Below are 108,846 nucleotides of genomic sequence, written 5' to 3'. Positions count from 1 at the left end.
CGACTCGCGAATTACCAATCCCTTCACCAAAGGTTGTCATCATCGTAATTTAAGTGTCATTTTCATTTTACAAAACATTTCTCATCGCGGAAAAGAACTAAGAGATATGAGTTTGAACTGTCATTAATTGGTGTTGTTCAAATCTCCGAGAGATAGCAGCCAAGTCAGTCACTTAGCGAAGCAGATGTTTTCCGGTTACACCAAATACATGCAAGAATCTTTCCAAGATGCCACTAAAAGGCCTTATGGGTACTTGTTATGCGACCTTAAACCGGAAACGCCTACCGACTTACGGTTGAGGACCAACATTCTCCCCGGGGAGACCCAGTTTGCTTACGTCAAAAAGGTATAAAAAGGCTGTACCACAGCGTTAAACGTCAGTTTAGCATGGCCCAACGTCTGAGAAGGAACCACGATTTTCTCAAGCTCCTTGCCAAGTGTACTCCAGCTCAACGCAAAGCAATTTTAAAAGTAGGCGACGACGCTTTAGTGAAAACCATTTGCGAGTGTGTCTTAAACGTACTAAAAGAGACGGTGCCTGTCAGTAAACCAGCCAAAAGGAAACTTTTAGCCCACAAGAAATCACTGATTGCTCTCGCTGAAAAAAGTACTCCGCTTAACAAGAAAAAGAAAATCTTAGTGCAACAAGGAGGAAACTTTTTAAGTGTCTTGTTACCACCGGTGCTTCGTGTGTTGAGTTCGATTCTTGTCTAAAATGATTCATTCCAAGCGTATGGTTCTTGTTTCCGAAAATACAATAGAGCGCTTGCAGCAACGTCAGCAGATATTAACACCACCTGTGACACAAACTCTGAAAAACTTGGATAGTGAGATGGGAGATATTTTATCTAGTAACCAATTAGACGATAAAGAGAAAGCAAAACTTTATAACCAAGTCTTGCAGCGCTATCTGACGTATCACGATCAGCGCAAAGGTCAACCCTCTTCACGTGAGGTTAACAACTCCCAAGCCAGTGGAAACGCTCAAACCAGATGAGAGTGAAGAAACTAGTAAAGAATCCACGGAAGCAGAAACTATTCCGACTTCCGCAGTAGAACAAGAAGTAATGAAAAGTGTACCCAAGCTCTACAAGGCGGTGGTAAGGCAACTGTTGGATAAAATAAAAGAACATCGAGATGTGTTGAATTGGAACGAAAAAGGAGAACTGATGTATGAAAACAAACCCATTCCAGGGTCTCACGTGGTAGATTTAGTCAATGATATGCTTCGCCACCGAAAAGGATTTGAGTCAGTTGGATGGTCAGTATTCGCAAGAGGCCTGGCGTGAATGAACGTCCCCGAAAACTTGGTGCGCAATCTCCAGAGGCAGAGTGCTATTCGAGAGTTTAAAGCAAGAGTGAAAGAAGAGACCTCCGAGAGTCCTTCCCGTTGGCTACCTACCCCACCCGTGACAGTATCTCTCATGAGAAAGAAAAGGCGAAGAGTTGAGAGTACGCGCCCTCAAGTTGTTCGCTGGTTACGCTTATAAATCAAGAGACATTTATTTTTTCCATTGTAATCCTTTTCTTTATTTTGATCACTCAATAAAATGGGTTGAAAAGAAATTACGTGATATCTTTACTGAACGTTGTGTTGTGCTGTTGCTCTTTGTTTCTTTACATTGGTGTGATATTTCGGGAGACTAAGACGACGGAAGTGTTTCTCAATAAACCGTTTTACAAGAAGATCATTTCTCCTTTTATTACTAGAAAAACGATGTACAATCGTGCTCATACTAACTTGTCTAGAGCGAAATAAGGCAAAGTACAAACAGTAATGACGGCAAACTTTCGAGTTTACGCTTTGCAATGCCAGTATTAAAAATCCAACTGTTAGAATTATTGTTCAAAAAACCAGTAAACGTTCTTGAATAATTGCTTGGCGGCAACCCGTAAGAGTCAAAAAAGTCTCCCTCGTGGTCCTTGGTGAAATAAAATGCAATCCAGTGTGATCCAGGCTTGTCACTGGTATCCACATTGGCGATGAACAGGGCTGGGTAAGACGAAACACTGGCTGGTAGTTTGTCTGAAGGGTAGATTCCTTGAAACACGCCTCTGGTATATTTATCCTTTCTCAAAATGAGCGTCAGCTGAATGGTGTCCATGTTAGTTTGTGTAGTCATAGAGAACGTTTCGGTTGGCGTCGATGTCAATCACGTTTTGAAATTCCGCGTAGATGATGAGGTTGACTGTGTTGGCGAGTGCTTGTCCAAAATGAAGCTCAACACGAAGGTTGCCTTGTTTTATAAGCTCAAAGTGATCACCCGAGCAGTGGTCTGGAGACAAGTCGAAACAGAAAGCTGTGTAGCCAGAGCCATAATCGCTTCCGTTTATTTGGTTGCCTGCATCCAGACAGAGCTTTCCAGTTCCAGAAAAAAGACTTTGAAATCCGGCTATAATATTTTGACCACCAGCTTCGCCAAACTTTAGAAACAAGGGTTTTCTAGGTATCTGTTCACCATCGACGTACATCTACTTGGTTTAGGTTGTGATGCTTAAAGTTAAACGGGTTGGAGCCGTATGTACCGTTAAAAGCTTCGATATCCACCAGTACTAATACCAGGCGCTTTGGAATGTGACCTAAGAAAAGGTTATCTGGCCTAAAGCTACTAAAACCACCAGGGATGGAGAGAACTTTGCAATCAACTCGCCGGATAGGGTACTTGGCAGTCGTTTGCATTAGTGCAGCCGCGTGTCCCAGAGTAACAGAAGAGGCCACTTTGACTTAGCGAACATACAGGATTGCTTCTGTGATAACGACCTTGAAAGCAACTCCGGGGGTTGGCGAGACTAAGCAGAAAGAATTTTTAGCTCTATTAAGCTTGAGTCTTAGATTAACCCCGTTCAAAATTAAACGGTCTTGGAAGAAAATATCTCTGTGGATGGGGCCGATCATATCCACCGTGTTGCTGATCTTTGTAAAAGCATAGCAGCCTTTAAGCCTAGGTTTGCATCGTCGTCATCCGCCACAGGGTTCACGACATCCATCTTTCCAGGGGTATCTTTGTAAAACAGAGCCATACATAGTTGACTTGCTTTGGCGTCTTCTCCATAGTTAAACAACGTTTCAATCATGGCACGATATGGGTAGGTATTGGTCGACGGGGAAATCAGTCGCTCGTTCAAGGAAACATCCACTTGTGAAAACAGGGAATTTAGAAATAGATTCACAGGGCCGACAAGCATGTTTGGGTCTAGGTTGTCACCGTTTGCTTTTGTGATCTTCGCTTTAACAAACAGCTGGGTTTTTGCCAAGTCCATATATTCTTCTCCAGTTCCAGAGACATTAAATTCTATTGGACCAGTGTCAGTGATGTTACTGAGGGGGTGGTACTCAATCCATTGCCCCTTGATGATAGACGTTTGTGTAGCCGGAATGGTAAAGAGATCGAGTTCTGACTTCGTGCACTCTTGAGATTCGTGATGAACAAAAGCCATTTTACTTCAAGAAGGAAAATTTCTCTTCGGGTTTCTTGTGCTGCGGAGATATTTTCCGTTTCTTGCCTGGGGGCTAACTGTTTTTTCTTGGTTGAGGCTTCCTTTTTACGACTTTTTTACCAGCACCTGACTGCGGAGAATTCTGGGAAGGTAGGCTCAGAGCTTGTTTAGCGTGCTTTTTTGTTGTTGTTTTAAGGTTTTCTCCAGCTAAGCCATCTTGTGCAACACTAACACCCGTTTGAAGAGCTTTTTTACCAAGCATTTTAGCACCCTGTTGAAAGTGGGGCACCGCCCAACGGAAAAGACCTCTAAATATAGAACCTAATCCATAACCCCGCTGAAATCGAGCACCGTGAAAAGCTGGTACATTCCCACCTTTTTGCTTGGCTTGATCTAAATAATATTGTTCGTACGACTTGCGATTAGGGGTGTAAATTTTCCTCATCTTTTTAAAAGTTCACGGGTCTGCTCTGTCGAAAATGAAGCGTAAGCAACACTCTCCCAAACTCGAATGGTACAGTTTCTCCTGTGTCCCGCTTTATATTGACTTCGGTACTTTCGAACTGCTTTCTGTTGACAGGTACGTATTGCGGGCGCACGAAGGATTTGCTGACACGTTGTCCATCCTTTTCTTCTACGGGGACGATTCGAAGCAAGGGAACAAGTGCGTCCCCGACATATTGTGTTTGAATAATATCACAATAAACGTAAAGATCGTGACAGCCGTGATCTAAGTCCGCTTCTCTTTCGGCGGTAGAGGTTTTGGAAATAACTTCTTTTGGTGAGAATCCCAGCACGTATCCAATGTCACCAAAGAAGAGTTCAACGTTGTTTTGTAAGTGAACAGTGACCTTTCTCCTTAGCGTATCGTATGAAAATCTCACGTCATCAGTGAAACGCTTCTCATTGTCGACCAATTCTTTCATCTTTGAAAGGATTGCTTCGATGGAGGAATAATGACCCGGTGGAATAATTAGTACCTCCCATACCTCGGACAATTCTTGGTTTCGAAGGTAGAATCGATTCTGAAAATTTCCTTGTACATTATTCCAGCTGTGAGGATAATGAATTTCTGTCAAAGCGACTTCCCATTCCCCTGTCAATCTAACGGTTTGAGGTAGACATACCCGGTACTCTGTTAATGTGTTATTTGGAAACTTATCGAAACTACTATTACTAGGAAGATGTCGGTAAAACCGTGTTACCTCCATGATGTCTAATGAGCAAGTGAGGTTATCTATAGTGGTACCCTTACTATATAAGAAACCACGCAACCAACCATTTTATCATTAGATTTTCTTTTATTAATCACATACAAAGAAGCCTACATTATAATTTTGAGATATCACTTTCAGCGACCCAGCTATTAAACTTGTCTGGGTATCCTTTCCATTTTACAAAATATTCCACTACCCCTTTGCGTTTTCGCTGACGCAAAACCTTTTCAACGCGATAAACATCATCCTTCTTAATTACTTTTTGTAATTCTGCCTCATAAAATGTTCCATCCAAGATTTCCCCAGCATCATCTTTCAGTTTATAAACAGGCACTCGACGCGCAAATCGTTTGTGGATCGTGAACATTTCTTCAGTAAAGTTGGGAAGGTAAGACTTTTCAAAGAGTCCCTTAACCTTACTAATCCTAACGCGATCTCCCACTTGAAATTTAAATTGCACACGCTTGTCAACATCATCGCCGTACAAAGTCTCCCACACCTAAGCTTCATTGGCTTTAGTCACCTGAGTGGATTTCATCTTGATGCTACGATGGTAGGTGTTATTATAAGATTTTACCAACTGGGGTACTACGTCAATATAGGTCAGAGTGCTTTTAGCTGTGAAGTACTTGTACATCTTGTTCTTAAATGTACGGTTGAAACGCTCCACCACGGACGCTTTGAGCCCAGAGTTGACGGTAAAAAAGTCAATGTTCTTCTCTCGAAGAAAGTTTTGAAACAGCCGGTTTAGAAATTCAGTGCCTTGATCCGTTTGAAGCTTGTTTGGTCTACGACCAGAAGATAGAATCGTCTGAAAAGCTTTGACTAGTTCTTGACCTCGTTTTGTCTTTAAAGGCACCACCCAAGCGTACTTGCTAAAGATGTCTATACAGGTCAGTAAGTATTTATATCCCTTGTTGTATCGGCTTAAATTTTGAACATCGACTAGATCTGCTTGAAATTGTGCATCAATACCAGGAACAATGACGCGGCTTCTTTTGTAGTGTCTTCGCGCAGGTTTATGAAGCGTGTAAACATCTTGCTGACTCAACCAATCTTGAACTTGTTTCCGAGAAATCTTATTATTTCCTTTTCCTTTGACCGCTCGGTACACAGCATCTAAACCACCGAAGCTTGCGGGTTGACTTGGGTCGAAATAAATGCTGGACAGTGTTTTCTCCATCGCAAAATTCGGAGTTTTGAACAAGCACTTGACCCCCGCAGCAAGCTAATACGCAGCGAATGCGGTTGAAAATACGCTCTAATGCCAAAGTGGGTGAAGACGGCCAGCAACCCATTACTAGTGACTACTGCGAAGGTCGACACTAGACCGACTTTTCTTCCAACTGAGCATTCTTATATATCTATTCTTGCATTTGGATAAGAGTGGGAACGAGTAAATCAAATAGTTGTTCCCATTCCTCGTCAGTCAGTCCCAGTTGCTCGACAAAATTTAAAAACACTAATAATCTCCCCCAGTGAACTTTTGTAAACACCTCTGAATGAAGACGTTTTAACTTATCAAACGTAGATCCCGGTAAATTGCAAAATGTCTCCGTGAGCGAAGCACTGTCACTTGACGGAATATTCCTTGCCACAAGGCAATAAAAGTAAAATCGTACCCTAAGAACAGAAAGAGTAAGATCCATGTTAACGTATAGACAGATAAAGACACACTGGAGCAAGACCAAATCGTGTACATGCTTTATTACTTTTTACAGAAATAGCTTATTTTGGATTTCATTGATTACAAGGTCAAGGTCCATTAGTTCTTCGCTTTTCTGACAATTGTTTCAGGACATTGAACTTCATTGAAGTCATTGTTCTCTGAATTGACTCTTTCACTGAAGTTTTTCCACTTGAGACCATTGGGACCATCATAAACAGCATGCAAAATTCGCTCTTGCAGTTGCTTCGCTTCAGCGATCTCACCAAAGCTATCCATTTCAAGGGAAGTAAGATATAGACTGGTCCAAGGCATCTTTGCGAGATCGCTCACGTACGCTTCCCATGACTTGCCTAACTTAAATCCAAGAGTTTAACACACACTACCAGTGATCTTCAGGACATCGTTGAGGTTCATTTTCTCCACTGCGTCATCTCGGAAATAAAACCAAGCGTCTTCACTATCCATTATAAGGCAGGAGTGCTGTCTTTGACTGGGGTGTTGAATGGCGCAGCCATTGCAGCGAGTTACTTTTTCTTCTTGGATCAGTGCGTCTAGTATGGTGGCGTACGTTAGCTGAAAAACGTGGCCAATAAGACTGACTGCCCTTTCTCGATGGACTTGTTCCACTTCGTCTACCGTTAAGAAAAGCGTGGTGTTTGATTCGACTTGCATGTTTAGAGCAGTGTTTTAAAGAATATGGCAGATGGCGAAAAGTTTTGTGTTTTTTTTCCCAGCAAACGAATTGCGAGAGTGATACTGGAAAGTGCGCTTTTATTTTGAAAACATAATAGAGTTTGGAATACACCAATCTGTGTTAACTATTGGTGGGCAAGTCTGGGCAAGCCTTTTGTTTTCATTGTACTAGAGTGACGCTTATCAGTATGCAGGAGATCTAAATTAGTATGCAGGAAGGCAGGAAAGGCAGGGGAAGGCAGGGGAAAGTAGGGGAAGCCGGGGGAAGGCAGGGAAAGGCAGGGGAAAGGCAGGGGAAGGCAGGGGAAGGCAGGGGAAGGCAGGGGAAGGCAGGGGAAGGCAGGGGAAGGCAGGGGAAGGCAGGGGAAGGCAGGGAAAGGCAGGGAAAGGCAGGGGGAAGGCAAGGAAGGCAGGGGAAGGCAGGGGAAGGCAGGGGAAGGCCGAAATCAGGCTTAATTCCCAACATAGTATACTACTTTTAAAAGAATGCAGTTCGCCCCTCCAGTCCATGTACCTTATGCAAAGTCATCTCCTGGATATTGCCAGTTCTAATTCTTGGTGGTCACAACTAGGTTTCTTGAAAGAACATATTCAGCTAAGTTTATCTAGGCGGATCAAAACCTTAAGTTCTTTCCAAACTTGAAATGTATGCCTCCCTTGTGTTCATCAATGAAAACTCTCGACGTGCTTTGAAAATCATTTATTGTGAATATGCATCAAGGGTCAACGGGAGACCGCATGTCTAATTTCTTGTGAAATGATGATAATTGTGAGTTAATTGCCAGTTCCTCTCTCAGTTTGCGTTAGACGTGGAAGTAGTTACGAACTAAATCTCGTTTTGGGTACTGCATGATCGTCTACTTTCCATCGTCTGAGCGCTTCAATTGTTCCTCTCTATTTACACTAGACATGTTAATACTTTCGAATAAAACCCAACAAGACAAATTTTAATTTTGTCTCACTTCACTCTGACAACTGTTCCAAGTTTTACAGTCAGTTTGAACGTGTCTTTTCCAAATTTCCGATTCTTGTGGTTTGTATTTCTTTAGAACAACTTAATGAAGACTCACTATTTTGTTAATTGAAGCGGAACAAAGACATAAAACAAAGGTTCTCTAGAAGTTTCTCAAATATACCTGCAGGCGAGTATTGTGAGACAGATAAAGATGAATTGTCATTCAAACTTCCGTTTTTCATAATCACACTCATGACCGAGCTGGTCGCCGTGCTCACGTAGTCTTGTCCAGTGACGTGTGGAGGAACCGGTTAGAGAACGACTCAAAGAAAGACTTTGATAATCAGAAATATCATCGAAGTACTAGTCTTTACGTTTACACTTCAAGAAATTTCGGTATAGTCGCAATCAGATTTAGGAGCCAGATCAGAAAATAGCCTTGCTTGGAACCACTGGATTAGTTGTCCTGATCTTGTAAGTACAGACAGAGATAATCTCTCCCAGCGAGCACTACGGCATACATCGATTTGATCTTTACCTCTCTTGAACTGTGGTCATAGTTTAAAAGATTAGAAGTTTTTTCCAGGTATATTCCCGGCTAAATGCACGATTTTTTCAGAGACCAAGAAGCAGCAAACGTTCTGGAAAAATGAGGGCAAGGGAACGGTTATCTTGTGCAGTTGGAAATGTGTTCAATGACATATATACACAACTTTTATTCTCATTCGAAATCGTATTCTTCATGAAAGTGCTGGAACTTTCAGCATCAGAAGCCGGGCTATTAGTGCTCATTGGAGAAATATCAGAAGCCTTAATTTCTCTATTAACTGGGTACCTTGGCGACTATATCAATGTTCCTTTCCTATCGAACAAAATTGGCAGGCGAAAATCTTGGCATCTCCTTGCAACATTTTTAATGGCAATCGGCATCCCCCTTTTGTTTAACAAGTGCTTTTTGTGTGATGGAAGAGATCAAAGCTGGCTTCCACTTGTCTATTTTGGCTTCTTCTCGGCGTTGGTTAACATCTGCTTTAACGTGGTGGAGATAAATCACTTGGCATTTGTCACCACTGTAGCTGAAAAAGTCTCGGAATTTACAGCCCTTGTCGCCATAAGGTTTGTGTCAAATAACTTTTCGAAACTTTGGTTTTATAATTGTGTTACTATGCTACTATGCATTAATGAGCGTGGCATTTACAATCACTCGGCAGAATCATCTGGTTTTTCATTTATGCTCAGTGACCTTGGAATCTATTTTATAGGGAAAGTATGTCTATATTAAAGCGGTTGGAATTTATTCAAAGTTGAACGTATCTATGCCACAGATACGGTCTATTCAAGTAAGGAATGCGCACCGAAGCAAAAAGGTTTGATTAAACCATGCACATTTCTGCACGGGGGCAACTTAGCTAATCATTTTCTGGCGTTCAAAGTGCCGTTGTACGTACAGTGCACCACTCTTGATGTGTAATCAGTTCCTTTTCTTTTGATTTGTCAACTAGGACTATGTTTAGCTTCTTAAGTGGTGTTTATGTTTACATCATCGCATGGGCTCTCCTTGGACAAGACAGTGGAGATAGCCTGGGGCCTACACACCTATCAGATTTTGCGGTTAGTAAAATAATGGGCCGCGAAAGTCAGTTTTTTTTTTTAATTAGTTCATGTTAAGCGTGCTTTTCTCAGAGTTAACAATGACTCGGAGTGTCTAGAGCACTCAGAATTGTAAGAGTCAAGATGTAGGCTTCGCTTTTATATTAAACAATTAGATTTTGAGCTCGAGATTTCTATCGCGTGATAGTTGACTCGGGCTGCGCCCTCGTCAGCTATCACGCGGTAGAAATCGAGAGCGAACAACCTAATTGTTTTAGCATAAATCTACTAGTCGTTCAAGACTTAATCTAAATCCTCTTCACAGACACTTCGAAAACGCCAAGAAGCGGCCGTCATTTTATTAACAAGCGCACACCGCTACGCTACTCGCTATCTATCACAGAATAGATAGTGAGTAACGTAGACAATCAGAGAACGGCATTCGTGATAGAATGCTAGTAAATTTATACTAAACTCGATGTACGCGCAGTTTAATTAAGTTATGATCCACATTCTTTTTCGGTAACTTGAATGTAATTTTAATCTTTGTTTACCAGTTAAGTTTATTTAGTAGGACGTCACAACTCAGTGTTAAGATAAGATCCGCCCTGGTCAATTATGAATAGTCTTCTTGTAGTTCTCACCTTACCATGTAACTCTTTCTTCTGGTCGTGGTTACCTTTCGGTCTCTGAATTTGTCGCTATTCGCACCTCCTCTCTATCTTACAGTATCTCTCTTGGATTGCAACTGGAACAGGAGTCCTTTTTGCAACCATTTTCTACATTGGGACAAAAGAACCTCGCAAGACACGTGAACGAAAACCTAGCGCATATGTTGATATGGTACGTAAAGACAGCCTTACTAGATTATCGATCATCTTCAAGGATCAAGGTAAATAAACCGACTTAACCAAATGTGAAAAAGCTGCGCCGACGCTTTAGCATGCAAATCAAAAAGCACGGTACATTTTTAGAGGCGCATTAGCTTGATGCTTAGTACTATTGCGTTCGAATCCAAATTGAGCGAGCCTTGTTCGAGCCTTTCGGGTCACTTTTTTGTGTAGGATTGGTCTTGGGCAAAGCACTTTACTCTCACATTCAGTCTCTCTGTACCCAGGTGTATAAATGGGTAACGGCGAATTTAATGCAGGGCGTAACTAACATCCCATCCAGAGAAAGTCGAAATATTCAGAGTGGCTTGATGCTACGGGTACAAAAAATACTGCTGCGGCATGAGACACTTGGCCCGAGGTGATACAGACTTTTCCTATCGCTAGGATATGCCTTAACCTCCGAAGCCATACGGTCTTTCTGAGCTATGTATAGCTACGCTACATTTAGAATGTGCCTCAGTATTAAAATAAGTTTGGTACTGTGAACGTGTATTGACAACATTAAAACTGTGCTTACGATTTCATTTCTTTTAGAGTGTTGGCGGATTATTCATGCTAGCGTTTGAAGAGGAAAACCAAAGTAAGTCTAAACATAATGATGGTAACATGTAAACATGGATTTCAAGCGTTCAATTTATGTTTGTATTGGTGTTTTTTTTATTGTTAAACGGTAACCATCAACAATAATGAAACTTTGGTTCTCCCACCAAACTGTATTTAAACGTTATCGAGGAAAATTGTTGGCCCTTCCGGCTTTTGATGTGACGGACCACACTGCTCTATCCAAATTGTGAGATTTTTGTTTGAAATATTTTTGGAGGGGTTTTTTTTGCAAGTTTAGTCTTATTTCCACTTTTTTGAAACTATGTATGAGAATTTCGACAAAGGACTGCTACGATACTGAGATGAAAGGGAAATACCACTTCACACCCAGTCACTATCTGATTGGCTGCAAAAATAGAAGAAAAAGAAAGATCCTCGACGAAAACAACCGCCAACCATTACAAGCCAGAATACCATGGCAAGCCAGAATACCACGGGTTCTACCAAGAGAGGATAAATGGTAACATAGTTAACCCTGCATAGACTAGTAATCCATGAGATAATCCCTGTCGAGGTATATTTAGATCCCTCCCGGCATCAGAAAATCCCAAAAGGGTGTAGAAATGGGTAATCCTGTGATGCGAATTTTACTCACGTGGACAGCCCACGAAATGTGCGTGGTAGCATCATCTGAGGGAGGACTGGATGTCATATCTGAAAATATCTTGAGCGGGCCTGACTTGAGTATAAGGCCTACATGGGGTATTAACTCTTTACCTTTCATCCTCTCTTGGTTCTGTTTATGCGATACATATCGGCCAACAAAGGTTAAAAATGACGATAAGATCAAATAGAGTGTTTTCACATGACATCACCCCATGGCCAGCCACAGGGGTGTCCCAAGACAATGAAACCGCGGCTATGTTTGTGTACCAAACCAATCCTTTGGGAGTTGAACTCTTCTCATTTGTAAACGCTTTGCTTCATTCCAACACATTTGCATGGCTGGTTGCCACGCGAGTGAAAACGCTTTATAGGAGTAGCGAAGTCTATTTTTTTATAGACTTATTGTTGATTTTTCCCTAAGAGTTTGGGGAAACTATGAACAGAGGTTAATGAATGCAATGTTTTTTGTTCTTTTTTTGTTCTTTCTATATAAGGCTCACGAAAAAACAGTCTTGCTCGTTCAATCATTGACACGTTTGTGACTTCGTCGAATGAAAAATCAGACCAGGAGGAAAAACGACATCAAGACACAGAAGATCATGAAAATCGTCAGAGGAAAAGAAGCGTACTGCAGAAATTTGTTGAAGTTTTATTTAACGACGAGGAAGACGAGATTGATCAAAGTTCATCACAAACTGAGACTGAGAAATCATCTCAGGAAGATCCACAAAGCGAGGACACAAGGAAGCAAATGATTCTAGGACTACAGAAGTTAGACCGTGATCGTAAAAAGAGCTTGTTAGTGCGTGTTATTGACGGACTGCTATCTAGATCAGACCACATCCAACTAGAAGAGATGTCAACTGAGAGCATCGAAAACCACTTTGCAGTCGACATTGGAAATGATGAATATACAACTGGTGAAAACTACTGGAGACAAGAAAGTCTCCAGGACAATCAAAGAGAAGACTACCGGGAAAACAACAAAGAAGTAGATTCAGTTCACAGAGAAATAGAAATTGACGAAGAAGACAAGCCTACATTGTTTTCAGCCAAATGTAAACAACGAAAGATTGGAATCGTGTCGGTTCCAATTGAGGGACAACTAGGTCTACCAAACTTTGGTTTTGAAGAAGAAGGAAGTGAAGAAATACAGGAAAAATGCTCCAGCGATACTTCAGGCCTTCGAAGGCAAAAAAAATCTGTCACTTTCAGCTTGTCGGAATTGCCTGTCCAGCCATTAACGAACGGAAATGAGGGAAACGATGTCAAACTGGATGCGTCCGATGAGAAGCTGCCGACCGTCACAAAAAGAATTCAGGAGGAAGATGAAGAAACTGAATCTGTTGAGGATAGCTGTAATCCTTCAGCTTCAGAAGATAAACAAGAAGTGCTTGGTCTTCCTGTTTCATCACCAATTCATCCAGTGAAGAAAACACGTCCTAAAACAATCAAACACTGGCTGAGAAACCCAAACTTGTATAAGGTTTGTTTACATAAATTTTGTGGTAGCTTTTAATCAAAAATGGTAACGTTAAATTTTCCCATACCATGAGAAACAGAATGATAGTATAATGCAGAAGCACAAAGAACTCAGTCGACTATAAATATACTGATGTTATTTGCCGGCTGGGAGGTCCGTATCTGACTTGTGCAAAACTGAGACCGAGGTCGATCTTGAAAACGCAACCCGTGATTGCAGGCCTCGGGCAACATTTTCAATTCCGAGGTTACAGTTTTTCACTGTAAGGAACGACCTTAAGCCGGTAAATAACTTATTTATTTTTTCCTCTCACTCTCAAAGCACTTTTATAATTGTTGACCTTCTCGAAACGCACAGACGTCGCGCCCCGTTACCGTGACCGTGGGCAGAGATAGGAACATGCGGACCGCGCTAAGAACCAATCAATCTATTTATCTATCCATCCATCCATCCATCCATCCATCCATCCGTCCGTCCGTCCGTCCGTCCGTCCGTCCGTCCGTCCGTCCGTCCGTCCGTCCGTCCATCTATCTATCTATCTATCTATCTATCTGGAACATGAATTATGCTATGTTCGTTGGCCCCATTACAGCCTCTCTGAAAATACCAGGCCTCGAGAAATAGTCTCGTGATAATCATCATGAGCCTTAGCTTGTCCACAATGGCGGTGCGGTTAAAATCTTCGTCATGGACAAGTTGATTCCCACGATATTTGCTCTCAAGGAAACCAGTTTTACAAGTTACTTGTAGTCCTCTTAGTTATTCCGAGCACGCGCAAAGTACGTTATAATTAAGAACAAGCTGTCCGTTAAGAACAAGCTAGTTATTATGATTTTTATTTCTAGAATGGAAAACGTTGGATTGGCACATTAGCATCGCTGTACATCTTACTCGTCATTTGTACTTTGTCTCGTCCTACGGGCTCGCGCCTATAAGCTGCAAGACTCGTTAAGACATTCAACGATAACAGACACTAAAATGTCACTAAAAGATATATTTATTGGTATTGTTTGTAGGTAGGGATTATCTTCACCTGTTCACGCCTTGCAAGAAACACAGTTTTCACATATTTACCACTGTTTCTCACAGAAAGACTAAACTTTGCAAAGGTAAATATTGTATCAGTTTCTAGCAATTTATTTCCTATACTGTATACTTGTCGTTTGGGAAGGGTCTTCTTTTAAAACAAAATTCCCGCAGGGTTTCTTCTAGCAGCAGCTACTATCCATTGTCTGACATATTTTTAATCTGATTAATCAGAGCAATGTAACTCATTACTTTTCTGAAATATGGTACATGCTAATATAGATTGATTATGGAATAACAAATTTTTCCTTAACTTTCCGATTCAGCAAACCATAGCCCCTTCGTTTATATGTCTGGACGTTAAGAACAAGTTAGTTTCATTTTGGTGAACATCACCGAGTTGTCTTATTTTGTCGTTTGCCCTTTAGGAAGCCATTGCGTATTTTCCATTGGTTCTTATGATAAGTGCAGCTTTCTCAAGCATCGTTTGCGAAAAACTGAACAGGAAGATTGGAAGCAAGGTAATTGCATGACGTAAATATCTATTAAAAGTGATTTCTTTCTCTCACAAGCCAGGAGTGTGTCTGAAATTAACCATCCAACGTCTGGCGTGGCTACTGGTGTATTACTACATCTGCGTGGAATGGTAGTCAATCATATGTCATTTACTCCATGATATTTTACCCATTTCATTTTCCGCTTATTCACTGACGTGGGTTGGGGAAGGTGTGTCGAGGGAGGAAAATACGAAAGCTTTTTTTATTTTTAATTGGAAGCTCACAAGGCTCAAACCGTGGGGAAGCTGAGAGGAGCTTTCCTCGTAACAACAAATTGCGTCACTTGTCATCGAGATTGCCAGGCAATCACTAGTCAGCTCAAATTCAAGGTTGTGTCAGTTGCCAGTAAAACCATCTAGATAATCTTAACAGGAGAGTAATACATACTGAAAAGAACTTAATAACAAGTCAAGAATATAATAATAATCCCCAACGACAGGAAATTTATGAATTGGAATCCTCGCAGTCCGACAACGGTTTCAAGCCTACAGAGTTTTTTTCTTTCAACTCTACACTTTGTTTGCTCTTGCAGTGGAGTTACCTTCTGGCAGCTTCCCTTGTGATAGGCGGTGTCGTTTGGAGTTATTTTCAAACTCCCTCCATCAGGCAAGCCACCTATGCACCAGTCATAATAATGGGATTTGGCATGTCCGTTATGTATGTAATGGCGCTGGCTTTCATCACTGAACTGATAGGAGAAAACAAGGTTTGTGATTGTTGAAACATGGTTAATTTTGCAAATGTTTGTTCCGTAGCATACGAAAAATCAAGTTTTTTTAAACAAAGTACTCTGTTTTATCATCTCTATCACTGCTGCTCGTGTTAAGTAGATAAGTTAAGGGGAGCAGAGGTAGCGCAGTGGTGAGAAGGCTCGCCTCCCACTCATTGTGGCCTGGGTTCGATTCGGGCCCGGTGCCATATCTGGGGTGTTTGGGGGAGGGTATGGAGCGGTAGTACCTTAACAGCGATGCGGTCGCATCTGCCAGCAACTGGGAGATGGCTGAGCTTTACTGGTCCACACATACGACCGTATGGCTCCTAGTAGTCACCCAAGACATGATGACAGCCACACCCCGGACAACGGCATGGACCTGCCGGCTAAACTACGTGCGGGTCGCCAAATTCCATCGGTGAAAAGAAACATCTCCCCATATTATGAAATATCTCCCCTGTCTAGACAAAACCTAACCCCAGCATGGCGACGTGGTCTTTCAAGGGTATGGGGCTCTGGTGAAGCTGGAAGAGCCAACCCCCCATTCAGTGGATTTAACTGGTTACAGAAACGTCCAATGTTGCTATCACCACCACCGTGCCAGCACAGGTACAGGAGGTGGTGGTAGATTTTGCTCACTCGCCGGATCGTTTCAGAACGAGGCGAAGAAGGATCCGGTGGCCGATAAATAAGTTGCTTTCCGCAAAATACCGGACTAGCCAAGCCATATCTGGGAAGAGTTTGATGTTGGTTCTTCCCTTGCTTCGAGGGTTTTTCTCCAGGTTCTCCAGTTTCCTCCCTCCACAAAAAGCCAACATCTCTAAATTCCAATTCTACCAGTATAGAGACTGTGATGGCCGCTGAATAAGAGTTTGTATGATAAGAATTGTAAATATAGTTGGTATCTAGCATATACCTCGAAGAGGTTGTTTTCATTTCTTGATATTCGAATTAAGTATGGCTTGTGGCCACAAGTATTTTCTCGATAAGTAATCAATGACATCAATGACCAGATATATACAATCAATCGATGAACATTTTGCGGCCTATCTCTTTTACAGGACAGCAGTGGTCTAGTGATTTCTATAATAACTGTAATCGCTAGAGTCTCAAGCGGTGGCTTAGTGATCGGCATACAAAGCTTTTATCCGGAAAAAGAGTAAGTACATCTATCCACTCACCTACTCCTGTACATAACATTTACCAAACAGTTTGCTATGAAGGACCTAAAATAGAACTGGATAAGGGTGCTAAAAAGCCGTTGTATAAAACTTACGTTAGGTAATTAAACAGTGTGTTTAAGGTATGTACAGTAATTATCATGCAGTTGAAAAATTTAGAAATATAAGGAAAATATTTTTGTAGAATATCTTTTTAGCTGCAAAAATCTCGGTAAAAACGTATTGCTCTATTTTCCAGATTTTCCTAACATACTCGAACGGCACTAAGTACATGGAAAGCTTTACAAAAGTGTGTTTATTCTGGTAATAAGTATATCTTTTTGGTAAATGTGGTATAGTGGTTAATCTAATATAAGCCCATGGGTATACATTTCGCCGAGGGGTGCAATATCAAAAATATTTTTGTGTCTAGGATGAGGAGATTATTTCCGTCTATTAAATGAGTTAAAGTATACATCGAGAATTGTAAAGGATAAAAACAAACTACATAGCTTCAAAATTGATCGTTGACCAGGCTTTCTTGCATGATAAATGATAACCCACCTTTTTCCTCTCTCTCTCCTATCGTAGCTCGAACTCGAATGGAGCGATTAGCAATTATGTACAACACGTCTTTGTAATGGCGCCTGGGATATTAACTCTGGTTGGATCCTTGCTGGTTTTGTCGTTACAACCTTCAGTGTTGGCTTGCAATACTAAAGGTTGGTGTTTGAAAAAAAGAAAATTGCAGTGCAATATTACTTACAGATCAGAATAAAAATAGCACGGAAGGTCAGCTACCCCACAAACAAAGAATCCATACTCTAGTATGGGGGAAGTGCGGTGGCCTGATGTCTAGTGCCTTGTGCTCTAAATCGAGTGGTCAGCGTTCGAAGCCGGCCGTGGTCATTGTGTTGTGATCTTGGGCAAGACACTGCTTTGACGATGCACCTCTCCACCCGAGTAAATGGGTGCCAGTTACTGGCGCTAACCCTGGGACGGACTAGCATCCCATCCAGAGGGGAGTGTAGCAATATGCGTAGCCGCTACATGTTACGGAAATCCTGAGATGAGCGACGTCCTGGTGTACCATTCGGCTCCAACACACTTTAACTACCTTAGCTACCTTTTACCTCACCATGCTGGTGTAGAATGATTAGATAAACTCCCAATCGAAATTATGCCTCGTACATGAATTAAATTCGATCGAAACCTCTTCGCAGTTTTTGGAAATGGAATAGCGCCTAAGTGCTGAGTGGAGGACAGTCTCTACATTTCCAGCCTCATTGTATTTGAAGTTAGTGTTGGCAAAGATTTGGGTAGAAATTGATGTCAAATTTAGTTAGTGTTGGATAAATTGATTTCACCTGTAGAAATTACTTGTACAGGTCTCAAATTCTGTCACCAAAATAAGCTCCCTTTCTTGCTGCTACTAACAATTAGTATTAATTGTTCACTCATTTAAAAACCTCTGAACTTTTACTGTGTGATAACGCCGTCTCTGCTTATTGTTTGCTTTTATAGCACTAAACGAGAACACGGAAATTCAGGCAGGCGAAGACAAATCTGTATCTGATGAGGTTACTCCGCAGTCTTCATCCAATCATACAGCAACACCAAACGTTTCCCAGGAAGTCAACCAAAATACTACCACTATGGTTTTGATGCATTCTTTTCCTCAGGATACCAAACTTTAGACGTCTATGTGTCGTATTCATTGTGCATAATTTACTACACGACTTTAACGTATTATGTTTATATTCATGTGAAAAATCTCGCAGGTTTTATAAGATAAATGTTGTAATTTTCAAAGGAGTGAAGGCAAAGAACCTTCAAATAAATTGAAATATTAGGGACTGACTTCTGTTTTCAGATCAGAAACTTGGTGTATGGTTAAGAGAAATTGGAATTCAAGATCACTTCGCTTTCGATGTCGAATTCGAAATGGTTTGAAAGGCTACGTTAAGCAAGTCCGTCCTTATCGACCGAGCTACTGAGGATTGATTTCTTATGACGATACTTGGGAAAGCTTATTTTACTTTCTCATTGTCAAGGTACAAAAAGTACCCCTACCTGGTTTTAAATGGTGTTCTACCTTGCCCCAGAACCAGATTTGGTAATGCACTCTTGGTAAACTTGCATGATTGTACACTGTAATGTCACAAACTTGTACGTACGTACGTTGGAAGAGCGGAGATACTGGAAATACAAATATGTTCCTTTGAAGCTTGCTCTCTCATTTCTGTTCTTATAAAGAAGGTAGTAGCCTACCAGCTATAACAAAAACTTGGGAGCTTAAATCGTGTGGCTACCGTACCGAGGAAAATCAGGTGAATAAAGAACACATTGTAACGGTTAGTTTTTTTATTGATCCACAATTATTGGCTGATTAAAAAAAAACGAATTTACTGTTTGACTCTTTTCATTACGTATTCCTCGCAGGATAATTACGCATGATGGACCTTTCTATCGATGTTACGCGGTCTCACTGAACAATTTTGCGCATTTTTCATCATTTAATGAAATAGAGCGTAATGTCGTGATTATTTCAAAGATGGACATATGGACATTTCAAGTTTGTCAAGCGTTTAAGGATCCAACAGAGCAAATTTTAACTTTTTCTCATTGCGAAAAAATATACGTTTAATTTGTCCAATCCCACTTTTCTCTGGCACGAACATTCGATACAAGTGCATGCCACTCTTCCTGAATTCAGCCCTAAATCCTCCCCGCTTTATTTAATGACTATGTATACAATGAAAATTTAATGAATGCGTTAAATGTGAATCTTAAAGCAACAGGAATCTTTGCTTTGAAGTTTGAGAAGTATGTGACGAACAAATAAGAAAGATATACTTCAGTGGCTGCTTCTTCTTCCCTCCTTCTTGATCATCACGTTTTTGGGCGGTAACAGACATCGCTTCATTTAATCCAGAGATCATTACGTTTATGGGTGGTATCGAACCTAGCTCGTCATTAAATATTGTATGCCTGAGTGCTTCTTCCTCTCTTTTGTGTCAGATGTGGTGTACTTAGGAACGAAATCTATTTTTGAGCACCTTTTGTCAATTTTCCTTTGTCTATTTGAGTGCCGTGTTGCTCTCAGCCGACTAAGGAAGACATTGACGCGCAAGCAAGCGGGTTTATCGTGCTATAACTGACTGCATATTCATAACTCTTGCGAGTTTTCCAGTCAGTGTGAACGTGTCTTTTGCAAATTTCTGATTCCTGTGGCTAGTGTTTCTTAGATGAACTTAAAGCTCTGTATTGTAAAATAGATAAATAACAATTGTCATCCATTGAAACCTTCCTTTTTCACAATCGCACTCATGACCGAACTCTTCACCGTCAGTGGTCACGTAGTCTTGTTTAGTGACGTGTGGAGAAGTCGGTTATACAAGAACTCAAAGAAAGACGCGGAGAATCGTAAATATCACCAAAGTACCAGTGCTTATATCTTTAATTCAAAGAAAGTTCGGTACATTCGTAATCATATTTAAAGCCAAATTAGCGGATTAGCCTTGCTTGGATTTGTGGTGCGAACGCCTCTAGTTTAATTGTCCTAATCTTGTAAGTACATGTAGAGATAATTTCGTTCAGCGTGCGTTACTTACCTCATTTTAATCTGTTCTTCTATTGTGTTTTTTGTCGGAGTTTAAAATGTATATAAAATGTTTCTAGCTGTAGTCCTGGCTAATTTGCCAGTATTGTTTTTAATTACACAGAACGACATAAAATAAATGTGCTGTTGTGGTTTCTCAGGTGCAGGCGAGTATTTTAAAATAGATAAAGAACAATTGTCATTCAAACTTCCGATTTTCACAATCATACTCTGTTGAGAGAACTGGTCGCCGTGGTCACGCTGTCTTGTCCAGTGACGTGTGGAGGAACTGGTTACAGAAGGACTTAGAGAAAGAGGCCGAGAATTTCGATCGTTTTCCCTCCAGGAAGCCATCGCCTATTTTGCATTGGTTCTTATGATAAGTGTAGCTCTCTCAATCATCGTTTGCGAAAAACTGAACAGGAAGATTGGGAGCAACGCAATAGCATGACATTAATATCTATTAAAACTGATGCCTTTCTCTCACAAGCCAGGACGGAGTCTGAAATTAACCATCCAGCGTCTAGCTTGGCTCTTGGTGTATTACTACACCTGCGTGGAATGGTAGTCTATCATATGTCATTTACTCCATGGTATTTTACCCGTTTCATTTTCCACTTATTCAATGAGGTGGGTTGGGGAAGGTGTGTCGAGGGAGGAAAATACGAAAGTTTTTTTTTCTGTTTTGTTTTTGTGTTTTTTTTTTTTTATTTGAAGCTCACAAGGCTCAAACCGTGGGGAAGCTGAGAGGAGCTTTCCTCGTAACAACAAATTGGGTCACTTGTCATCGAGGTTGTCAGGACATTGCCAGTCAGCTCAAATGCAAGGCTGTGTCAGTCGCCAGTAAGACCAGCTAGATAATCTTAACTTGAGTAATACATACTGAGAAGAACTTAATAACAAGTCAAGAATATAATAATAATCCCTAACGACAGGAAAATTTATGAATTGGAATCCTCGCAGTCCGACAACGGTATCAAGCCTATAGTTAGTACATCTTTATTAATAATCATTTCTTACACTTATGTACTAATTATGAAAAAAAAAGTATCAAGCCTATAGAGTTTTTTTCTTTCAACTCTACACTTTGTTTGTTCTTGCAGTGGAGTTACCTTCTGGCAGCTTCCCTTGTGATAGGCGGTGCCGTTTGGAATTATTTTCAAACTCCCTCCATCAGGCAAGCCACCTATGCACCAGTCATAATAATGGGATTTGGCATGTCCGTTATGAATGTAATGGCGCTGGCTTTCATCACTGAACTGATAGGAGAAAACAAGGTTTGTGATTTGGGGAAACAAGGTTAATTTTGCAAATGTTTGTTCCGTATCGGACGAAATATCAAGTTTTTTAGCAGAGTACTTTGTTTTATCATGGCTGTCATTGCTACTCGTGTTAAGTAGGTAAGTTAAGGGGAGCAGAGATAGCGCAGTGGTGAGAAGGCTCGCCTCCCACTTATGTGGCGTGGGTTCGATTGTGGCCCGGTGCCATATCTGGGGTGTTTGAGGGAGGATATGGAGTGGTAGCACCTTAACATCGATGCGGTCGCATCTGCCAGCAACTGGTAGATGGCTGAGCTTTACTGGTCCACACATACGCCCGTATGGCTCTTTGTAGTCACTCTAGAGGTGATGACGGCCATACCCCGTACAACGGCATGGACCTGCCGGCTAAACTACGTGCGGGTAGCCAAATTCCATTGGTGAAGAGAAACATCTCCCCATATTCTGTTTCACCTGTCTAGACAAAACCCGACCCCAGCATGGCGACGTGGTGTTTCAAGGGTATGGGGCTGTGGTGAAACTGGAAGGGCTACCCCCCCCCCCCACCCCTGATTCAGTGGATTTAACTGGTTACAGAGACGTCCAATGTTGCTACCACCACCACCGTGCCAGCACAGGTACAGGAGGTGGTGGTAGATTTTGTTCACTCACCGGATCGTGTCACAAGGAGGCAAAGAATGATGTGGCTGCCGGTAAATAAGTTGCTCTCCGCAAAATACCGACTAGACTAATAAATATGACTAGACTAGCCATATCTGGGAAGAGTTTGTTGTTGGTCTCCCCTTGTTCCGGGGGTTTTACTTCAGGTTCTCCGGTTTTCCTACCTCAACAAAAAACCAACTTCTCCAAATTCCAATTCGACCAGGATAAAGGACCTGCATGAAAATCCAGCTAAGGTTGATGTGGCTTCCTCTCTAAATACTGCAATTTATTAACTTTTTTTTTTAAAGTTCTTACTCAGTAAGCTGTGATGGCCGCTGAATTAGAGTTTGTATGATAAGAATTGTAATTATAGTTGGCATCGAGCATGTACCTCAAAGAAGTTGTTTTCATTTCTTGATATTCGATTTAAGTATGGCTTGTGGCCACAAGGATTTTCTTGATTGTGTAATCAACGACACCATTGACTAGAAATATACAATCAACCGATGAAAATTTGGCGGCCTATCTCCTTTACAGGACAGCAGTGGTCTAGTGATTTCTATTATAACTGTAATCGCAAGAGTCTCAAGCGGTGGCTTAGTGATAGGAATACAGAGCTTTTATCCGGAAAAAGAGTAAGTACATCTATCCACCCACATACCCACCCACCCACCCACCCACCCATCCATCCGTCCATCCCTACCTTTCTCCTCTCTCACTCCCTCCCTTCCTTCCTTCCTCCGTCATTTCGTCCGTCTGTCCGTCCGAATCCATTCACTCATTCATCCAAGCCTAACCCAACCCAACGAATCTTATTATTCTAAGCGTTTATACTCTTAGCTTCTCTACGTAAAATGTAGTAGCACTTTGCTATTTAGGAATAAAAGTATAACTGAATAAGAAAGTTGAAAAAAAAGATTAAATTTAAAACTTGCAATAGGTAATTAAACAGTGTTTAAGGTATGCGCAGTATCTATCAGCTTAAAAATTCACAAGTGAGTTAAAAATATTTTTGTAGAAGTATATCTAAGCGATTTCGCAAAAACATGCCCGCTAGGTTCGGGCGTAGCCCGAAGCCAGCTTAAACAAGTGACTTTAAACCGGCAGGTCTTTTTTGCAGGGTGCAGGTTGCAGGTTGCAGGTGGAAATTTAATTATAACTGGAAAACCGCTGGCACTAAAAATAATTAATAACCTTGATACTCGTCAGGGGTTCTCACATAAAGTAGTTCGCTTCTTTCGCATAGTGAAAATACGATCGATCCGCCATAAGTACTTAACGATCGACACGCTGAGACCAGTGAAATCTCTTCAAAGCCATCTGAATGGCCGCTCCACGAATGTTTCCATCGATTCCAGAATTGTTTCGGGTCTTCCTATAGGACTCCACGTGCGAATTTTTATTTTAGCTTGCCATTTATGTATGCAAATTAGGACTATTTGAACGCTACGGTTTCCTAGCGCGCCAATCTTTTCAACGTTTTCTATAGCTTCAAGTTAATATTGTTGCGGAATCTATACTCTACCTAGCTTCACCGTCATCGCTACAGTCAGGAAACATTTGTAAGTCTTTATATTCTGTCCTGTATTTTTCTTATCGCTCGGCTCTTCTTCACATTTATTTTTATTTATTTTTCTAGTCGAACCTCGCTCGATCTTTCAATACTCAACGGGCTCCTCGAGTCTCTTCAACAGAGCGCGAGTTCGAAATCTCTAGGCGTAGCGTCAACAAGAACTGTAAGCTTAACAACAGAAGATTGCCATCACAAATGAAGCAAATAAATAAAGAAATGAAATAATATAAGATTTTAACCGTCGGAATATACTAGCACAAGCTCAGACTGTGTGCTTTCATTTTGGTACTCACAGGGAAGAAACCAAATTCAGCAGATGTTTCAAATGATATTTCAGATGTTTCTTCACAAAACAATAATTCATTGCAGGCTTAAAATCATAGGAATATACTCTCCTCCCATCGCTTCGGCGGGTTTAGCATTAGGTGGAAGCCACCTTTTCGAGCGATTGTAAACAGTGTCATGTAACAGTTACGATAAGTCTACCACCTGCACGTTTCTTTTAAGTGCCAGCGGTTTTCCAGTTATAATTAAATTTCAACTTGCACCCTGCACCCTGCACCCTGCAAAACAAACCTGCCGACTTTAAACCCAGTGGAGAAAAGGGTGGAGGGGAGGGGACTCCGTCACGGCCAGGCTGGGCACATGGCCCAGGCACTGGCCTATCTGCTGGTGGTTTGCTGGTGGTCAGCTGTCAAAAGCAGGGGAGAGGGGAGGGTGTCTTGTACTGACACCCCCAGCTAGCTAGACTTTGAGTTTTTAGTGTTAAATAACCTTGATATTAATTGTGTTTCGGGGTATTTTACTCAGTTGTTGAACCTTGTTTGAGGCTTCTGTGTTGACATGGCACCTTGCTGGAGTGTCCATGCCACGTGCATGCGTGGGGGATAATCTACCTCACCAGGCGGGGTGGTCAGAGGACTTCTGCCCGGCGAGGCTGTCTTTGAGTCAACGCGGATATGTTCTTGCGAATTCTGTCACATGTGTCTTAGTATATATCAGGACTGTTGATTGTTACTCACGTTTTAGCCTCAAAACACGATGAAGGTCAGAAGAAAAGGTAATGCCGTATTTCCAAACTTCACACCGTAAATGTATTGCCAAGGGGTTGGGGTAGTCTAGGTAGTATCGGGCACGGCGGAAAAACCGCTGATTGGCTGAAAAATCCGTTGTCTTGGATGCGCTCGCCGCTGACAATTTGCGGCTGCAAACGAGTTTCGAAAATGTCTGAACATTTTGCAAGCGGGAGCATCGAACAGCAAGAAATATTGTGGATTTTTACCCAGTTAGAACCTCCACTTGTCACAGAGTATGCGGATTAAGCAAAAATAAGTATGTTGCAAATGTTCGCCTGGTTTTGTCGCTTTCTTTGAGTGTTATTCTTTGTGTTGTGATTTCTTTTGTCCGTTGGTGTCGTGTTCATTTTGTGCCAAGCGGAAGCACGTGCTTAGTTTATTTACAATACTCTTCTGCTGCAGATATTGGTGTACAGATGACTTAACACAATGAACACAGCATAATGGAAAGCTATGTTGAAAGGTAAGACAAGTTTTCCTTCCTTTCCTTCCGTAAATGGTTGATTTTTGCTAGTGGCAACATTTTCTAGTTCGTGTGTGGCTTGGGAAACTTTTTGGCTCGATGAGTCTACATTTTAAAAGTTGAAGATTTTGTTCGCTATCATTTGAATTACCCGTCATATCTTGACTTGCCTCTGGGAAGAGACCCGTTAGGTTTTTTGTCTGCCATGTTCATATAAATAAGTGACGAAAACCGTTGACACTGTACTGTAAATGAGCTTAATTTTGTAGATTTAAGGATATAAGTCTTACATGCAATGAATGTTTTAAAAGCGTAGCCAACTTATGTTCAGTCCGGATATCAGCATACTATTCAAGGTGACACATTTCTTTCTACGTTTGGATATATCCCCTGGCTTGTGTTGTCTATAATTTAAAAGTTCTTGCAGCGGTGCAAGAATCTGACATGACAGATGTACACTAAGTTTTTTGTTTTGTTGTTATTGAATGGACTAATTGCATGGTTTTGAAAGAGTTTTTAAAAGTTATCTTGTAAAATTATTTTTTGACCTGAAGGCAGACTTTTTTGGGTTTTAAAATTAGTCTGATGATGATGAGGTTAATTAAATGTTTTTATTTATTTATTTTCTATTGAGTGAAACCTCAAGAAGTAACACTCCTTTTGTTGTACTTCATGATTATGTTGTACTACATGATTTAAACTTCCTAGTTACAAAGCTAGCAAAATGACTGAGGTATTCACAATATAGGTTGAAAGAAGTTGCATAGTCTTTAATGCTCTATGCAGTATTGTATAATGTATGAACAGTGCAGATACTGAGTTAATGACATTTCTTCTTGCAATGTAATAAGTATTCAAAGGATGAAGCCAAAGTATAGCTTAATTTAATTTTACATTTTTTCCTTTTTTTTTACAGTTAGACCTCAGATTTTCACACTCTCCTCCTCTCTTTCAATGACTTGATTCTCTGGCTGGAGACAGTGTGACGTGGCCATGTACATCAACTTGAAGAAGTTTTTTTCATGGATGAAATGAATGCCATCTTCCTTGGAGAGGATACTAAATGATATGTCCCCTTTCATAAAAAGATTAAGGAATAAAAGGGATAATTAAGGAACCAAATGCATGGAACAAGTATTTCAGGATTCCCCAGTAATTAATAAAGAAAAATGTTTGAAGACAGAAAAATTATAGTTTGGTAAACAGCTTGGTTGGGATTTGACTTCTTAAGAATTTGTAGATCATAATATTTTGGTGTGGAAGTTTATGCGATATTTAATATCATTATTCTTTGCAATCGAGGTGAATAGTGGCTGTTATTCACTGAGATTGACAAGTTTTTAGTATATGTACAAAGTGATCTCAACAACAGATGAAAAGGAAACCATTAAAAGATAATTTAATTGACCTCTTAATTCATGCATGGAAAACATGCAAGGGGTATGAAGATGTGCACAATTCTTGACAGAATCTTCTAACATGGCAAGTCTAGTTAACCTGCGATAAAATCCTTGTTGATCACAATCTAGCAAAATGGTCTTTTAACACTGTTCAAATCAGCAATCTAAATGAAAAGTCTGTTTGCAAAACAATTTCATTGTTCAATCAAAGTTTTCATTTTCACTTGAAATGAAAATTCAAAATTCAAAACTTTGAAGACTTTTTTGTATTTTCTGGTACAGTATCTTCTTGTATTCTCAGGATTTCCGTTTCAGAAACACTGGCGGAACATAAGTTTTCGCCGGCCATTTTGTTATTGTTTGGATCACGCATCATTCACTCGTTAGGGAGTGAATAATTATCAATTATTTCACGAGAGCGTGTTGGATATGAGATAATAGATAGCCAACAAGGCGCATAGCGCTGAGTTGGCTTTAATCTTCTCATACTCAACCGGCACGAGTGGAATAATTGTTTTATTGAAAAGGCCCTCAAAATATAGAAAACTAGACTTAAATAACAATAAAAATTCTCAAAAAATCATGCATATGCTCTCCATATTTGTAGAGCATGGTATAATGGCTCAAAAACCCTGATGGCTAAAACAATGAAAACTCTCAAATTGCATTATCCATTGATCCAGTTTTTTAATGATGCTCATTGCTTGTGCTTGTGTGTTTGTGTTGGATTTTATTTTTATTTCAGTTTAGTTTTCTATATTTGGGTGGTGTTTTTAATGAAACAATTCTAGTCACGCTTGTTTGGTCTCTTTGTTTGGGAATGGGAGAGGTTAACTTAACAGTACTTTTTACATGTAGTTATTTTGGAATTGCAAATCTCTAAGTTGCATTTTAATCAGATAAACATTTTGCTGAGACATCATTTGCCTGATCTGATTAATTTACCAAAAAGTGAATTGCGGTGCCAGAAGATAACCATATCCACCTCAAGGGAGGTCAATGGAAATTCTGAGGAGTTGGGGGGGGGGGGGGGGGGAAGAATTCGAAACTTAAAATTTTGAAAAGGAAAGTATGAAGGTGAACTGGCATTTTCAGTGGGGTGTTCAGAGGAAGGGGTTTGCTCCAAATGCATGTGTTATGATATGAGCCCTTGTTGCTTCACTGATGTTGATAGAGATTTGAATATCTTCTGTATCTGCTATAGTCTTATTTTCTACAGTAGTGGGTTATCAGCCCTCAGCCAAACACCCAACCTAGAAAGCCAGGTGATCACAATTTGTCTGGTCCCTATCCTTCAACCTACCAGAAGTACAAGACTCCAGCTGACATAGCTCATAGGGTCTTAGATACAAAAACCATCCCTCCACAATAAGGTGGTGACCCCTTAAGATGGTTGGAAGTTGGGGGAGAGAGTAAACAAAATTTGGTGGCAGGGTCTGCAAGGGTATGGAATTTATCTGGAACACAATAATAATTATTTGAAACAGTAGAATTTTGTTGCAGTGTAGGCTACTGAACCTTCTCCTTAAAAGTATCTAGGAGAGATGTCATATGGTATTTGCTTGGAACAAGACTTAAACTTACTATTGGGAGAGGAGGGATGGTGCAGTTTTCATGTGTTTTCTCGCAATGGTGCTTTTTGCAAAAAGGCATGCTTTCCAATGTGGTCAGTGTAAGATGCAGACTTTGGACTGCAGGTCAGGTGTTGAAATGCAGACTATAGACTTTTTAAGTCTTATTGTCTGTTAACAGTAAACAGACCAACCTTAATCAAGCTAAAAGAAGTGAGAGTTTAGCCTAAATAGTTCTAGGGTTAGACTGAATATCACTCAGGTTAGCTGGGAAGGATCTAGGGGGCTTTGGCTGGTTCGGTCGAACCCCCTAGATTAAAAAAAAAGAAATAAAACATAACATGCTAACTTGGCCTCAGAATAACAGAAATCCTATTTCCAAGTCAAGGACCACAATTTCAAAAATTTCCAGCATGAAAGCCACTGGTCCCCCTACAGGGGACCGCCTTTTGGCAGTTCGTATCTCGAAACCCCTGCTCTGTATCCGCCCCAGGGTTAGCGTGAACATTTTCTCCAGTTAACCTGTTTACGGTTAGCTCTCGATAAAACACGATTCAGTTACAATAATGTCTGCAGTATGTATTTCCCCCTCACTCTGCAGTCTCCAGTGCACAGTCTGCGTTTTACACTGACTGAATTTCGATGTAACTACAAGCCTTCACATAAACGAATGTTCCCCCAGTATAAAGTGGAACAAGAACCCCTTTTGGCGGATTGCTTTTTTCGTTAACACAATGGAGAAATGTTGGCAATAACGAAGCCCGCAGCTGCGGGGAAAGCTGCGTAGCCAAGGAACAAGAATCGTAGTAAGTGCGAAGTAGCATAAGCCATAATATCAAACACAGGCTAACAAAGGAAGAGCAATTCATTTTATCCTTCAAGCTGTGTTACATATACAATATAACTTTCTACAATGCCATACTAAACCTCTATAAGCTTACTACAAGTTTTCAGGTCATGGCAGTACATGGCATCCACTGATGCGGCAAAACAAAGCACGAATGAATAGCACACAAGTGAAAAACACAACAAAATTAGGCATTAGTGTGTACTACTTACGAATTCGTCCTCCACTTTTCTTTCTTCAGGCAACGATACAAAAGTTCATGAACAAATAGCATTTAAAAATTTTCATCAGCACGAAAAAAAAGTCATATTTTATATGTTCCGTAAAATTAAACAAGCTACAAGAAATTGCGGTTCAAAACCTTAAAGAACTTGACACGACCTTAAGAAAAGGAAAAACGGTACCTCGGGTGAATTTGGAAAAGTTGAAAGTTTCCTTTCGGAAGAGCTGTCTTTATCGCCTGAGAAAACTGACAACACCGTTTCGATCCTCTCGATCACAGTCAACACATCAGCACGGATCATTGCCCAAAGTAGCCGAGTTGTTTGTAACTGCCTTGAACGAGCAAGATGTTGCCAAAAGCCATGACAATGACGTGTTCGTTTTTGATTCGTCGTCCGCCATTTTGAAAATGGAAAGGCGGGAAGACGAACCGAAATCTACTGCGCATGAGCAGCGGTTTTTCCGCCGTGCCGGTAGTATCGTGGTGCGGGGGGTGAGAGTTGTTATAAACTACCTAGCTTCGTAATTGATCGTTGACCAGGCTTTCTTGCATGGTAACCCACCTTTTTTTCTCTCTCTCTCCTATCGTAGCTCGAACTCAAATGAGGCGATTAGTAATTATGTACAACCAGGAGCCATAATCGGGGACGGCGACCGTAAGCGCGCGCTATTTCAAGTATTGGGGTTGTCTCCATGATATGGGACAATTTTTCTATTTTTAGAACAAATTGCGCCATCACCTGCGGCACACGCGCGTACATGCTGCGAGGATTTTTGCGGATGTCGCGCGGGGGAAATGGCGTCCGAATTCCCGAAATTTTTCATGTTTTTGGCCCACAACTCAGCGCGTTTACGTCTGTTGGAATTTTGCTTAAGAATTTTCGTCGTAAGCTGCTCCAGTTTGAGTGAAGTAAGACAGTGTCGAATTTAGGTATGTTCCGCTGTAAGCTTATATATATCGCTGACCAAGTTGTGTTCCGACGGATGCTTCTTTTACATGAGCTACACATTATTACTCTACTTTAAATTTCACATATGTTGAAGATTAACAGCTTTTCCATTACACAGCAAAAAGCTAGCTGGATATATTTAGATATAGCAGAGCTTCAGGACTTCATAGTTTCCTAGCTCCTCGTGCCACACGCTTGCGAGGAATTTGTCAGTCTATCGCGACCGAAAAGTAAAACAAAGGAGAAGGAGAAGGGGGAAGGGTGCAACACGTGTTTGTAATGGCACCTGGGATATTAACGCTGGTTGGATCCTTGCTGGTTTTGTCCTTAAAACCTTCAGTGTTGGCTTGTAAGACTAAAGGTTGGTCTATAAAAGAAAGAAAATTGCAGTCTAATATTACTTACAAATCAGAATAAAAATAGCAAGGTCAGCTACCCACAAATAAAAGAGTCCATATTCTAGTATGGGGGAGGTGCGGCGGCCTGATGTCTCGTGCCTTGTGCTCTAAATCGAGTGTTCAGTGTTCGAAGCCGGCCGTGGTCATTGTGTTGTGTTCTTGGGCAAGACACTGCTTTGACCATGCCCCTCTCCACCCGAGTAAATGGGTGCCAGTTACTGGGGCTAACTCTGGGACGGATTAGCATTCCATCCAGAGAGGAGTGTAGCAATATGTGTAGCCGCTACATGTTACGGAAATCCTGAGATGAGCGACCTCATGGTGGACCATTCGGCTCAGTCACACTTTAACTACCTTAAGCTACCATTTACCTCACCATTCTAGTGTAGAATGATTAGATAAATAAACTCCCAATCGAAATTATGCCTCGTACATGAATTAAATTCGATCGAAACCTCTTCGCAGTTTTTGGAAATGGAATAGCGCCTAAGTGCTGAGTGGAGGACAGTCTCTACATTTCCAGCCTCATTGTATTTGAAGTTAGTGTTGGCAAAGATTTGGGTAGAAATTGATGTCAAATTTAGTTAGTGTTGGATAAATTGATTTCACCTGTAGAAATTACTTGTACAGGTCTCAAATTCTGTCACCAAAATAAGCTCCCTTTCTTGCTGCTACTAACAATTAGTATTAATTGTTCACTCATTTAAAAACCTCTGAACTTTTACTGTGTGATAACGCCGTCTCTGCTTATTGTTTGCTTTTATAGCACTAAACGAGAACACGGAAATTCAGGCAGGCGAAGACAAATCTGTATCTGATGAGGTTACTCCGCAGTCTTCGTCCAATCATACAGCAACACCAAACGTTTCCCAAGAAGTCAACCAAAATACTACCACTATGGTTTTGATGCATTCTTTTCCTCAGGATACCAAACTTTAGACGTCTATGTGTCGTATTCATTGTGCATAATTTACTACATGACTTAAATGTGTTATGTTTATATCCAAATCCGTCCTTATCGACTGCACTACTGAGGATTGATTTCTTATGACGATACTTGGGACTTATTTTACTTTCTCATCGTCAAGGTACAAAAAGTACCCCTACCTGGTTTTAAATGGTGTTCTACCTTGCCGCAGAACCAGATTTTGTAATGCATTCTTGGAAAACTTCTATGTATGTTACACTGTAATGTCACAAACCTGTACGTACGTGCGTAAGTACGTTGGAAGAGCGGAGATACTGGAAATACAAATATGTTCAGTTTCTTTGAAGCTTGCTCTCTCATTTCTGTTCTTATAAAGAAGGTAGTTGCCTACCAGCTATAACAAAAATTTGGGAGCTTAAATCGTGTGGCTACCGTATCGAGGAAAATCAGGTGAATAAAGAACACATTGTAACGGTTAGTTTTTTTTATTGATCCTCAATTATTGGCCTGATTATTGGCTGATCAAAAAAAAAAAAAAAGAATTTACTGTTTGACTCTTTTCATTACGTATTCCTCGCAGGATAATTACGCATGATGGACCTTTCTATCGATGTTACGCGGTCTCACTGAACAATTTTGCGCATTTTTCATCATTTAATGAAATAGAGCGTAATGTCGTGATTATTTCAAAGATGGACATATGGACATTTCAAGTTTGTCAAGCGTTTAAGGATCCAACAGAGCAAATTTTAACTTTTTCTCATTGCGAAAAAATATACGTTTAATTTGTCCAATCCCACTTTTCTCTGGCACGAACATTCGATACAAGTGCATGCCGCTCTTCTTGACTTCAGCCTTAAATCTTCCCCGCTTTATTTAATGACTATGTATACAATGAAAATTTAATGAATGCGTTAAATGTGAATCTTAGAGCAACAGGAATCTTTGCTTTGAAGTTTGAGAAGTATGTGACGAACAAATAAGAAAGATATACTTCAGTGGCTGCTTCTTCTTCCCTCCTTCTTGATCATCACGTTTTTGGGCGGTACCAGACATCGCTTCATTTAATCCAGAGATCATTACGTTTATGGGTGGTATCGAATATTGTATTGTATGCCTGAGTGCTTCTTCCTCTCTTTTGTGTCAGATATAGTGTACTTAGGAACGAAATCTATTTTTGAGCACCTTTTGTCTATTTTCGTTCGTCTGTTTGAGTGCCGTGTTGCTCTCAGCCGACTAAGGCGGACATTTATTTATCTTGGCGCAAGCGAATTTATCGTGCTATAACTGAGTGCACATTCACAACTGTTGCGAGTTTTCCAGTCGGTGTGAACGTGTCTTTGGCAAATTTCTGATTCCTGTGGCTGGTGCTTCTTAGATGAACTTAAAGCTCAGTATTGTAAAATAGATAAATAACAATTGTCATTCATTGAAACCTCCCTTTTTAACAATCGCACTCATGACCGAACTCGTCACCGTCAGTGGTCACGTAGTCTTGTCTAGTGACGTGTGGAGAAGCCGGTTATACAAGAACTCAAAGAAAGACGCGGAGAATCGTAAATATCACTAAAGTACCAGTGCTTATATCTTTAATTCAAAGAAAGTTCGGTACATTCGTAATCATATTTAAAACCAGATTAGAGATTAGCTTTACTTGGATGGATGGTGCGATCACTTCTAGTTTAATTGTCCTAATCTTGTAAGTACATATAGAGATAATTTCGTTCAGCGTGCGCTACTTACCTCATTTTAATCTGTTCTTCTATTGTGCTTTTTGTCAGAGTTTAAAATGTATATAAAATGTTTGTGGCTGTAGTCCTTGCTAACTGCCCAGTATTGTTTTTAATTACACAGAACGACATAAAATAAATGTGCTGTGGTGGTTTCTCAGGTAGACCTGCAGGCGAGTATTTTAAAATAGATAAAGAACAATTGTCATTCAAACTTCCGTTTTTCACAATCATGTTGAGCGAACTGGTGGCCGTGATCACGCCGTCTTGTCCAGTGACGTGTGGAGGAACTAGTTACAGAAGGACTAAAAGAAGTAAAGACGCCGAGAATTGTGAATATCATCAAAGTATCAGTCTTAACAGCTGTAATTCAAAGTACTTTCAGTACAGACGTAATCAAATTTGAAGCCAGATCATAGAATAGCCTTGCCGGAGTTCAAACTGTTTACAAAACGTTTATAGGTGTAGTCCCGGCTAATTGCACCCTTATGTTTTCAGAGAAGAACAAGCAACAAACAATCTGGAGTAATGAGGGCAGGGGAACGGCTATCGTGTGCAGTTGGAAATGTGTTCAATGACACCTATACACAACTTCTATTCTCATTCGCAATCCTATTCTACATGAAAGTACTGGAACTTTCAGCTTCACAAGCAGGGCTGATAGTTCTCATTGGAGAACTTTCAGACGCTGCTATGTCTCTGATATCTGGGTACCTTGGCGACAATGTCAATGTTCCTGTCTTGTCGAACAAAATCGGGAGACGAAAATCTTGGCATCTCCTTGCAACATTTTTAATGGCAATATGCGTCCCTCTTTTGTTCAACAAGTGCTTTTTGTGTGATGGAAGAGATCAAAGCTGGCTTCCACTTGTCTACTTTGGTTTCCTTTCGGCGTTGGTTAAGATGTCCTTTAACATGGTGGCAATAAATTATTTGGCATTTGTCACCGATGTCGCTGAAAAAGTCTCGGAATTTACGGCCGTTGTTGCCTTAAGGTTTGTGCCAAATAACTTTGGTTTTATATTTACGTAGTAGCTATGCTGCATTAATGAACGTGGCATTTGAATCTCTCTGTCTCTCTGTCTGGAATCCAGATCCCCTCCGTATTAAAGCGGTTGGTCTGTATTCAAGTTAACTAAACGTGCCATCCCCTCAGACACGGTCAATTCAAGTAAGCGTTCTATCGCGAATACCGTTCTCTTACTGGTCACGCCACTCACTATCTATTCTGTTGTAGATTGTGAGTGATCTAGAAGTGTGCGGTTGTTAACAAAATGGTGACCTCTCCTTTGCGTTTTCGAATCGTTTGTGAAGAGGATCTAGGTAACTTACTAGTTGAGTTTTGAGCGATTAGTAGATTTATATTAAAACAATTCGATTATTCGCTCTCGATTTCCACGCGTGATTGAAATTTCGAGTACAGAATCTAATTGTTAACGATTGTAGCAAACTAATTTTCTGCACGTCGACGACTTACTGTCGCACATGCACTTACTATTGTACAGACAATGTATCGCTCTTGATGTGTAATCAGTCCTTTTTCGTTTGCTCTAATAACTAGTACAATGTTTACCTTCGCGAGTGGTGTTTATGTTTACGTCATCGCATGGGCTCTTCTTGGACAAGACAGTGGAGATAGTCTGGGGCCTATACACCTATCAGATTTTGCGGTTAGTAAACTAATTAGTTGATTTTTTTAATTTAAAAAAACGTCCATGTTTAGCGCTAACAAGGACGCAGAGAGTCTAGAGCAGACAGAATGGTAAGAGTCTAGATGTAGGCTTCACCTCGAGGGTATAACTCTACCAACTCCTCAAAACTGTGAAGGTTCAGCTGAATACAGTTATGGAGCACTTTCTTTTTCAGTGTTTTAACTGAAGTGCTCTGAATCTACGTTTGCCAGTTAAGGTCCCGTCAGCACTACAGCATCACAACTGAAAGCGTTGGGAAAAGAACGACTATGTCAACTATGAATAGTCTTCTTGTAGTTCTAAGCTTAACGTATAGCTCCTTAATGGTAGTCGTGGTTACCTATTTGGCCGTCTGAATATGTCGCTCTTTGCATCTTCTCTCTATCTTACAGTATCTCTCTTGGATTGCAACTGGAACAGGAATCCTTTTCGCAAACATTTTCTACATTGGGACTAAAGAACCTCGCAAGACACGCGAAAGAAAACGGAGTGCATATATTGACATGGTGTGTAAAGACAGGCTAAGTTAGTGATCTTCGCCTTAAAGTTAATCGAGGTAAATTAACCGTCGCACCAAATTTGAAAAAGGTGCGCCAAAGTTTTAAGCGCTAGCTATAGCCCTTTGTCGGAGCAGCTTGTAGAAACTCGGTGCGGCGTTTAGTTTACGTTACATCGACTTCTAGTTGACAATCAATAAAGAATTCCTCTTGCCCTTCGACAGAGGATAACTGTTTCGATAGAAGCCAATTACTTTTATAAGTCAAGAATTTTTCTTGTTTTTGATTTCTTTTAAAATTTTTTTAAGATGTTGTAAGTCAACTGTAAGCAGTTATCAACGAGAAACTGATCACGGTTTTAATTAGAATGTTGATCTCGCTGTCATCATAGTTCAGTATTCCCTGGTCAATCTTGTAGCTAGACTAGGGATTTCGTTCTTTTTTCAGACAGTACGTTAGAGCACTTGCAAGCTGAGCGAAACTGGAACTTGAGAGCATTTTATATGTATTTCACTGTAGGAAAAAAGAGAGTTACACAAATAAGTTCATGTTACAGCCCTCAAAACTTATAGCTGTAAAGTGCAACGTTAATTAAGGTTCGAAACGAGTACCTTAAAAAGTCTACTTAGTTTTAGCTTGAGTACCTTGAAGTTTGTCCTCTGCCACCCTTTATTCACATGTATGCAAATAAAATAAAGCACAGGTACATTGTAGGGGTCGCAGTGGCCTAATGCTGATCGCGTTCGAATCCAAATCGAACTGTGCGGGTTCTATCCCTGGCCGGCCGCGGTGACATTGTGTTGGGGAGGACTCTTTACTCTCTCAGTGCCTTTCTCCACCCGGGTGTAAAAATGGGTGCGACGAATTTAATACTGGGGGTAGCACTGCGATGGACTAGCATCCCATCCAGGCGTTTTGACAGGCTTGGCCCGAGGCGATACAGACTCTTTGTTACCTTTACATGCACATTACACACTGCTATGCCATGACGTTCAAAACATTATTGCTGTCCTTTCTCGGCTATCTGCACTATAGTTAGGATGCGCATCAGTTTTACAATAATTTGGGGTCCTGTGTTGAGACCCTGAGTTCAACGCATTTTAACAACATTAATTTAATCTCATTTAGAATATTGGCGGATTATTCATGTTAGCCTTTGAAACGGAAAATCAAAGTAAGTCTAAAAATAATGGTAGTAAAATGTCAGCATGGATTTCAAGCGTTCAATAAATGTTTGTAATAATGTTTTCGCCCAAACTTTGTTTGGGGAAATTGTTGGCTCTTGAGGTTTTTAACGTGACGAGCCAAATAGACCTTTTACAGATACGGGGGCCATTTTGAGTTGTATTGTTTCATATAGCTATCATGGGATGCTTAGGGTGCAAAGTAGCATGTATTTACCTCCTAAGCATCTTGTAATAGACCATAATAGCTTTTTGAAACGATGCAATTCAAAATGGCCGACTTATCGTTAAAAAAAGTCTATTGCCCTATCCAAACTAGAACATTTTCTGCTTCTTTTCACTTTTTTGCAATTATACGTATGCGAGTTTCTACGAAGAACTGAATGAAGGAGTGACACACATGTACCACTTCATCCTCGTTTATTATCTGATTGGCGGCAAAAAAAGATCATCCTCCTCCTTACGCATTTTCTTTACTCTTGATTTTTGGACTAGCGAACAATATGTTAATGTAAACAGCGACACAGCTGTTTATATTGTTGATTTGCCACTTTCTTTTTTTTTCTTTTGATATAAGACTCACGGAAGGCCAGTCTGGTTCATTCAATTGTTGACATGTTTGTGACATCGTCGAATGAAAACTCAGACCAGCGGGAAAAAGGACATCCAGACACAGTGGATCTTGAAACTCGCCTGAGGAAAAGAAGTTTACTGCAGAATTTTGTTGAAGTTCTATTCTATGACGATGAAGACGAGATTGATCAAAGTCCATCACAAACTGAGATTCAAAAAACATCTCAGGAAGATCCTCAGGGTGATGCAAGAAAACAAATGGTTCTAGGACTACAGAAGTTAGACCGTGATCGCAAAAAAAGCTTGTTAGTACGTGTTATTGATGGACTCCTATCTAGACCAGACCACAGCCAACAAGATTTGTCAACTGAGAGCATCGAAGACCACGTTAGAGTCAACATTGCAAATGAAGAACATGCAACTGGCGAAAGCTGGAGGCAAGAAGGACTACAGGACATGCAAAGAGAAGACAACTGGGGCAACAACACTACAGTGGATTCAGTTAAAAGAGAAATAGAAATCGATCAAGAAGACAAGCCTACATCGGTTCAAGCCAAATGTAGACCCCGAAAAAACGGAATCGTGTCGAGTACAATTGATGGACAACTTGGTTTACCCAACTTTGGTTTTGAAGATGAAAGAAGCGACGAAATAGAGGAAGAATGCTCCAACGATACTTCAGTTCAACGAAGACAAAAAAAGTCAGTGACTTTCAGTTTGTCGGAATTGCCTCTCGTGTCATTACTGAACGAGGATGGGGCAAGCGATTTCAAACTGGATACGTCCGATGAGAAGCTGCCAACCATCACGGAAAGAAGTCAGGAAGAATATAAAAAAACGGAGTCTGTTGAGGATGGCTGTAATCCTTCAGCTTCAGAAGATAAAAAGAAAGTGCTTGGTCTTCCTGTTTCATCAAATATTAATCCAGTTATGAAAAGACGTCCTAGCACAATCAAACACTGGCTGGGAGATCCAAACTTGTATAAGGTTTGTATATATTGCATCTTTTAAACAAACCCGTTTAAATCTTCCCAAATAATACTACGATGCAGAAATACAAAGTACTCGAACATTACAATATTATTTAGATAGCAAATAAAACCGCACGCCTAATCATTTAAGTAGTTTATATTATAAATTGAAAGTCAGCGTCCGATTTTATCTGTCCAATCCTTTTATACTGACCCGGTATTACACTTGCTTAAAATTGTGTTTTTTAAACATTAAAGACAAGCTTGACAAATCGGAGAATGATGTTTTCACCAAAGAGCTTTTGTTTTAGAAATGTCATGTCTAAGAATATATTTATTGATATTGTTTCCAGGTAGCGATTATCTTCACAGGTGCAGGCCTTGTAAGAAACACAGTTTTCACATATTTACCACTGTTTCTTACAGAAAGATTACAATTTGCAAAGGTAAATATTGTATCGGTTTATTTTCCTAAGTATCGTTTTGAAGGTACATAATTCGTCTAAAGCAAAATGCTGGAAGGGGTTACCAGCAACAACAATCCATTTTCTTAGATGATTTTTAGGAATACATTTTTCTCAATTTATATCACAGCGTTAAGCTTTTTCGCTTTCTTGAATTTTCAATCCGTTTTTTCCTCTTCTTTCTTTCAATGTTAACAACTGAAATACACATCACAGTTAGTTAATGAGTACATTTTACCATATACAAATATATTGTCTTTTTCGAACAATAAAATAAATCTGAGCAATCAGGGAAGAGCAATCCAACTCAATACGTTTCTGAAATTTAGTACATGCAGATATCGATTCAATAAACATAGCTCCTTCGTTTATATTCCCGTACGTTAAGAACAAGCTGGAAATATTTTTTTCATTCTGATGAACATCACCGATTTGTTTTATTGTGCCCTTTGTCGTCTAGGAAGCCATTGCCTATTTTTCATTGGTTCTTTTGATAAGTGCATCTTTCTCGAGCATCCTTTGCGAAAAACTCAACAAGAAGATTGGAAGCAAGGTAATGACATGACGTAAATATCTATTAAAATTCATGCGTTTATCTCACAAGCCAGGAGGGTGTCTGAAACATCTGGCGTCTGGCATGGAGATTGATATATTGCTACACTTGGCTGGAATGATTGTTCATCACATGTCAGTTACTCCATAGTGTTTTACCCATTTCATTTCATTCAGTAAGGTGTTTGGGGAAGGGGTGTGGAGGTAGAGCATACGAAACTTTCGTTTTCATTTGAAGCTCACAAGGCTCAAACCGTGGAGAGGCTAAGAACAGCCTTACGTAATTAATCACAAGTTAGGTCACTTTTCATCGAGGATTTCAGGACATTGTTACTCAGTTCAATTGTCGGACTGTGTCATTTGCCAGTTCCACCACTGGCATCTGGAGAACAGCCCATACCTAAAGAAAAAAACAACAACTTAATAATAAATGAGGAATGAAACAAAAACACCCAAAGACACTGAGGAAAAATTATGAATTGAAATCATCCTTTCCCACATAGGTATCAAACGTATTGTTTTTTCTCAACTCTTCATTGATTTGCTCTTGCAGTGGAGTTACTTACTGGCAGCTTCCTTTGTGGTGGGTGGTGTCGTTTGGAGTTATTTTCAAACTCCCTCCACCAGGCAAGCGACCTATGCACCCGTCATAATAATAGGATTTGGAATGTCCGTTATGTACGTCATGTCAACGGCTTTTGTCACTGAACTGATAGGAGACAATAAGGTTTGTGATTTGGGGAAATACTGTAAGTTTAATTTTAAACAGGTTTGTTCCGTAGCATACGTAATGTCAAGTTTTAGTAAGAAACTGTTTTGTTTTATTACGTCCAACTGCGCTTCTTGTGTTTAGTTCTTAATCAGTAACCTTTGTTGGCCTTTGAACAAGAGTTTGCATGAGTAAGATATAATTGGCATCTAGCTGGTACCTTGAAGAGGTAGTTTTCATTCCTCGATGGCTAATCGATGACATAAGTGACAATGCAATCAATCAATGAAGACTGTGTGGCCCATCTATTTTGCAGGACAGCAGTGGTTTAGTGTTTTCCATTATAGTTGTAATGACCAGGGTCTCAAGTGGTGGTATAGTGATCGGCATACAAAGCTTTTATCCGGAAAACGAGTAAGTACATCTATACACTCACCCACCAGCTAATCCATCCATCCATCCATCCATCCGTCCATCCGTCCACCCGTCCGTCCGTCCATCCATCTACTAAAAGAGGCTACAATGAAGAAATATTTAATATTACTAGAAATATAGCACAATAAGTTAGAATGTTGATAAAAATCAAACTATGCAACTTCATTCTTGATCGTTTACCAAGCTCTCTTTCATGGCAACCTAACATCTGATCCCACATTTAGGGAAATCAGATTTACCAGATTATCCGCATGGTCGGTAGCGAAGAAGATGTCCGATTTTGAATTTTAAATTATTTAAGTATATTATGTATTGTATTGATTTTACTTTCTTTCAAGTCTGATTATGCGAATTTTATCCACTTTAACTTGTAGGTTAATTAGGTATTAGGTGGTTACAAACGACCCCTCTAGCATGCAGTGCATTTAATCTTATCATGTTTAAATAAAGGATCTTGCTTACTTACTTACTTGTTTTCTCTCTTATCGTAGCTCGAACTCAGATGAGGCGATTAGTAATTACGTACAGCACGTCTTTGTAATGGCGCCTGGGGTATTAAGTTTGGTTGGATCTCTGCTTGTTTTATGCTTGCAACCTTCTGTGTTGGCCTGTAAGGCGAAAGGTGGGCGATGTATGTATGGATAAGTTGGTCCATTAACGAAAGAAACTTTTAGTGTCATTGGGTGTCATTATTACTTTCCGTTTTCGTCACCCTTATAGTATAGAATGAACAGAGACTCCCAATTGAAATCATGCTTTGTCAGTCAAAGTAGATTCTTTGTCCCAAGTTTAAGTTTTTAGTTTATAGTGGAAAGCCTCTTTAAAGGATCGGAGCGTCTTCACGGGTCTCTGCTTTTGCTTACTCTGCATCTCAAGCCTTTGATCTCTTTATTTCAAGTTAGAGATGGAAAAAATTTGGAGTAGAAATTGATGTCAAATCTAGTTATTGTTGAATAAATTGATTTCAAAGTTACATCTACAGGTCTGGCATTAGGTTCTCCAAATTAAGTTTCCCTCATTCCTGATACTGAAAAATGTTCACGTACAGAAACACTGAAATTTTAGTTGATGACGCCGTCTCTGCTTAATGCTTTCTTTTATAGCGCTAGATGAGAACACAGAAATTCAGGCAGACGAAGACAAATCTCCACCCGATGAGGTTACTTCGAAGTTTTCATCCATTGACACAGCAACACCAAACGTTTCCCAGGATGTCAACCTAAATACTACCGTGGTTTTAATGCCTTCATATCCTCAGGACACCAAACTTTAGACGTCTTTGTGTCAGATTCATTGTGCATGAACAATTTTCGTGTCGACACAGCTAGAAGACGTGTTATTTTCATGTGTATATTCATGTGAAAAATTATCTGATATATAGGTATTATATAGGTCTTGTGAAGGTGAATTAATCAACATGATACGAGCGTGGGACAAAGAAAAATTCTGAGTCCCCGACAGGAATCGAACCCATGACCTCCCGAACACCGGGCGGGCGCTCTATCCACTGAGATACGAGAACTCATGGAGAGCAAGGTCATTTAACTAAGTTCATATATGACAGGTGTCCTACATACTGCTTATAAGGTAAGGTATAAGGTTCTAAGGTGTAAGGCATAGGCCTTACATGGTAAATGTTGTAATTTTCAAAGTAGCGAAGGCGAAGAACCTTTTAATAAATTGCACTAGTAGGGAATGACTTCTTTTTTTCAGATCAGAAACAAAATCAGAAACTTCAATTCATGATAAATAGCCATTACTTTATTTATCGAGGGTTAACACATGATAGTGGACATCCATTAACAAACTTGTGGCCCTCACTTAGATAAATCTAAAAATGCAATATTTTATAATACTTAATTGAAAAAAACTCTAAAAACTAAATAACTCTAACAAACATAAATACAAAGCATCAGAAACAATAAATACAATAAAACAAAGGACAAAATGATAAGACAGACTAAACAGTAAATAAAACTGATTAAGAGAAATTAAACTGCGACAATAACCATTGGTTGTCCGAAAAAAACGTTTCCGCATTGCTTGTTTAAAAGATTGAACCGATGGTTTTTCTCTCAGGTCAATAGGTAAGGCGCTCCACAACTGAGATGTGTTAACTGCAAAAGACTTTCCACCTTTCCAATTTTCTTTTAAAACGAGGGCAAATAAAGTTAAGACTTCTATACCTAGTTGACCTTAAATGTCTATGACTATTAAGAACCAAGCTACTAGTTAAAAACTCTGAAGCGTCATTGTTGATTCTTTCGTATGCCAATACACACTTAAAAACTTTCGCTTCCTCATAGACTGGAATCCAGGTAAGCTTATCAAATAATGGAACAGATGGACAAAATAGTCCCGCGTCCAATATAATCTTAGCCGCCCTTTTCTGCAGATGAAGAAGCCTCTGTAGATCTCTGTCTCTTGCCTTTACTACAACGTGCTAGCCACGCAGTATTTAGATAGTTAAAAACTGACTTGATTGTCGCATTGCAATACAAAAGACGCTGCTTAGTTGGTAAAAACGGTTTCAATTTTGCTAACTTCGCTTTCGATTTCGAAATTCAAAGTCCACGTTAACCCATCCTTATCGACTGAATTATTGAGGGTTGATTTCTTCTGAAAATACTTGGGAAAGCTCATATTTCTTTGGTATTGTCAAAATACAAAACGTGCCTGTACCTGTTTAGTTTTAAACGACATTCTGCTTGCCGCCAGAATCAGATATTTAAATAGACCCTTGGTCAAGTTGCATGTGTGTTAGACTGTAGTGTCGGGAATCTGAATTACCTTGCAGAAGCAGAGATAGAATCTACGTATGTTTCTTTGAAGCTTGTTCTCTCACTTCTGTTTTCATAAGGAAGGGAAGTACGCCTAGATACTTACTCACCAGCTACAACATATGAGTGGGAGGATTGCTAGTTCCTCTCTCAGTTTGAATCAGACATTGAAGTAGTTACAAACTGAAGCTATTTTTGGGCACCGCACGAGTGTCTACTTTCCGTTGCCTGATCTCTTTGAGTTCTAAAATAATTCCTCTCTACCTTACACCAAACATATTAATAATTTTGCCATTCGTTCTAACTCCGATTTGAGCACGATTGTTTATTAAAAAACATTTATTACTAGGATCGTTTGTTCGGGAATCGATACTACCCTTCCAGTTAGCCATGTAAATTTCCAGTGAATTATCTCAATGCTGTTTAATGAAATAGGATGCTATGACCATTTAAAATTGATGGAAAAATTTTCTTTTCAAGCGTGAAAGGATCCAACAGAGCATCTGAATTCAGCACTTCCTTTTCACTTCAGGCCTTATTTCAGTAATGACTATAGGACGAAAAATTTGCAAATGTGATAAACGCGAATCTTAGAGGAATAGTAATCTTTGCTTTGAAGTTTGAGAGGCATGTGGCGAACAAAACAGGACGATTCACTTCAGTGGCTGCTGCTTCTTCCCTTAATTCGGTATCATTCAATTATCACGTTTTTGGGCGGTACCAGACATCGCTTCATTTAATCCAGAGATCATCACGTTTATGGGTGGTATCATACCTAGCTCGTCATTAAATATTGTGTGCCTGAGTGCTTCTTCCTCTCTTTTGTGTCAGATATGGTGTAGTTAGGAATGAAATCTATTTTTGAGCACCTTTTGTCTATTTTCCTTTGTTTTGCTCTCAGCCGACTAAGGAAGACATTTATTTACGTGCAATTATCTTGGCGCATGCGGGTTTATCGTGCTATAACTGACTGCGTATTCACAACTGTTACGGGTTTTCCAGTCGGTGTGAACGTGTCTTTTGCAAATTTCTGATTCCTGTGGCTAGTGTTTCTTAGATGAACTTAAAGCTCAGTATTGTAAATCAGATAAATAACAGTTGTCATTCATTGAAATCTCCCTTTTTCACAATCGCACTCATGACCGCACTCGTCACCGTCAGTGGTCACGTGGTCTTGTCCAGTGACGTGTGGAGGAGCCGGTTATACAAGGACTCAAAGGCAGACTGCAAGAGTCGTAAATATCACCAAAGTACCAGTGGTTACATCTTTAATTCAAAGAAAGTTCGATACATTCGTAATCAGATTTAAAGCCAGATCGGAGATTAGCCTTGGTTGGATTTATGGTGCGACCGCTTCTAGTTTAATTGTCCTAATCTTGCAAGTACATGTAGAGGCTTTCAGCGTGCGCTACTTATCTCATTTTAATCTGTTCCTCTATTGTGTTTTTGCCGGAGGTTTGTTTTCAACCACACAGAACGACGTAAAATAAATGTGCTGTTGTTGTTTCTCAGGTACACCTGCAGGCGAGTATTTTAAAATAGATAAAGAACAATTGTCATTCAAACTTCCGTTTTTCACAATCACACTCATGACGTCCGAACACGTCAGGGCAGGTGACGCTGTCTGGTCCAGTGACGTGTGAAGGAACTGGTTACAGAAGGATTTAAAGAAAGACGCCTAGACCGGTCTTAACAGCTGAAATTAAAGGTACATTCAGTACAGTCGTAATTAGATTTGAAGCCAGACAATAGAATAGCCTTGCTTGAATTTATCCACGGTAGGGACCCACTCTGGTTTAGTTGTCCTAATCTTGTAAGTACATGTAGAGATCATTTCTTTTATCGTGCGTTACTTGGTGCACCATTTTAATCTGTTCCTCTATTGTGCGGTTGCCGGAGTTCAAAATGTATATAAAATGTTTCTAGGTGTAGTCCCGGCTAATTGCACCCTTCATATTTTCAGAGAAGAACAAGCAACAAACAATCTGGAGTAATGAGGGCAAGGGAACGTCTATCGTGTGCAGTTGGAAATGTGTTCAATGACACCTATACACAACTTCTATTCTCATTCGCAATCCTATTCTACATGAAAGTACTGGAACTTTCAGCTTCACAAGCAGGGCTGATAGTTCTCATTGGAGAACTTTCAGACGCTGCTATGTCTCTGATATCTGGGTACCTTGGCGACAATGTCAATGTTCCTGTCCTGTCGAACAAAATCGGGAGACGAAAATCTTGGCATCTCCTTGCAACATTTTTAATGGCAATATGCGTCCCTCTTTTGTTCAACAAGTGCTTTTTGTGCGATGGAAGAGATCAAAGCTGGCTTCCACTTGTCTACTTTGGCTTACTCTCGGCGTTGGTTAAGATATGCTTTAACATGGTGGCAATAAATCATTTGGCATTTGTCACCGATGTCGCTGAAAAAGTCTCGGAATTTACGGCCGTTGTTGCCGTAAGGTTTGTGCCAAATAACTTTGGTTTTATATTTACGTACTAGCTATGCTGCACTAATGAGCGTGGCATTTGAATCTCTCTGTCTCTCTGTCTGGAATCCAGATCCCCTCCGTATTAAAGCGGTGGGACTGTATTCAAGTTAACTAAACGTGCCTTTCCCTCAGACACGGTCAATTCAAGTAAGCGTTCTATCGCAAATACCGTTCTCTTACTGGTCATGCCACTCACTATCTATTCTGTTGTAGATAGTGAGTGATCAGGCTAGAAGTATGCGGCTGTTAACAAAAGGTGGCCTCTCCTTTGCGTTTTCGAATTGTGTGTGAAGAGGATCTAGGTAATTTACTAGTTAAATTTTGAACGATGAGTAGATTTATATTAAAACAATTCGATTATTCGCTCTCGATTTCCACGCGTGATTGAAATTTCCAGTACAGAATCTAATTGTTGACGATTGTAGCAGACTAATTTTCTGCACGTCGACGACTTACTGTCGCACATGCACTTACTATTGTACAGACAATGTATCGCTTTTTATGTGTAATTAGTCCTTTTTCGTTTGATCTAATAACTAGGACAATGTTTACCTTCGCGAGTGGTGTTTATGTTTACGTCATCGCATGGGCTCTTCTTGGACAAGACAGTGGAGATAGCCTGGGGCCTATACACCTATCAGATTTTGCGGTTAGTAAACTAATAAGCCGTTAAAGTCATTAGTTGATTTTTTAATTTAAGAAAAGGTCCATGTTTAGCGCTAACAGGGACGCAGAGAGTCTAGAGCACACAGAATTGTAAGAGTCAAGATGTAGGCTTCACCTCAAGGGTATAACTCTACCAACTCCTAAAACTATGAAGGTGCAGCTGAATACAGTTATGGAGCTCTTTCTTTTTCAGTGTTTTAACTGAAGTGTTCTCAATCTATGTTTGCCAGTTAAGGTCCCGTCAGCACTACAGCATCACAACTGAAAGCGTTAGGAAAAGATTCGTCCTTGTCAACTATGAATATTCTTCTTGTAGTTCTAAGCTTAACGTATAGCTCTTTGTGGTAGTCATGGTTACCTATTTGGCCGTCTGAATATGTCGCTATTTGTATCTTCTCTCTATCTTACAGTATCTCTCTTGGATTGCAACTGGAACAGGAATCCTTTTCGCAAACATTTTCTACATTGGGACTAAAGAACCTTGCAAGACACGCGAAAGAAAACGGAGTGCATATATCGATATGGTGTGTAAAGACAGGCTAAGTTAGTGATCTTCGCCTTAAAGTTAATCAAGGTGAATTAACCGTCGTCCCAAATTTTAAAAAGGTGCGCCGGCGTTTTAGGCGCTGGCTATAGCCCTTTGTCGGAGCAGCTTGTAGAAACTCGGTACAGTGTTTAGTTTACGTTACATCGACTTCTAGTTGATAATCAATGAAGTATTCCACTTGCCCTTCGACAGAGGATAACTGTTTCGATAGAAGCCAATTACTTTTATAAGTCAAGAATTTTACTTGTTTTTGATTTCTTTTAAAATTTTTTTAAGATGTTGTAAGTCAACTGTAAGCAGTTATCAACGAGAAACTGATCACGGTTTTAGTTAGAATGTTGATCTCGCTGTCATCATAGTTCAGTATTCCCTGGTCAATCTTGTAGCTAGACTAGGGATTTCGTTCTTTTTTCAGACAGTACGTTAGAGCACTTGCAAGCTGAGCGAAACTGGAACTTGAGAGCATTTTATATGTATTTCACTGTAGCAAAAAAGAGATTTACACAAATAAGTTCATGTTACAGCCCTTAAAACTTATAGCTGTAAAGTACAACGTTAATTAAGGTTTGAAACGAGTACCTTAAAAGGTCCACTTAGTTGTAGCTTGAGTACCTTGAAGCTTGTCCTTTGCCACCCTTTATTCATATACATGGAAATAAAATAACGCACAGGTACATTGTATGGGGTGCAGTGGCCTAATGCTGCTTGCGTTCGAATCCAAATCGAACTGTGCGGGTTCTAGCCCTAGCCGGTGACATTGTGTTGTGTTCTTGGGGAAGACTCTTAACTGTCTTGGTGCCTCTTTCCACCCGGGTGTAAAAATGGGTGCGATGAATTTAATGCTGGGGGTAGCACTGCGATGGACTAGCATCCCATCCAGGCGTTATGAGAGGCTTGGCCCGAGGCGATACAGACTCTTTGTTACCTTAACATGCACATTACACACTGCTATGCCATGACGTTCGAAACATTTATTATTGCTGTCCTTTCTCGGCTATCTGCACTATAGTTAAGATGCGCATCAGTTTTACAATAATTTGGTGTCCTGTGTTAAGACTATGAGTTCAACGCATTTTAAAAATACTAATTTCATCTCATTTAGAATGTTGGCGGATCATTCATGTTAGCCTTTGAAACGGAAAATCAAAGTAAGTCTAAAACTAATGGTAGTAAAATGTCAGCATGGATTTCAAGCGTTCAATAGTCGTTTGGAATCGGCCTTTTTAAAATCTGTTATTGCGCTTATTCTTCATTCATTGTAAAACGGTTTCCAAAGGCAACAATAATGAAGCTTTACTTTCGCCCAAACTTTATTTGGGGAAATTGTTGGCTCTTGAGGTTTTAAACGTGACGAACCAAATGGACCTTTTTACCGATACGGCGGCCATTTTGAGTTGCATTGTTTTATATAGCTATTATGGATGCTTAGGGTGCAAAGTAGTATATAGTTACCCCCTAAGCATCACATAATAACTATCTGAAACAATGAATTTCAAAATTGCCGTCAAGTCGGTAAAAAAGACTAGTGCTCTATCCAAACTGGAAGATTTTCTGCTTCTTTTCACTTTTTTGCAATTATACGTATGAGAGTTTTTACGAAGAACTGAATGAAGGAGTGACACACATGTACTACTTCATCCTCGTTCACTATCTGATTGACGGCAAAAAAAGATCATCCTCCTCCTTACGCGTTTTCTTTACTCTTGATTTTCATCTTAGAGTTTGGTTAAATTATGAACAGAGGTCAGTAAATAATTATCTTTTGGTTTCGATATGAAACTCACGAAAACGCTCTTTTGGAGTAGCGAACTCCATGTTAATATAAACAGCGACACAACTGTTTATATTGTTGATTTGCCCCTTAAAATTTGTGAGAACTATGAAAAACGTTTAATAAATACAATAATTTTTCTTATTTTTTGTTCTTTTGATATAAGACTCACGGAAGGCCAGTCTGGTTCATTCAATTGTTGACATGTTTGTGACTTCGTCGAATGACAAACCAGACAAGGAAAAAGAAGGACATCAAGGCACGGTGGAACATGAAACTCGCCTGAGGAAAAGAAGTTTACTGCAGAATTTTGTTGAAGTTTTATTCTATGACGATGAAGACGAGATTGATCAAAGTCCATCACAAACTGAGATTCAAAAAACACCTCAGGAAGATCCTCAGGGTGGTGCAAGAAAGCAAATGGTTCTAGGACTAAAGAAGTTAGACCGTGATCGTAAAAAAAGTTTGTTAGTACGTGTTATTGATGGACTCCTATCTAGACCAGACCACAGCCAAAAAGATTTGTCAACTGAGAGCATCGAAGACCACGTTAGAGTCGACATTGCAGATGAAGAATATGCACTTGGCGAAAACTGGAGGCAAGAAGGGATCCAGGACATACGAGGTAAAGACAACTGCGGCAACAACACTACTGCAGATTCAGTCAAAAGAGCAATCGAAATCGACCAAGAAGACAAGCCTACAACGGTTTCAGCCAAATGTAGGCAACGAAGAAACGGAATTGTGTCGAGCACAATCGATGGACAACTTGGTCTACCCAATTTTGGTTTTGAAGATGAAAGCAGCGAAGAAATAGAGGAAGAATGCTCCAGCGATACTTCAGGTCAACGAAGACACAAAAAGTCAGTGACTTTGAGTTTGTCGGAATTGCCTGTCATGCCACTACCGAACGAGGATGGGGGAAACGATTTCAAATTGGATGCGACCGATAAGAAGATGGCGACCGTCACGGAAAGAAGTCAGGAAGAAGATAAAGAAACTGAGTCTGTTGAGGATGGCTGTAATCCTTCAGCTTCAGACGATAAAAAGAAAGTGCTTGGTCTTCCTGTTTCATCAAAAACTAATCCAGTTAAGAAAAGACGTCCTAACACAATCAAACACTGGCTGAGAGATCCAAACTTGTATAAGGTTTGTATATATTGCATCTTTAAACAAAAATGGTAACCAATTAAATTTTCCCGAATAATACTATAATGCAGAAATACAAAGAATGTTACAATATTATTTAGATAGCAAATAAAACCGCACGCCCTATCATTTAAGTAGTTCATATTATAAATTGAAAGTCAGCGTCCGATTTTATCTGGCCAATCCTTTTATAATGAGCCAGTATTACACTTGCTTAAAATTGTAACTTTTTGAACATTAAAGACTACCTTGACAAATCGGAAAAAAGATGTTTTAACCAAAGAGCTTTTGTTTTAGGAATGTCACGTCTAAGAATATATATTTATTGATATTATTTCCAGGTAGCGGTTATCTTCACATGTGCAGGCCTTGTAAGAAACACAGTTTTCACATATTTACCACTGTTTCTTACAGAAAGATTACAATTTGCAAAGGTAAATATTGTATCGGTTTATTTTCCTACGTATCGTTTGGAAAGTACATAATTCGTCTAAAGCAAAATGCTAGACGGGGTTAAGTGTTTTCGCTTTCTTGTATTTTCAATCCGTTTTTTCCTCTTCTTTCTTTCAATGTTAACAATTGAAATACACAGCACAGTTAGTAAATGAGTGCATTTTACCATATACAAATATGTTGTCTTTTTCTAACAGTAAAATAAATCTGAGCAATCAGGGAAGAGCAATCCAACTCAATGCTTTTCTGCTGTTCATGCAGATATCGATTAAATATAGTATACAAATGTTTTCCTTAAGTTTCCGATTCAATAAACACAGCCCCTTCGTTTATATTCCTTTATAATATAGATAGGACCCTGTGCGCGCTCTGATTTGTCAAAAACCCATGTTTTATCAGAGTATAAAACATAGAAAAAGCGTGTTTTATTGTTTTTTACCACATTACCTCTATATCATAAAGCAAACGAATAAGCCTAAGCCGTGTATTACACTATGATAAAACACTGCGGACGTTTGAAACAGTGAAGCCTGCGGCTCGTGTTTTCTACGTTTCCCTCGTGTTCTCAAATGCTCGTCGTGTTTTATCACAGTGTAATACTCGGCTTAGGCTTCTTTATTTGTTAAATACGTTAAGAAGAAGCTCGAAATATTTTCTCACTCTGATGAACACCACTGATTTGTTTTGTTGTGCCCTTTGTCGCCTAGGAAGCCATTGCCTATTTTCCATTGGTTCTTTTGATAAGTGCATCTTTCTCGAGCTTTCTTTGCGAAAAACTCAACAAGAAGATTGGGAGCAAGGTAATGGCATGACGTTAACATCTGTTAAAACCGATGCCTCTCTCTCATAAGCCAGGAGGGTGTCTGAAACATCTAGCGTCTGGCATGGATATAGATATATTGCTAAACCTGGGTGGAATGGATGTCCATCACATGTCAGTTACTCCATGGTGTTTTCCGATTTCATTTTATTTAGTGAGGTGTCTGTTTTGGAAGGGGTGTGGAGGTAGACCATACGAAACTTTCGTTTTCATTTGAAGCTCACAAGGCTCAAACCATGAAGAGGCTAAGAGCAGCTTTACGTAATGAACAACAAGTTAGGTCACTCATTGTTTCATCGAGGATTTTAGGACATTATTACTCAGTTCAATTGTCGGACTGTGTCAGTTGCCAGTTACACCACTGGCATATGGAGAATAGCCCATACCTAAAGAAAAAAACAACAACTCAATAATAAATGAGGAATGAAACAAGAACACCCAAAGAAAGGAAAGTTCATGAATTGGAATCGTCGTTGCCAACATAGATATCAATTGTTTTGTTTTTATTTTTTTTTTTCTCAACTCTTTATTGATTTACTCTTGCAGTGGAGTTACCTACTGGGAGCTTCCCTTGTGATAGGCGGTGTCTTCTGGAGTTATTTTCAGACTCCCTCCACCAGGCAAGCGACCTATGCACCCTTCATAATAATAGGATTTGGCATGTCAGTTATGTACGTCATGTCAATGGCTTTTGTCACTGAACTGATTGGAGACAATAAGGTTTGTGATTTGGAGAAATACTGTAAGGCTAATTTTGAACAGGTTTGTTCCGTAGCATACATAATGTCAAGTTTTCGTAAGAACGTGCTTTGTTTTGTCACGTCCAATTCCGCTGCTTGTGTTTAGTTCTTAATCAGTAATCTTTGTTGGCCTTTGAACAAGAGTTTGCATGAGTAAACTATAATTGGCATCTAGCTGGTACCTTGAAGAGGTAGGTTTCATTCCTCAATGGCTAATCGATGACATAAGTGAGAATGCAATCAATCAATGAAGACTGTGTGGCCTATCTATTTTACAGGACAGCAGTGGTTTAGTGATTTCCATTATAGTTGTCATGAGTAGGGTCTCAAGTGGTGGTATAGTGATCGGCATACAAAGCTTTTATCCGGAAAACGAGTAAGTACATCTATACAATCACCCACCAGCTAATCCATCCGTTCATCCATGCATCCATGCATCCATGCATCCACGCATCCATGCATTCATGCATCCATGCATCCATCCGTCCGTCCATCCATCATCCATGCACCCACGTACTAAAAGAGTCTACAACGAAGAAATATATAATATCATAAGAAATATAACTCAATAAGTTAGAATGTTGATAACAATCAAACTATACAGCTTCATACTTAATCGTTTCTGACCAAGCTTTCTTTTCTGGCTACCTAAAATCTGATCCCACATTTGGGGAAATCAGATTTACCAGATTATCCGCATGGTCGGTAGCGAAGAAGATCTCCGATTTTGAATTTTAAATTTTATAAGTATATTATGTATTGTATTGATTTTACTTTCAAGTGTGATTATGTATATTTTATCCACTTAAACTTGTAGGTTAATTAGGTATAGGTAGTTACACACGACCCCCTTAAGAATGCAATGCTTTTACTCTTATCGTGTTTAAATAAAGGATCTTACTTACTTACTTACTTACTTTCTTACTTACTTACTTGTTTTCTTTCTTATCGTAGCTCGAACTCAGACGAGGCGATTAGCAACTACGTACAGCACGTCTTTGTAATGGCGCCTGGGGTATTAAGTCTGGTTGGATCTCTGCTTGTTTTATGCTGGCAACCTTCTGTGTTGGCCTGTAAGGCGAAAGGTGGGCGATGTATATGTGTATAAGCTGATCCATTAACGAAAGAAACTTTTAGTGTCATTGGGTGTCATTATTACTTTCCTTTTTCGTCACCCGTACAGTATAGAATGAACAGAGACTCCCAAGTGAAATCATGCTTTGTCAATCAAAGTAGATTCTTTGTCCCAAGTTTAAGTTTTTAGTTTATAGTGGAAAGCCTCTTTAAAGGATCGGAGCGTCTTCACGAGTTTTTGCTTTTGCTTGCTCTGCATCTCAAGCCTCTGATTTTTTTTATTTGAAGTCAGTAATGGAAAAAATTTTGGGGTAGAAATTGATGTCAAATCTAGTTAGTGTTGAATAAATTGATTTCAAAGTTACATCTACAGGTCTGGCATTAGGTTCTCCAAATTAAGTTTCCCTCATTCCTGATACTAACAAATGTTCACGTCCAGAAACATTGAAATTTTAGTTGATGACGCCGTCTCTGCTTAATGCTTTCTTTTATAGCGCTAAATGAGAACACAGAAATTCAGGCAAACGAAGACAAATCTTCACCCGATGAGGTTACTTCGAAGTTTTCATCCATTGACGCAGCAACACCAAACGTTTCCCAGGATGTCAACCTAAATACTACCGTGGCTTTGATGCCTTCATAGCCTCAGGACACCAAACTTTAGACGTCTTTGTGTCAGATTCATTGTGCATGAACAATTTTCGTGTCGACAAAGTTACCCGACATCAACATGCTATTTTCATATTCATGTGAAACATTATCTGATATGTAGGTATTATATAGGTCTTATAAGGTAAATGTTGTAATTTTCCTTGGCAAAGTAGCGAAGGCGAAGAACCTTCAAATAAATTGGAATCAGGTAGGGAATGAGTTCTTTTTTTCAGATCAGAAACAGAATCAGAAACTTCAATTCATGATAACTAGCCTTTACTTTATTTATCGAGGGTTAACACAGAATAGTAGACATCAACTAACAAACTTTTGGCCCTCAGTTAGATAAATCTAAAAATGCAATATTTTATAATACTAAATAGATAAGAACTCTAAAAACTTAATAACTCTAACAAAGATAAATAAAAAAAAGCATCAGAAACAATAAATACAATAAAACAAATGACAAAATGATAAGACAGGCTGAATAGTAAATAAAACTGATTAAGAGAAATTAAACTGCGGCAATAACCATTGGTTGTCCAAAATAACATGCTTGTTTAAAAGATTGAACAGATGGTTTTTTTCTTAGGCAATAACCGTTGGTTGTCCAAAATAACATGCTTGTTTAAAAGATTGAACAGATGGTTTTTTTCTTAGGTCAATAGTTAACTGCAAAAGACTTTCCACCTTTCCAATTTTCTTTTATAACGAGGGTAAATAAAGTTAAGACTGTATACCAAGTTGACCTTAAAATGTCTATCACTATTAAGAACCAAACTACTAGTTAAAAACTCTGAAGCGTCATTGTTGATTCTTTCGTATGCCAATACACTCTTAAAAACTTTCGCTTCCTCATAGAATGGAATCCAACAAAGCTTATCAAATAGTGGAACAGATGGACGAAATGGTCCCGCGTCCAATATAATCGTAGCCGCCCTTTTCTGGAGATGAAGAAGCCTCTGTAGATCTCTGTCTCTTGCCTTTACTACAACCTGCTAGCCACGCAGCATTTACGTAGTTAAAAACTTACCTGATTGTGGTATTGCAGTAGAAAAGACGCTTCTTAGTTGGTAAAACGGTTTCAATTTTGTTAACTTCGCTTTCGATCTCGAATTCGAAATGATTTGAAAGTCGACGTTAACCCATCCTTATTGACTGAATTATTGAGGATTGATTTCTTCTGAAAATACTTGGGAAAGCTCATTTTTCTTTGGTATTATTAAAATACAAAACGTGCCTGTACCTGTTTAGTTTTAAACGACATTCTGCTTACCGCCAGAATCAGATTTTTAAATAGACCCTTGGTCAAGTTGCATGTGTGTTAGACTGTAGTGTCGGGAATCTGAAGTACCCTGCAGAAGCAGAGATAGAATCAACGTATGTTTCTTTGAAGCTTGTTCTCTCGTTTCTGTTTTCATAAGGAAGGGAAGTACGCCTAGATACTTACTTACCAACTACAACATATGAGTGGGAGGATTGCTAGTTCCTCTCTCAGTTTGAATCAGACATTGAAGTAGTTACAAACTAAAGCTATTTTTGGGCACTGAACGAGTGTCTACTTTCCGTTGTCTGATCTCTTTGAGTTCTACAATAATTCCTCTCTAACTTACACCAAACATGTTAATAATTTTGCCATTCGTTCTAACTCCGATTTGAGTACGATTGTTTATCAACAAACATTTATTACTAGGAACGTTTGTTCGGGAGTCGATACTACCCTTCCAGTTAGCCATGTAAATTTCCAGTGAATTAATTTAATGCTGTTTAATGAAATAGAGTGTTATGACCATTTAAAATTAATGGACAAAATTTTTTTTCAAGCGTGAAAGGATCCAAAAGAACAACTGAATTCAGCCGTTTCTAGTCACTGCAGGCCTTATTTCAGTAATGACTATACAACAAAAAATTTGCAAATGTGATAAACGCGAATCTTAGAGGAATAGTAATCTTTGCTTTGAAGTTTGAGCAGCATGTGGCGAACAAAACAGGACGATTCACTTCAGTGGCTGCTGCTTCTTCCCTTAATTCGGTATCATTCACTTATCACGTTTTTGGGCGGTACCAGACATCGCTTCTTTTAATCCAGAGATCATCACGTTTATGGGCGGTATCATACCTAGCTCGTCATTAAATATTGTGTGTCTGAGTGCTTCTTCCTCTCTTTTGTGTCAGATATGGTGTAGTTAGGAATGAAATCTATTTTTGAGCACCTTTTGTCTATTTTCCTTTGTCTGTTTGAGTGCCGTGTTGCTCTCAGCCGACTAAGGAAGACATTTATTTACGTGCAATTATCTTGGCGCAAGCGGGTTTATCGTGCTATAGCTGACTGTATATTCACAACTGTTGCGAGTTTTCCAATCAGTGAGAACGTGTCTTTTGCAAATTTCTGATTCCTGTGGCTAGTGTTTCTTAGATGAACTTAAAGCTCAGTATTGTAAATCAGATAAATAACAGTTGTCAGTCATTGAAATCTTCCTTTTTCACAATCGCACTCATGACCGAACTCGTCACCGTCAGTGGTCACTTAGTCTTGTCCAGTGACGTGTGGAGGAGCCGGTTATACAAGGACTCAAAGGCAGACTCCAAGAGTCGTAAATATCACTAAAGTACCAGTGGTTACATCCTTAATTCAAAGAAAGTTCGGTACAGTCGTAATCAGATTTAAAGCCAGATCGGAGATTAGCCTTGGTTGGATTTATGGTGCCACCGCTTCTAGTTTAATTGTCCTAATCTTGCAAGTGCATATAGAGGCTTTCAGCGTGCGTTACTTACCTCATTTTAATCTGTTCCTCTATTGTGTTTTTGCACGAGGTTTGTTTTCAACCACACAGAACGACATAAAATAAATGTGCTGTTGTTGTTTCTCAGGTACACCTGCAGGCGAGTATTTTAAAATAGATAAAGAACAATTGTCATTCAAACTTACGTTTTTCACAATCACACTCATGACGTCCGAACACGTCGGGGTAGGTGACGCTGTCTGGTCCAGTGACGTGTGAAGGAACTGGTTACAGAAGGACTTAAAGAAAGACGCCGAGAATTGTTAATATCATCAAAGTACCGGTCTTAACAGCTGAAATTCAAAGTACATTCAGTACAGTCGTAATTAGATTTGAAACCAGATAATAGAATAGCCTTGCTTGGATTTATCTATGGTAGGGACCCACTCTGGTTTAGTTGTCCTAATCTTGTAAGTACATGTAAAGATCATTTCTTTTATCGAGCATTACTTAGTGCACCATTTTAATCTGTTCCTCTATTGTGCGGTTGCCGGAGTTCAAAATGTATATAAAATGTTTCTAGGTGTAGTCCCGGCTAATTGCACCCTTCATATTTTCAGAGAAGAACAAGCAACAAACAATCTGGAGTAATGAGGGCAAGGGAACGTCTATCGTGTGCAGTTGGAAATGTGTTCAATGACACCTATACACAACTTTTATTCTCATTCGAAATCCTATTCTTCATGAAAGTACTGGAACTTTCAGCTTCACAAGCAGGGCTGATAGTTCTCATTGGAGAACTTTCAGACGCTGCTATGTCTCTGATATCTGGGTACCTTGGCGACAATGTCAATGTTCCTGTGCTATCGAACAAAATCGGCAGACGAAAATCTTGGCATCTCCTTGCAACATTTTTAATGGCAATATGCATCCCCCTTTTGTTTAGCAAGTGCTTCTTGCGTGATGGAAGAGATCAAAGCTGGCTTCCACTTGTCTATTTTGGCTTCTTCTCGGCGTTAGTTAACATCTGCTTTAACGTGGTGGAGATAAATCACTTGGCATTTGTCACCAATGTAGCTGAAAAAGTCTCGGAATTTACTGCCCTTGTCGCCATGCGGTTTGTGTCAAACAACTTTGGTTTTATACTGACGTACTAGCTATGCTGCATTAATGAGCGTGGCATTTGAATCTCTCTGTCTCGAAGAATCCAGATCCCCGGTTGGACTGTATTCAAGTTAACTAAACGTGCCTTTCCCTCAGACACGGTCAATTTAAGAGGCGCCCTCTGTAATTTTCAACTATGGCCGTTTGGACCAGAAAAAATCAAATTCCTCAAACTTTCTCAGATGAATGGTCTAGATAAGTGATTCGCAAAAATATAACTTTCAGTTCAATTCGATTCGTATTTTAGCGCTGGGGCCACCATCTTGGTTTTGCCCCTCTGAGAGGACTTTCAGCGGCCATTTTAGGGCACATTTTAAACAATTTGCCATACAAAGAAAACGATCTAAATCTGGATAAAAACCCTTTATTCGAGACAAGCAAATGTTTCTTGTTACATTGAGAGGCTGTTTTGGCAATTTGATCATCACCTGATTTTTCTACAGAATTTTAAATTTCTTCCCTTTCGGATTACTCATGAAGCGCCATAAAAAAAAGGCGAAGTTTAAAGGAAAATATCGCCAAAAGTACATCACTTGAGATCCCAAAACTACCCTCCACTTAAAGAGCAATGTCTCACCTGTAAAAACATCCAATAAAATTTTGGGGCAGTTAAAACTGTAAAATGTTAGAAGAAGAAGTTTAAGCTGTGCTTTTGTCAACAAAGATCGCCGTCCTAATTAGCATAAAAACGTGAAAATAACGATGCACAGAGAAAATAATGATATATTCCACTTACCTCGCGACATGTCGACAACTGGATGTTCCACGATGCCTCATCTTATATTTCCAGTATGTTTCAGCCACATTTTCGGTGATTAGTGTACGAAATCACTCTCTGACATCGCCACGGTTAAGCAGATTTCAACTCTCCGAAGCCCGCTTCATAACATCTATCAATATTATTTGTCTTAAGCCGCCGTTTACAAGAAGTTTAACAGTTTGCTGAGATCCTAACTGACCCAGAAGTCTGTTAGCAGCCTTTAAAATCTTCCTTTTAATCGAGGATTCTCATCAAGAACTCGTTTAAGCTCAGTTCTGTTTTGATCTGTTATGCACCCGCCATTATTCCACAGATTGCGTTACATTTGACAAATGCGCATTCCAACGGGTAGGGGTAGGGTGGGTAGGAAGTGAAAATGTAACCGACATTAAAGCCATTTTACGCATTTCTGTGGCTAAACTAGTTACTGGCTTTCCCAGAATGATTTGAACATGAGCTTCTGCTTGCAGGTATTTTCTAGGTTATTTTTGTCGTGTATTAAAAAAAAAAAAAAAAAAAAAGAAAAAAAGAAAACGATAGACAGTACCAAGTCAAAAGATTATGATCTATGTATCTTGATCAGCTTTATTAGTTCATCAGTGAGGCCCTATTAGGGGTTTTCAGGATACTGGATATTTGGGTAAAAAGTTAATAGGATGCAAGAAATTTAGGGGAAAAATTAATGCGGTAGAGCATGTTTAGATCAGATAAAGCGGGACAGTTGTGTCTTTTGCTGCCGGAAGTGCCATCGAATTTTGCAAAAGACAACAGACTGACGAATAGTGCGAAGGAAGTAATGATAAGCGACGTTTTATTGAAACTTCTTACATTTTCTTAGCCGTGTCACTTTTCCATCAGAAAAGAAAATGCTCAGAAAATAACTGAAGGGCAGTTAAGGACGGTACCTTCTTTTTTAGGCATGGTTTAAACGCCAGGCGCGCGCTTGGGTTGGAACTAGTGACGTAATTAACTACCCTACCAAGCGTGCGACTTGAAAGATATTCTATTGTGGCCGAAACAAATTTCGCACTAAAATTACGAGCCTGTACTAAAACCGGGATTACCAGAAAAGCAGCATATCGCTAAGCACTAACTGTGAACGGCTTCCAGCTGAAAAACTACCTTTTATCGTATCCGTAGAAAAAATCATACTGAAATTCAACTGTAGATGGCATATTAAATGCGCGCGCAAAACAACTGCGAGAGACGTCAATGTTTAACTTACTTGGAAAGTAACAGGAAAAAAAGTAACGGACACCGACAAAGTTTTCGAAAGGATGAAACAACTCATTTAACTTTTAACAAAGGGGTGATTACAGCTACATTTTATGGTATTGATTGGAAGTGGCAAGCCTATTCGACAATGCATTAGTTTTTGGCTGTGAGGAAAAGTTATGTAGACTGTATTTTGGCTAAGCCAGAGGAGTGCTGTTGCGACGATTCTGTTATAAAATACATATCAAAAGTGGTTTTTATGTTACCACTTACCACGTAGTTTAAAGATGTTTTTTAATATGTTTAGTTTTCTGCATGTAAAGGCGAACCTTAGGAGAATCTGTGAAGAAATATCTTTACCTTTATTCAGAAAAATGCTACCGTCTCGGAAAAATTAATGACTACCCCCAGTTTTCTTTGTGGATTCTAATAACCCTAGCTAAGATCTACTTTTTTCCACGTTTTCTTAATCTGGCGGAAATACGTTTGTATTTTGTAGGCACCATTCGTTATGAGCCTGAGGCACCCCACAGCCGCTAATGTCGTTTAGTTCTGTGATGGAGCACAGCTGCATGTCTGCACAAGACTAGTTTTCAACCCTATGCAGGGCGCTTTAAAATACCCGCATCTATCAAGCGAAGCACTAATGTTGACGCTTAGCTTTTTAAAGACATTATAGATGCGTTTAAGGCACACAAGTTGAATGAGTCATAAGCAATTGGATGAATTAACTGACACTTGTCAAAAATATCTGCAGCTTGATTCTCAGCGGTTGTTGTGTCTTCTTGGAGGACCTTCTCCTGTCTGTTTCTAAGCTTTAAAGCCATTCTCGAGAGGAAGGATTAAACGTGGCAAGGAGTCAGGAACTCACCACAGGTGAACCGCCTAATTCTGGCCTCACCTTTTGAGCGCCTCATCTTTTGTGCTACAGTAATTGCTTCGACTTTTATGGCCGTTTCCTGACCCGAGAAAAACTTTTCTTGCGCACTGCTTGTCAGTCTGTTGCCTTTCGCAGCATTTGATGGCATTTCGGGCAGCGAAAGACACAAGTATAATGCTGAACAAAAAAACCACAAGGAAGAGGCTTTTTATTGGAGTTCTATCCGTATTCTATTTGTAATAAATGAAAATTCTCGTCAAAAACTAATGGCTGTCAATGAGATTAGGATAGTTGTTTACAAATATAGTGTGGAATGTTGTGCCTTGATCTCTTTGCAGACACAAAGGTTGCCATGTAAGAAATCCCTGTTAAACGGTACAGAATTCGGGACACATTTCATTCTCTGTTTATTTCTCCAGCCCCGTCTTTATCTATCTATTCAGTGTAACAAGTGTGGGCTTCGAAATTACTAACAAGGAGCTGCGTTACCTAACCTTAAAACTCCTAAAATCTGATACAAAACTTTCATATTCCACCGTGATATAAGTACTAAGAGTCCAGAATAAATGTTTATAGCAGTTGACATACATTTATTTTATCATAAATAGCTGACCATTGTTGAGGCCCCATAGTGGAAAGGGGGGGGGGGGGGTGTCGGAGAGGTCCCTTATCCTGTTAATTTTTGTCCTAAATATCTTGTATCCTGTTTAATCCAGCTCAACGATTTCCTACTCAATTAATGTCCTGTTTTATCTGATCTAAACATGCTCTACCCCATTAATATTTCTCCTAAATTTCTTGCATCCTATTAACTTTTTACCCAAATATCCAGTATCCTGAAAACCCCTAATAGGGCCTCACTGATGAACTAATAAAGCTGATCAAGATACACAGATCATAATCTTTTGACCTGATACTGTCTATCGTTTTCTTTTTTCTTTTTTTTAATACACGACCCCCCCCCCCCCCCTTACCTACCCTGCAAAAATAACCTAGAAAATACCTGCAAGCAGAAGCTCATGTTCAAATCATTCTGGGAAAGCCAGTAACTAGTTTAGCCACAGAAATGCGTAAAATGGCTTTAATGTCGGTTACATTTTCACTTCCTACCCACCCTACCCCTACCCGTTGGAATGCGCATTTGTCAAATGTAACGCAATCTGTGGAATAATGGCGGGTGCATAACAGATCAAAACAGAACTGAGCTTAAACGAGTTCTTGATGAGAATCCTCGATTAAAAGGAAGATTTTAAAGGCTGCTAACAGACTTCTGGGTCAGTTAGGATCTCAGCAAACTGTTAAACTTCTTGTAAACGGCGGCTTAAGACAAATAATATTGATAGATGTTATGAAGCGGGCTTCGGAGAGTTGAAATCTGCTTAACCGTGGCGATGTCAGAGAGTGATTTCGTACACTAATCACCGAAAATGTGGCTGAAACATACTGGAAATATAAGATGAGGCATCGTGGAACATCCAGTTGTCGACATGTCGCGAGGTAAGTGGAATATATCATTATTTTCTCTGTGCATCGTTATTTTCACGTTTTTATGCTAATTAGGACGGCGATCTTTGTTGACAAAAGCACAGCTTAAACTTCTTCTTCTAACATTTTACAGTTTTAACTGCCCCAAAATTTTATTGGATGTTTTTACAGGTGAGACATTGCTCTTTAAGTGGAGGGTAGTTTTGGGATCTCAAGTGATGTACTTTTGGCGATATTTTCCTTTAAACTTCGCCTTTTTTTTATGGCGCTTCATGAGTAATCCGAAAGGGAAGAAATTTAAAATTCTGTAGAAAAATCAGGTGATGATCAAATTGCCAAAACAGCCTCTCAATGTAACAAGAAACATTTGCTTGTCTCGAATAAAGGGTTTTTATCCAGATTTAGATCGTTTTCTTTGTATGGCAAATTGTTTAAAATGTGCCCTAAAATGGCCGCTGAAAGTCCTCTCAGAGGGGCAAAACCAAGATGGTGGCCCCAGCGCTAAAATACGAATCGAATTGATCTGAAAGTTATATTTTTGCAAATCACTTATCCAGACCATTCATCTGAGAAAGTTTGAAGAATTTGATTTTTTCTGGTCCAAACGGCCATAGTTGAAAATTACAGAGGGCACCTCTTAAGTAAGCGTTCTATCGCGAATACCGTTCTCTTACTGGTCACGCCACTCACTATCTATTCTGTTGTAGATGATGAGTGATCAGGCTAGAAGTGTGCGGTTGTTAACAAAATGGTGGCCTCTCCTTTGCGTTTTCGAATCGTGTGTGAAGAGGATCTATTTTTACTAGTTGAGTTTTGAACGATTAGTAGATTTACATTAAAACAATTAGATTACTCGCTCTCGATTTCCACGCTTGATTGAAATTTCCGGTACAGAATCTAATATTGTTAACGATTGTAGCAAACTAATTTTCTGCACGTCGACGACTTACTGTCGCACATGCACTTACTATTGTACAGACAATGTATCGCTCTTGATGTGTAATCAGTCCTTTTTCGTTTGATCTAATACCTAGGACAATGTTTACCTTCGCGAGTGGTGTTTATGTTTACGTCATCGCATGGGCTCTTCTTGGACAAGACAGTGGAGATAGCCTGGGGCCTATACACCTATCAGATTTTGCGGTTAGTAAACTGATAAGCCGCTAAAGTCATTAGTTGATTTTTTAATTTCAGAAAAGGTCCATGTTTAGCGCTAATAAGGACGCAGAGTCTAGAGCACACAGAATTGTAAGAGTCAAGATGTAGGCTTCACCTCAAGGGTATAACTCTACCAACTCCTAAAACTATGAAGGTGCAGCTGAATACAGTAATGGAGCTCTTTCTTTCTCAGTGTTTTAACTGAAGTGTTCTCAATATATGTTTGCCAGTTAAGGTCCCGTCAGCACTACAGCATCACAACTGAAAGCGTTAGGAAAAGATTCGTCCTTGTCAACTATGAATATTCTTCTTGTAGTTCTAAGCTTAACCTTGTGGTAGTCATGGTTACCTATTTGACCGTCTGAATATGTCGCTATTTGCATCTTCTCTCTATCTTACAGTATCTCTCTTGGATTGCAACTGGAACAGGAATCCTTTTCGCAAACATTTTCTACATTGGGATAAAAGAACCTTGCAAGACACGCGAAAGAAAACGGAGTGCATATATTGATATGGTGTGTAAAGACAGGCTAAGTTAGTGATCTTCGCCTTAAAGTTAATCAAGGTGAATTAACCGTCGTTGCAAATTTGAAACAGCTGCGCCGGCGTTTTAAGCGCTAGCTATAGGCCTTTTTCGGGTAGCTTGTAGAAACTCGGTACAGCGTTTAGTTTACGTTACATTGACTTCTAGTTGATAATCAATAAAGTATTCCACTTGCCCTTCGACAGAGGATAACTGTTTCGATAGAAGCCAATTACTTTTATAAATCAAGTATTTTACTTGTTTTTGATTTCTTTTAAAATTTTTGCAAGATTTTGTAAGTCAACTGTGAGCAGTTATCAACGAGAAACTGATCACGGTTTTAGTTAGAATGTTGATCTCGCTGTCATCATAGTTCAGTATTCCCTAGTGAATCTTGTAGCTAGACTAGGGATTTCCTTCTTTTTTCAGACTACGTTAGAGCACTTGCAAGCTGAGCGAATCTGGAACTTGAGAGCATTTTATATGTATTTCACTGTAGCAAAAAAGAGATTTACACAAATAAGTTCATGTTACAGCCCTCAAAACTTATAGCTGTAAAGTACAACGTTAATTAAGGTTTGAAACGAGTACCTTAAAAGGTCTACTTAGTTGTAGCTTGAGTACCTTGAAGCTTGTCCTTTGCCACCCTTTATTCATATACATGGAAATAAAATAACGCACAGGAACATTGTATGGGGTGCAGTGGCCTAATGCTGATTGCGTTCGAATCCAAATCGAACTGTGCGGGTTCTAGCCCTAGCCGGTGACATTGTGTTGTGTTCTTGGGCAAGACTCTTAACTCTCTCGGTGCCTCTTTCCACCCGGGTGTAAAAATGGGTGGGACGAATTTAATGCTGGAGGTAGCACTGCGATGGACTAGCATCCCATCCAGGTGTTATGAGAGGCTTAGCCCGAGGCGATACAGACTCTTTGTTACCTTTACATGCACTTTACACACCGCTATGCCATGACGTTCAAAACATTATTGCTGTTCTTTCTCGGCTATCTGCACTATAGTTAAGATGCGCATCAGTTTTACAATAATTTGTTGTCCTGTGTTAAGACTGAGTTCAACGCATTTTAACAACATTAATTTCATGTCATTTAGAATGTTGGCGGATTATTTCTGGTAGCCTTTGAAACGGAAAATCAAAGTAAGTCTAAAAATAATGGTAGTAAAATGTCAGCATGGATTTCAAGCGTTTAATAGACGTTTGGAATCGGCCTTTTTTAAAATCTGTTATTGTGCTTATTTTGCATTCACTGTAAAACGGTTTCCAACAGTCAACAATAATGAAGCTTTGCTTTCGCCCAAACTTTATTTGGGGAAATTGTTGGCTCTTGAGATTTTTAACATGACGAATCAAATGGACCTTTTTACCGATACGGCGGCTATTTTGAGTTGCATTGTTTCATATAGCTATTATTGGATGCTTAGGATGCAAAGTAGTATATATTTACCCCCTAAGAATCACATAATAGACCATAATAGTTATTTGAAACAATGCAATTCAAAATGGCCGCCATATCGGTAAAAAAGACTAGTGCTCTATCCAAACTGGAAGATTTTCTGTTTTCACTTTTTTGCAATTATACGTATGAGAGTTTTTACGAAGAACTGAATGAAGAAGTGACACACATGTACTACTTCATCCTCGTTCACTATCTGATTGGTGGCTAAAAAAAGATCATCCTCCTCCTTACGCGTTTTCTTTACTCTTGATTTTCATCTTAGAGTTTGGTTAAATTATGAACAGAGGTCAGTAAATAATTATCTTTTTGTTTCGATATGAGACTCACGAAAACGCTCTTTTGGAGTAGCGAACTCCATGTTAATATAAACAGCGACGCAGCTGTTTATATTGTTGATTTGCCCCTTAAAATTTGTGAGAACTATGAAAAACGTTTAATAAATACAATAATTTTTCTTATTTTTTGTTCTTTTGATATAAGACTCACGGAAGGCCAGTCTGGTTTATTCAATTGTTGACATGTTTGTGACTTCGTCGAATGGAAAACCAGACAAGGAAGAAGAAGGACATCAAGACACGGTGGAACATGAAACTCCCCTGAGGAAAAGAAGTTTACTGGAGAATTTCGTTGAAGTTCTATTCTATGACGATGAAGACAAGATTGATCAAAGTCCATCACAAACTGAGATTCAGAAAACATCTCAGGAAGATCCTCAAGGTGATGCAAGAAAACAAATGGTTCTAGGACTACAGAAGTTAGACCGTGATCGTAAAAAAAGCTTGTTAGTACGTGTTCTTGATGGACTCCTATCTAGATCAGACCACAGCCAACAAGATTTGTCAACTGAGAGCATCGAAGACCACGTTAGAGTCGACATTGCAGATGAAGAATATGCACTTGGCGAAAACTGGAGGCAAGAAGGGATCCAGGACATACGAGGAGAAGACAACTGGGGCAACAACACTACTGCAGATTCAGTTAAAAGGGCAATCGAAATCGACCAAGAAGACAAGCCTACAACGGTTTCAGCCAAATGTAGGCAACGACGAAACGGAATTGTGTCGAGTACAATGGATGGACAACTTGGTCTACTCAACTTTGGTTTTGAAGATGAAAGAAGCGAAGATATAGAGGAAGATTGCTGCAGCGATAATACTTCAGTTCAACGAAGACACAAAAAGTCAGTGACTTTCAGTTTGTCGGAATTGCCTGTCATGCCACTACCGAACGAGGATGGGGGAAACGATTTCAAATTGGATGCGACCGATAAGAAGCTGGCGACCGTCACGGAAAGAAGTCAGGAAGAAGATAAAGAAACTGAGTCCGTTGATGATGGCTTTAATCCTTCAGCTTCAGACGATAGAAAGAAAGTGCTTGGTCTTCCTGTTTCATCAAAAACTAATCCAGTTAAGAAAAGACGTCCTAACACAATCAAACACTGGCTAAGAGATCCAAACTTGTATAAGGTTTGTATATATTGCATCTTTTAAACAAAAATGGTAACCAATTAAATTTTCCCGAATAATACTATAATGCAGAAATACAAAGAATGTTACAATATTATTTAGATAGCAAATAAAACCGCACGCCCTATCATTTAAGTAGTTCATATTATAAATTGAGAGTCAGCGTACGATTTTATCTGTCGGATCCTTTCATAATGAGCCAGTATTACACTTGCTTAAAATTGTAACTTTTTGAACATCGAAGACAACCTTGACAAATCGGAAAAAAGATGTTTTAACCAAAGAGATTTTGTTTTAGAAATGTAACGTCTAAGAATATATATTTATTGATATTATTTCCAGGTAGCGATTATCTTCACATGTGCAGGCCTTGTAAGAAACACAGTTTTCACATATTTACCACTGTTTCTTACAGAAAGATTACGATTTGCAAAGGTAAATATTGTATCGGTTTATTTTCCTACGTATCGTTTGGAAAGTACATAATTCGTCTAAAGCAAAATGCTAGAAGGGGTTCTAATACCAGCAACAACAATCCATTTTCTTAGATGAATTTTAGGAATACATTTTTCTCAGTTTATATCACAGTGTTAAGTTTTTTCACTTCCTTGTATTTTCAATCCGTTTTTTCCTCTTCTTTCTTTCAATGCTAACAACTGAAATACACACCACAGTTAGTGAATGAGTGCATTTTACCATACACAAATATATTGTCTTTTTCGAACAATAAAATAAATCTGAGCAATGAGGGAAGAGCAATCCAACTCAGTGCTTTTCTGCTTTTCATGCAGATATCGATTAAATATAGTATACAAATGTTTTCCTTAAGTTTCCGATTCAATAAACACAGCCCCTTCGTTTATATTCCTTTATAATATAGATAGGACCCTGTGCGCGCTCTTATTTGTCAAAAACCCATGTTTTATCAGAGTATAAAACATAGAAAAAGCGTGTTTTATTGTTTTTCGCCACATTACCTCTATATCATAAAGCAAATGAAGAAGCCTAAGCCGTGTATTACACTATGATAAAACACTGCGGACGTTTGAAACACTCAAGCCCGCAGCTTGATCGTGTTTTCTACATTTCCCTCGTGTTCTCAAATGCTCTTTGTGTTTTATCACAGTGTAATACACCGCTTAGGCTTCTTTATTTGTTAAATACGTTAAGAACAAGCTGGAAATATTTTTTTATTCGGATGAACATCACTGATTTGTTTTGTTGTGCCCTTTGTCGCCTAGGAAGCCATTGCCTATTTTCCATTGGTTCTTTTGATAAGTGCATCTTTCTCGAGCATTCCTTGCGAAAAACTCAACAAGAAGATTGGGAGCAAGGTATTGGCGTGACGTAAACAGCTGTTAAAACCGATGCCTTTCTCTCATAAGCCAGGAGGGTGTCTGAAACATCTAGCGTCTGGCATGGATATAGATATATTGCTAAACCTGGGTGGAATGGATGTCCATCACATGTCAGTTACTCCATGGTGTTTTCCGATTTCATTTTATTTAGTGAGGTGTCTGTTTTGGAAGGGGTGTGGAGGGAGACCATACGAAACTTTCGTTTTCATTTGAAGCTCACAAGGCTCAAACCATGGAGAGGCTAAGAGCAGCCTTACGTAATGAACAACAAGTTAGGTCACTCATTGTTTCATCGAGGATTTTAGGACATTATTACTCAGTTCAATTGTCGGACTGTGTCAGTTGCCAGTTCCACCACTGGCATCTGGAGAATAGTCCATACCTAAAGAAAAAAACAATGACTCAATAATAAATGAGGAATGAAACAAGAACGCCCAAAGAAAGGAAAATTCATGAATTGGAGTCGTCGTTTCCAACATAGGTATCAAACGTATTGTTTTTATTTTTTTTTTCTCAACTCTTCATTGATTTGCTGTTGCAGTGGAGTTACCTACTGGGAGCTTCCCTTGTGATAGGCGGTGTCGTCTTGAGTTATTTTCAGACTCCCTCCACCAGGCAAGCGACCTATGCACCCGTCACAATAATAGGATTTGGCATGTCAGTTATGTACGTCATGTCAATGGCTTTTGTCACTGAACTGATTGGAGACAATAAGGTTTGTGACTTGGGGAAATACTGTAAGGTTAATTTTGTACAGGTTTGTTCCGTAGCATACGTAATGCCAAGTTTTCGTAAGAACGTGCTTTGTTTTGTCACATCCAACTCTGCTGCTTGTGTTTAGTTCGTAATCAATAACCTTTGTTGGCCTTTGAACAAGAGTTTGCAAGAGTAAAATATAATTGGCATCTAGCTGGTACCTTGAAGAGGTAGTTTTCATTCCTCGATGGCTAATCGATGACATAAGTGACAATGCAATCAATCAATGAAGACTGTGTGGCCTATTTATTTTACAGGACAGCAGTGGTTTAGTGATTTCTATTATAGTTGTAATGAGTAGGTTCTCAAGTGGTGGTTTAGTGATCGGCATACAAAGCTTTTATCCGGAAAACGAGTAAGTACACTCACCCACCAACTAATCCATCCGTCCATCCATGCATCCATGCATCCATGCATCCATGCATCCATGCATCCATGCATCCATGCATCCATGCATCCATGCATCCATGCATCCATGCATCCATGCATCCATGCATGCATGCATCCATCCATGCATGCATGCATCCATCCATCCATCCAACCATGTACTAAAAGAGTCTACAACGAAGAAATATATAATATTATAAGAAATATAGCTCAATAAGTTAGAATGTTGATAACAATCAAAATATACAGCTTCATACTTGATCGTTTCTGACCAAGCTTTCTTTCATGGCTACCTAAAATCTGATCCCACATTTAGGGAAATCAGATTTACCAGATTATTCGCATGGTCGGTAGGGAAGAAGATCTCCGATTTTGAATTGTAAATTTTATAAGTATATTATGTATTGTATTGATTTTACTTTCAAGTCTGATTATGTATATTTTATCCACTTTAACTTGTAGGTTAATTAGGTATAAGTAGTTACACACGACCCCTCAAGCATGCAATGCTTTTACTCTTATCGTGTTTAAATAAAAGATCTTGCTTACTTACTTACTTACTTACTTACTTACTTGTGTTCTCTCTTATCGTAGCTCAAACTCAGACGAGGCGATTAGTAACTACGTACAGCACGTCTTTGTAATGGCGCCTGGGGTATTAAGTCTGGTTGGATCTCTGCTTGTTTTATGCTTGCAACCTTCTGTGTTGGCCTGTAAGGCGAAAGGTGGGCGATGTATATGTGTATAAGCTGATCCATTAACGAAAGAAACTTTTAGTGTCATTGGGTGTCATTATTACTTTCCTTTTTCGTCACCCGTACAGTATAGAATGTACAGAGACTCCCAAGTGAAATCATGCTTTGTCAATCAAAGTAGATTCTTTGTCCCAAGTTTAAGTTTTTAGTTTGTAGTTGAAAGCCTCTTTAAAGCATCGCAGCGCCTTCACGGGTTTTTGCTTTTGCTTGGTCTGCATCTCAAGCCTTTGATTTTTTTATTTGAAGTTAGTGTTGGAAAAAATTTGGGGTAGAAATTGAAGTCAAATCTAGTTAGTGTTGAATAAATTGATTTCAAAGTTACATCTACAGGTCTCGCATTAGGTTCTCCAAATTAAGTTTCCCTCATTCCTGATACTAACAAATGTTCACGTACAGAAACACTGAAATTTTAGTTGATGACGCCGTCTCTGCTTAATGCTTTCTTTTACAGCGCTAAACGAGAACACAGAAATTCAGGCAAACGAAGACAAATCTTCACCCGATGAGGTTACTTCGAAGTTTTCATCCATTGACACAGCAACACCAAACGTTTCCCAGGATGTCAACCTAAATACTACCGTGGCTTTGATGCCTTCATATCCTCAGGACACCAAACATTAGACGTCTTTGTGCCAGATTCATTGTGCATGAACAATTTTCGTGTCAACACAGCTACCCGACATTAACGTGTTATTTTCATATTCATATGAGACATTATCTGATATATAGATATTATATAGGTCTTATAAGGTAAATGCTGTAATTTTCTTTGGCAAAGTGGGAAGGCGAAGAACCTTCAAATAAATTGGAATAGTAGGGAATGAGTTCTTTTTTTCAGATCAAAAACAGAATCAGAAACTTCAATTCATGATAACTAGCCTTTACTTTATTTATCGAGGGTTAACACAGAACAGTAGACATCACCTAACAAACTTGTGGCCCTCAGTTAGATAAATCCAAAAATGCAATATTTTATAATACTAAATAGATAAGAATTCTAAAAACTTAATAACTCTAACAAACATAACTAAAAAAACATCAGAAACAATAAACACAAATAAAACAAAACACAAACTGATAAGACAGACTAAACAGTAAATAAAACTGATTAAGAGAAATTAAACTGCGGCAATAACTATTGGTTCTCCAAAAAAACACGCTTATTTAAAAGATTGAACAGATGGTTTTCTTCTTAGGTCAATAGTTAACTGCAAAAGACTTTCCACCTTTCCAATTTTCTTTTATAGCGAGGGTAAATAAAGTTAAGACTGCTATACCAAGTTGACCTTAAATGTCTATCACTATTAAGAACCAAACTGCTAGGTAAAAACTCTGGAGCGTCATTGTTGATTCTTTCGTATGCCAATGCACTCTTAAAAACTTTCGCTTCCTCATAGACTGGAATTCAGCAAAGCTTATCAAATAGTGGAACCGGTGGACAAAATGGTCCCGCGTCCAATATAATCGTGGCCGCCCTTTTCTGCAGCCTCTGTAGATCTCTGTCTCTTTCCTTTACTACAACGTGCTAGCCACGCAGCATTTACGTAGTTAAAAACTTACCTGATTGTGGTATTGCAGTACAAAAGACGCTGCTTAGTTGGTAAAACGGTTTCAATTTTGTTAACTTCGCTTTCGATTTCGAATTCGAAATGGTTTGAAAGTGGACGTTAACCCATCCTTATCGACTGAATTATTGAGGGTTGATTTCTTCTGAAAATACTTGGGAAACTCATTTTTCTTTGGTATTGTCAAAATACAAAACGTGCCTGTACCTGTTTAGTTTTAAACGACATTCTGCTTGCCGCCAGAATCAGATTTTTAAATAGACCTTTGGTCAAGTTGCATGTGTGTTAGTTCCTCTCTCAGTTTGAATCAGACATTGAAGTAGTTACAAACTAAAACTATTTTTGGGCACTGCATGAGCGTCTACTTTCCGTTGTCTGATCTCTTTGAGTTCTACAATAATTTCTCTCTACCTTACACCAAACATGTTAATAATTTTGCAATTCGTTCTAACTCCCATTTGAGCACGATTGTTTGTCAAAAAAAATTTATTACTAGGAACGTTTGTTCGGGAATCGATACTACCCTTCCAGTTTGCCATATACATTTCCGGTGAATTATCTCAATGCGATTTAATGAAGTAGAGTGTTATGACCATTTAAAATATGATGGACCAAGTTTGTCAAGCGTGAAAGGATCCAACAGAGCAACTGAATTCAGTGGTCCCTATTCACTCCAGGCCTTATTTCAGTAATGACTATACAATGAAAAATTAGCAAATGTGATAAACGCGAATCTTAGAAGAATAGTAATCTTTGCTTTGAAGTTTGAGAAGCATGTGGCGAACAAAACAGGTCGATTCACTTCAGTGGCTGCTTCTTCCTCCCTTAATTCAGTATCATTCAATTATCACGTTTTTGGGCGGTACCAGACATCGCTTCATTTTATCCAGAGATCATCACGTTTATGGGCGGTATCAGACCTAGCTCATAATTAAATATTGTGTTTTTGTTTGCTACTTCCTCTCTTTTGTGTTAGATATGGTGTACTTAGGAAGGAAATCTATTTTTGAGTACCTATTGTCTATTTTTCAGAGTCCGTTTGAGTGCTCGTTCCTCTCAGCCGATTGAGGCAGACACTAAATTATTTACGCGTATTGATCTTGCGCAAGTGGGTTTATCGTACTATTTCTGACTTCACATACAAGGCTTCTAGTCAGTTTGAAAGTATCTTTCGCAAATTTCTGATTCCTGTGGCTAGCATTTCTTTAGACTAACTTAAAGCTCGGTATTACGACGTAACATAAATGGTCTGTGGTAGTTTCTTGAATATTCATTCAGGCGAGTATTGTAAAATTGACAAACAACAATTATCATTCATACAGACTCATTACTGACGTCGTCACGGTCAGTGTCACCTAGTCTTGTCCAGTGACGTGTGGAGGAGCCGCTCAAAGGCAGACTCCAAGAGTCGTAAATATCGTCAAAGTATTAGTCTTAACAGGTATACTTCACATTTGTAATCAGATTTAAAGCTAGATCAAAGATTAGCTTCGCTTGAATTTATGGTGCGACCGTCTCTGGTTTAGTTCTCGTAATCCTGTAAGTATGAAGAAATCTTTTCTTCCCACGTGCACTACTTACTCTTGTAAGGTGGTCGGTGTTTGAATGAACACAAAATGTTTCTACGGGTAGTCCAGGCTAATTGCACCCTTCATGTTTTCAGAGAAGAACAAGCAACAAGCATTTTGGAATAATGAGGACAAGGGAACGGCTATCGTGTGCAGTTGGACATGTGTTCATTGACCTGTATACACAACTTCTATTTTCATTTCAAATAATATTCTTCATGAAAGTGTTGGAACTTTCAGCTTCACAAGCAGGGCTGATAGTTCTCATTGGAGAATTTTCAGACGCTGCTATGTCTCTGATATCTGGGTACTTTGGCGACAATGTCAATGTTCCTGTTCTGTCGAACAAAATCGGCAGACGAAAATCTTGGCATCTCCTTGGAACATTTTTAATGGCAATATGCGTCCCTCTTTTGTTCAACAAGTGCTTTCTGTGTGATGGAAGAGATCAAAGCTGGCTTCCACTTGTCTACTTTGGCTTCTTCTCGGCGTTAGTTAAAATCTCCTATAGCATGGTTTCGATAAATCACTTGGCATTTGTCACCATTGTAGCTGAAAAAGTATCGAAATTTACAGCCCTTGTCGCCACGAGGTTTGTGCCAAACAACTATTATCAATTATGGTAATCTATAAGGAATTTTCAAATATTAGTACAACTCAGTTTTGTAGCGTGAGAATTTTTTCGTAGCCGAGAACGTTTTTGAAGCCGAGACCGTTTTTGTAGCCGAGAAATTGTAGCCTAAAGTCAGCCTAAATTCGAGGATGGCTGATATCAATCAGTATTTGCATACAGTAGAACTTTGCCTTACGGACACCTTTATAACGCGGACTCCTCTTTATTACGGACAGTTCCCTTCGTGCCTGCAAAGAATGCAGACTTCATAAAGTCTTCACTTCTACATAATAATACGAACGCTGCGTTTGATTTAGTTGGTGTTCGTATTAAGTCGCGAGGTTGAATTGTATTCAAACACGTGTCTATCTCGCCGACACAGTTTGTATGACAAAAACGTTGCGCAACGAAGCAAAAAGATTAGAGCAAACTCAATTTCTGCACGCTGGCGACTCAGGTAAACGTTTTCGTGCGCTCAAAGATACATCATATTACCGTAAAGATGTTGTACGTACAATGTACCACTCTTGAAGTGTAATCAGTCTTTTTTTCTTTTTATCCATCGTCTAGGACAATGTTTAGCTATTTAAGTGGAGTTTATGTTTACGTCATCGCATGGGCTCTTCTTGGACAAGACAGTGGAGATAGCCTGGGGCCTACACACCAATCAGATTTTGCGGTTAGTAAAATAATAGGCCGCGTAAGCCATTAGTTGATTTTCTTTTAAAGATTAGTCCATGTTTAGCGTGGTTTTGTCAGAGTTAACACTGGCGCGATGAGTCACGAGCACACAGAGTTGTAAGAGACAAGGTGCAGGCCTCACCTCAAGAAATTTTGCTTACGAGAGAGGTGACAATATTTTACGGTATTAAAAGTCGTCTCACTTTTGCCGCGCGTGATTGGCTGAAAACTTGCCATGACAACGCAGCACTGAAATGGGTTTCTCAATTACGCTTCAAATTTCATGATCAGGACTACAGTAATGAATCGCTGCTAATCTCTAACTTATTGCCATTCGCGCGTTTTAGACAACTTTTACTGCACACTAGATCATCTTTACGAGCTATTTACGGTTACATAGAGTTTTATTCTGGCGATGAAGGCAGGTAAATGTGTTTAATCATTCAAGGAAGTTTGTGAGTCACCGAGCAAGCTAGCTTTATGCGTGAGATGGCGACACCGCTTTTTGAAAAGTTTATGAGTTTGATTAAAGATGAAATTTGTCTAAATTCTTCGGCTCTTTCTTTGCTCGATACTTTGGAAACACTGAATGAATTTCTTTTGTTTCTGAGCGGAATGTACGGCTTAAAAGTCGAAGTATTGAAGTAAGTAACTCGCCGGCTAATGGAAAACATCATTGGGTGCCAGTATCCATGGCAATTCTTCGCGCGTACGGGGAATTTATATTTTAATCAAAAGTATCACGATGGGACTTACGAGAGAGACGTCAATATTTTACGATATTATGGTGTTACTTTTACCGCGCGGGATTGGTTGAAAACTTGCCATGACAACGCAATACTGAAATGGGTTCCTCAATTACGCTTCAATATTACAGGACCTGTTCAGAACTTTACAACGATGAATCGCCGCTTATCTTTAAATTATTGGCATTTGCACAGTTCAGACAACTTTTACTGCACAGTAGATCATCTCCACGAGCTATTTAATGTAAAGGGAGCTTTATGTATGTATGTTGTTACACTTAACATGTAACTCTTTCTGCTGTTCGTGGTTACCTTTTGGCCTCTGAATATGTCGCTATATGCATTTCCTCTCTATTTTACAGTATCTCTCTTGGATTGCAACTGGAACAGGAGTCCTTTTTGCAAACATTTTCTACATTGGGACAAAGGAACCCCGGAAGACACGTAAACGAAAACCTAGTGCATGTTTTGATATGGTATGTGAAGACAGGCTCAGTTGTTTATCTCCTTAAAGTTGGTAAATTAACCGGTGTACAAAAGCTGCACGTGCCAAAGTTTTTAAGTGTTAGCCATTCGTCAGAGCGGCTCGCAAAAACTCGGCAGCGCTATTAATCTTCCATTTCACAATCAATAAAGTAATTCCACCTGCCCTTCGACAGGCAATTACTTTGTAAGTCAATTTTTTTTTTTGTTATCAATGCCTTCTAAGGTTCTCAAGGTGTCGTAAGTACTCTAGTTAGCTATCAGAGAGAAACTACTATGGGACACAATTTTACAAAGGAATGTATGCAATTTGTGGTTCTGTGTTAAGACTATGACCGCATTTTGACATGATTAAAACTAAGCTTTAGATTTTATTTCGTTTAGAATGTTGGCGGATTATTCATGGTAGCGTTTGAAATGGAAAATCAAAGTAAGTCTAAAGACAATATTTCGAGCGTTCAGTTTATGTTTGTTTTTAAGTTTTTCTTTTTATCTGTTATTGTCTTTATCTTTTTGTAAAACGGTTACCATCAACGATAATGGATCTTTGCTTTGCCTCCAAACGTTTTCCGGGAAAACTGTGGGCCGTTCAGAGTTTTGACGGGACGTGGTACAAACAAAGCTGACCTATCCAAAATGGGAGACTTTTTGGTTGAAATCTTAGTTTTCGAGAATTTTTTCTCAAGTTTTTATCTTATTTTCACTTGTTTGAAATTGTGTATGAGAATTTTGATAAAGGACTGCTACGCTACTGAGATGAAAGGATGGTGCTTTTGCATCCTGGCTCCTCCTCCTAACGCGTTTTCTTTATTGCTGATTGTTCTTTTAGAGTTGAACGGAAATGTGATAGTACATTGTTCGTGTTCGCTCAAAATCCCGTTCACTAACAAAATGATGAAAGCAATCTCGCCTTATATTGCATAAGGATTCCCGACGGCCCAGATTCACGAGTGAAAAATGACAATAAAAGTTGACAGATACTCGTGATAATACATTGTTTGTGACTAGCCACGAGCAATGCACTATCACAAGTAACTGTGAACTTTTATAATAATTTATCTTATTTTTTTTCTTTTGATATAAGACTCACGAAAATCCAGTCTTGTTCATTCAAATGTTGACATGTTTGTGACTTCGTCGAATGAAAACCCAGACCAGAAGGAAGAAGGACATCAAAACACAGTGGATCATGAAAATCGTCAGAGGAAAAGAAGCTCTGTACAGAAATTTGTTGAAGCCTTATTCTATGATGAAGGAGACGAAATTGATCAAAGTTCATCACAAACTGAGACTGAGAAATCATCTCAGGATGATCAGCACGGGAATGCTCCAAAAAAAATGGTTCTAGGACTACAGAAGTTAGACCGTGATCGTAAAAAAAGCTTGTTAGTGCGTGTTATTGATGGACTCCTATCTAGATCAGACCACAGCCAACAAGATTTGTCAACTGAGAGCATCGAAGACCACGTTAGAGTCAACATTGCAGATGAAGAATATGCACTTGGCGAAAACTGGAGGCAAGAAGGGATCCAGGAGATACGGGGAGAAGACAACTGGGACAGCAACACTACAGCAGATTCAGTTAAAAGTGCAATCGAAATCGACCAAGAAGACAAGCCTACAACGGTTTCAGCCAAATGTAGGCAACGACGAAACGGAATTGTGTCGAGTACAATGGATGGACAACTTGGTCTACCCAACTTTGGTTTTGAAGATGAAAGGAGTGAAGAAATAGAGGAAGAATGCTCCAGCGATACTTCAGGTCAACGAAGACACAAAAAGTCAGTGACTTTTAGTTTGTTGGAATTGCCTGTCATGCCACTACCGAACGAGGATGGGGGAAACGATTTCAAATTGGATACGTCCGATAAGAAGCTGGCGACCGTCACGGAAAGAAGTCAGGAGGAAGATAAAGTAAATGAGTTTGTTGAGGGTGGCTGTAATCCTTCAGCTTCAGAAGATAAGCAGGAAGCTGGTTCATCAACAATTCATCCAGCTAAGAAAAGACGTCCTAAAACAATCAAATACTGGTTGAAAGATCCAAACTTGTATAAGGTTTGTGCTTGTCTTCGTAAAAATGGTAACAAAGTAAATTTTATTGTGAGAAACATAATAATAGTATGATGCAAAAATACAAATTACTTGAATAGTACAGTATTATTTAGGTAGCTGGTAAAACCGCAGGCCTATCTAGACATTCACATAGCGCATACACAATTGAAGATTCAATTTCGATTTCACAATGTCGTTTGAATGACCGGTTATCTAATGGTATTCATTTTTTTTGTGCGCGCCGCGCCAGCGGAAAATAATGTAATTCCACAGTGCGAGACTACAAATTAGGTAAGTGACATATATTTCTGGAACATAAGCTTTGGTATCGTGTTTGTTGGCCTCAGTGCGGTCTCTTTGAGAGAAAGTCCCGTGTGATAATTACGAGCCTTGATTACAATAGCAATGTCGTTAAAAGCTTAGCTATGCCAAGTACAAATTGATTCTCACGATATTTGCACTGCAGGAAACCAGTTTTTCAGGTTAATTGTAGTCCTCCAAGTTCCTTTGAGCACGCACGAAATGCAAGGCACAGGTTATGGTTTGTTCCGTTCTCAGAATAAAAAACTGTTGGATAACTCTCATGTTGAACATTTTAGTGTTGAGCATCACTGTAGACTTACTCATGGTTTGTATTTTGACTCGCTTCAGACTCATAAAGATTTTTATACCATGTCGTGGAAGGTACAGCCAATCAGAATACAGGACAGCCGTTGTATATTCGACGGTATTACACCCAGCCTTGCCATCGTGCACCGAGCGTAGACGCGTGTTGGCCACTGTATCTCCTATGGCATCTTATAAAATAGTTATGCAACGTTCTCTCGTAGTATACCATGGAATATCCTACTTGTCACTCACTTGTATTTTCTTGGCATACACACTCGCCTAAAGGCTTCGATATACCGAGAAAATACAAGTCACTCGTGGGATATTAATATTCCAGGGTATACCACTCGAAAGCTTTGCATAACAAGTATATATAGAGAGATACTAGAGACTAAAATATCTAAGAATATATATATCTATTGATATTATTTTCAGGTAGCGATGATCTTCACATGTGCAAGCCTTGTAAGAAACACAGTTTACACATATTTACCTCTGTTTCTTACAGAAAGACTACAATTTGCAAAGGTAAATATTGTATTAGTTTCTACCATTTTATTTTCCTACATATCGTTTGGAAAGTACATAATTTCTCAATTTAGAAGCACATTCGTGTGAAGCAAATTACCAGCAACAACAATCCATTTTCTGACGTGAATTTCTGAATATGTTTTTTTTCAGTTTGTTTTATATTGTTCTGTTTACTCCCTTTCTCCCATTTTCACTCTTTTTTCCCTTCTCCCATGAATGCTAACAATTGAATCACATCACATCCGAAATGGTATATGAGTGCATTCTGGCAATTCCAAACATATTGGGCACGGACAGGCATTAAAAAGATATGACTTTTGTGAGTACTGTGTTTGCCGACTTTGGCATAGAGTCTTTTAATTTCGAAACAGTAAAATTAATCTAAGCAATCATGGGATGTGTGTGTGTGTATGTGTGTGTGGGGGGGGGGGGGGTGGGCGTGGGAGGGAGGGGTGGGGTGGGGAGAAGAAGTACAACTCATTGCTAGTACACTCAAATAATTATATATTGAATATGGAATAACGATTTTTTTCTTGACTTTCCGATTCAACAGGCCATATCCCCCTCGTTTATATTCCTGTACGTTAAAATCAAGCATGTGATAGTTTTCATGTTGATGGAAAACATCGACTTGTCTTATTGGGCCCTTTGTCGTTTAGGAAGCCATCGCCTATTTTCCATTGGTTCTTATGATAAGCGCATCTTTTTCAACCATTTTTTGCGGAAAACTCAACGAGAGGATTGGAACCAAGGTAAGGGCAAGACGTAAATATGTATTACAACTAATGCCTTCCTCTCACAAGCAAGGACGGTGTGTCTGAAACATCCAGCGTCCGGATGTTTCAGACACCGGCCGCTATCTAGACAACAGCTGTAGGTTTTGGACGTGGCTATAAGTGTATTGCTACGCCCGGTGGAATGGTAGTTCATCAGTTTCCGCTAGTCCATGGTGTTTTACCCAATCCATTCTCCACCAATTTAATGAGAGTGATGGAGAAGGGAAGAGGACAATATGAAATTTTCTTTTTCATTTGAACATCACAAGGCTCAAACTGCGTAGGCTGAGACCAGGTGATGTAATAACAGACTGTGTTAATTGTCATCGAAGATGTTAAGACATTGTTAGTCTGTTCAAATGCCGGGCTGTGTCAGTTGCCAGTAACACCATCCACATAATCTTAACTGTAGAATAACACATGTTCCATAACAAATAATAAAATCATGACACATTTATGAATTAGAATCCTCGTTTCCAACGTAAAGAGTTTTTCCTTTCAACTCTACATTGATTTGCTCTTGCAGTGGAGTTACCTACTGGCAGCTTGCGTTGTAATAGGCGGTGTCGTCTGGAGTTATTTTCAAACTCCTTCCACCAGGCAAGCGACCTATGCACCTGTCATCTTGATAGGATTTGGCATGTCAGTTATGTTCGTCATGGCAATGGCTTTGATCACTGAACTGATTGGAGATAATAAGGTTTGCGCTTTGTGGAAATAAGGTTAATATTAAAAATGTATGTTCCGTAGTATGCGGAATGTCACGTTTTCGTAAGAAAGTGCTTTGCTTTGTCACGTTCATCTCTGCTGCTTGTGTTTAGTTCAAGAGTTTGTATCATAGGGATTTTAATTATTCCTAGTTAAATATAGTTTGCATAGAGCATGTCACCTTGAGGAGGTTGTTTCCATTTCTCAATGGCTAGTCAATGACATCAGTGACTACGTAATGAATCAATGAAGATTTTGAGATTTTGTGATCTGTCTATTTTATAGGATACCAGTGGTTTGGTGATTTCCATTATAGTTGTAATCAATAGAGTCTCCAGCGGTGGTATTGTGATCGGCATACAAAGCTTTTATCCGGAAAAAGAGTAGGTACATCTACCCACTGACCCATCCATCAATCCTTCCTTCCCTCCCTCCCCCCTCCTTTACACCAAAAATGTATTGCTAGAGGTTGGGGAAGAATTACAGGGGTTTGTTATAGGAAGGGATTTGTGTTTCATAATTTTTTGAGTTTCTACCTTAAAGAGATGTTGTGTTTCAAACGTTTTAGGTGTATACAGTAAAATAATACCACACAACTCTCTAACCATAGCATTATAAGGCACAAACCAAGGTTTAATGTCGTTCCTCGAACGGCTCTTAGTACAAAACGAGCTTTATGTATTCAATAGCAAGCTCTACAATCGGAATAAGTTCTATCTTTCCTTGAGTGATGAATCTGAAGTGATGAATTGAGGGGAGCAGGGATGGTGCATTGGTGAGAGCGCTTGTCTCCCACCTATGTGGCACGGGTTGGTTGCTGGTTCTCACCCTGCTCCGAGGGTTTTTCTCCGGCTTCTCCGGTCCCCCCCCCCCCCCCTCCCGCTCACCTCCCCACGAAAGCCAACACTCCAAATTCCAACTCCACCAGTATGGAGGGGACCCATATGAAAATCAGCTAAGGCTAATGTAGCTTTCTCTGTACATTTTAATTTTAATTTTATTTGTATTTAATCTGATATAAGCCCATAGGCTTACATTCGGAGGGGTGTATTATCGGAAAGATTTTTGCGCCTGGGATTTAGTTTGTTATTTTTGTGTATCAAATGAGTAAAATAAAAATAAATCAAGGATCATGTAAAGGATAAAACTCAAACAACGCAACTTGGTAATTGATTGTTTACCAGGCTTTCTTGCTTGGCCACTTATCTATTTTTTTCCCTCTGTTCTGGTAGCTCGAACTCAAATGAAGCGATTAGTAATTACGTACAACAAGTCTTTATAATGGCACCTGGGATATTAAGTCTGGTTGGATCCTTGCTGGTTTTGTCCTTACAACCTTCAGTGTTGACCTGCAAAGCCAAAGGTGGGCGATATCTATATGTTGGTCCACAAAAGAAATAAATTTGTATTGAAATGTTTCCGACTGATCGGTATAGTGATAGCAACGTCAGCTACGTTTGTAGCGAACAAAAATAAATCCATATTCTAGTATGGGGGAGGTGTGTTAGCCTCATTTTACTGTGCTGTGCTCTCAGTCGAGTGGTCCGGGTTCGAAGCCAGGTCGGAATCGTTGTATTAAGCTATTGGGCAAGAAAATTAAGTTTCACAGTACCTCTCTTTACCCAGGTATATAAATGGGCACCGGTTGCTGGGAGTAACCCTGCGATGGACTACCATCCCATCTAGAAAGGAGTTTAGAAATACTCGTAGCTGCTACATGCTACGGAAACTAGAGATGAGCGCCTGACTGGTGGGCCACTAGACCCGAATACACATTTAACCTACCTTTACCTCACTATTCTGGTATAAATAATCAGATAGACTCCCAAGCAAAGTAGATTCTTTGTCCCAAGTTTAAGGTTGTATAGTTAACGGTGAAAAGTTCCATCAGAAAGGATCGGAACTTCCTATTCATGGGCTTTTGGAAATGAGATAGCGCCTGAAAGCTTAGTGGAAAACAACAAAAATAGAAGATAGGAAAGAGTTTTCTCTGTATCCTCAGCTTAGCTTCCTTCTATTTGAAGTTAGTGTTGGAGATGATAGGGGTAGAAATTGATATTAAATTTATATCTACAGGCGTCAAGTTCCGTCACCAAATTAACAAATATACACTCATTTAAAACCCCCCGATCTTTTATTTGATAACGCCCTCTATGCTTCTTGTTTGATTTTACAGCAGTAAAGGAGAACACGGAAATTCAGGCAGACGAAGATAAATCTCCATCCGATGAGATTACTCCGCAGTCTTCATCCAATCACACAGCAACACTAAACATTTCCCAGGATGTCAGCCAAAATACTACCATGGTTTTGATGCATTCTTATCCTCAGGACACCAAAATGTGACACATTCATTGTGGATGAACAATTTCGGTGGCTGACATATTTATCCGCGACTTTTAGGTCTCATTTGAAAAATAATTTGATATATAACTGTTGTTAACGTAAATTTTATAATTTTTAAAGCAGCAAAGGGGGAGAACCTTCAACAAAATTACAACAATAGGTCGTGATCTCTGAACTTGAATTTAAGATAACTTCGCTTTCGACTTTGAATTCAAAATTGTTTTAAAGTTATTGAGGATTGATTTCTTATAACGATACTTGGGTAAACTCATTTTACTTTCCTATTACCCAGGTACAAAACGTTTTTCCAATTTTTTTTAACAACTTTCTGCTTGCTCACAGAATCAGATTATTAAATATATTTAGATCTTGGTCAGCTTGGATGTATGTTACACTGTAATGTAAGGAACCTGTTCAATTTTGGTTTAGTCCTCTGGTTAATCATTATTACCATATCTTTTTATGAATGCATAAATCTCATCTTATCTTATATCCATATCTTATTGTATGAATGGCAGTGTTGTGAAATAAAATACTGCCGACAATATCTGCTTCCTTGTGATTGGCTAAAAATTATAATTGACAACACTGCATGCACCGACATGGGTTCGTCACGCAATTCAGAACTTTTGTCCGATGAATAACCAATCCATTCATTAATCCATCCATCCATCGATCCATTCATCCATCGATCCATCCATCCGTCCATCCGTCCATCCGTCCATCCGTCCGTCCGTCCGTCCATCAATCAATCATTTTATTTAAAAACTCGCTTAAAATCTTCAGTAAGTACAATATTATAAGAATCTAAATACAAATATTACATTAATTAAAAACTATCATATGCTATTTTACAAGATTGTCGAATGAGAATCCGATGACTCAAATACGCGATTGATTTGCGTCTTGAACTTAACAATCGATTTAATCTTTCTAATGTTTCTAGGCAATGAATTCCACAATAAAGCACCGCTGTAGCTGAAACTACGTCTCAAATAATTACTACGCGGCCTTGGCAATGTCAATTTACCGAAAGAGTCACGGAAATCATAGTCTGTGCTTTGTTCGTTGAATAGGTCCTGCAAGTACACTAGAGCTAACTCGTTAAAGGATTTAAACATCATTGTCGCTTTTTGTTTCATTCTTCTCAGTACTAGCTTTTTCCATTTAAGGGTTTCAATCTTTGTTCTGTTGCTGTTTGCACAGTTCCAGAATCTATTGTAGTACATTAATTCATCTCAGGAAGCTAGTTATTGTCAAAGGAACATAATGCATGTGAGGGTTGATAGATTTTAATTTTAATTCTAATTTTAATTTTGATTTTAAATCACCTCAACAAGCTAATTTTTGTCAAAGGAATATAATGTGAGGGTTGATAGATTGATTTTAATTTTTCGAAAACAGTTTGTTTAAATATATGCAGGTAGCTTGCAGTTCGCGAAGCACACGCTGGACTTGACTTGACTTGACTTGACAGCGTGGACTTGAATGAAGCCAATTTTGATTCTATCCGTCTGTTTTTTATCGCTCGTTACTTCGTAGAACTGTACGAAATTTCTGTAGTTTCTATAATAAATAAACGGTGGAATAGTCTGCATTCAAGTAATTCGCCTCAACTGACCCGCAGATAACTAAAAATTTGATTGCGTTAAACGTTTCGCACGACAAAGCACGACACATGCGACATTGTGACTTCACGATAAGAAATCGAGCGGTTGCGAGCAGAAGTTCCCGCTCGTCTCTCACCGAGCAGAAAGAGAAGGGAATCTCTGTCTCACAGGGTAGGGTCGAGTTTGAGATAGCCGACCTCGAGATGGAGAGGCTCCACTGTATTAACCTATATTTTTCTGTCATCTCTTCATTTGATCATCAGTGATTTGGCTTCATTTTAAAATCATTACGTGTTTGGGCGGGCCAGAGTACGGCTATATTTAGTCACCACGTTTTGGGGCGATATCAGAAACCTTACGGCTATATTTAGTCGTCACGTTTTGGGGCGATATCAGAAAGCTTCATTGAATCATCACGTTTTTGGGCGGTATCAGACATGGTTTCATTTAATCCAGAGATTATCACGTTTTTTGAGGTTATCAGACCTAGCTCATAATTATGTACTTGGCATATATTTAATGCTTGAGTACCACTTCCATTCTTTTGTGTCACGTCAAATATCGTTTTCTTACGAACGAATCTATTTTTTGAGCAGCTATTGTCTATTTTCCATTGTCTCTTTGAATGCTTGTCTCTTTCAGCCGAAAGACTCAGACCTTTCTTTACGCGCAGTTATCTTGGCGCAAGCGGTCGTACCGTGTAATAACTGTCTAATAAATTAGCACATTTAGCACATTTGGGTCTCACAGTGTTACGACTATCAAAACAGAAAGGGAGCAGAGAGTTTGAATAGAAGTAACCCGATTCCTCCTTCAGACCGTAAACCTGGCGTACCGTTCCCTTACGATTTTGTCATATTTTAAACAATGGGTGGAAAGGAAAGTTCCCACTTATTTAGCAACGCCCGTCTTGACTAAACTCTTGTGTGCTGGTGTTCGATGGCGACTGTTAAGACACCTTATTTGATAAGATCAGCCAAATTACACGTTTTATTTTCAAAGTTAAAAACTTTCTCGTAGAACCGGTTAACATACTGACATTTGGCCGCTGTCTTGCTGAAGTTGTAGACTGAAGATGAGAATTTCAATTCAAAATAAATCTTCACGCCAACTTCTCGTAAATAACTGCTGCCTGTTATGGGTTTCGAAACGAGCTACGTGCTTTAGATGTCTGGTTCGCCTTCACTGTGTATGAACAGTTTTCGTAGCTGGCATGTTTACCCGCGAGTTACACGTGTTGTTTTCACATTCATTAAATTGAAAATTTTCTCATATATAGGTCTTATAATTACAAAGGTAAATGTTGCAATTTTCAAGGCAGCAAAGGAAGAGAATCTTCAACGAATACTGCAATAATAGGATGTGATTTCTGATCTTGAATTCAAGATCACTTCGCTTATATCATGTAGCTAGTGCCTCTAGGTAAATAAGTGGAATAAAGAACACATTGTAACGGTTAGTTTTTGTATTGATTGACAACTATTGGCTGAATAAAATAATCGAGGTTACCATTTGACTGTTTGCATTAAGTATTCCTTGAATGATAATAAGGTAAGAAAACACTAAAAGTTGTTAAAGCCTCTGGATTATGTCCAGCTGTGGTCACGAAACCGCGTAGCTACGTAACTTCTCGTAACCGCATGGTCGCGTGGCCAAGTATAGCCGCGCGGCAACTTACGTAGACTTCTAGCCCCATCGTCACGTATCACGCCACGCGTCTTTGACAATGTCTTGATTAATATGAGGATCATAACAGGACAGACGCATGGGCTATCCCAAAACTGAATTCAGTCTTCCCAACGCGAAAATGTATACCTTGCTTGCTCTAAATTAATGGCAGACTTAACGTGCGTTGACGTCACTTAGTGTGAATTTAGATCAAAGGTCAACTGCTCGTCGACGACATCAAATTATCATTGTCCATTTATAACGGCGTTGATGACGTTATAATAAGTAACAAGGGGGTTAATTAGAAATCATACAGTTACCTCGAACGTTAACGCAGTGCAGTTTAATCCTACTGTATCGAAGTGTCAAGGGAAACGAAAGCAACGTTCGAGATGTCCGGAGCTCGAGAAATCCTAGAAAGTTATTTTAAAGTGACTGAGAAAGTTTGTCTAGTAAAGGGGGAATGAGTCGAATTTGAAATAGCGGGGAATTCAAGACAATCGAAGTCCAGATAGAGAAGCTCAAATGTGGTAACCTAGATTTTTCTATCATTTCTTCATTTGTTCATCACGTTTTTGGGCGGTATTAGAGATAGCTTCATTTCATTCAGAGATCATCACGTTTTTGGGCGGTATCAGACATCGTTTTCTTACGAACGAAATCTACTTTTAAGGAGCTATTGTCTATTTTCCATTGTCTGTTAGGGTGATTGCTCCTTTCAGCCGAACGAACCAGATCTTTCTTTACGCGCATTTATCTCTACCTTGCTATAATTAACTGTCCAACGAATCAGTACATATGCTATTGAATCGTACATGGCAGATATTCGGGGAAAAGGCTTGGATTTCATCTACTGGTGAGCAGAACAGGACGATTTGCTATAGTAGCAACCTCTCTAATTACCTACAAGTAAAGTTGAAAGCTTCACCCCAGGGGCTATGCAGCAATTTACGTTCTTGGAGTTATTTTTATAACTAAAATCCACTCGAGTTTTGTTTGATTATATATGCACAACTGGTCTCAGTGTGAAAGTTTCTCTGATAGCGAATTTGATTACTGGAACTGAAATTCCTGTCAAATTATGATATTTTTTATAGTGTTTTAACTGCACTATAACCATTAAAATGAATGTTCCGCGATAGCTGAAGACTAAAATATATCTGCGATCGATTTGCAGTGGACGATCAAGAACAATTATGACAGTTATCGCTGAACCGTTCTGACAATTATAGTTACACCACTCTTTGACGTCTTTTTTTGTCGCCGTGGTAGCGCTGCTTAGTGAAGTGTGCAACGAGTGCTATAAATTGGATCAAAGTCAGAAGTGCAGAATTTATCGAGACACGAGTGTGTTCTTGACAGCCCCTGCTTCATTCTCCACTGGACGGTTCCGTAGATGAACTGCATGACACCCACTCCTGCATCGAAGATTCAAAACGTTTCATAGGTAAGAGATGTTATTGCCGTACCGACAAGTGCCTTGAAGCTTGTGAATCTTAGTAGCTGGTGCCATGTTTGGCTTACTGGGTGTAATGATCCAGAAGTGATCTGCTTTCTTAAAAACCCTGCAAAATTTCTCGATAGCAACCGCGCTAATTATAATGAGTTCCTACATTCTTTGTAAAATTATAAGTTTTTTTAACCCGCGTCGTTCAAAAAGTACTCACCGGGTTCAAATTCCTCGGGACAGTTAATCGTGTCATGCTCTTTCAGTGTTCAGAGCTGATATTATTTTAGCTAGCTCGATAAGACACTTCATCGCCTATGCTAACGAGGCAAATATTGCAACATATAAAGACTCCCCTAAACAGTGAATCAGTCTCTCTGTTGTACAGCGGAGTTTGGACCCACGGTAATCCCGAGACCGATTCAGTGATAAGAAAAGTCTACTTGTATGGTATCGTCATTCCAGCTTATTTTTTTGTAAATCTGAATCCTTTGTTTCAGAAAAAGCAAGTATCAGTCGTTTTGGAATTACTGCAAACATAATGAGGGCAAGGGAACGGTTTTCGTGCGCCGTTGGAAATGTCTTTAACGACCTGTACTCGCAGCTCATCTTCTCATTCTTGATTATATTCCTCATGAAAGTCGTGGAACTTTCAGCTTCACAGGCGGGGATGATGGTGCTGATTGCACAAATTTCAGACGCCTCGATGTCTCTGATAACAGGGTACCTTGGAGACAATGTCAATGTTCCTTTCCTATCGAAAAAAATCGGCAGACGAAAATCTTGGCATCTCGTTGCAACATTTTTAATGGCAATCGGAGTCCCTTTTTTGTTCAGCAAGTGCTTTTTGTGTGATGGAAGAGATCAAAGCTGGATTCCACTTGTCTACTTTGGCTTCTTTTCGGCGTTGACAGGTGGCTGCTTTAGCATGGTGGAGATAAATCACTTGGCATTTGTCACTAATGCGGCTGACAAAGCTTCGGAACTAACAATACTTACTGCCTTGAGGTTAGAGCTAAACAACTACGATTTTTAAATTTTTAGTTGTTCATTAGTTTCCAGTTATGAGGGTGACAAGTGTTGCAAGGGATACTTAAACCCATTAAGCGTTCTGCATTCACGAGATAAAGATGAACTCGTGCCAGCTTTATTTAAGAAATAGAAAACACGTTCCGTGTTTCTATCGATCGATCGATCGATCGATCGATCGATCAATCAATCAATCAATCAATCATTCATTTACCCACGTATCGTCTAGTGAGCTAAAAGCTCGTTCAAAGTACGTACCCGCGGGTAAAAGACGAAAATAACAAAATGAAAAATATAATATTTCTATTATATTGTTTTTGTAACTCGATAGAAACACATAGAACATGTTTTCTATTTCTTTTGGAAAATTCCGCCAACAAAAAAGAAAGCAACTTGTTTACTTTGATCATGAAAATGTAAATTTTCTTTGCTCGCGCCATCATTTTGTCAACAGCTCGTGGTAGTTCCGTGTTTCTATCGAAGTCAAATAGAAACATGATTCTAAACCAATCAGCGCGCGTAATTTGGGCTATTTTCTATATATATATATATATATATATATATATATATATATATATATATATATATATTAATTATGCTCGTTTGATTTCATTATCTAGGACAATGTTCAGCTTCTTAAGTGGTGTCTATGTTTACATCGTCGCCTGGGCTCTTCTTGGCCAAGACAGTGGAGATAACCTGGGGCCTGACAACCTGACAGATTTTGCGGTTAGTAGAATAACAGGCCGTGTAATCTGTTGCTTGATTTTTCCAAAAAACAAAAAGAAGCAAAACTGATTTCATTGTCGCGCGCGCATTCTTGCAATTACGTGGAAAGTTTGAAGCGCAGAGAATTGAACAAATCCTTACAGATGTCATTGCCGCCTTTTCCCTTCTCAATTTGTTCACATTAGTCCTGAGTTCAGCTTCTCGGCCATGCTTGAAAATAGTCAACTGGTGTACCTCCCGTCAGTTCGGATTTTAATCAAGTTATTTTCATTTATATTCTTTGTTTTCCTGTTTGTTACCCGCTGGCCTTGGAGGATTGGGCAATTCAGGTATTTATTTATTATCTGTTATTGATATCACAGTATCTCTCTTGGATTACAACCGGGACAGGAGTCCTTTTTGCAAACGCTTTCTACATTGGGACAACGGAACTCAGGAACCGTGTACGAAAATCTAGTACATATATGGATCTTGCGGTAAGAAAAGAATGATTAAAACTTTCAATGCCTTTAATTTTGAGCAAAGTGCCTTTTTAAAGTATGATAACTTATCCTCTCTTGCTTATGACCAACACGAAACTTGCAATGGGACTTCAATCTTTCGCTGGCAAGAAGTACAATGCATCCAGCTGTACAAAGATGTACGACTTCTAACACTTTCAATCTCAAGGAAAATGTAACCGTGATTACACTTTATGGCATTCTGTATGTCATAATCATTCCCAACTATCAAATGCATTTACACGTACGCACTTTTAGATAGGGGAAGTCTAAATCTAGTTTCAAGACAGCGAAGAGAGAGGTTTTCAATTGAGTGTCGCAAAGCCAAAACCTAAGTAATCGCTCTGACCAATCACAAGGACACAGAAAATCCAGTGAACCGATCAAAACTCCAAGGAATTTCATGCAGTGCAGAAAAACGAGTGGGAGTGAGTCACGATTGGTTTTGGTTTTACTTCTAATTGGATGAAAAAGTGGCGCGACCTATTCAAGGCAATCGTTCAGCGTATTTGATGCAATACCAATCCGCCGAAGGAAAAAAGATGGCGATCGGTACATTTACCCATAATTCCGAGCGCACGGAAACTTAAACAACGCTCATAAAAACGGACGGGAACGTTGTAAAACCTTCAAACCCCGCGCAGACTCTGATGTCGATAGCACATGGACATGTACTGAAAAATTATGGCTTTCCTTGTACTTTACGGGCTGTATTAGGCTCGCATGGTATTGTGGTAAAATGTACAGCCGCCATCTTTTTTCCTACGGAGGATTGCTTTTCAACACTCAAATGAAAACCACTCTAATGTATCATGGATCAGTAGCTAAAGAAAAACTCTTGAAATACATGACACGTTACATGTGTTTTTGGCTCAATGTGAATTACCCCAAAGAGAACGTAGGAAAATAGTGCTTTGTTCTTTTTCATTTCAGTATACTGAGCTGTAACCTTGTAGGTCTTTTGCACGTTCTTATATATTCAAAACTGATTTTTTTTCAGCATGGCGGAGGACTTTTTATGGGAGTGTTAGAATTGGGAAATCAAAGTAAGTTTGAAATTACTGGTAATCAGCATGAAAAAAAGAACTGACCGCCAATAATTAATAAGGTTCAAATGCGGCTGAGGAGTTGGCTCCATGTTGTTACAAAATAGAGTGACAGGAAAAGGGTACACTAACAAATTGAAATGTTTTCTTGCAATTGGTAATATTTACTTTAAATTGAGTATATAATATGAACAAAAGTAAAAAAATATATAGATTTTTTTATAATCGTTTCTTTCTTTTTTTTTTTTTTTTTTTGTTGAAGACTCTCGAAATACCAGTCTCGCTCATTCAATTGTTCACATGCTTGTGACTTCGTGGGATGAAAAAGTAGACCAAGAGGAAGAAGAACAAGACACCCCGGATCATGAAAATAATCGTCAGAGAAAAAGAAGTCTACTGCGGAAATTTGTTGATGTAATATTTTTTGACGAGGAGGAGAAGATTGATCATAGTCCATCACAAACTGAGATTGAAAAATCAACTCAGGGAGATCCTAAAAAAGGAAACAAGGAAATTCAGAAGGTTCTCGGAATAATGGAAGGTCCACAAAGCGACGACACAAGAAAGCAAATCGTTCTAGAACTGCAGAAGTTACACCGTGATCGTAAGAAGAGCTTGTTAGTGCGTGTTATTGATGGACTCCTATCCAGATCAGACTACAGCCAACAAGATTTGTCGGCAACTGAGAGCATCGAAGACCCCGTTGCAGTCGACTTTGCAAATGATGAATATGCAACTGGGGACAGCTACTGGAAGCAAGAAGAACTTCAGGACATAGAAAGAGACGATAACCTGGACAACAACAATGAAGTAGATTCAGTTAAAGGAGAGCTGGAAATTGACCAAGAAGACAAGCCTACATCGGTTTCAGCCAAATGTAGGCAACGAAGAAGCGGAATCGTGTCGATTACAAGTGATGTACAACTGGGCCTACCCAACTTTGGTTTTGAACATGAAAGAAGTGATGAAATAGAGGAAGAATGCTCCAGCGACACTTCAGGCCAACGAAGACAAAAAACATCTGTCACTTTCAGCTTGTCGGAATTGCCTGTCCAGCCATTAACGAACGAAAATGGGGGAAAAGATTTAGAACTTGATGCGTCTGTTGAGAAGCTACCGACTGTCGCGGACAGAAGTCAGGAAGACGATAAAGAAACTGAATCTGTTGAGGATGGCTGTAATCCTTCAGCTTCAGAAGATAAACAGGAAGTGCTTGGTCTTCCTGTTTCATCACCAATTCATCCAGCTAAGAAAAGACGTCCTAAAACAATCAAACGCTGGCTGAGGGATCCAAGCTTGTATAAGGTTTGTTTAAGTAGAGTGTGAGAGGTTCTCAATAACAATAATCCTTGTTAAAAAAAGAATAAAAATGTAAGGCGGAAACATAAAGAACTATAATTGTAATAATAGCAAAGTTCTTATTCGGTGGCGCTTTTAAGAATCGCAAATTGCTCACAGTTATGACAAAACCAAAGCCTAGAACTTATGGAATAGTAAGCTAGCTAAACGTGCTAAAAGCTGAAGAAAAGGTTCAAAATGGGAGGGGGAGGGGATGGTGGAAAGGAAAAACTGGTTTATGCAAGTATGACAACATTGTTTAGGACATAATCAGTAAAACAACACATCCTATCACGATTTAGACAATTGTATAACAGCAATTGAAGCTTAGTACCAGACTGAAGCTTCTGCACTCAAAATGCCTTGTTATTTTTAATCTTCAGGTAGCGATTGTCTACACATGTTCACGCCTTGTACAGGGTACAGTTTATACATACTTACCACTGTTTCTCACGGAAAGACTACTATTTGCAAAGGTAAATACTTTGACAGATTTCTTGGACTTTGTTTTCTACTTTGCCTGTAATAGCATTTAGAAAACCGTCCTAACAAAATACGCGCGCTGATTGGTGAAAAATCGTGTTTCTATTAAGATTATGGGCTCGAGATTTCTCTCGCATGATAGTTGACGAGGGCGCAGCCCGAGCCAACTATCACGCATAGAAATCGAGAACGAATAAACTAATTGTTTGAGTATAAATCTACTAGTCGTTCAAAACTATATTTAAATCCTCTTCATAGACACTTCGAAAACGCCAAGAAGCGGCCGTCATTTTGTTAACATGGGTACACTGCTAGGCTACTCACTATCTATCACAGAATAGATAGTGAGTAGCGTGGCCAATCAGAGAATGGCATTCGTGATAGAACGCTAGTACATTTATGCTAAAACTCGATAATCAAAGTTAACAAGTTGTTTTCCTTTTTTCGTCGCGGTGTTTTCGAGTTATAGTATATAGCTATCGAGTTATAGAAACACTCGTGAAAGTTTCGGGGAACTCGAAAAAGCTGTGGAAACACTCGCCTGCGGCTCGTGTTCCCACAGCATTTCTTGTTCTTCCAAACTTCCACTCGTGTTTCTATAACTCGATAGAAACATGGTAAATGTTTTCTATTTCTTAATTATTGGTAACAAATTTTAAGCAAAATGCTACGAGCAGATTCCGTGCAGCTGTATCATATCATAACGTATAATTGTATTGTAGAAACAATAAATTGGCATACGCACATTGTTGTTATTTTAAGCAGTAAATGTACAGAAGTCTCGTCTGGTGAACATCACTGATTTGTTTTATTGTGTCCCGTGTCTCCTCTAGGAAGCCATCGCCTATTTTCCATTGGTTCTTCTGATAAGTGCATCTTTGTCAAGCCTGTTTTGTGAGAAACTCAACAAAAAGATTGGAAGCAAGGTAATAATATGGCGTATTGTAAAAAGCCAAACGAGCTAGTTGTTTGGTACTAGCTATGGGTGAAATAGTGTTTAACGTGTGTCTGGTTATTACTTGGTTTCATTTTGTCAATTTTTCTTCAGTTATATAAGATTATATATTTTTGTATTCACGTATGCAACTGGGGAGCTTTGGAAGGGGTAAGAGAAGAGATTCTTTCAAGCTCTGAAAGCTCGTGATCGAGGCTTGACATTACATGACCTGCTAGCAAAAACAGATCTAGATATTGGGTCATTTTTCTGCGGTTAAAGGTGAAGAATAACATGGAGTTGGAATAACTCAAAAACTAAAAAAGAAAAGAAAAAATACTCGACGATAAAAAAAAAATCAGTAAATGGAGATTTCTTTTTCAACAAAGGTATCAACTAAATATATTTTTTATGGAGTTGAAACGATTGTCGTACTGATGGAACGATTTTCAAACTTTCTTTGCATTGTTCTTGCTCTTGCAGTGGAGTTACCTTCTGGCAGCTTCCCTTGTGATAGGCGGTGCTCTTTGGAGTTATTTTCAAACTCCTTCCACCAGGCAAGCGACCTACGCACCAGTCATATTGATAGGATTTGGCATGTCCGTTATGTATGTAATGGCGCTGGCTTTTATCACTGAACTGATAGGAGAAAACAAGGTTAGTGATATAGGGTGATTGTCCTCTTTTACTCCTGCACACAGATTAGTGACGTAGACACGTCTAAACTTAGGTGCGCCCACTCTATCCGCTAAGCTCTCCAAAATTTGTTCTTTAACGTTAATAATCTTCAGTTCTTTGTTGGAAATATCGAGATTCTATTTCACAAATTTGAAAAGATATCAAAAATATTCACCTATCTTTATTCGGAGGAGCCCCAGTCCATGCTAATACGTCATACGTCAAACTTCTATCTTTGTGTGTGTCTTTTGTTCCCAAAATATCTCTAGAGCAAAGGTACAAATAAAAATGGTAATTTGTTCAGACAGAATTATTAAAATGTCTTGTGTGTCTGAGGCAAACTTGCTAAATAACTCATCACCCAACCAGCTACCCACCATTCTACCCGACAAGCAAGCTAGCAAACAAACAAGAATCTCAACTGCATAGTTTACTGTAAACGTAGAGTTGAGGTTCGTTGTTCTTCGTTGTCTTCAGGCTTTACTGCTCGCTTGTTGCAGCCAATGTAAAACTCAATCTGGAGAGCGAATCAATATAAGACATTATAACTTACTGCCCGGTCAATAACGATATCATAACTAAATCTACAGGAAACCAGTGGAGCAGTGATTTCAATTATCACTGTAATTGCTAGACTGGCAAGTGGCGGCCTTGTCATTGGTATACAAGGATTTTATCCAGAGAAAGAGTAAGTTTGAAATAGGTTTCACTGTATTGCTGCAAAATGATACAAACCAGATAGAAACTTATTGCTTTAACGATTTCAAAATCTCATGACTGTGTATTTTCATGCCGTAGCAATTATTTTGTTGAGAAAAATTGCTTGCGAACCTAGTCTATGGAAAAAGAAATGATGGGTAAAACTGCTTTGTGTGTACTATGCAGAAAATCAGTATTATCAAAAAGTCTGCTAATAAGCGGAGACTCCTTGTCTAGAAGGTTTTTGTTAGTAAATGGTTTGAACCCAGGAGTATCAGTAGTTCGTATAGTGTGATCGTCCGGGTCAGGGTAGTTCTGAAAAGAACTGTTGTTGGTGACTGACGTTTCGACAACCTGAGCGGAAGTCATCTTCAGAGTCAAGTGAGTAGTGTTTGTCAGTCGATGATGTTATAAGTCTGTTCCGTTGACCATGGCTAAACTGACCAATAACGTTCAACGGACCAGACTTATAACAACATCGACTGACAAACACTATTCACTTGACTCTGAAGATGACTTCCGCTCAGGTTGTCGAAACGTCAGTCACCAACAACAGTTCTTTTCAGAACTATACCCTCACCCGGACGATCACACTATACGAACTAAGGTTTTTGTCGTGGCTTCCTTTTCGGATGGACTCATTTTCGAGGTTCAAAAGTTGGAATGATTTTGCCTGTTCCTTTTTCCATGGTGCTTTGACTTATACGGTGTATTAGGCTAACCATAGCGATACGATATACGAACAAATTCTCCAAATAAACATGAAATGAACTGCATCACATATCTCGGCTGGGTCTTTCGATGCAGTATTGAGGTATAGCATTAAACACACCTGGTATAAAACAAACAAACAAACAAACAAACAAAAAAACAATCAATCGAGATCTTGAAGCTGAATCTAATTATAAGCGTTTATTATCGCATGGATGTTTCACGATGTCTGGGAATAAGGCGCTTAATTACGAGTAATTTAAGGTATTATAACGGTAACGTACCCTCACGAGTTTGAAAAGATGACACAGCTTCGTCATATACCATTTGGTAAGCCCTCTAGTATAATTTGTTTTACCTGATATTTTTTCTTCTTCAACACAGCACTGATTCAAATGAGGCCATTAGCGATTACGTACAACACGTCTTTGTAATGACGCCTGGGGTATTAACTCTGATTGGATTCTTGCTGGTTTTGTTTTTCCAATCTTCAGTGTTACCCTGCAAGTTCAAAGGTAGGCGCTGCAATGTTTATTATAAAGAAGTGAAAATTTTATTGTCGTGTTTCTTATAGAACCATCAAGAGCAACTGCCGAAAAATACCGAATCCGGCCCGTATTCTGACCTAAAATAAATATAGACTCCTAGACGTATCCATGCGTCCCTTGCACCTATTTAGTGACAATCAATTGAAGGAAACTAATATTTTGTGCCAAGTTGATTATTTGATGGCTTAAGCGTCATTTATTGGCTTAACAGACTTTCCTAAGGGCATTTAGGAAGATGAGTGATAATAGCCGAGAAAAAGAGAGAAGGACAAAAGGGGCAGAAGCTGGCAATGAGCTTTCCCCCTTCACTCGGCCCCACTTCCCCCATTCCTATATTAAAAGTTGTATTAGATGTAATATATTCTGATGGTATGATTTTTATTACACTTATTAATGTTGTTATACAATTCTTCGTTGATTTACAACGCCTTTATTGTATTATTATTGCTTTCATAGCACAAAAAGAGGACATTGAAGCTCAGGGACAAGAAGATAAATCTCCATCTGATGGCGCTGTTTCGCAGTTTTCATTCAAGCACACTGCAAACCCAACCGTCCCTCAAGATGTAAACCAAAACTCTATCATGGATGTTACGCATTTTCGTCCTGAAGACACGAAGTTTTAGATGGCTTTTTTATGACACCCATTGCACATAAACCTTTTTATGATATATAGCGACCCGATTTCTGTTTTAGACCTTAAGTGCCTAGATCACGCTTGGATAGGCGCTATAAAAATACTATTTATTATTTTTTTCGTTTTTTAAACAATAAGTGGAAAGGAAAATTCCCACTTATCTAACTGCCCTCATCTTATTGACTTAACTCTTGCGTATTTGATGGCGTCACTTTAGACTCCTTATGCACAAGTTCAGCCAAATTACACGTTCTTTTAAACAGCTGCAGGTTTAAACTACGTCTCGTGGTTGAGTTAAAGCTAAAATTAGGAGAGTTTATCAAGTCAAACCGTTTCCATGGTAACTTGTAATGCTAAGGAAATGATCATATCTTGTTCACCAATCATTAGCTATTTCTTTGCTTCCATTATTATGGCATCACCTGGAAAAACGTGGTAGCATTGATTCAGCAAAGGAGAGGTGCTGAAAAAATGCTGGAAAGAATTTCGGAGCCACCTTAAAAGTAGAGAAAAATAATCAACATCCGCAGGAAATCGGGTCCATTTTATCATCGACCCAGATGAAGACAAGGAGGCGTTTGAACGGAAATGCCTGGCATGAAGAAATGGAAACCCCTTAAACTGTTAAACTGCTTATCAGATAAATTCATTGCAATAAAATCACTTTTGCGGCGGAACTGCATGAGTCACGACCCGGAAATTCAGTGTAACGACGGATCGATCCGTCGAATTATTAATACCTAAATGTATTATTTTGAATAAGAGGCATGTATACTTAAGTGCACATCAAATAACTATGCTTTAATTACAGTCAGCTATATATTGTTAAATGACCGCAGCAAACTGTTCGAAGACCGACCATACGATCGTACTTGTCAAGTAAGCTTAACCCGGCTCTTTTATGTGATGTTAACGTCATGTTTGATAATAGCAGTCTGCACTAACGAGGAAAAAAGAGAGAAGAAAGCGTCTACTATTAGAAAAAGTCGTGAAATCCTTGTATATTTGAACGAAATCTGCATAAATGATAAAAAATTTGGAAAGTTGATGTTTTAAATAACCACCCTGACTTACCGACAGAACCGCCCAGCGTTTTGGGTACTTAATGTATCCAAAGAGGTTTGTTTATTTTAAGAAAATAGTGAAACATAAGATGGCGGGTCAAATGACTTCATTTGACGCCATATGACGTCATAACCACCAAAAATGGCATCTTCTTGTAGAGCAAGCTCAGGGTTGTCTTATCAGCGTAAATTTATTTCGCTCTGCCTTAAAAGAACGAAAGCCTAAGATGGGGGCCTATCCACCCTCTCTCCTTGTACCACGGTGGGGATATGATCAGAGCTTGTACTTCCGGGGGTTAATCTAACATACCCCTTGAGAGTTTGCTTCAACGAAACAATAGGTCGGATTCACCGTGACACATTTTAAGCTTAATGAATGAGTTGCCAGTAATCGGATACCCGTGTTTGCGAAAAGGACTCTGAGATCGTCAGGGGGCAAACATTGCAAGTCGCTAGAAGGAAATGTATGGCGAAAAGATGTTTCGACGCCCAAAAACATGGTTTTGGGGAAAGATCAACGCTTTTTCGCCGTTGTTTTATCGCAAATGGATTTTGGCAATGTTGATACATGGAAAATATAAGTTTTTGTTTGAATAACCGTGAAATAAGTTATAAAATTTACCAATAAACTCCCTTTTGCTTGCGTGAGGTTTATTGTGAAATACATTGAAGACAATATTGAAAATTTCAATACACGCCTGATCTCGAGAGGCTACCCGGAGCAAATGGTAGAAAAGACCCTCCGAGAAGTTAAATATTAAGACAGAAAAGAAGCTCTAAAACAGAAATCGAAAATTGCAGAAGGAACTACTACCCTTTGGGTCGGGCAATTTCACTCAACCGTCAATACCAAACTTTGGAAAGCATAATCACGCACAAATGGCACTTTCAAATACAAATACTCAGAGATATATTCAAGGAGCTACCCTTGATCTGTTATAGAAAAGGAAAATCACTGAAATACGTGCTTGTAAAAGCAAAACAAAGGCTTTGAGCAACACAGTAGCCACACAGCATGAGTCGCGCGGACTCATTTGTCATTAAAACCCCAGACAGTACAATGATCGCCACCGGGCTTATTTCCAGTATTATTTCAAATAAGTCAAAAGTAGCCTGCACACAACTTAAAAGGGGTTATTTCCTCTCGATTTATACCTAATTAACTTAGTAATATTTTCAGACCATTACGCGATGTAAATTTCACAATAAACCTCACGCAAGCAACGGAGTTTATCGGTAGATTTTGTCACATATTTCACGGTTATTCAAAGAAAAACTTACATATTCCACATATCAACATTGCCCAAATCCATTTGCGATAAAAACGACGGCGAAAAAGCGTTGATCTCTCTCAAAAATCGTTTTCTTGTACCTCGAAACAACTTTTCGTCATACATTTCCTTCTAGCGACTAGCAATGTTTGCCCCCTGACGATCCCAGAGTTCTTCGCGCAAACACGGGTATCCGATTACTGGCAACTCATTCATTACTCAATAAGCACAAGAAATCAAAACCAAAGGTAACAATAAATAAAGAAACGAAAAACTGTACATGTTTAGTTTGCAAACTGATTTATGAATAGCCGGATATTGGTAGTAAGCAGGATGGGTCGTCTTTGGCGTAGCTCCTTCACTTAGCCTATTCCTCCACAGTCGGTGATTGTGGAACAAGAAATCATTGGTTGATGCAAAAACCAACCAATCAGAGAGAGATACTTATCAATTACAAAATTAGAATTAATATGCTTGAAAAGCCGAGCAAAGCTCATCAGTAGCGCTGATATCCTGTACCCATGGACCTGCTGACTAAAGAAAGCCCAGAGAATTACGGCAGACGGAAACTGTGAGATCTGTAAGTGAAATTAAGTATCTGCAGATTGTGTTATTATTACCCTGAAAATCAAATTTGGGGTATTTACGAAATGATTTAGGTTAACAGCCAACTTATATATAAGGATGAGGTACTCGAGTGAAAGCGCCCGGAAAACGGTCGGAAGGATAGACACGAACTGAGTTAATATCGGCGGATAGATCATGTTGTCGGATCGTGAAATTTTCTGACAAGTTTGAACAAAAGGAACATTTGCTACATTTATCTCAATCATGATTCTTCTTTAAAAAATTGCATCCATTGCACCAACTTTAATTCATACCGATGAACAACCATTTTCCACCGGAAATGAGTTTTTTTCATTTCTACTTTGTTTTTTGTATTTTTGGTCAGTACTGCTCCAAATAGGCGTTTAAAAGATCGAAAGTTATATGAGACGAATAAACTTTAGATTTTGTAAGACCAGAAAGAGGCATAAAAAATCCTTGTAGATTTCTTTAGACAAATGTAATAAGGTGAAAATTAAATGTTTGATAACGTGGTCAGCTAAGGCACGATCGATCCGGAAAAGAGTGCAATCGTGAGGCCTCGCCCAACAAGATTTGATCAACAATTAAATACTTGTTTATTATCGTGAAAAATAAAGACCCATCAGTGTTTACTAAGCCACCTAGCCATAGAATACTAAACTCTCGATAAATTCAGCCCGAACGAAATGAAATGTTCAAAATCTGATTATACGTCCATGCCACTTGGGTAGGCATAGCCTGTCATCAAGTGACAACATAGAAATAGCTGTATACTGATTAGGCGGAGAAAAAAAGAAAGAGTCTACCATTAAAGCAACATTTGAGGGTGACTCTTCGCTTTTCACCAAAGCTTAGCAAAGAGAATTATATATTTTATTGCTATTCACTCGTGGATAAAGTCTCTCGGCCTTTTGAGCCTTAAACCTACCGGCTTGATTTCATTTAACACTTTACTCGAAAAATTACATAAACATTTGAGTTGTCATATCACATTTTGAGAGACTATGTAAAACTTTTGCTATGTCGAAATTTTTTAAATCGAAAGAATTGTCAATCGGTAAAGTTCCGAAAATAATAATTACATATGACCGCATTTCCATAAATTTGGCGACTTTTTCTGTTGCTACTTGTAGATGTTCCCTTCTTTCGGGGGTTCGCAACTTCTGCAGCTTAGGCGGAAACTTACAATGTATATTGCTAAGTTATTTGATAGGTTTCTTTTACATGTCCTCTGCAACCTTACCTTGCATTGCTTTTGGTATATTAAGCAGTTGTCAGTTGTATAGTCTCTCAGCTGCTGTAAGAAGTGGCAATGCGAGACGTTAAATCGAGATTTTCGCCTGAAATCTCCTCTGAAGAAACACAGATGTTGCTGTCAAGCTACGCTTGCGATCGCTATTCTGGGAGGGTCGTTGCTTTTACAGTGGAACCCCGCCTTAGGACCACCCCGTTAATACGACCACCTCGTTATTACGGCCACTTTTTTCTGGCCCAAAAAAAAGCTCAGTCATGTCATTTTCTTATTTAAAGAACCCCTTTAACACGACTACCCCGTTAATGCGACCGATTTTTCATGGCCCGAAGGTGGTCGTATTAACGGGGTTCCGCTGTAATTTGTAACTAAGGTCACTTCCCTTTCGATCCTTTGGGAGTTACTATTATTATAACACCTATGAATCGTTATCACTACTTTCGGAAGGTCGCTGCTATCGTGGATAGTTACTTGCGAAACTCATGTGTACGTAATATATAATTACCTGAACCAAAGAAAACAGACAAACAAACGGAGACTGAAGGATAACTATTCATTTACCCCTTGAGTAATCTCGGCAAATGTTAAGACGTATTACGATCGACGGACTTCAAAAATATCGATCGACAGTTCCAATCCACATCATTCTCGAACGGTCGATTCTTGTCGACAGAAGCTTGCAAAAGGGCGAGATTGTTTGCCTGTTTTTTCTTTCCGTTGTCGACAACAGGGTAAAGTATCTAATCATTGATTCACCCAAGCCGAGCAGTATAACATACCTAAATTAAGTTGGGACTCGGAAAAGTAGATTCAACACACTTTTTCTCTAATGTAACATTCCAGTTAATTGTGCAGCATATATCATTTAGAAATCGGACAGCTCGCAAACGAGAACAGCAAAAGTGATGACTGATTACGATTACGGCAAGTGGAAGGCGAACCCCTCGCCCTAGGGAGGGGAGGGGGTGAACAGACTAAGGGCCCTCAGCGCCTTAGTATGGCTTCCCTCTTTGTCTGTAAGGGTGACAATTTAAAAACAATACTCTTCTTCTGGGATCTTTTGTTTAGTTTATAAAGGAGCTCGAAAGTAAACTCAGTCACCGTACTATTGCCTTCTATTGGTTTTCAGTTATTCGACTTATTCGCCGTAACTGCCATTCTGAAACACCCGCGATATGATGTGAAAAAACAGCTACAACGAGGTCCTCTTTTAAACGTATAACGAAAATTGTTACACCAGGGGCGTAGCTAGGGGGGAGGGGGGGGGGGACTGGGGTGCCCGTGACCCCCTTTTGTAAGCCTTTTTTTAAGCAAACAGCCCACAACAGGTGGCGAAAACGACATGACAATCCGGCCGGCAGTTGTTCGAAAGGTGGATAGTGCTATGCAGCGGATAAATTGTTATCCAGTGGATAAGCGCTAACAAAACGTAAACAAACCACTCTATCCACTGGATAGTGATTTGTCCAGTAGATAGCGTTATCCGCCTTTTGAACAACCCGGGCCTGGTGAGTACCCTCACTTTGACACAGTGTGACCCCCCTTTGAAAAATCCTGGCAACGCCCCCGTACACGGTCATAGAGTGTATATCTTATAAACCCGTACCTTTTATTTTCAGCGTTAAAAATCACCGTTATTAGGAATCACCGTCTTGATGATGAGGGCAAGAGAACGGTTATCATGTGGAGTTGGCAATGTTTTCAACGATCTCTACCGCCAGCTGCTATGTTCATTCGAAATCGTGTTTTTCATGAACGTGGTACAACTTTCCGCCTCGCAAGCGGGGTTAGTAGTGCTCATTGGGCAAATCGCCGACGCTACAATCTCACCGCTAACTGGATACCTTGGTGACAGAGTGAATGTGCCTCTCTTGTCAAGCAAGATTGGCCGGCGGAAATCTTGGCACTTAGTGGCAACAGCCATAATGACGATCAGCTTTCCTCTTTTGATAAATCGCTGCTTTCTTTGTGATAACAAAGATCAAAGTTGGCTTCCACTTGTTTATTTTGGCTTTTTGTCGGCGATGACAAACCTCTGCTACAACATCGTGGAGATCAATCACTTAGCGTTTATCTTGACTGTCACTGAAAAGGTTGAGGAATGTACAGCACTAAGCGCTGTGAGGTTTGCCTTTTACTCTCCATTATGTTATCCTGTGAGATACGTAGTGATTTACATTTAATTCTAGATAAAATATTGACTTGCGGAAATAATTCAATGACTAACGAAAATTGATGAAATGGAATAAGGCTAAACAAGCATCTTGTTTTGCTATTCTACGTAGGACCGTGTTTACCTTCTTGAGTGGAGTTTACGTTTACGTCATCGCTTGGGCACTTTTTGGGCAAGACAGTGGAGATAGCCTGGGACCTAAAAACCTATCAGATTTTACGGTTGGTACCAGTGGGTTAGTTCGTATTAGAGTTGGTCACTAGCTCTTATAATCGGCTGCTAGATAAATAATAGGTTTTGTAGGCGTTTCCTTCGTTTTCGAACTCTTTTATCCTCTGTCCATTATCTATACTTTCTTGTAAAGATGTTATTTTCATTTTTGACTTCTCAGTATCTCTGTTGGATTATGACTGGAACAGGAGTCTTTTTTGCAACCATTTTCTACACTGGCCCGAAGGAACCGAAAAAGCGTGTAAGAAGATCCACTGTGACATATATGGATTTTATGGTGAGTCAGTAGAGGCGAAAGAGATTCTATCTAATTTTTTTTTTAACCCAGACCCTTCTGTCTTTCTTGAAATATTTTGTACGCTTACTTCTTTTAGAACGCTGATGGACTGCTGACGGGTGTCCTTGAAATGGGTGGCAGGAAAACGAAGTCCCCCCAAAAAGGTAATAACATTTACCCTAAAAGTTATAACAGTTATGCATGCATACTCCAAAACACGAATCTGTCTGTCATCTGGCTTCATGTACTTGAAATGATAACCCTGACTCTCTTGTGGTCTTTGACTCAATTCAGTTTTGTGAAAAGCAAGGAGAGAGTGTCATATTCTTGTTTAGCTTCATAGTTTCACGTTGTTAAAGCAGCCTCGCGGTAGTTTGTACTCACTAGAGGAACTTCGCATGCAGTCTCGTGACGAAAGTTGATGATCTTGTAATTTAGCTAAGTCCTAGATGAGGTCGTGTAGTCAGCTGGAAGTTGAGCTGAGCCTTGTATCGCAGATTTATTTTTTATATATATATTTATTTTATTTAGATCAATATTCATTCAGAGGCATCCAATTAAGCATAGCCGGAGCTAGTTTAAATGGAGCCCTGATACAAGATAAATTTGATACAAATACAGACAACTAGAAGTCTTAAAAGAGCCAGATATAAAATTAAATTGAAAGTGACATATATAGGCTATTTTTTTTAACAAGGTATTCAAGCTTAATCTTAAATTCATCAAGACTCTCAATTTGTATGTCTAATGTCTCGAGGCAGAGTATTATATACGCGAGTACAGTTTAATCTAAAACTCCCCTAGTATTAGTAGATTTTGGAAGTGGATTTCACAGCAAATCATGCCCTCTGGTGTGATAGCAATGAATTTGATGCGCATGCTTAGACTCTGAAAGTAGTTACGATGGGGCCATACCATGAAGGCCTGATAAATTAAAACGCACTTTCGATATTCCCTGCGCACTTGTAGACTGGACCAGTCGAGCGTTGACCTTAACTCTTCAGCACCAACCGATCGAACTTCGGTAATAGTGCCGGCAGCTCTTTTGTTAAGCTTTTCCAGAAAAATCTTGTTCGGAAAACTGCAGCTGTCCCAGACAGACGACCGATAGTTGGAAAATGGCAAAACTACAATATTGTAGAAGCTTGTAGAACACTACGCAAGTGGGTTTCGGAAGGAACTTACAAGCTGGACGCAGCATACCTAATTTAGATGAGATCTTAATGATGATGCTCTTTAATTATCATTTATTGTAGTTATTATTTTTTTTAAGATGCTCGGAAAACCATTCTTGCACATGTATTTGTTGACATGCTTATGGCTTCATCATGCGATCAAAAATGCGAGGGTGAAGGACGAAAAGTCACTGGGGAACTTGAAAATCGTGAGAGGAGGAAAAGCTTTCTGCAGAAATTTGTTTCTGCTATATTTAACGAAGAAGAGACCAAAGTTGAGCACAACACAACACAAAAAGCAGAAGAAGCTGCTGAAAAACCCCAGAACGAGGACACAAGACACCACTTGGTTTCAGAACTACAAACTTTAGATCGTGATCGTAAAAAAAGCTTTGTAGTGCGAGTCATTGACGGACTGCTATCTAGATCAGACCACAGCCAGAGTGAGATGTCTACTTGCGACATCGACGACGACGTTGCAGCAGGCGACGAACGTGATGAAAATGAAGCTGGTGCAATTTATTGGAAACAGGAAACCGAGCTCGAAAATGTACAACGCGAAGACACTAAGGAAATGTGCAAAAAGGTCCATGCAAACAAAGTCAAAAAAACAAAGTTGGGAATTGATAAAGAAGACCGGATTGATAACAACGCTGAAGAACTGGTTTTGACCGAATATAGACACCGAAGTATTGTCTGTCATATTCAAAACTTGGGTTCTGAATATGACGGAGGTGATGAAGTGGGGAACGGCTCCCCCTGTGACCCTTCATGCGTTCGGAAACAAACAATGTCTGTGGCTTTTAGCCTGACAGTAAGTCCTTCCGTAACGCAAACTGACAAGAAAAGCGAAAAAGATTGCCAACTTGATGGGCCTGATAAGAAGCACTTAGTCGTGACTGGAGCTGAAAGAAAGAGTATGGATCTTCAACAGCAACGCACTGACTCTGAAGAGAGTGGTCTTCCCTCGCCACGGCCTCTCGATCGGCCTACTAAGAGACGTCCTAAAACAGTCAAAGACTGGTTGATGGACCCAAATGTGTATAAGGTATGTCGCATTGTCATGATGAGAGATGATCTTTATTTGCTGTACATTTCTCAACAACATGTGACCACTAATTTTGCCTCATTGAATTGATGTCCCATTCAATGAAATCCCGATTTCAAGTTAAAAACGCCTGTGGTTGAACCAAAGTTACAACGAGGCTGTTAATTATCATAAAGCATGCAGTTTGTTTTACCCCACAATTCGATATTATCATTATTGTAATACGGCTTCGAGGCTTTCATGACAAACTTTTACATTTGGTGGTGTTTTCTTTGTATCCAAGTCTCTTTTAGGAATTTAGGGACAAAAGAAACTTGAAAATAATTTGCAATTTTGTCTTGAGAGCCTCGGAACCATGTTAGAATATTGATATATAAACGTGGCCTATTGAAAGAAATAATCTTGTTTGGTGTAAGCGACATGCCCACCGAAGATTAACCGTCGTCTCTAGACACACAAACTGAACACGTGTTATTCGAAGTTTCAGAGATCATTACGTATTGGTCACTATTACTGAAACCAGGTCTCCTGCTAAAACAAATTCATCATCGCCTCTTCAAGATTCCTCCAAGTAACCGTCGTTCAAACAAATTAACTGTATTTACCCTCACGTTGCATTGCTCGATATGAAAACAAATTTCTTGCAATTATCATTGTCAGGCTAGGGTATTATAAGACAAATTTGTTATAACCATTATTGTCAAGCTGCTCCATATTTTATATACAACAAGCAAATTTTAATTATTATTGGCAGGTTGCCCTGATCTTCACATGTTCACGCCTTGTGCAGGACGCTGTTTACACATATTTACCACTGTATCTCACGGAAAGACTACAATTTGCAAAGGTAAATACTGTGTAAGGTTTTAAAGAGTTTGAGGTTTTATAGTTTTTATTATGGTTTCTTTTCTATTCTGAAGGCTGTGCCGTCTACTTCCAGTCTGGAAGATTTTATGATTGCAAAAAGGCATGAGATATTTTTCACAGGCATAAAGCTCTCCCTGATAGTTAAAGCTCTTGACTTTGTTATAAACTATGCAATCAGTATGGAATCAGAGCGCTAGCTAATTTTCACGCCATTTTGCCTGTTTCATTTCTCTTAATTACCAGCGAAAACACGTACATTAAGAGTTACTCTGCTTACTGAATGAAATGATGATTTAATGCAATGAATGAATCTTGTAAGTATAGCTAAGTCCGGCTGTAAGTACTTCATAAAAGCCAGTATAAAACAAAGATTGAGTAATATATAGTGTTACTCTAGATAACTTTATTACAATAATATTGTCAGTTTACGCCAAATATCTGAGCCCACCATAGTTGGGTTTTGGACAATCCCTTTTCCATTTTACCTGAATGAGTTCTACCTAAACGTCTAGGAAGCCATCGCTTATTTTCCATTGGTTCTTCTGATCAGTGCAACTTTTGCAAGTACACTTTGTGAAAAACTAAACGAAAAGATTGGAAACAAGGTAAGGTATTAATGACTAGCTCCACAAGCCAACTGAACCCTAATTTGGTAGTGTTCCAGAGATGCATGTCTGGCATGTAGCAGCGAAACAAGTGCCCGCCACACTGACCACGTTCATGTAGGTTATTTGAAAGTAATGGGACATACTTTTGTTGACTTGATCACGATGAGGACCACATAGATAAACCTCCGTATAACCCCATGCTGAAACCTGTCGTAGATTTAGCTTAACTAGCGTAGTCGATTTTACGAATTGTTTTTTAAATTGGATGCTATTTGCTCCTCAGTATTTCGTTAGCGTATTTCTGCAATATTGTGATAATCACCTCCAGTGTACGCTTAAATGGAAGGCAATTATGCAATAATTCTGTTACCATAGGTAAATGGTACTTAAAGATGACCAGTGGCTATATGTCGTAGTTTGGATAAATCCATAATGTGATAGGAAAGAGAGCCATTTCGATCGTTGCCTTGAATTCTGTTTTTTTTTTTCTCTTTGTAGCCTTACTACATGAACTTTAAACAGGCCTGGCTATAGAGCGGTTTTCAGTTAAGTGTCGTAAAACCAAAACCAAACCAATTACTTACCAATTAGACTACTCAGTCAATCTCAAACCGAAGTAAAACCAAAACCAAAACCAAAGTAATTGTCTAATTACTTTCGACACTCAACTGAAAACCGCTCTATTTGCTAGGGGAATAAATGAAATGTATAAAAGCATAGATGTTCTTTGATTGGTCTTCATCTCTTGCGCAGTGGAGTTACCTACTGGCTGCTGCCATTGTAATAGGCGGTGTCGTCTGGAGTTATTTTCAAACTCCCTCCACCAGGCAAGCGACCTATGCACCAGTCATATTGATAGGTTTTGGCATGTCCATTATGTACGTCATGGCACTGGCTTTTATCACTGAACTGATTGGAGAAAACAAGGTTTGTGTTAATCCCTGCTGTAGCGCATCTTGTCTAGCATACTTCGTAGAAGGCTCTGTTAAATCCTGGAGGTGTGGGTTACTTTTGTTTCTTGACCTTTTGAGGGAGTGGGGATGTACCGCTGAAGATTAGCACTCACATATTCATAACAACTTATATGATTTGTCGAATTATTCGCGTTCTCACTTATGCTCTATTGGAGGATAGACGTGTAGATGACATTAAAATTTTTGTTGTTTCTTTTATTAAATAAATCAGATACATTCCATGTTGCCGTGTGTCTGCTCAGTAACTTATCAAAGATGATCGTGGAGGCGTACAACCCTCAGTGACACACTCGCGTCACAGATGGTGTGCCACGTTTTTGCTCTTACATTGTTTTGGCGTCATCTCTGAACAAACAGGGAGCATAAGGTGCCTTAGAGCAGTTTCCAGCAGTTAGATTTTGATAGGTCATTATTACCACTCTTTATCACTTGTTTCTGCAATCATGGTATCAAGAAACTCCCCAGTCATTGGTTAACACGTTGTTATCATTTTTGTGACACAATAGGTTGCCATAGCAACAGTATGACCTACTAAAACCACCCTTAATTACAGCTTTAGATAAGATATTAATTTAGATAATTCAAAAACGTCACGGTGAAAATCTCTTATTTTATCAAATTTTAATAAGCGTGATAAGACAAAACTTTGGCAAAGTTTTAAAAAAATCTGTACGTAGGGTTCAGAGCCACCTTAAAGTTTGAAAATTTAAGGTGGCTCTGAACACTATGTACAGAATTTTTTTAAACTTTGCCAAAAGTTGCCTCCTATCATTTTTATTAAAATTTGGTAATGTAAAAAAAATTCACCGTGCCGTTTTAGAATTATAAGCCTCTAAAGCTGTAATTAAGGGTGTTTTTAGCAGGTCATACAGTTCCTAAGGTAACTTATTGTGTCACAAAAATGATCACATGTTAACAAATGACTGGGCAGTTTCTTGATACCATGATTGTAGCATCAAGTGATAAAGAGAGGTTATAACG

At 39.3% G+C, this 108,846-nt stretch overlaps 8 protein-coding genes and 2 long non-coding RNA genes across 21 annotated transcripts in view; 7 read left to right on the top strand and 3 right to left on the bottom strand.

Annotated features, from left to right (window-relative positions):
- Window positions 1–2,892: 2,892 nt before the first annotated feature.
- On the bottom strand, window positions 2,893–3,438 carry LOC149102432 (uncharacterized protein F54H12.2-like). Its single transcript, XM_089274572.1, has one exon. The coding sequence runs from the start codon at window positions 3,436–3,438 to the stop codon at window positions 2,893–2,895; it is 546 nt and encodes a 181-aa protein (XP_089130698.1).
- Window positions 3,439–8,218: 4,780 nt separating this feature from the next.
- LOC110040390 (uncharacterized) lies at window positions 8,219–27,556 on the top strand. Of its 3 annotated transcripts, none has more exons than XM_089275549.1 (15): window positions 8,219–8,446; window positions 8,592–9,088; window positions 9,475–9,583; window positions 10,292–10,405; window positions 10,990–11,035; window positions 12,159–13,150; window positions 14,164–14,256; window positions 14,602–14,694; window positions 15,263–15,436; window positions 16,504–16,601; window positions 17,194–17,324; window positions 18,127–21,480; window positions 22,663–22,760; window positions 25,177–25,237; window positions 26,154–27,556. In XM_089275549.1, the coding sequence occupies exons 2-12, from the start codon at window positions 8,622–8,624 to the stop codon at window positions 18,297–18,299; spliced, it is 2,490 nt and encodes an 829-aa protein (XP_089131675.1). In that variant the 5' UTR covers window positions 8,219–8,446; window positions 8,592–8,621; the 3' UTR covers window positions 18,300–21,480; window positions 22,663–22,760; window positions 25,177–25,237; window positions 26,154–27,556. The 3 variants fall into 3 exon arrangements, with proteins under 3 accessions (XP_089131675.1, XP_089131674.1, XP_089131672.1); XM_089275548.1 differs by having other exon boundaries at window positions 8,559–9,088; XM_089275546.1 differs by having other exon boundaries at window positions 8,219–9,088.
- Window positions 27,557–32,675: 5,119 nt separating this feature from the next.
- LOC149102431 (uncharacterized) lies at window positions 32,676–42,544 on the top strand. The gene is made up of 13 exons (XM_089275550.1): window positions 32,676–33,252; window positions 33,408–33,456; window positions 33,782–34,278; window positions 34,845–34,953; window positions 35,367–35,480; window positions 36,600–36,645; window positions 37,233–38,215; window positions 38,553–38,645; window positions 39,124–39,216; window positions 39,769–39,942; window positions 40,241–40,338; window positions 40,851–40,981; window positions 41,463–42,544. The coding sequence occupies exons 3-13, from the start codon at window positions 33,812–33,814 to the stop codon at window positions 41,630–41,632; spliced, it is 2,478 nt and encodes an 825-aa protein (XP_089131676.1). The 5' UTR covers window positions 32,676–33,252; window positions 33,408–33,456; window positions 33,782–33,811; the 3' UTR covers window positions 41,633–42,544.
- Window positions 42,545–44,679: 2,135 nt separating this feature from the next.
- Window positions 44,680–53,898, top strand: LOC110040283 (uncharacterized). The gene is made up of 12 exons (XM_089275551.1): window positions 44,680–44,847; window positions 45,103–45,599; window positions 46,169–46,277; window positions 46,705–46,818; window positions 47,944–47,989; window positions 48,779–49,761; window positions 50,103–50,195; window positions 50,922–51,014; window positions 51,581–51,754; window positions 52,053–52,150; window positions 52,729–52,859; window positions 53,343–53,898. Exons 2-12 carry the CDS (start codon window positions 45,133–45,135, stop codon window positions 53,489–53,491), a joined length of 2,457 nt encoding a protein of 818 aa, XP_089131677.1. The 5' UTR covers window positions 44,680–44,847; window positions 45,103–45,132; the 3' UTR covers window positions 53,492–53,898.
- On the bottom strand, window positions 50,521–58,629 carry LOC149102430 (uncharacterized). The gene is made up of 5 exons (XR_016202604.1): window positions 58,123–58,629; window positions 56,429–56,521; window positions 52,708–52,845; window positions 52,177–52,300; window positions 50,521–51,420 (listed from the first exon to the last, which is right to left on the bottom strand). It is a non-coding gene; the product is annotated as an uncharacterized LOC149102430 (long non-coding RNA).
- LOC149102429 (uncharacterized) lies at window positions 56,453–70,423 on the top strand. 3 transcript variants are annotated; one of them, XM_089275554.1, is made up of 12 exons: window positions 56,453–56,692; window positions 56,843–57,339; window positions 62,761–62,869; window positions 63,286–63,399; window positions 64,516–64,561; window positions 65,361–66,346; window positions 66,689–66,781; window positions 67,588–67,680; window positions 68,246–68,419; window positions 68,718–68,815; window positions 69,442–69,572; window positions 70,054–70,423. In XM_089275554.1, the coding sequence occupies exons 2-12, from the start codon at window positions 56,873–56,875 to the stop codon at window positions 70,221–70,223; spliced, it is 2,481 nt and encodes an 826-aa protein (XP_089131680.1). In that variant the 5' UTR covers window positions 56,453–56,692; window positions 56,843–56,872; the 3' UTR covers window positions 70,224–70,423. The 3 variants fall into 3 exon arrangements, with proteins under 3 accessions (XP_089131680.1, XP_089131679.1, XP_089131678.1); XM_089275553.1 differs by lacking the exons at window positions 56,453–56,692; window positions 56,843–57,339 and adding exons at window positions 60,940–61,738; window positions 61,860–61,897; XM_089275552.1 differs by lacking the exons at window positions 56,453–56,692; window positions 56,843–57,339 and adding an exon at window positions 60,940–61,738.
- Window positions 70,424–72,244: 1,821 nt separating this feature from the next.
- Window positions 72,245–82,827, top strand: LOC110040379 (uncharacterized). 5 transcript variants are annotated; one of them, XM_089274742.1, is made up of 12 exons: window positions 72,256–72,608; window positions 72,831–73,327; window positions 73,919–74,027; window positions 75,138–75,251; window positions 75,643–75,688; window positions 76,343–77,313; window positions 78,355–78,447; window positions 79,110–79,202; window positions 79,753–79,926; window positions 80,220–80,317; window positions 81,167–81,297; window positions 82,111–82,827. In XM_089274742.1, the coding sequence occupies exons 2-12, from the start codon at window positions 72,861–72,863 to the stop codon at window positions 82,278–82,280; spliced, it is 2,466 nt and encodes an 821-aa protein (XP_089130868.1). In that variant the 5' UTR covers window positions 72,256–72,608; window positions 72,831–72,860; the 3' UTR covers window positions 82,281–82,827. The 5 variants fall into 5 exon arrangements, 3 of the variants coding, with proteins under 3 accessions (XP_089130869.1, XP_089130868.1, XP_089130867.1); XM_089274741.1 differs by having other exon boundaries at window positions 72,257–72,706; XR_016202362.1 differs by lacking the exon at window positions 82,111–82,827 and having other exon boundaries at window positions 72,245–72,706; window positions 79,004–79,202; window positions 81,167–81,207.
- Window positions 82,828–83,609: 782 nt separating this feature from the next.
- Window positions 83,610–84,196, bottom strand: LOC149102428 (uncharacterized). The gene is made up of 2 exons (XR_016202364.1): window positions 84,118–84,196; window positions 83,610–83,846 (listed from the first exon to the last, which is right to left on the bottom strand). It is a non-coding gene; the product is annotated as an uncharacterized LOC149102428 (long non-coding RNA).
- Window positions 84,197–85,896: 1,700 nt separating this feature from the next.
- On the top strand, window positions 85,897–97,380 carry LOC110040364 (uncharacterized). Of its 4 annotated transcripts, none has more exons than XM_020745589.2 (13): window positions 85,897–86,088; window positions 86,736–87,005; window positions 87,506–88,013; window positions 88,655–88,763; window positions 89,126–89,239; window positions 90,264–90,309; window positions 90,572–91,614; window positions 92,031–92,123; window positions 92,964–93,056; window positions 93,548–93,721; window positions 94,333–94,430; window positions 95,537–95,667; window positions 96,157–97,380. In XM_020745589.2, the coding sequence occupies exons 3-13, from the start codon at window positions 87,547–87,549 to the stop codon at window positions 96,324–96,326; spliced, it is 2,538 nt and encodes an 845-aa protein (XP_020601248.2). In that variant the 5' UTR covers window positions 85,897–86,088; window positions 86,736–87,005; window positions 87,506–87,546; the 3' UTR covers window positions 96,327–97,380. The 4 variants fall into 4 exon arrangements, with proteins under 4 accessions (XP_020601248.2, XP_020601249.2, XP_089130865.1 ...); XM_020745590.2 differs by lacking the exon at window positions 85,897–86,088 and adding an exon at window positions 86,329–86,414; XM_089274739.1 differs by lacking the exon at window positions 85,897–86,088 and having other exon boundaries at window positions 86,618–87,005.
- A 4,777-nt stretch (window positions 97,381–102,157) lies between these two features.
- Window positions 102,158–108,846, top strand: part of LOC149102427 (uncharacterized) — a 10,399-nt gene continuing 3,710 nt past the window's right edge. The window contains exons 1-8 of the mRNA XM_089275139.1: window positions 102,158–102,637; window positions 102,798–102,906; window positions 103,077–103,193; window positions 103,291–103,357; window positions 104,467–105,416; window positions 106,171–106,263; window positions 106,796–106,888; window positions 107,645–107,818. Of these exons, the coding sequence (XP_089131265.1) occupies window positions 102,168–102,637; window positions 102,798–102,906; window positions 103,077–103,193; window positions 103,291–103,357; window positions 104,467–105,416; window positions 106,171–106,263; window positions 106,796–106,888; window positions 107,645–107,818 (2,073 nt within the window). The 5' untranslated portion in view covers window positions 102,158–102,167. The remainder of the gene's footprint in view (window positions 102,638–102,797; window positions 102,907–103,076; window positions 103,194–103,290; window positions 103,358–104,466; window positions 105,417–106,170; window positions 106,264–106,795; window positions 106,889–107,644; window positions 107,819–108,846) is intronic.

This window comes from Orbicella faveolata, unplaced genomic scaffold, assembly GCF_042242905.1.
Source record: "Orbicella faveolata isolate gen_17 unplaced genomic scaffold, um_ofav_v1 contig_36, whole genome shotgun sequence".
Taxonomy (NCBI): Eukaryota; Metazoa; Cnidaria; class Anthozoa; order Scleractinia; family Merulinidae; genus Orbicella; species Orbicella faveolata.
Note: the sequence above shows the minus strand (reverse complement) of the source record. Positions and strands in the feature narration are given on the sequence as shown.

Excerpts from the sequence above, each read along its gene's own strand:
- LOC149102432 (XM_089274572.1), bottom strand. The coding sequence starts at position 3,438 with ATGGCTTTTGTTCATCACGAATCTCAAGAGTGCACGAAGTCAGAACTC.
- LOC110040379 (XM_089274742.1), top strand. The coding sequence starts at position 72,861 with ATGAGGACAAGGGAACGGCTATCGTGTGCAGTTGGACATGTGTTCATT. Across the intron at positions 73,328-73,918 it reads ACAGCCCTTGTCGCCACGAG|GACAATGTTTAGCTATTTAA; the intron begins GTTTGTGCCAAA and ends TCCATCGTCTAG. Across the intron at positions 75,252-75,642 it reads CTAGTGCATGTTTTGATATG|AATGTTGGCGGATTATTCAT; the intron begins GTATGTGAAGAC and ends TATTTCGTTTAG.
- LOC110040390 (XM_089275549.1), top strand. The coding sequence starts at position 8,622 with ATGAGGGCAAGGGAACGGTTATCTTGTGCAGTTGGAAATGTGTTCAAT. Across the intron at positions 9,584-10,291 it reads CACACCTATCAGATTTTGCG|TATCTCTCTTGGATTGCAAC; the intron begins GTTAGTAAAATA and ends TCTATCTTACAG. Across the intron at positions 15,437-16,503 it reads AACTGATAGGAGAAAACAAG|GACAGCAGTGGTCTAGTGAT; the intron begins GTTTGTGATTGT and ends TCTCTTTTACAG.
- LOC149102429 (XM_089275554.1), top strand. The coding sequence starts at position 56,873 with ATGAGGGCAAGGGAACGTCTATCGTGTGCAGTTGGAAATGTGTTCAAT. Across the intron at positions 63,400-64,515 it reads GGAGTGCATATATTGATATG|AATGTTGGCGGATTATTTCT; the intron begins GTGTGTAAAGAC and ends CATGTCATTTAG. Across the intron at positions 67,681-68,245 it reads ACAAGAAGATTGGGAGCAAG|TGGAGTTACCTACTGGGAGC; the intron begins GTATTGGCGTGA and ends TTGCTGTTGCAG.
- LOC110040364 (XM_020745589.2), top strand. The coding sequence starts at position 87,547 with ATGAGGGCAAGGGAACGGTTTTCGTGCGCCGTTGGAAATGTCTTTAAC. Across the intron at positions 92,124-92,963 it reads AAAGACTACTATTTGCAAAG|GAAGCCATCGCCTATTTTCC; the intron begins GTAAATACTTTG and ends TGTCTCCTCTAG. Across the intron at positions 95,668-96,156 it reads GTTACCCTGCAAGTTCAAAG|CACAAAAAGAGGACATTGAA; the intron begins GTAGGCGCTGCA and ends TTGCTTTCATAG.
- LOC149102431 (XM_089275550.1), top strand. The coding sequence starts at position 33,812 with ATGAGGGCAGGGGAACGGCTATCGTGTGCAGTTGGAAATGTGTTCAAT. Across the intron at positions 34,279-34,844 it reads ACGGCCGTTGTTGCCTTAAG|TACAATGTTTACCTTCGCGA; the intron begins GTTTGTGCCAAA and ends TCTAATAACTAG. Across the intron at positions 38,646-39,123 it reads AAAGATTACAATTTGCAAAG|GAAGCCATTGCCTATTTTTC; the intron begins GTAAATATTGTA and ends TTTGTCGTCTAG.
- LOC110040283 (XM_089275551.1), top strand. The coding sequence starts at position 45,133 with ATGAGGGCAAGGGAACGTCTATCGTGTGCAGTTGGAAATGTGTTCAAT. Across the intron at positions 51,755-52,052 it reads AACTGATTGGAGACAATAAG|GACAGCAGTGGTTTAGTGAT; the intron begins GTTTGTGATTTG and ends TCTATTTTACAG. Across the intron at positions 52,151-52,728 it reads AGCTTTTATCCGGAAAACGA|CTCGAACTCAGACGAGGCGA; the intron begins GTAAGTACATCT and ends TTCTTATCGTAG.